Source organism: Eptesicus fuscus, chromosome 7, assembly GCF_027574615.1.
Source record: "Eptesicus fuscus isolate TK198812 chromosome 7, DD_ASM_mEF_20220401, whole genome shotgun sequence".
Taxonomy (NCBI): Eukaryota; Metazoa; Chordata; class Mammalia; order Chiroptera; family Vespertilionidae; genus Eptesicus; species Eptesicus fuscus.
In genome coordinates this window covers 93817263-93961441 of record NC_072479.1, presented here as the reverse complement: position 1 = coordinate 93961441, position 144179 = coordinate 93817263, and the positions used below count along the sequence as shown (strand labels likewise).

The following is a 144179-nucleotide window of genomic DNA, read 5'->3' as shown; positions in this document are numbered from 1 at the left end:
TTGCTCTTCATCAATCAAGTTAGTCAGTTCTATGTTCCCTGGGCACCTTGTCATTGTCCTTAATTCGCCTTTCCTGGCTGTAGATACTGCAGGTGCCCCTACCTCTGAGGTTCCCAAAGTTGTAACCATCTCTCATCAGAAGCTATGGAAACTGAGACCAGTCGAAGTGGAAATCAAAATGTGTCCCACACAAGGACCAGAAGTAGAGGACAGAGCCAGAAACTGAAAAGCTAGTTGTTAGCCTCTCCACCTCTCTCTCTGTGAAATGGAGCTCTGGTCCTGGTTAGTTTAATGGCACCCATAGGAACCCTATTACCAACGTTTGAAACATTCTCTTAGCCACTCTGGTTCTCATGAGTAAAGTGAAGATTATTGGACCAGATGCTCTGGAAGGTGTTTTTCAGCTGTAACGCTTAGGATTTTACATTTCAATTCAGCCAAAGTAACTGCTCCCACCCCCAAAGTCCTTTTCTCCGTTTTTTGCACATTTAAGATGCTATCTTACATTATCTAATGTAAACCCCTTCACCTCCTCCCTCTTCCTCACCCTCTCCCCTTGATGGCAGAATTTGCCATCTTTGATGCATTCATATTTCCCACGATCAGAAGAACCTCTCTTTTCCAAGTCTCATATTTCCATGTGGAGAGGCCTCCTAAATGATCACTCCTGGTCTCTCTTGGTGCCTCCAGTCATTTCTCCCGTGGGATAGATGACTAACCTGATTGGTGTTTGGAAGAAGGAACAATGTATTGGTGCTCAGGCCCTTCTGAGTGGTTCTTTCTTGTGACCCTTCTGCAGAGGACACATTTGACCTTTTCTCTGCCATGATCTGGAGCTGGCCCTGTGGGAGAGGCCTGTCACTGCCAGTATCACTTAAGATTCAGTTTGGCTGAAAATGGCAGAAAACCCAAAATAACTAACGTTTAAGTCAAATAGAAGTTTATTCTTTATAATATATAAATGTAATCAGCATTAAGCAGTTCAGACCAACTTACTACTGAATTACCATGTTTTTTTTACAAGAAGAATTGCATCTATTTTACATTAGATACATATGTTATTTTACATATTAGATATATATGCATTAGACACCTATTTTATGTGAGATACCAGCAAAGCTGCCCATCACTTTTGTTTAAGGGCACATGTTTGGGAGAGACAAAAAGCATTTGAATAAATAAGAGTTCTTCTCTTATTCACAGAATGATTCATTTCATGTCACACAGAGACACTTCATTTTTGACTCATACAGGCTTTGTAAGACATAATTATTGATGCTATTTTGGCACCGCTATTCACTGCCTTTTCCTTGCCTCTCCGCATTAATAACCAGCTTTTCCTCTTTATTATTTAGTATCCAACGAAAGATAACTGATGTCAGCCAATCAGCATCTTGGAGGATAACTCATGTATATTCAAAAGCTTAAAAATATTGGATTCTTATCAACGGAAATTAAGCCTGCTGCTACACACTAGGCACTGAGCTAGATCAGGGGAGACAATGGAATATAAGAGTGGGTCCTGCTCCAGTTCTCTCCTGCTGAAAATGTAAACATTTGATTCCATTGCTGCTGAGATCCCTTCCAGGAGAAATTTGTATTTTAACACAAAATAATTACTATCACTGACTTTACAGCTAAAAAACTGCCTTCAGCTACACTGAGCTCACTGGAGTTGCAGCCTCAACTGAGGTCTCCATCATTAGCCCCATTTAACAGACCAGGAAACTGAGGCTTGAGTTAAAAAGCTAGCTCCCACATTACTTTAAATGTCAACATCAAAATTGTCTTTAAAAGTCCCACTCCATACATTCCTTAATTCTGGAAATCTTCCCTGAAGGTCTGAATAAAAATGTATGGGGTGTTTTCAAAGAGAGGTGCCTGAATTTCCAGCCTCAGAATCATCTTGGGTGCTTGTCTAACAGGCACACTCCTGGGTCCCATCCCAGACCCCTCCGAGCCCACACCTGGAGGAGGCTCCAGTCAAATGGCAGTTGAACAACTCCTCCCCATTCCCCAGTTCTTCTCTAGCACACTGTAGTTTTTGGTCCTAATGCCAGAGAAGGTCCTCCACAGGCATTAAAGGAAGGGTAGAACATTCCAGGCTGGGAGAAGTATACAAACCAAATATTGGAGTTATGGACATTCATGACAAACTCAGAATCCACCGCAGACCCAAGTGATCCATTGCATCAGTGTCTGGATGATGTCATAGACTAAGCACTGAGTTGAAATTCTTGAAGGGAGGGGCTGAAATGCTTTCAGAGTCCTCAGTGCCCTGAGTCTCTGCACCACCTTTAGCCTCTTCAATCAGATGGGCTGCAACAGCTGGAGGGTCAAAAGTCTTCCTCTTGAAACCAGGGACACTTCATTTAAATCCAGACACATTCTGCTGCTGGCTGCAAAGATCTGCTTTCTTCTGGGAGGTTTTTTTTTTTCCTGCTAAATTACAGCCAGGTCCTAGACAAACTGTGTACAGTAATAAACAGAGTACTGGACTAGAAGCCAGGGGACTTGGGTTCAAACCCTGTCTCAGCCACTGTACTCATTTTATCTCTTTGCAGGTTACTGAGCTATCATAAGCTAACAGAGGGTTTTATTGTAAAGACACAGAGTATCTCATAGATTCCTAAAGACATATCTCTATTATTCTTCTTTACCTCTCTTGACACATCTGTTTGGTTTTCTTTCCTTTGCCAGAGTAACTTTTTCTGCTGCCCTGTTTATGGGATAGAACATAGTTCCTTCTCTTCTCCCAATAATAGCTATAACAGGAACTGTTCACTTCCTTAGGTCAGGCATTATTCTAAGCTGTCTGTAAATATTAGTTGATTTAATCATCACGAAAATTCCTTTTGATAGGGATGCCATGATTACTCCTGTATACAGATAAAAAAACTAAGACACCCAGAAGTTAAGTAACTTGCAAGGACACACAGTTTCTTTAGTCCTTAACTCTAGCCAAGCTGAACTCAGAGCCAGTAGATTTATGTCCTGCCTTGTATTCATTCTTTCATGACACATACAAAGGTTTATTGGCTGTCTCTCCATCTGTTTTCATATTTCCAAGTAGAACCAGATTGCCCCAGCATGACTGAGGCCTGTGCTCACAGCAGTGGTGGCCTTGAGAAGCCCCTGTGCTTCCTACACAGGTTCCCTCCATGCCTGTTAATCCAACCAAGTTATTTTCTCCAAGTCCCTTCTAATCGTTGGGTCTTAGGTTCTTCCACCATACAATGAAGGCATTGATCCTGCACAGAACATGTGCTATGAAACACGGGTTTCATGAGATGTTATGCACCTAAAGAGTTTTGTGGGCCAATGGGAAATGCTCTTTACTTGATCCCCCTCTTGGACACTCACAATGAATGCTCGTGTACTAAGGACTCTGAAAAGCCCGTTGGTGGAGATAACGGCTAACCTTTAACACAGCATTTCCCAATTATATTTGACTACAGAAACTGTTTCCCATCCTCGTTGTAAACATGGATCCTCCTGCTCTACAGTATCCATGGAAAAGTTTAAACTAAACTAAATCCAAAGTACACTATACTGGTCCTCACCTTCTGTCTCCTCTCAACAGCATATAACACTGCTGAACAAGCCCTCCCTCTCAGCATGGGCCACCTCCCCCGCCATGGTTTAAAGAACACGCCCCTCCCCTGGAGTCCTTCCTACTCCTCTGCTCCTCCCAAGACCTGTGGATTTCTATCCTGTGTCAGAGTCCCTCCCTCACGGTGAGTGCTCCGCTTATTATTACCCACAGGTCCAATTATTATCTCCTCTGAACACCCTACGTGTAGCTCTTTCTGCTCACTTGACATTTCTACTTGGATAACTCATACATTACTCTAAGAAGAGGGAGGGAAGACTACATTTTCACCAAATTAAAGAATAATTTGTGGGCCACTCCACATTTTCTGTTCCTCTTAGATATACCTCAGATATATTCAGAACGTGACAAAAGGCAGACAATTTATTTTACTGAGATGATGACAGATGCGTTTGTGACCCCATCAACCTGCCCTTCTGTTTGTTTTTATTGCTTCAGTCCTGAACAGCTGCTCCTTTCCCCGCTCTTGACATGCTGGCCATTCAGAACCATCTACCCACCACCACCACCATCATCATCATCACCCATCACAGCCCCAGCCGCTGTGGTCACGTGCCATGACCATTAAGCACCATCTTTAGGACAAACTAGCCTAAATTGCTAGGTTTTGTCTTAGGACAGCATTTGAATGATGTCAGCGATAGCTAGGATGACTGAGAGCTTGTGACAACCAACTCTTAGCACTTGACACTCCTCTCATTGAATCTTCACAGCTACTCCAAGATGCTGGCACTGTTATTAACCCTATTTTCCAGATGAGGTAACAGGCCACAGAAAGGTTAACTAATTTTCCAAGTCCACACAGCTGGTAGATGAAGCCCTTTTTCCTGGATCATAGAAAATGACAGATGAAGTCCCTATGAGTTTGTTTGTTTTCATTAAATTGGTCTTTTCTAAAACTTCCCATTAAAAACAAGAGATACACAAGAAAATCTAACCAAACAGTGTGGGGAGTGAACAAATAAAAGCAGAAGTCTCCCTTGCCTGCCTGTCCCTTTCTGCAGCGCCTGTCTAGCTCTGCCAGGGTAAAAGCTGCTGAAAGTTTCTGGAAGGTTTTTTGCAGACATTTGCAGACATATGCAATAAAGCAGTTCTTCCTTTTAAATCATCATTTCCTACCCATTTTAGGACAGCACTCTAGACACACACCATCCTTTGCCTTTTCCCTGTCTTGTCTGCCTCCCCTTGCCCCATGCCCACAGGTCTCTTTGCCCCTTCCTGGGGGGGGGGGGGCGCGGGGGGGCAGAAACTACCCTCCGCCAAGATCAGCACAGTCAAGTCATCTGAGCACAATGACCATCATGATCACGGGATAAGAGGATGACAGCTCAGTCACCAGCATCTCGTGATGAGAGAAAGAAAAAAAAAAAAGATTTTAAAAAATCCTAAAAAGCAGAAGTTTCCTGAACAGTCTTCCGCAGCCCTGTTGGGCAGCTCTCCCTCACATCTGAGTTGTCACCCTAAGTCTGCAGACTCTGCCTCGTTGCTGAAATGTCAGGGTGAGCCCTAGCTGGACAGTTAAACTAACACCTGAGGTCACTGGCATGGAAAGATATTCCCAAGGGTCTGTGCGCACCTGGAGATGCCAAAGTGACAAGTGGCGGCAGTCCCGAGTGTGAGCTTGGGGTCCCACCCTTTGTTCTGCTTTCACCACCGCCTGCTTATGTTGTTGTTATTGTTGTTGAAGTTGAAGGGCAGCTCTCACGGAAAGGCTCTAGGAAATAACCCTTCAAACGGGGCTTTCCGATGCCTTCTCTTCTGAATGCTTGCTCTGTCTGGAAGGGGCACGTATTTCCCAGCCACTAACCCAGGCTCACTCTCCATCTCCCTAGCATTTCTCAATAGCCTCGGCCTAAGTATTAGTGAGCCACAAACACTTACTCCTTAGAAAACCAAATGGAAATTGGGCAGTAGGCAGCAGACCTCTGTAAGGCCCAATCAATGCTGTTCACGTCTGAGAAAGATGTGCGGCTGCAGCTCAGGTCCATGGGGCGAGAGCTCCCAGCCCACACCTGGAGGATTCCATGACATTGGTGACTCGTGGTGACTCGACAGTGACTTTGAGAGGTGCCCTACTTCCTCAGGAAGAGTCTTGACCAGCTGGTGCAAAACAAAAATAAGTCAAGCTGCTTCATTATTTTTACATGCCACGAACCTGTAATCCACCCTTTAGACTCGGTGACTCAGGACACTCCTTCCAAGATAAGGTGTAAAATATAAAGATTGAATTGTGTTTTAAACACAGCACTATTTCTCTTTTGATGTCCATCACCTCCACCTTGAGGCCATCTACCTCCGTGGCCATAGTTCACCACCATACTGGGATGCCCAGTTTCATTTGCATTTCAAACAAAAACGGAATATTTTTAGTGTAAGTCTATTCTAAGCAACATTTGTCCACATTTACCTGAAATTCAAACTGAACTGGGCATCCTGCATATTTATTTGCTCAATCTGGCAGCCTTGCTCCTCTCTACCACTTACTCTGCTTGGCTTTCGAAAATTAAAAAGATGGGCACTCTCAGCAGATGAGTGGATTAAAAAACTTTGGCACCTCTACACAATGGAATACTACGCTGCTGTAAAAAGGAAGGAACTCCTACCATTTGCAACAGCATGGATGGAGCTGGAGAGCATTATGCGAAGTGAAATAAGTCAGTCAGAGAAAGATAAATATCACAGGATCTCACTCATTTGTGGATTATAATGAACAACATAAACCAATGAACAAAAATAGATCTAGAGACAGAGAAGCATCGATCAGATGCTCAAACCTCAGAGGGAAGGCAGGGGAGGGCGGGGATAAGGGGGAGAGATCAACCAAAGAACTTGTATGCATGCATATGAGCCTAACCAATGGACACAGACACCAGGGGGTGAGGGTATGAGTGGGGGGATAAGGGGATAATGGGGGATAAGGACACATTTGTAATACCTTAATCAATAAAGGGAAAAAAAAAAGAATAAATGTTGACCTTGCTCTCAAAGTCAAAAAAATAAAAGAAGAAAAAAAAAGAAAAGAAAAAGACGGGCACTCCCACCCCCTCCCACTTAAAGCTTAGGATCATGTATTCTAGCTCTCCATAGAAGAGTTACCTTCAATGAAAGCTTAGAGCATTTGTTTTTGTCAGTCTGTTTGAAGTGACTGCCCGGTGAATATTCTCTCCAAATTCCAGGGGACAGGGGTAAGGGAAGAAAAATATGTGGAGTTGTTTACACTCCACAGTTAACTAACTCAGATCAAGGACCCCATTTCTCTCTTGAATTGCTATGCTAATCTATCCAGTCTCAACACACCAGAGGTGAAACAGACAGTTAAATACCAACAGCCACATACTGAGATTGCAAATGGCTGCTTATCATTCCTCGCTCATAGAAGAACCATATCTTATATTGTCAATTTGATTAAAGGCTTCAGCTTCAAAATAAGATTCGTGTTTAAGGGGCTTTCATTTTCCCTTTGATAAACAGGCATAATTCACTTTTCTTTAATGTTATTCCAACGAGTGCTGTGTTACAATGGGGTTTTTGTCATGCCCCCAAAACATTTTTGAAACTGTTCTTATCTTTCCAGGCTCTTACTAACAGCCACCATGATATTCTCTTGGGCATAACTGTGCCCACTCTAGCACAGACTCAAGAATCAAGTTTATAGCCTTTGAAAGTTGCATCTCCTGGGTGGGAGGGAGAAAAGGTAGCATATAAATTATTTCCCATAAAAGGCTTTATCAAATGACTGAAACACAACATACTAGGCAACTAGTTCCAGATTCATTTCCAATCCATATTTTGTGAGCACCAGCTAGGTACCGGGTGGCTCACAGACCAGTGGTTCTTAACCTTGACTGTGTATTAGAATCACATAGGGAGCTTTTTGAAAGAACTGCTCTCTGTGGCCCACCTTCAGATTCAGGCTCAACTGGTTTGAGGAAGGGGCTGAGCATTAGTGTCTTTGAAAGCTCCCCAGTGGTTCTAAGCTGGAGGCAGCAGTGAGGAACACTGATAGATACAATTTTGTTTATTCTCCCCAGCAATGTGACAAGGCAGCAGGAGATTGGTATATAACTCATGAGGACCCCTGCTCAATGTAAAGCAGCCTCCACGACCTCCTCCTCAAGGTGAGCCTGTTTCATGCTCAGTTTCATACCCTGACAGCTCAAGATACCAGAGGGCTGCTGGGATGTCTTTCTTTTTAAATTGAGTCCTTTAAAAAGAGTATAAATGCTCAGAGCATCTCAGAAAATGAAATTCTACATATCAAAAATGATAGATGTATTCAACTTAATATTATCAAGTATTTAATGTACCCCAACGTGAAGGAACAGTATAATAAACCCCCATAGCCTATCATTCAACTTCAACAATTATATGCATTTCCCAAGCCCCATTTCCTCTCTATCCTCCTGGGGTTTGTTTTGATTTTACTTGATCATTTTCTAGCAAACCTGGTCATCATATTATTCATACTCCATCATGTATCTCTACCATCTGGGGACCTCTTTTTATTGTGTAAAATAAAAATAACAGAAAATCTACTATTTTAACCTTTTCTAAGTGTGCAGTTTAGTGGCATTAAGTACTTTCTCACATTGTTGTGTGACCATCATCATCATTGGTCTCTAGTCTTTTTTTCATCTTCCCAAATGGAAATTCTGTCCTCATTAAATAATAACCCCTCAGTCCCTTCCTCCCAACCCCAGACAAACACCATTCTACTTTCTGTCTCTGTGGATTTGACTACTCTAGTTGTATATGTGGGATCCTACAGTTCTTGTTTTTGTGTGCTGCCTTAATTCATGTAGCATCTCTTCTCCCACACTGGCTTCCTTTTCATCCATGTTGTAGCATGAAACACTTGAAGATGTTCTTCTATAAAATCCAATGGCATTTTATTGATACCACAGGATATTAATATGTTTCCTTTAATATGACAGTGTCTCCTCATCTAAAACCTTGCATTGATTTTGTTAAAGAAAGCAGGTCATTGTCCTGTAGTATTGCCCACATTAGATCTGGCTGGTTGTATTCTTGCTCCCTGGGAAGCTTACCACAGGCTCCTCCATCCCATTATTTCCTGAAAGCTGGTACATAGATCTAGAGGCTCAGCCAGACCATTATCCAATTTTCTGGAAAGATGACTTTACGGGGAGTGCGACATAGATCACATTGTGCCATTCAGGAAGCCAGTCCTGTCTGATCATCCTGATGTTGAGATTGCTTGGGTGATGTCACCCTGTCCTTCTATCCAACTTCTGCATAATGAAATTTCAACATTGAAAAAAAGGCACTCTGAGTGTGTGACCCCCTGCTCAGCTTCTCTAATCTGTTCAAAGGAAGAAACAGGACCAAAGAAGTTTAGTGGTTTGTTCAACATCAATTGTTTGTCAATCAGTATTTATAAGCTTCCTTTCTTCCTGCACAGAGCAGGTGGCTGATAAGTACTTGATAAAAAAAAAAGAAGAAGAAGAAGGAAAGAAGGAAGAAAGGAAGGAAGGAAAGAAGGAAGGAAGGAAGGAAGGAAGGAAGGAAGGAAGGAAGGAAGGAAGGAAGGAAGGAAGGAAGGAAGGAAGGAAGGAAGAAAAGGAAGAGAGAAAAGATGCATGAATATGGGGAGCACTTTTTCCAAACATGTTTCTCCATCTTCTTTACATGCATATATCTTCATAAAAGAATACCCAATAGTTATTATTAGAGTATGACTATGATTCCATCTCAATATGAGTTTTATTTGTAAAGAGCAGTGTGATCCTTTGCCAAATGTCTTTTCTGGGAGATCTCACAAGGAGTCAAGGACTGTCTTTGATTTCCCCCAAAGGGCTTTGAAGTCTCTTACCTGGATACTCTGTTGTCCCTCTGCAAATTCCAGAGAGTGAAATTTTTCAAGTGCAATTCTGATCATGCCATTCCACCACTGAAAACCCTCCAATGTACTTCCATTGTGTTTAGAATAAAACCCAGACTTCCAGCTGGGACCCCAAGTTCCTGTCCGTTCTACCTCATGTCCATCTCTCCAGCCTCATCTCATAGCATCTCTTCTCCAACATTGGCTTCCTTGCATTTTCATGACTCCAGATCCTGCATCCATTCCCACTCAAGGCCCTTGTACCTGCTTTTTCCTTTGCCTGGCCTGTTCTTCCTCCCTCAGGCCTTCCTGATCAACTGCCCTGGGACAACCCTGTTTACAATGGGCCTCCTCTGGATACTCTCTAGTCCATCACCCTGGGATTTACTTAACACTACCACAGTATGTAACTATCTTATTTGTTTATTTGTTCCCTTGCTTATCACCCCTCTTCTCCATTAACATACAAGTCCCATGAAGATAGATAATTTATTTATCTTATCCACTGCTCTATTTTCAACAACTAGCACAGTGTCTAGTACAGAAAATGAGCTCAATAACTGTTTACTAGAGGAATGAACCAAGGCAAACTTTTAAAAGCTTGTGAATGCAGATTGCCTGAATCCTTACACCAGTCCTCCTGCCCCCACCCCATCCCATTCCAGTCCTCACCCCAGCACGCAGGTTAGCTCAGCTTGGCCCAGACTCTGGGCAAGGTTGAAAGAGCCGTGATTTGCTTAGCTCTCATATCTAAGTCCCTTTATGTTAGACCTTAAGCTCCCTTGGGCCTAAGATCTAACTCTTAAGGTTGCGGGTTATTCCTGGGTCTGAATTTCCACATTATTTCTCAGGTCATACATAGACTCTCTGCTTCTCCCTCTGCCACATTTTTATCCACTCTCCTCCCAGCCTAGGAGTTAGTGTCCTGGTCCTATCTCAGTCCTCATGCCAGGGCTGTGCTGCTGCTGACCTGGTGGGACATCTACCCTCACATCTCCCCATCAAAGTTTTCCCCATTCCCTCTCTCCCTACCATTGCTCAAAGCAGCCAACACCTGGATGGTGGGCCACATTACTAAGTGCTGTTATATCAAGAGCAAGCAAAATTTGACTTGTCCCTCCTCAATGGAAGGAGGAAAGGCTGTCCCCAAGATCTTGAAAAGAAAGAGGAAGTAGGCATCTTTCTGTCATGAATACTTAGAATAAAAAGCAACACCAGCATTTTATATCTAAACAGTTACAGTGAACCACATGAAATAGCTGATATGCTGCCTACTCAAAACAGAAAGTTCTTATCAGCCTGCCTCTCCCACCCAGACATGGCACCCAAAACTATTGTCAGCCATTTATACTAACTAGGTGGGAAGGAAATATGGACCTTATTTAAGGATGAAACCTGGGACTCAACAACTCTATGGAGAAGAAAGTTTACCAATCCCTTTGCCATTGCTTAGTTCACCTGAAGCCAAAGACAGGAAGGAAATATCGGTCCTCTATTCACTCCCTCAGCACAGATACATTCAAGTCCTACTGTGTGCTAGGCATCATGCTGTTAGCCTGACATCATTTTTACACTTTACGTTTAATCCCAGCATTACTCTTCCTTTCTAGGAAGGCCTTTGTGTTATAACAGAAACAGCAATAGGTTAGCATAAGAAAAACCTAGGTTCAGTTCCAGGTCTGTTCTTAATTAGCTGCATAACCATGGGGCAGTTTTAGGCTCCCTCTTTGTATTGTCAGTTTTTTCATTGGGTACAAAAAATCCCCACCCTATACTCTCAGGATGAAGTAAGTTGATCCATATTGTCAAGTACACTTTCTATGGGCAAACTCCATTCACTTCTTTTATCATAAACACTTTACTTATTCTCAAATTTCCTCATGGCAGTCATGGCCTCTGGTTTGATCAGGTTGGAGCAGGCACTTCTATTGAGTGGAATTGGTGTCTGGGGCAAGGTTCACAGACACCAGGTGAAGAATCCCTGATGTACATCTAGATGCTTCAATACTCAATGGGTGACTCTGACTCTAAATGGTCAATGTCTGTTTGTTTTCTGTTCTATTTTTGGATATTTTGTAAACACATCAATGTCAAAGAGCAACATCAGAATTCAGCTTTCACATTGGACTTTGTCACTACCCAAGGCCCCTTGGCCAATGTGAGCTCTGGTCATGACTAATTATTGGCAAAGCTACAAAGAGGAGCCACACTCATATCCTGTTAGAGCAGTGGTTCTCAACCTTTCTAATGCCGCAACCCTTTAATACAGTTCCTCATGTTGTGGTGACCTCCAACCATAAAATTATTTTCGTTGCTACTTCATAACTGTAATTTTGCTACTGTTATGAATCGTAATGTAAATATCTGTGTTTTCCGATGGTCTTAGGTGACCCTGCTAGGGGTTCTCAACCTGTGGGTCTAATATATATGGTGCATGAATTAGTGCATGGGTGGGGTCCAGCCAGCCTGGCCAGGGGGAGGGGACATGGGCGGTTGGCCGGCCTGCCTGCTGGTCGAACTCCTGGTCGAGGGGACAATTTGCATATTAGCCTTTTATTATATAGGATATACACTGAGTGGCCAGATTATTATGCATTCAAAGATCGTAATAATCTGGCCACTCAGTGTATATGGCACTGTAGAGCAAGTACATTGGAGTTCACAAGATGAATGGGGGAAAGATTAGCACAGATTAGGAGGGCCCTTCACAAAACTGTCCATTTGGAACAAGGTGCAGTTTAATAAACTGTAATGAGACAAGACAGAAGCTGCCAGCATTCCTCTCGAGGAGAGCACAGTGTTTGTTCCAGGAATGTTGTGATAAGCTTACTTGGACTAGTAACCAAGGCCACTGGGCCATGAAAGGGCTGATTCCCAGGCTACGGGAAGGGGCCCAGAACCCCTCTGCACAAGAGCAGATAATTGTATCTGTTCCTAAAAAACTGAAGGATGGGGAAAGAGGGGAGACATGAGAATTGTCCATCATGAAATGTTGGTGAGTACAACATTTTTGGGGGAGGACCATGAAATAACTGTTTTCTGTATCTAAGTTGGGGCAACCAATAGTTTGATTTGTCCCAATTCATCCTAGTTTGTCTGATTCTTTCCCAGTGTTAACAGTGACAGTCCCTGTCCCATGAATCCCTCAGTCCTAGGCAAACCAGGGCATTTGATCACTTGAGGGCAACATGTGCAGTTAATGGGAGGTAGAGACTTCATCTGACATGAGTTACAAAATAGATTTTTTAGAATCCAAGAGACTGTCAAATTTTTCAAAACGTTCTTAAGTTTTAAAACAGATTAAATGAGCAAAATGATAAAACATCTCTTCCTTCATTCAAAGAATCCATAATTTTTCAAAAGCCATATCCTAAACCATAAAAATGTTTTAAAATATTTATTAACATGAAAACCTTACTTAGAAAGTTTCTTTTTTGGTCATTCTTGTGCCTGAAGACCAGGTATTACATTCCTGCCCTGACAATTTTGCAGCTCACCAGACTTCTGTGATATATGTAGAAATCACATTTCCTATAAATAAAACCCAACTTCCATATATAAAGTGGAAATATAATTGGTGTACTGCTTCAAAGTACTGAGGTTTAAATAAGCTCATGTGTATAATAATGACTTAAAAATGTTAGTTCTCTTGCTTTGACTGGTAAGATTGGCTATTTGCATTTCTATTTCATTTTAGGCTCCATGCAAATATGCTAATATTCAAGGCAGAAGAAAGGTGACTATAAAAATTCCACAATCACAGTGCTGGGCCAGAAGATACTCCCTAGCCCATAGAAGCTGCCACATTTTCCTCTCCTAGGTTTTCTCACTTTTTCCTTCCTGGTCTCTCTCATTCACTGCGGCTCCAGAATGAAGATTTCAGTTGCCACTACCTGTGCCCCTCCTGCTTCAGAAAAGAGCCTGTACTTGGGAGGAAGAGTCAGGCCAGGTGGGAATAAATGTGCCTTCCTCCTGTGCTTTCATCAGAGCTCCTCAGGGTTTGGCACGGTTCTCCTAGCAGCCTTGTTCATGGTATCTTCATGGCCACAATGGTAAGATGGAGTAAGAAGGAGGTGATGGAAAGATATGAGTCAAACAGTAATACCATCCATTGAACTTCTAAATAGAAGTTAGGAGTACCTAAACATGCATTAGCATCATCAAGGACATTTGTTTAAAAAATAAACAAACAGAAAAACAGAGATGCCTGGGCATCGATTACAGACTTCCTCAATCTGTAGGTCAGCTATGATCTGAATGTTTGTGGCCCCTCCAAAATTCACACATTGAAATCCTAACCCATCAGGTGATGGGATAAGGAAGTGGAGCATTTGGGAGGTGATTTTGTCATAAAAGAGGCACCACATGAATGGGATTAGTGCCCTTATAAAAGATGCCCCTGAGAGATCCCTTGCCTCTTCAGCCAGGATGGAATGAGAAGTCTGCAACCCAGAAGAGGTTTTTCACCCAACCGTGCTGGCACCCTGATCTTGCACTTCTAACCTCCAGAACAATGAGCAATACATTTCTGTTGCTTATAAGATACCCAATTTGTGGCATTTTGTTTTAGCAGCCCAAGCAGACTAAGATAAGATTTATATTTTTAGCAGACACCTGTATATTTAATTACTTACTCAGATAATTCCAGTGTATAGCCAAGGTCAAGAACCTTGAATGTAGCATATGTTTGGTGCAGTGGGTCTGAGTCTGGTGGGTCTGGGTCAGGTGGCATGCAGACTGCACTTTGAGAAATGCTCTTATCCACTGAAGCTGGGTCAGAAATGGTGATGCAGCTTCTGCTTAGTTATTTGGGAATGCTCATCCTTGGAATCCAGCCACCGTGCTGTGATGAACCCAAGCTCCTGTGTGGAAAGGTCCACGTGGAAATTGCCAGCCATGTATGAGAGCCCTCTTGGAAGTGGATCTTCTAACCTCAAATTAGCCGCTACAGGTGACCCTAGGTGGAGCAAATATGAGCTGTCCCTGCTGAATCTTACCCAAATTACAGATCTGTGTTATAATAAACTAGAGGCTCGGTGTATGGATTTGTGCACTGGTGGGATCCCTCGGCCTGGCCTGTGGGGATCGGGCCAAAACCAACTCTCCAATATCCCCTGAGGAGTCCCGGATTGTGAAAGGGCAGTTCTCGGGTGACACACCCTGAAACCGGGCTCCCTCCTCTCTGGTTCTGGGTGCATCACCTGAGAACTGCTGCTGCCAAGTGACCACAGCTCGGCAACTCCTGCATTGAGTGTCTGCTCCCTGGTGTTCAGTGTGTGTCATAGCAACTGGCTGGCCAGCTGGTCGCTTAGGCTTTTATATATATATATGATTGTTGTTTTTAAATTTGGGGGTGTTTTGTCATATAGCAATAGATTACTGGAACACTTAGCAAATGTGATGCTCACATTTGAACACAGGCCTTCAATCTCCAGGGTCTATATATGGAGTTGCTACAGAACACTGCACTGCCCAGATTCCCCTTAAGGACTGGAAGGCATATTCATTCAAATGCTGAAAATGTTGCCCACCAACAGCTCTAAGCTCTTAGGCCTCTACAGCATTTGCCTGTGGCTGAAAAGAACCACTTTGCCTAAGGTCATGACTCCCTTCAGGGCAACCTACATCCAATATCTGGTTGATGCAAGGATATAAAAGCTCAGCCTCCTTACCCCAACTTGGGCCAACTCTGAAGGGCTATCCCAGCTTCAGAATGCTCTATGGGGTCAGCTAAGGCCTTGTTGCTACTATACCAACTTCTCTTTTTTCCCAATCCATTCTTTCACTTCCTCCATGGGTGCTGATCCTGAGAGACTATCCCAAAAGCTTCCTGCATGGAAATCTCCATTTAAGAATCATTTGTTGGGGGGAACCCAACCTATAATACTCCAACTATTAAGAGTAAAATGAGATGTCTACAGAGGTGGTAAGCCAGAGGCATGCAAGCAGAAGCACTTGGTGTGAATAGGATAGAGGGAAGTTGATCTATGTAAACAACTTCTATTGAATGCCTACTGCATGGGTTATAAAGATAAGAGACTGTCTTTACCTAAGAAAGTTTACCATCTAATAAAGGACATAGGCAAGGAAACATGAATTTCAATAGAATGTAGTAAGTACTACAATAGAGAGGGATTCTAACAGGGCCATGGGAACCCACAGGGTCAGAAAAGGTATCCCTGAGCTTGGAAATATAGGAGAACATGAGCAGCATATAGGGATTCACAGGCATGGCTCAAAAATACAAAGAATGAGAAATGATAAGTGCTGTAGCTAAAAAAGTTGGCATGGGCTGGACCATGAAAGGCTCTGAGTACTCTGATTAGTGAATGTATTTTACTTTATAGGAAAATATGGTTCCACTGAAGGAGTTCAGACTATCAGAGTTATACCCACATTTTGGAAAGATCACTATGGCCACACTTTGGTAGATAATTTTAAAAGTGACAAGACTGGAGAGAGGGAGACCCTTTAGGGTTCACTGTTGCAATGATCCCAATGAAAATTTATGATCTATCATTATTATTATTATTTATTATTATTATTATTATTATTATTATTCAATGGTGCCAATTAAGAGAAATGGGAGTTCTGTACCTTCCCCTTCTCTCCAACTCCCTGGCAAAGACTGAACCATCTAATCTGGGCAGTCTACGCTAAATGTGGCTGCCTGTGCTGATAAAATTGAGCAATTAGCTGATTAATCCTCTCCATGGGGAGGCTGAGAAAGCAGAAGGAACAGCCGTAGTTTACCAGTTTCATAAGGACAAATGAGTTCCTCTCTCCCCCAGCACTATAGAAAAAGCACCGGTTCCTCAAAATGAAGACCCATGTTAATTAGACACTTCTGTGACACGCCACTGCCCAGCCAAATGTTGAGACATTCCGGCACCCCTGGAGAGTGCAACCCTGCTCCAGAGTGTCTTGACTACTCGAGAAACTTTCCTCAAGGAAGAGAACATTTCTGTTGGTAATGTTGTATCAAGAGCATTTAGCCCAACTGCTGCCAGAGCTTACTTGTTGTTTGTGTTTGTCTTAAAAGTATTCATCAGCTATCATTTCTTTGGTCCCAGGAAAGCAGGGACCTGTGAAAAATGCAACAGGGAATGAAGCCTGGAGGAGGTCACTTTCATGATTGGCTTGGAATGGAATAATCTCAAATTAGCACATCTAAGAGCTCCAGAGGATGGCTGGAATCATTTGAGATTAAATTCCCTTGGGATTAGAAGGTGGGAATGGAGGTAGGGGAAGGAATTTCTATTTTGTTTTATTAACTACAATTTACACACACACACACACACAATTACTCACTTAAAATAGATTTTACATAAACGTATTTTAAAATTAGGCAGGACAACTGATTACGGCAACAAAAATATGTTTCCTCTTCACCTTGTCTGCCTTTTCTCCCATTCCCAATTTCATTTTATATATATATATTATATTATATTATATTATATTATATTATATTATATTATATTATATATGTATATATATATACATACATATTATATATGTATATATATATTGTAGCAAACTATTCAAAGCTTTATGTGTCTTGCTTTTTTAAACAATAATATATGTTGGACATCTTTCTGTATCAATACAAATAGAATCTTATTTATTTAGCAGCCACATAGGATTTTGATATATGATAGTGCCTTAATTTATTTAACAAGCATCCTACTGATAGATATTGAGATTGTGTCCAAAATTTTGCTACTATAAATAATTCTACATGAATATCCTTGTGTGTATATGTGTGTTTGTACAAATATGTGCATTTATCAAGTGTGTAAATTTGTACAAGCACAATTTCTGCACAGAAGATATATACATTAAAATTTTTGAAAGATACTAACAAATAGGCCCTGGAGCTTTGCTCTTGACACCCCACCATATCCCTTCCACAGTCATTCATGGCTTCCTAGGGCAAGCACCTGGCCCTTTTCGCCTGCGGGATTTCCCTGGCTCTAAGAGCATGCTTTGTTCATTCACAGGGTAGGTGGGAAATGGGGAGTGAACACATCCGAGTACAATCCTCATTCAATGACAAATAAGAGTTGATTTAAAAATGCCCCACTTTCTTCATCTCTCAGCAGGGGACAACTCTGACCAACAACAGTGGAATTCCACATCAATGGAATTGAGTCTCAGCTGTCCCCAGTGGCAACCATCTCATTAATGTACCCTTTTATTGGCTTTCTTCCCTTCCTTCCCTCACTTCCACATCCCTTACCAATGCCCCTGGGATCACCTCCCAAATGAACTAGTTGCCCTCAAATCTTTGTCTCAGGGTTGACTTATAAGGAAGCTCAATTAAAAGGCACCCTCCATCACAGTTGTAATTTTTTGCTCTTCCATCAGCAATGTCTGTTCCCCATCCCCAACTCATGGTCAATTTTATTGTCTATTTATTCATTTATTCATTTGTTCATTCATTCACTAGATACTTGTTGAGAATCTTCTCTGTGTCAGACTACTTGCTGGCCCCCCGATACAATACTCAGCACAGGAGATCAGACAAACTAGCTCCATTACCTGCAATCCTCCTCCTTTAAGTTGGTACCTACACTTCTAAAGAAAGCTAAATCCAATATTATTCCACAGTTGGAACAAAGCAGTGAAAATGCATAGCCTTGACTAAAGCAACACTTGAGTGGGACATTACAATAATCTAATCGGCAGCAACTACACTGGTTATCAAACCCCTCCCAGGTTTGCTAAGGGATGGGGTTGAAGAGATCAGAGATATCAGACCTTTGAAGTAGGTCAGGGGGACCCAGGACAGGAGATATTCTTCAGAGATTTGACATGTTGATCTAGACTAAGGTCTGGTTCAGGACAAAAAGAAACTGTACTCAGCAATATTGTCATAAGACTACAAATGGTCTACTTTCATGATTTATGGACATGTTTTTTGTTTTTCAGACTGCCTGTTTTCATAGTAAAGAGCTTTATTCCCGGAGCACTAATTAATGGAGGTATTATTGTTTTTAAAAGAACAAGAAGGAAATTCACTCCTATCCTGGATAAATTCCACAGTCTGCCTTCTCTGCTGCTCAACCAGGACTGCCAAGCTTTGCTGGGAAGAAGTCCCTCCATTTTATAATCACGAACTCCAACCACAGCAGGGCTCTTGATGTTTTGTATAAAACTTGTGATTGTCAAGGTCAACTTTCTCCCATTCTTCTCAGCAGCTTTTTCAAACTTTCTTCTTTCTCTTTAAATGCCTTGTTCTTTTACTTTTTCCCTTGCTATGAGCACATGAACCTCTTTAAATATGCCTAAATCTCTCCTATCTTTAAATAAAAAAGCTTTTCCTGTCATTCTCTATAACTGGCTCCCTCATTCATTTCTTTTGATAATTTATCTCCTTGATAGAAGCATCTATTTGCACTGCCTCCACTTCTTCTCCCAATCATTCATACTTCCCTGCATCTTCTTCTGCTCACCACAACACAAATACTGTTTTCCTTTCCCACATTTTCAAATTAAAAAAAAAAAAAAACATTTTAAAATCTCACCTTATTCAAAATCTCTATAGTGGTTATTCTTAGAGGTGGTCCCTAAATCAGTGAAAGAAAGAAAGAAAGAAAGAAAGAAAGAAAGAAAGAAAGAAAGAAAGAAAGAAAGAAAGAAAGAAAGAAAGAAAGAAGGGAGGGAGGGAGGGAGGGAGGGAGGGAGGGAGGGAGGGAGGGAGGGAGGGAGGGAGGCAGGAAGGAAGGAATGAATCCTGGCCAGTGTTGCTCAGTGGTTGAGCATTGACCCATGAAACAGGAAGTCATGGTTGATTCCCAGTCAGGGCACAAACTCGGGTTTCAGGTTTGATCTTCAGTATGGGATGTGTAGGAGGCAGCCAATGAATGATTCCATCTCATCACTGATGTTTCTATCTCTCTCCCTCTCCCTTCCTCTCTGAAATCAATAAAAATATATTGGAAGGAAGGAAGGAAGGAAGGAAGGAAGGAAGGAAGGAAGGAAGGAAGGAAGGAAGGAAGGAAGGAAGGAAGGAAGGAAGGAAGGAAGGAAGGAAGGAAGGAAGGAGGGAGGGAAAGGAAGAAAAAAGCATCACCGGGGATCCTGTGAGAGACTGAAATTCATGGGCCCCACATGACTTTTTACTGAATTAGAAACTGTGGGATGGGGCCCAGCAATCTGTGGTTCAGCAAGTCCTCTAGGTCACTTTGATGACACTCCGAGTTTGAGTTCAATACTCCTAACCTCTCCTCTTCCTCTTTGAAATTCTTTATATATTTCCTGTGAACTAGATATTGCTGGTTCTTCTTTTACATTTTAAGCTGTTTGGTTATGTGTTGTTGTGTTTTTGTTTTGTTTTGTTTTGTTTTGTGTTTTCAGTTTTCTTCTTTCATTCAGCCCTAAATATGGTTATTCCTGGTGCCCTATTTTCACATTATCTCTTCCATTTGATGTCATCTATTTACAGCACTTCAGTTACAACCTGTATTAGTCACAATTCTTGCTTATAAATGGTAGAAAATGCAATTCAACTTAAGCAACAATGAGCAAAGTTAAAAGATGGAATTTATTGGCTCATGTAACATGTTTTCTTGATCCAGGATCTTAAATGATGGCATCAGGATTTGACCTCATTCTCTTTCTCTCTCAGCTCAGTTTCCATCTGAATTGGTTTTGTTTCTAGTCTAGATTCCCCTTTGTGGCCCCTTGAAGTTCCAAAAGAACATGCTCATAGTTCTAGGGCCATGTTGGTTTATGTGCCCATCCTAAACCAATCATTGATGACTTTCTTATGCCTGAGCACATCACCATCCCTGGAGGTAAGAATGAAGTCAACCTTAACCAAACTGACACTCACTGATTTAACACACATTGAGCACCTACTATGTGCTAAGTACTGTTCTTCATTCTATGAATACAACAGTGAACAACAAAGTCAAAGTCCCTAGGCTCATGGAACTTATATTCCAGGCTATAAACAAATAAACAAATAATCAGATAAGAATAAGCATAGGAAGATAAAGGGATGAAGAGTGATGAGACTGCTGAGGGGGAATAAGAGTAATTTCCCAGAGAATACCAAGATATTATTAAAAGAAGGATTAATGAATTCTAGGTGGGTAAATACAATAGATATAATTCCCAGGTCTACATCCTTAACAATTATATCCAATTGCCTATTAACCCTGTCACTTAATAGAGAAATTTAAATGTCCCAAATTGAAATTAGCATATTCCCTACTTTTCGCTTTCTACTCAATTTTCTTTGAATTGATTTTTTCTTTTAAATAATTTTTTTAATTAATAGAGGTATCTTCTCTCCATCCCTTTATATTGGAGATAACAAATAACAAGGGGTAGTAGAATGGAAGCCATGAAAATAGAAATGGAGCGGAGCTACAAAGACTATTTTTGAGAAGTCTGAAGTAGAAAGGTGTTGAAGGATGTTCAGGGTGAAAAGAAAGGACCTTCCTAAGAAGTCCCCTCCAAATCTTCCAATGAAGTACTCTATATAATATCTCAAATTTAGAATGATTTCATTTGTCCATCGTCTCTAGCTTCCACCTGATGGTTCATGATATGAGCAACGCTTATTACCTAATTGCCCACTCCTGATTTCACTCACCAAATCATGCCAGTTCTGCCTCCAAAATGTTTCTGGAGAGTATTCTCTGACTTACATTCCTGTGACCACTTCTCTAGTCCATGGCCCATCAGGTCTTTTCCGAATCTCTCATCTGAATCCTACCCAGTCTTCTTGCTTGTCATCTTGTTTCCTCTCTCAATTTTCTATGTATTATTTCTGGAAAGGTCTTGGATTTCCAGGCAGTGTTGAAAGTGAAGATTTTGGAGGTAGTTTCCACTCTTTATCCCATTTATATAGTGTATTCTGAAATCAATGAAAAATGAGTTGAATTTTATTTATAGCAGAAGCACACTTCAGTGTTGGCATTTTTATGTGATAGGATTTGGTGACCTAGGTAAGGATTAAAAGCCACTGATGCCCAAACAGGGATTTAAACACTAGACTCTCAGATTAAAAGTCTAATAGTCTACCAACCAAGCTATGCTGGATGTAATTTATCTAACAATGTCTAGAATGTAAGTATGGGAGGTGGTAGCTGAGGTAAAGTGGAGGAAGAGATAACTGAATGCTAGCAAATCAAGGAGTTCAGAATACGGGTCATTAGATGGACTGATTTTATCGATGCTGAAGTCCTCAAGAATGGTGACAAGAACAATAGTGGAAATAAAGGCCAGATCCAGATAACAAATCTTCAACAAAAGAAGGGGAATGACCTGGAAGACAATGGGTAATAGCAAGAAGGTGAGAGAGATGGTAGCATATTCTGATAGCTTGCAGTCTAAAGGAGCTGGAAGTGGAGTAGCTTAGGGAAGAAATAGCAAAGATCAGAAAGTAATATTAAGCAATAAGGAGGACACCATCATCTCTAGACCCTGTTGTAAATGAAATATAAGAAGAAAACAATCCCAATGGAAGGCTGGAGAAAATCACTGTCCTCGAAAAGCAGATGGATTTCAGCTAGAGCAAAAAGGGGAAACAAAAGATGAAGAAATGGAGGATTTTTCTGAAGACATGTCCTGATTTCCAGAGAGCACATTAGAAGAATGTGGTGGAAGGACATAGATTAAGTCAGATTAAGGGGTGCACAAGCAGTGTAGAATCCCATGATGAGATATGGCCTACAATGTAAAGAGAGATCAAAAGCATGATGGGGTTAGTCCATGTGGTCTTTTAGAAGAAAGTTAGCAATCAGCTCTGACTGTAGCCTCCTTTCTCAGATGAAGTAGTTTTCAGTGATGGGGTGGGAAGTATGGAAGGCAATATGGTCTTGCTAAAAAGCATAACCTCTGTTAGCCTTGTATGGAACCCCAAAGCAATTCTAATTAAGCTCTGGATAAACAGTCATCTTTCTAGGGATTGTTCATATTTTTAAAGGAGGCTGTTTTCCTTAAGTAGTTGGAGGGAAGAGACTTTGAGCCTCCGCTGCTTGCTTTCTCTGACCCACCTTCCTGCTCCCCACTTCACCTCAACTAATTGTCTAGAGAGTTAATGTGGAGGAACAAAGATTGCAGTTGCAACTTTTCCTCAACAAATCATCAAAATCAGATAAATACTAATATTTGATGTCTTTTTAAATTACAGCTAGTAACTATGGCAGGAAGATCAATGTGATTATGATTTGAATAAAATTTCAGAATCTGAAATTTGGGAGGGGGGTAGTTATTTTTTTTAGATTTGGTGCCCACAGTAGATTAATAACAGGGATGGTAAATTTTACTGTAAGTGATACTTTCTAAGGGATCTGCAGTCATTCATGTTAGCTGGCTTATTTCTTAAGGCTTAAATAAATTTGGGAATACCCAGATCAGTTTGAAACAGGTCACCTTGACCTTGACGCAGTTTTCCAACCAAAGAGAGGCCATCAGGAAACTCTGTATGTTGATAACACAAAGTAGTTTTCAAATTGAAGAACTTTATAGGTTAGTGATTTATGCTAAATATATACAAACATCTTTATACTAATAACATCTGCTCTATTAGCACCTTTTGTGTGCTCAATCTCTGACGTAGGTATTGATATCCCAATTTTATAAGTAAGTCGTTTCTCAGAGAATGAATAACTTGTCCAAGGTCATTCAAGCAGTCAGTGATATTGCTGGGATTAAAATCTTAGTCTGTCTCAATTTGGGATTGTAGCTAGGAAAGTTCAGAGAGAATGGATAACTTGCCTAAGGCCATAAAAGTATTCAGAGATACTTCTGGGATTTAAACCCAGGTCTTGCCTCAACTTCTGCAACTCTTATTCTGGGAGGCAGTTATTTTCTCTTTCCAACATGATGCTTCTATTCCCCTACCTGGACCATCTTTAAGCTTGGCCCACCCACCCCAAAATCTGTTTCTAAACTTCCTTTTTTTTTAAAGTGTTGTCTCTCTTTTCAAAAGCACACAAATCTGGAAGAAATGTTTTTTCCACACAGGTACCCACCAATGTGTTCAAGAAGCCACTCTATTTATCATTTTTCTCATACAAATATCACATTTGTGAACATACCCAATCTAATAAAGAGGTAATATGCAAATTGACCATCACGCTAACACACAAGATGGCTGCCCCGATGTGGTCAAAGATGGCTGCCACAAGGTAGCTGGCAGGGGAGGGCAGTTGGGGGCTATCAGGCCTGCAGGGGAGGGCAGTTAAGGGTGACTGGGCTGGCAGGGGAGGACAGTTAGGGGTGACCGGGCTGGCAGGGAAGGGCAGTTAGGGGTGACCAGGCCTGCAGGGGAGGGCAGTTGGGGGGGACGAGGCCTGCAGGGGAGGGCAGTTGGGAGGGACCAGGCCGGCAGGGGAGGGCAGTTAGGGGTTATCAGTCTGGCGAGGGAGGGCAGTTAGGGGCGACTAGGCCTTCAGGGGAGGGCAGTTGGGGGCGACCAGGCCGGCAGGGGAGGACAGTTAGAGGTGACTAGGCTGGCAGGGAAGGGCAGTTAGGGGTGACCAGGCCTGCAGGGGAGGGCAGTTGGGGGGGACGAGGCCTGCAAGGGAGGGCAGCTGGGGGGGACAAGGCCTGCAGGGGAGGGCAGTTGGGGGGGACAAGTCCTGCAGGGGAGGGCAGTTGGGGGGGACGAGGCCAGCAGGGGAGGGCAGTTAGGGGCGACCAGTCCTGCAGGGGAGGGCAGTTAGGAGTGACCAGGCCAGCAGGGGAGGGCAGTTTAGGGGCAATCAGGCCAGCAGAGGAACAGTTAGGCGTCAATCAGGCTGGCAGGGGAGTGTTTAGGGGGTGATCAGGCTGGCAGGCAGAAGCAGTTAGGGGCAATCAGGCATGCAAGCAGGTGAGCATTTGGGAGCCAGCATTCCTGGATTGTGAGAGGGATGTCCCAGATTGAAGAGGTGCAGGCTAGGCTGAGGAACACAACCCCACGGTGCACGAATTTCGTGCACCGGGCCTCTAGTGTAACAAAAAATGCATTTCTTCCTTCTTGTCTCTTGCCTCATCCCTCATCAATTCTTCCTTTCTCCATTTCAATGAGGTATCAAATGGGATGGCTTCTAAGGTCCCTTCTGATCTGAAAATTCCATGCTTCTACCAATGCTGTATTTCTGATTCTTGTCTTGAAACATGGTATATCAAGTACTGGTAGCAGTTATATGTTTTTGTTGCCCCTCCATGCTTACCCTCAGCAAAAATATACATAGTAACTCTTTTAAATGTTGGATTTGCAATTCTGTAGTTTCTTCTATGATGTCAAGTAATAAATAAAGTTTGATCATGAAGGGAGAAGATGGTCATGGTTTCCGTATTTTCCATCCAGATCCCTAGTACTCAGCAGTAAGATGTAAAGATGACATTGATTGGCTTCTGAAGATAGGTATGTATTTATCAAGTTGTTCATGTTCTTCATCTAGATGTCTATAGATTGACTATTTTAGAAACTGTCTTGGCAATTTACCAGTTGAGCTTTGTCTACTTCACTTGCTGACTTACCATGATTTTTCTCCAATCATTATCTACCTACATCTAACATAATTTTGGTATGGTTCTATGAGATAGATTAAATTATTCCTTGCCAATAGACCAAAATTATTATAGTTATAATTCAACTACACAAGTAGCAGCACCTTATTTGCCAATGATTTGTGTCCCAAAGAATCTACTCCAAGAAATCAGAGTTGCACAAAGAAATTAAGGCCTGGGGATATTAATGCACTTGCTATACTATTGGCTATGAAGTCACACTACAGTACACCAGTCCTTACTTTTATCCCCCTTTTTTTTTTTTTTTTTGCAAATTTTTAAGAGGTCTTCTTTTCCCCTGTTGGAATCAGACATTTAGAAATCCTTAGTAGTGATTTCCCCTGCTCCCCATAAAAATAATATTTTTTAAATTAAAACAAAATAATGCTTATAACAAAAGGAAGAAGTGAGGTAGCAGCTCCATGGTGAAGTAGAATGAAGATGAAAGGAGGGCCAGCTTACTTATGTGCTAATGAGACTGATGCAGGAGAAAGAGCTAATTGAGAACACAGGAGAAAGGAAAAGAATTTCTGGAGTGAGATCCTTGAAAAGGCAAGGGGGGGGGTACAATTGGCCTCAACTAGATTGGTCTCAACTAGGAGCACAGACCTTTATGTCTGCTAATAGGAAAGAAAAACATATATGTGGTGATAAAAACATGGTAGGAAGGTGAGTGTTGTAGGAGGAGCTTGCAGAGAGTCTCTTATGGCTGCTAATCCTTGATGAAATAGGAAGTAAGGTTTCAACTAAGGATGGAGATGGTGGTATAGGTGGTAGAGAACTTGAGAGAGAAGGGAAAATCTGAAGCAGCCATCTACAAGAAAAGGTGAATGAATAGACAAGGGAAATGAAGTATGATTGCCAGGCAAGGTCAAGGGCCCATTCTTCCCTCTCTGCCCACCACAGCAATAAACACATAACAAAAATCAAACAATTTAGAAATTGATCATGTGTTCAATTTTGTACTTGATAGTTATAGCTTCTCTCTATTTTTGTGTGTTTACTGTCTCTTAAACAAGATAGCAAGCTCCTTAAAGTCACAGATCATGTCTTGTATTTCTTTGTTTCCCTACGGTGCCTACCAAAGGAACTGGGAAGATAGCAGAGTTTCATGAATACTCACTACATTCAATTAGAACCATGATGCTACCTCTCTAGAATCAGAAACTGACCTGGTATGGCAGAGCTCACAAGCTTGACACAGAAAGAGGATGTGGGTCAGGGTGGTTGATTTAGAGCTTCTTGGACTTCTTAGCTTGGAGATTTTGACTTGGGAGTTGTGATTAGAAGGGCACCAATGGAGATACAAATATCTACACTGGAGAGTTGTCTGTTCTGTGCAGACTTTAGACTATCAAGGACATAGAAGACTTCATTGTGCTCATTATAATGTCTCCAGGCAGGAGTGATGAAACCTTACCTGGCCCATGGCAAGTAGAGTAAAATTTTTATCTGTAGCATTTAGATGAGTTAACTGATATTTATTCTTAATCCATTTGCTTGCTCATTTTTCAAGAACATTTGGATATTTGTTTCCTACCTCTATGTTTTCAATTTATAGAAACTTCAATTTCAAATGAGAACATTTGATTCAGCTTTTAGTACTAAGCTTTTCTTTTTTTGCCAGCTAAGAGGTTGGAGGCAACTTGAGATTTTAGTGTTTTGTTATTGCTTCTTTAAACCATGATGACTATAACAGGTCATTTTTACTAGTTCAATTTTTAAGAACTACTTCTAGATTTTTATATGTCTAATCTTATTTCAACTTTAAAGTATCTACCATCCTTCAAGTCTAGCCTATTCTCTACCTACATTAAACATTTTTTTTTTACTTTGGGTCCATGTTGTTTAGTTAAAGTCCATAGTTAGTGTCCACAGCACATTTTCTCTTTGTGTTTCTAGGCCTCTTTTCAAAGTGGGTCAGTGCCACAATCAAGTCATCCCGATGCTGGGTATAAGAATACATGTAGAAAAATATAGATTGTATTTCCAGTTCTTAGCATGTCGTCTATTATGTTCAATGACTATTTTATGGATGAAGGAATCAATAAATACATGAATACATGTCTACATATGCACATACGTGCATGCACACAAGGGGAGAAGGCATGAACAAGGCAATAGGAGAGATCACAAGGAAAAGTCATCTCTTCTAGCTGGCGCATGGAGAGGGCTCAGAAGAGATGGCAGGAGGTTTGAGGAATTGGAAAATGTGCTGAAATTTTCAGCCAAAAGGTCTGGGGTTGAGGTGGAGGTGAAGATACATTAGCAGAAGCTAAAGGTACAAACAGGGCAAAGCATGTCTAGAGTATAGTCGGTAGTCCACTTTGACCAGAGGGGCAGATGAATTTATGTAAGATGAGGTACATTTGTTTGCAAAGATCAGTTCAGGCTGAATTGTAAGGGGCTTGGGATTGAATGATTCTATAATAACATCAATGAAAAGTTGGTGTGATTCAATACAGTACACTCCAGGATAAAGAACATTGTGAAGCAGTTATCTACAGTCTAAATGTCTAAGTACTTTTAAAAAGTCTAATACCTTCCAATGAGAAGACTCATTAGAGGTTGCTTTGAACTAAGTCCTTTTGGAGGATATTTTTAAATGTAAGCAACACACAAGTAAAAGCATTTTTTTCTGATTGTGGAGGACATTGAACTGTCTGAGTTTCCAAAGGTCAGTTACTCAGTGATACAGTTGATCTGATCTACATACATCTGCATTTACTTTTCATGCCCCTAGACCTTCCCAGTGAAGGCTCAGTTTGACAGTAGAAATGAGGCTGAACTGGAAGAGACCTCGGTTGAAGGTCCTAAAGGATTGTCTTTGCTTGCTCTTTCTTTCTTCCCCGTGTTTTTTTACATATTTGTTTTGTTTTGCACACATTTACTTACTTCATTGGAAATATGGGATTTAGCATTATAATTCCAAACACATCAGATTTCCAGTGTGTCTGTCTCAAGGACTAAAATCAGACTTCCTGGGCAAGGAGAAAGCCTCTCCTCTGCTCCCAGCATGTGATTGGGACATAATGAACATCTGGAAGGTATACTCGGCTTCTTTACATCGTGACTGATAGACTCAATCCCACTGCATTCTTCCAAGACTATAAAAACGTGTTAACATGGTTACATCACACATTTTAGCTGGTTTGCATAAGGCATGATTTTGCCACATGATATTTATTTAAGAAAGTAAATAACAGTTCCATTCAAAGTGATGCTGTACCTCAGGGCACCCATGTCAGTCCAGCCTTGGCATTTCCTGTCCATTTTCTGGACTTAACCTAATTGCTTGACACTGAGCTGTGTAAACTTATTTTCCAGGCAGCATAGTTTAGTCCTCCCAAGAGAAGAATGTTTCCTCTAATTTGGGAGGACTCCAGCTTCATTGTGTGTGGTTGCACTGCCCCAGTGGATGAGATGCACCTTCCAGTCATGTGTTTCAGAAGTGGTTTTCTGGTTACAAAGGATATCCCTCTTGTGTAGAATCTGACAGCCCTGAGTTTGGTGTACTTGGGACATGGTTGCCACTGGAATTTTTCAATGGACTCAATGAAAATCCTGTGGAACTGTTATTTATAAACTGCAGAAATGCAAATTTATCCCCACCGGTGCTAAATGCTAACAATTGCTACTGCCTGGTTATTCCTGACTACACGTAGCATCTGTTCTTGGTTCCTCTCTCCCACTGAGAAGATCTTATTCCCTAGGAGCTTTGGGTTTTATGTTTTGTCTGTTTCATGTTTGGGTCTGAAGAGTTGGTTGGGTTTGGATCACAAGAGTCCTTTGCCCCACTGGGGCTGTCCACAGAGGCAACACATGGCAAATTGTCTGTGGTTTGATGACACTTGCTTTATCTGCAAAAGCCACAAAAATGAGTGGGTTGGAGTAGTCCAGATGTTGGAAGGCATGACCTAGATAGCCTCCTGGGAAAAACAGATGCCCTCACTCAGCAGCCCCAGCCTCTCTCCAAACTTTGCAAATGCTACAATTGCCTCTGGAAGTCTCTTGCTTTCCAAAGCGATGGAGTCAGTTTAACAACCTTGGCACCTGGCAGAGCCGCTAGCCAGTCCAGGATGTGGGATTGCTACCTTGATGGGAACCCAACTGGGAAGGAGCTTGCCAGTTGGATTGGCAGTGCTCTAGCCCCAGCAAGATCCAAATCTTAAGTCACCATTTTCCTTGGGAAGAATCAGGGATGTAAAGCCAGAAAGCAGTTGATTAAAGGGAATGAGTTCAGCTAGTATTCATTAGCCAGGGAAAGAGGGGGAAAAAAAGAGGGGTAAAAAAGAACACAAAGACTAACTGGGAACAAAAGCCAGAATTCTAGCTACTGAGCCCATAATCTGGTCAAACCATCCTACCTTGAATTGCAGAAAGTTCAGCAAGCCTTTAGGAACTGTCTCTAATCCATTATGAGCCATTTGGAAATGGCCAGATAAGAAAATCAATAGCTTTCTGAGAAGCCACAAGTGTCCTGTTGACAGGGATTTCCTAAGTTATTCATCTCACAACAACCTATAGGTCCTTCCCTAACCTTAGGAAGTATAGATGCCAGAGATTGAGTTTGCCCCAGCCTCTAGGACTCCAAGAAGTAGAGCATAAATTGTCATTAAGTGGGACATGTTTAGGCCCTTATGTCCCATCAGAACAAAATTTGTTCAAATCAGAGTGGGATTCAGTAGATTGATGTTTGGCAGTGTAACTTGCTCTACTTCAGAGACCCATATCTAAAGCTCCAGGAAGACTACACCCCAGGGAACCTGACCTCTGATCTTACTATAACTAGATGAGTCCAAGTGGCTTCCTGTTTGAGGCAGGCTTTGCCTGAGCTTCTGGAGAGTAATTGTCTATTGCTACAGCTTTGGTTGGTTGTTTTGTCTTATTAGAGGCAACCTAGTACAGTGAAAAATCTGTAGGCACTTGTTTTCTTCTCTATGTATTCTGAGAGTAGCTCAGGCTGGAAGTGGTAGGGATGAGGACCAGTAAGCATAATCTTTCTTTGCTAGTTTCCCCTAAGATGCTCCAACATGGCTATAACCAGACTATATCCTAAGAGTTCATCTCTGAACTTTTCAGACTGCCTATTTTGGAAATGACTATTACAATTATTCTAAACTCATATTTAGAATTAATTACTCCTTGATTGAGCACCAATGAAAGTACAGCATCACACTGTGCAGCATGGGGGGAAGGGGGCATATACCACAAAATAACAAAAGAGAGCATCCATCTACTACGAATGTGTAAACCTTGGAGTGTTGTGTATCAAGACCAACCTGAATTTGAATCCTGGCACTGTCATTTACTACCTGTGGAACATTAGGCAAATCATTTAACTTTTTTAGCTCAATTTTCTCTTCGTTCATTTTGCAAATATTTTTGAGAATCTGGTATATTCTATGAACTGAACGGAGCATTTTGAAATGAAAGTGGAAGAAGAATATTTCATTGAGGCAGGTGAGAATTAAGCAAGATAATGAAAATAATATGAAATAAAAGATTAAATATAATTGATACTCAACAATGCTATTGGTTATTGTCATTATTAATTAACAAATATTAATTGAAAACATTAGAAATGAAGCACTATGCTGGGACTAAGAATATACTGAACAATAACAAGTTATGAAGAAACCAGAATGAGCATCAGAAAGAGAGGAGGCCGCTGAGGAAGGAGATGTTTTGAATGGCAAGAGAAACTAAGCACAGATGTTTATGTGTATGATTGTGTGCATGTGTTTGAGTCATATGAGTGTGAGAGTGTGTGTGTGTGTGTGTGTGTGTGTGTGTGTGTGTGTTATGCACACTATTCCCCTTGGTGGTAGGAAAATATAAAGCACTTGATTTTCTTGTCATCAATGAGCAGCATCTTGTAAATTATTAATGGTATAATCAAGGCAAGTGTCCTGTGACTTTTTTTTTTTTTTTGCAAAAATCAGAGAATAGTAAGTACAAGAGCCAAAAGTTTAAGAAAAATGTATGGAAGGAAAAATTTGGAAATGTAACCTATTAACTTGAGTTTTCTTTTCTGCAACTGGGTAAAAACTATTATTATTGTTCAGTTTTAGTGAGGGAAGACCTGTGAATGCCCTTTATGAGAGCCACTGGTGTGATGGTTAATTATATGTGTCAACCTGGTCAGACCATACTACCCAGATATTTGATAAAACATTCTAGATGTTTCTGTGAGAGTATTTTTTAGAAAAAAAATTAACATTTAAATCAGTAGACCTTGAGTAAAGCGGATTACTCTCCATAAAGTGGGTGGGCTTCATCCAATCAGTTGAAGGCTTTAATAGAAAAAGACTGGCCTCCCCAGAAGAAAAGGAAGTTTTGTCAGCAGATGATTTTTGGACTCAAATTGTAACTTTTCCCTGAGTCTTCAGCCTGCCCTTCAGATTTTGAACTTGCCAAGTCTCCATAAACATAAGTCAATTTCTTAAAATAAATGGATAAATGATAGATTAGATAGATAGGTAGGTAGGTAGATAGATAGATAGATAGATAGATAGATAGATAGATAGATAGATAGATAGATGATAGAGTATTGGCCTAGTTGGTTCTGTTTCTCTGGAGAACCCTGACTAATCCAACTAGGTTTAAATACTTGTTTTGAGCCTTGAAAGAAGTTGAGGCCTTCACCAGGTGTGAAAAGGAGAAAAGTGTGTTGTAGGTCCATCTGAATGCCTGCAAAGTATGCATGGCACACCTTTAGTCCATGCTCAAGGGTCTGTGCTGGGTGGAGGATGAGGTACAGTCTCCGTGGGTGTATGCTTACCAGATGGATCATTAACAAGGGCGCCCCTAGATTCTGTATCTTCTCTTCAACTGATCACTCAAACTTCTGTTTGTGCAGGGAACCCTACCAAGAAGTCTGAAATGTTCCCAGCAGCTACTCTTAAGTAAAGAATCGAAGCTGCCTGGCCAGGGTGGCTCAGTGGTTGAGTGTTGACTTATGAACTGGGAGGTCACAATTCAATTCCCGGTCAGGGAATATGCCCAGGTTGTAGGCTGAATCTCCAGTGTGGGACATGCAGGAGGCAGTTGATCAATGATTCTCTTTCATCATTGAAGTTATTATCTCACTCTCCCTTTCTCTCTGAAATCAATAAAAATAAAAGCATCATCCAGATTTCAGCTTGATTGAAGCTGACAGTGGGTAAATCCAGTACTTGCTGCTTACCCATTAAAAAAAAAGAATTGAAGCCAGAGTTTCTGTGCCCTGCTTTCAGAAAGCACAGGGAAAGCTCCTTAAGTGACCCACATGAAGAGTAAAGTGTCTAATGAACCAGGTTTTCTAGGAAGTTCAGAGTTCACCAGAAACAAGACCTTTTTGCCTCAACCCTTACAGTGGAAAAATCCTTATCAAGAGTTATCATTTTTTCCCATTAAAACCTACTTACCAAGGCATAAAGACTATAATTAAATCTTTCAAAATGGAACCTCTGGCATGAGAATTGGGTGATCAATCTACACCGCAGTTCTTCTTACCCAGGACTGCTCAGATTGACCTAGGTTATAATATGACCAGAGTCTCTTGTTGCGTATTTACCTTGAGGCACTATGCCATTCCCAGAGTTAATCACAGATTCAGTTACATACGAAGCTTTGTACACAGGGGAATCATGAGGGAGTTAAGACTGGCTTCCAGCCTTGCAGCTATGTAAACTCTACTGATGGGAAGAAGAGAATAAAGGGCTTCCACAGTGCAGGGGTCTGAGAGTGTGGCTCCAGCGTCAGCTCCCAGATCACCCAAACGGGCACCTTCTCATTCCTAAATAACTTTGTCCATGCTGTTCCCTCTGCCTGGAATAGCCTTTATTATTCCTGTCCATCTTGAAAGTAAACTCATGCCTCTAGACTTAACTCAAATGTTATTCACTCTACCAAGCCTTTTCAACATCTCCCAGCTCTGAAAGGCTGGTATGAAAAATGTGTGAGCCTACAGGGTCTCTGAATTATCAAGAAATATAATTAATTTGTTTATGTGGTGGCATTTTTTTATGTCCAGGGTCTTTGTTCCCTGCTTTTTCATTGTGGTATTTTTTTCCCCTAATGTATGACATGTTATGTTGCAGTAATCCCAAACACCTGACATTCAAACACCAATTGTACACATTTCATCATAACTGTCAGCCACTTGTAATATTATTTATTTACTTTAAAGTATTTTTCTTACATTTTCAAGACTTGGATAGATATATTTTCAAAACTTTAAAGTGTCTATTTCAAAACAGCATTACTTGCCCTAAGTAGAATATATTCTTAAAAACAAAAGAACAGTACTGTTAAATTCTGCATAAAACTACTTCCTGTTAAGCCTTTGGGCTTAAGGTGTCTTTGTTTGTTTGTTTGGCTAATTGGTTTGCTGTTGTTTAAAAAGGAATATTAGCAAGTGTTAGACATGGAACCTAGGCTAGTACCAAACTGAGAATTTCTTCTTGGTAAATTCAGGATAGAAAGTTCATTAAAAATGGAACAACTTCCATACATATGTGGTTCTTAGATGGCCTGTCTTTGACTATTTGAGTTTTAGCACACATGTTGAATACTGATGTGGTGTAACATGCTGAACAGACAGGGAGACTGGATTTAGGATCCATCCGTGAGCACCTACATTTGTTTCAATTTAAATAAGTCCCTTTTCTGTCTACCCTTGCTGCCCACTCCCTCACTTTTCTTATTTTCCTTTTTTCCTTTTTAGGAATTGGTCATTTCGCTCTCAGAGAGTTTCTTTTTTATGTTAAATATTTTACTTGTATCATCATCAATTTTCCAGACTCTTGTTCAATCAACACTGTGTTTTGAGCCCATTACCAGGAGTTAAACGTGGGGAATCCTGCTGTGAAGAATACGTCTGTGTCCTCACGAAGTTGATGATCTTTCTTTCTCCCCTTAGCACTTTCCCCCTCTTTAAAACATAGCTTATTTATTTTAAAAGGATTCATAAAACTAAAGTTCAGTGCAATTTAAAATATGTTTTAATCCAGAGCTTTTCAAAACGCCCACTCTCCCAAAAAGGCCACATGTCAGTGGTTAAGATTACGGTGGCAGTTTCCCCTCAGCCCACTAGAGGGCGCGCACATTTTTTTATTCCAAAAGAAAGCGCTTGTTGGGTACAGCCCCTAAAGTTCGGAGGTGGTGTCTCCTTTCCCCATTTTCTACTCAACTTGGGACAATTGTGGTGAATCCTCGGATCCTCTCACTCCGCCAAGCCATCCTCGCCCCATGCAGTGACTCCTCGTCTGCCTTTACGACGAATTCTTTTGCTGCCCCCAAACCACAGCAGTTTTGCTTCTGACTGCTTTCAGCATTTGCCCTTTTGACATTTTAGAAGAAATAAGATCCAAGTTTGATGTTGAAAAGGACACATTGATTTCTTTTTAGTGAGAGGATTTTCCCTAGCTGTGGGGCAAATGCTCCTGTAAGGGTTTAAAGCAACTCCTTTGAGCTACATAAGATCTTTCTGAGGAGTAACAGAGCCCCTTCTGAGCAGATCTTTGGAGCTGACATTAGTCCCCTTGTTTGGCAGCATGCTGTATTTTTTGAGGTCCGGCGTTTTCCTCCGAGTTTTACATTCTGAATTGACAAGCTCATGATCTCAAACTTTGGAGAATACACTTCCAGACCAACCCTCCCCACAAACCATGATCCAGGACACACATCCAATAGTTTCCCCAAGTTCTTTGCCTGGTGGGTGGCCCTAGAACCTTAGACCTCACCCTTTATTTGCTTCCAAAGTCCTCCTGCCTCCAAATATCCATTCTGAGCTTTTCTTGGGAGTCAGCAAAAACATTAATAAAATAAATTGTAAATATGCCCTATTGCACATGGATATGAAATTACCTTTTGGGATCAGCTCCTCTGCAGTTGGCACGGGGAAGGCTGGCAACAGGGCTCGAGCAGCAAGAGTGGGGACTGGGCCTTGCGCACCCCTTTTCTGTGATTCTCACTCAGCCTGTGCTTTAAGGAAATGAACGACTTTATGTTTTTAAAGGAAGGCATCAGAAATCTTCTGAGGCAGCAGCTTACTGCAAATACGCTACTCAAGAAGTAGGCTTTAGGGTAGAGCATGTATACCCCCTAGGAAATATACACCCAAAAGGTGAAACTGTGCATCTGAATTTCTAGGAGTGTATGTTCTCATGATGAGCACATTTGTGCAGTTAGCTATTTTGTTGGCAACCAATTCCCATAGCTACCAGGTTGTCCCAGGCAGGAGACTACACAGTCCTTCAGTCATTTTAGAATGAGCCCATATGTTCTCTCCAATGGAACTCCATGACCTGAACTTGTCCTGGAGATTAGATTTAGTATCACCTCGGACTCTCTAGTAATAGGTGCATTCATTTGCTCAGTCATTAAAAAGTAATCATGTGGCGTATTTATTACCCTTTCGCTTTCATGTTGACTCAGGAATTAGCAGAGAATATGGCCATTTCTCTAGGAAATCACTGCCCTGTTCTTTGGTTGGCTCATCCTACCCAGACATACAGACCATCCCCCACATTGAAATATACAATAATCACTTCAGGAAATTGCTTTCCCTATTGGAAACTGGGAGCTCACATTGGAGTGTTTCCACAGCACAGCTGATGATAATTACGACTCACTGAAATTTCAGTTTTCTTTGTGACATAAAAACTGGGACATAAATTAAAACTCAATTATCCTTTAAGGGTAATTGGGGTTATGAAACCAAGAGACTGTGAGTCAGTATGTTGATATCACAGGAGCGCAGAGTCTGGTGGAGTGGTATGTGTCCTGTCTCCCGAAGCAGCCTTTCACAGTTCATGGTTGCCCAGGGCACACCAGAGGGTATACCGGACCGGGTTCCAGCCTTGGAGAGATGCAGTGAGCCCCTAGGACATCCTGGGACAATTAAAATATGCTAAAGCTGCAATGGGAAAGCCCTGGCCTTCACCTGCAAAGGTGCCTGGTGATGGAGCAAGGCGCTCAGAGACAAGACTCCAGCCAGTACCTGACACTGTGCAGGTGTAATGGCAATTCTTTCTACCTGGAAGATAGGTGCAGCTCTTTGGTTATATGATCTCATCATCAAAGTCTGAGAGGAGGACAGACATTATTTTTCCCAAAGGGGGTGATCTGCAAAAGCTGCAGGAAAAAAGAGACTTTGGGTATATCGAGTCATAAATTAAATGCATGAAGAGGATATCATTAAAGGAAGCCTTGCATTTTTCTTAAAGTATAGGAATTGCCCACACACCTGCAGATGCCTACCTGGCCATCTCTTGATGATGCATATTTGTATTCTCTTCAGGTCAAATCGTATCCACTAAAACTTCTCAGCCTTGTACCCAAAGCCTCTCATGATCCATTCTTCTCCCCATTTTGGATTTTCAACCGGGTTTCACTTCCCTGTCTTTCTAGAGAATCTGTTCCTCCCCGACAGTGTGCACTGTTCATATTTTTAAAAGAGCAGATACCCACCACATGACCGTGACCATTTCCTCTTTGTCTCTGCCACTCAGCCGAGAGCCCTGTGGTGCCTTGACCATGGTGCGCGTAGTTGGGCACATAGTAGGCACTCACTATATGAGGCTGACTTTGTGCACCACTAAAACGGCATTAAATTCAAATAATTTCTAACTTTTCTTCCTGGAAGGTGAACCTCGCTGCAAATGTTTAACTGCACAGAAGGATGATCAAACCGAACCCCCTTCTGAAACCAGCCAGGTTTGCCTTGAGGGCACTGACACCTGCAAACAACTTTCTATCCATAGGGCAACATGACGTTCCAGACCACGGTTTCCAGCAGACCTCTGCTGTCAGTGGACACATCAGTATCATCGTGGCCCCTGACAATCACGAGAGGGGAATGCAGGGTCCAGGTTATTCCCACCATCCCTGGGAAGCCATGCCTGGCTAGCCATGCAGGGAAACTGGTATGTCTTATCTGGACTTTCGCAACTTTATTTCATAATCCACTTTCTTATCTACAACCTCACAAAACCAAAGAGAAATCGGTACGAACTCTATTGACGAGCGATCAGAACTTGATTCTCAATGGCGAAGGCAAGCATTCATTATAAATAGCAAAACAGCTGGCTTGGGCCATGTTGCCAGCCACTCATCCAGCGGAGGGATTTGAATGACATCATAACCCTTGAGAGGGCATTGCTAGCCAGCTGGTGTTATTTAGAACACACAAACACTGGAGAAAGAAAACACACACACACACACACACACACACACACACGCACACACACACACACACACTCACACACACACACACACACACACACAGTTTCGAGTTATGCAGAAAAATATGAACAATGGGAAAATAGCTTGCCCTTTCCCCGGTCGGGGGAGAGGGGGTGATAGGTAGCCTAGTAGAAGAAGGAAGAAAAGAAGATTTTATTTTTTCAGTTGGCTTTACAGCTCAGCAAAGTCTTTGCCCTGTCGCGGGCAAAAAGCACGAACCGGTGTCGTCCTAAAGGGAGCCAATTACGATGCTGCCTGCCCCTTTTCTAGGTTCTGGGAAATGAGATCATTTCTCTGGCTTGGCAAGTAGGACAAGGGGTCACCCCAGGGCTGTCTTCCAACCGAGTCTACCTTAGTCCTTTCAGGGTTAAAATCGTAGGTTTGCTTGGGGTGTCTTTGCTTCACTTTTTTCTTTTGCGTTTGCTCTAGAATGTAAAATTGCTTGCCCACCTGCCACATACCCTCCTTTAGTACTGATAAGGTGTATTAACAGATGTGTGTCTTCATGCCCAGGAGAAAGTTAATCAGAGAACAGATCCTCATCTCCTATAGTAGCATCAATATTTTTAATATCTGCTCACCCTGTCACTAACACACCTTCTTTTAAAGGAAAAAAAATGCTTCTGTGCTCTAGTTTTAAAATGCAAAGGTATGATGTTATTTGTCACCATGCCCAAAAAAGTCCTTACTCGATAACTTTGCCAGAAGAGGGAGAGAGAGAGAAGGCAAATGTTCCCCCAGCTGTTTCCTGTCTACAGTGTCTGTGTTTTGTAGATAAATGTGAGGATTTTCTCTAAATCCCTCTTCTGTTTGCTAAATCTCACTGTCACTGCTAAATTCAGAGCAGATAGAGCCTGCGCAATGGAATAAAGTCCTCAAAATTGAAATGTGACATTGCTCTCAACATCTCCCATCTCTCTGGATTTCTTCTTGCCTCATTATTCCTGCTAACCAATTCATTTCCAGACTTTGCACTTCACAAGCAATGGGAAAAGTCAGCAGTCTTCCAACCCAATTATTTAAGTGCTGCTTTTGTGATTCCTTGAAGGTAAATATTTCTTACTCTTTGAAGTCATTGGGGGATTTGCTTTCATTTGTGTACTGTTTGCTTCTGCCTAGAAATGTTATTCACTTTAGAATTTTCATTGTTTCGGAACTGGGAGTTATTTATAAGTTGCTGAATGTGCAATTCTGTGGGATTTGAAAAGATAGCCCCGGGAGATAGATGCCTTTACACGGAGATATGTCTGAGTAGAAACTATTGCAAGGTACTTATGCTAAATCCTCCACTTCGCAGGGGTTCCGTAGTGTCTTTAGAGAAGATTCCTTTAAATCCTGTCTATGGTTAAGGGCTATCGAGAGTGGATATGAACTTGGGAATTTTTTTTTTTTTGCAGGTGCAGATGTTTAATTTTAAGAAATTGTTCTCGTGTGTGTGTGTGTGTGTGTGTGTGTGTGTGTGTGTGTGTATGTGTGTGTAACTTGTCAGGATTCTTATTACATGGCATGCCACATACAGAGAATTAGGTTTTAGATGATATGAAAGCTTTTAAATATGATCTTTGGAGCTAAGGTCCCGGAACTCTCTGCACTTCTGCCCAGAAAGTCCAAATTAGAGAGGAGTTTAATTTGCTCTTGAAAAAGAACTTGACAACTCTTGCTGACCTTGTGTATTCGTATAATTTAAGCAAATGCATACTGTATATGGGAAGCGGAAACTTTCCAGTAACTGTTGGTCCAAGTTTTCTGGTTTAAAGAGGACTTTCTCGGGCGAAGTTTGGGCTTGGGGGGTTGTGCTGTAAAACTCTGATTTTACACTCGGTGCTACAAAGTCTCTTTAGGTCAATTTGGCTGCCACCATCCATGCAGCGACTTCTCGTTTCCAATCACTGGCCCCAGTTCAAATTTCCATTCTCAGCAAAATTATATCCTTCAAGACTTGTGTTTTTCCAATTTGCAAGCACTTTTAAGCTGCTGTCACTAGTTCCCCGATGAAATTGCCTGAGGTCTCAATTCATAAAATGTCCCTGCCCCTGAGTACAGCATTCGTTTGCTACTTTCAAATACTCCACTGCCGGGACTTTTCTGAGTAAGTGGTTTAGGAGTTAAGGATCCATCCTTGTCAGGGCACCTGATTCTGCTGCCCTTGAGATGCCAAGACACAGGCTGGCTACTTGGCTTTTAAAAAGAAACCAAGTCAACATACATATATGCTATGTGGTCTGACAGCTGAGGGATTTGTCTCCCTAAAAGAGGCCGTTGAGTGTTATGTCTGCCTTAATTACAAGTTTGGAAAACTGTCTCCAGATGAACTTTCCATGCTGTGTCTGCTGAACTTTTCAAAAGCAGAGCTAGCAATAAGTTGTTCCTTTTTCCTGCACTGGGGGCAGGAAGTGGTTTGAGGGAGGTGAGTGGTCTTTCAGATGTAATTCAGGGAGTAAAGATGTCTTACCTGGAGGCAGAACTCACAAGGTGATGGATTGTACTCTGAGTCTCAAGACATTTTCCAAGTGTTTGAGTCAGAGGGAAGAGGGTAAGGGAGAGGGCTGGAGCCTGGGTCACTGTGTGGGGTACAATGGAAACGGGTATCTTGATTGAAGGGAAAAGATTGACTCAAATCCAAGCTGTATAATTTGTTCATTGTTTGAATGGACAAAAGGCAGTTTACCCAGACTCATAGCATACCTGCTTGGGTGTCCAAATGTAACTAGATGCTTTCACAAACCCCACCCACAAAGCAGCACATGTTTTTAAGTCCTCAGTTTTCTATTCACATCAGCCTCATAATACCCACCCTGACCTGCTGTAAAAGATCTGGAACAAACAAAAATGGTTACACCTACAGTGAGTATTTTCTTATGACTATTGCCCTCAAATTCTGCTGGGCATTTTCATTGTAGCCCAGACATCTGGAATCAATTGATATTCCATTGATTTAAGATAAAAAGAAAAGTCTTTTAAATTTTGGATTTGTGGGGGATTTTTGAGAAAGAGTGTTCTAATATTTTTTCTTCCTCCTTTTTCTCTTCTCATTCTGGTTCTTCCTTTTCTTTTATTCTCGATCATATCTTTCCTTTCTCTCTCTCCATTTCTTTTGTGTTTGGCAAAATAAAAGGCTAAGGAAATGATGAACATATGGGGCCACTTGTTTCAAACTTTTAACTCCTAAACAAGTTAATTATTGTTTTCTGTTTTGGGGCACATAATGTGATAAATTCTTTGGTTCTTTGTGGGTGTACTGAACTGTTTTGTGAACTAAAGGAGCATGCATTAAAGGTTCTATCTTATCCTAGAACTGCACGTGCTGACATTTATCTGACAATATAATTAAGCAAAAGAGAAAAAGCTGTAAAAAATATTAAATTCTTAAATGCTAGAGATTTATATGTATTGCTGGGCTTACATGTGTTATACCAGAAATAACTATTTAAAATATAGTTTTGACGTCTACTGATGTTATCAATTCACTAAGGCTTTAAGTTGATTACCTTTCCCCCTGGATTACATGACAACTGAAGAACTCGAAGGCATCTATAATTGCAAGTGCTTGGCTTTGAGAATTACAATGGAGAAATAAGGTTGATAGCATAAGGATACATCCTAGAACTGACCCATTGCCAGAGTGTGGGTATATTCTGTAAGATCAATTACAAATAGCTCTTTTGAAAGGGCAATGAAGTACAGTTGGGTTGGTTTTGTTGAGGTTTCCACTGGAAATATGGAAGGGGAAGAGCCCCACCAATTATTTTATAACTAAGGAAAATGAGGATTGGTTGATGATTTGTTTCTAGCAGTCTCAGTGGTTTGGGCTTCGTGGGGGTGGAGGGTTTCCATAAGACTGTAATAGAGTCCAATGGAGAAAATGGAAGAAATGTTCAATTGTGTTGTGCTTTTACCTCCTCTTCTATTTTATGCCCATTACTTATGATGGTTTGCAAACAGAAGGTGTTTTTTTGTAGTCAACTGTTTAACAAGAGCCCAGGGTTTAAGGCCCCTCCCCCCTCCAATTTCTGAGCTGAAGGTTTGGCTACCAACATGGAAATCTTAATTAAAAGGATGGGGCACACTTTGCCACTGATGTAGAAGCATTAAGTGGAGAGTGCATGGAGAGCAAGGAGTGGGACAGAAAATCAATGACTTGAGTCTGTTTCTCCAAAAGTGATGGGGTTGAATGGACCTGCCACTACCAGGAGGTTCCAAAGAGGCTCTTTTTATCCTGATAGCTTCCAGTCTATCTCCATGACCTTTAATAGGGTCCTTCACTTAACCTCTTCTGATGACTCTTCCAATACTGTTGAAAGTAGATGCATCTAAGAACAGGGAAACTGCTCGAGTTGGGAGCCTTCCTGGAAGAAACCACAGCTTTGTGCCACAAGTAGCAATATGGAAACACTTAATGATCACCTTAGCCTTGTTTCTTCTACTGAGAGTGAGGATGGAGCTGTGAGCCACAGGAATTCTGCCTCTGGCAGGGCTGCCACTTGGCTGTCTGTCATTGTGAAGTGAAGCCAACCAGGGGTCCCTCAGTATATTTTGCTATAAAATGGATCCAGTGTCACATAAGTCCCTCCAAGAGGTGAAGTCAGAATTCCTGGGTCTTAAAAAAAAAAAGCTTTTGTAGGTTTTGAGCCTAGTTCCCTGTTCATGAACGGCATTCTCTACACTCGTGTTGATGTGATATTGAGCTTGACACAAAGGGCTTTAGAATGCAGAAAGAGTAGGGTCTACTTAGCAAGAGTCAATTTCATCCCTAAATCCTCACATTTTTTCTTGTTTCTGTTTTTTTATATTTCCACTTGTGGTTGTGTTAACTTCTGTAGGTTATCCCCCAGGTAAGAAATCCCCCAGGTAAGAAATCTCTCTCTCTCTCTCTCTCTCTCTCTCTCTCTCTCTCTCTCTCTCTCTCTCTCAATCTTAAGTGACAAAAAAGAAAAACTCTATAATGCTATATAGTATTTTTATTAAGTCCTTTTTTAGCCACAGTAAGTTCTTCTTAATCAGTAGCTACAGAAGGATGTTCTGGTTAATTTAATATTCTGGTCAATAATGAATGCATATGCCATCTGTGGATGGCCTGTCTTTAGAGGATGTAAATTAATAAAACATATTTGGTACCAAATCTGGACTGAGCACAATTTAACTTTTGATAATTCAAAAGGTTTAGGAACCCATAAAGAAGGGGTCCAAGGAGGACTTCTCCAAAGTTTCCTAGTAGCAAGGGGATTACACACAGGTCGTTTGGTGCCCAGATGTGCTCAGCTCAGGCCACCCTGCGGTCTCTCGTGCACGCTGTTGCCCTTCTGTGCAGGGTGGTTCTGATTCATGACAGTGATGGAATGTGGGGGGGGGTGGTCAGTGCACCGGTGCCCGCAATCCTCTTGCAAGGACCCAGGAGGAAACATGACCCTCCTTCTGTTTCCTCGGCAGGTAAAGGTGCACATCATGTCGTCCTCCCATCTCTTCTACCTGGCCCTGTGCTTGCTCACCTTCACCAGCTCTGCCACAGCTGGACCGGAGACACTCTGCGGGGCTGAGCTGGTGGACGCTCTTCAGTTCGTGTGTGGAGACAGGGGCTTTTATTTCAGTAAGTAGCCCTCCCTCTCACAGCTCTTGTAAACTCTGTGCATTTACAACCGCAGAGAGTGTGTGAATAACTGAATGACTGCCCGTGGCTGGCAGCCACCCTCCGCCTGCGATTCCTCACCTTAAAGTAAGCCTAGTGTTTCAGTGGGGCTGTGGCAGGTTTTGTAGATTTCAGATGGAATTTTCCTCCTTAGCAGTTTGTCTTTTAACTATTTCCTGATGGGCACTCGGGCAACTATTATGGTCTTCCCTCACCATTCCCATTCCCTTCAGTGATGGGAGGGGACAGAATGACCCTCGGGGATTGAGGTTTTTGTTCTCTAAACCCTTGTGTGCACATATAAATATATGGAAACATGTAGACCTGTTTGAAGTGCCAAGTAATTTGGAGTAAAATAATAAGGTGGACTTGGAAAAAAATTAAGAGGGCACATCCCATATGTCTCCATGCTATATAAAATCACCAGGAATAGACAGAAGCTGAACTTCCCTCAAAGGCACGTTTGCAAATACACAGGCTCTCTTACATGCAAACAGAAATGCCAGGTTCATTTGCCCTCTACACAAACTGACCTTGAGTTTTTGTTTATTGCCTTCCTTTGGCGCAGCCTTTTTCTGAGGCTCTCCAGTGATATCACCATCTGGAAGGGGGTTTCTGACAAGTGTGGGGTTACTTATTCCACTCGAAGGTCTCAGGTGATTAAAAAGTTGACAGTCAATAAAAAATAGATGGCTAAGTCAACTCTTGCAAATAATAAACATAAACAAAAGTCGGTGCTGCCTGAGGGAACTCATCACATAAAGAATCTATGCCAGAAGCTAGTACATTACAGAACAGTGAAATCTGATGCCAGATGTTCATTCTGTATAATTTTTTTGGAATTTTGGAGAGTTCCAGAAAACTGATACTCAGGTCCTCAGTGAGCATGAATCATTCTTAGAGCTTCATATCACTCATGTGTAGACAGCTTACCTCAGTCACACACTAAGTTTTGAATAGCTCCCGGGTTGACTCACACATTTCAAGTCTTTCTCATCTTCTTCCCAGGGAAGCTGGTGGGTGTGGGGAAGGGGTATAGGAGGAGCACTGGGATAGGAGTCCATGTATAGGGTTCTAGGGTGGGTGGAGGGATGGGAAGGAAGAGGCTGAAAGGAGGGCTGATGATCTGTACACATTGTGGATTTGGCAAGAAATAGAATTTAAACAACTAGTGACAGAGAACGAGATGTGCTTTCTACTATTTGAATGGGCAAAATCCCACTCTGTTTCCAGCCAATACTTTAATTGAGCTAATTCATCTATTTTTCTGACAATAAAGTGATTCTGTCCAGCTCCTGATTGTAGTGCAGATGAGTGAGTTCACCAGGTGGGTTCTTATCAAGCAGCAGACTTGTTTACGAAAGGCAAATGTGTTGCATCAACTTCCCTCAGCAATGGGTTGTCATTAATCTTTACTGTGTTGCTACTGGACCACATGAAAAATGAATAAGTAGTCCTCACTTATTATGCCCAAGAGGATTTCTCTTGCCTTGATAATCCATTTGTGAAGTTTCCTTTGATCCAGTTCACCAGGTGATTACCAAGCCCACAAGTGTCTTCTGTTATGTGCCAGGTTGAAGTGTCCTGTTCAACGTGATATGCTCCAGGATTTCCATGCATAGTGCATGGAAACTGGATCCTCCAATGACGATGATGGTAAAAATGAGAATGGAAAGAATGATTTCATCCCAAGTAACCCCATGGTACATATATATGATCACACTGACCCTTAAGAGTATTGGACAACTATGATGGAAACCAACTTCAAGGCACTGAAAGGATTCTTTTATTATTACTACAATAATCAAATTTAAGCAAATGCTTTGAAATTGAAAAGGGCACATTTATCTATGGCAACTCTTGATGTTTAGAGTATGACTTTGAAAAGGAAGGTGTTTTATAAATTGTGTATTATTATCGTCAGTATTGTCATTGAGAGTCTATGTTTCATAAGTTCTGTTTTATACAATTCTGTGGCTTATGTAAATCCTTTCCCTGATGTAGACCCTCATGCACAAAAGTATGCTTCTTAAATTTCTACTCAACTGGATAATCCTGTTTGCCCAAGAGAAGTTAGCCCATTTAAATCCTTTAACTCAAAACATTGATGGAACATCTGCTCTGTGTAAGACCCCATACCAGTCATCAATGAGACCTAGAAACAAATGAGAGAGATTGACTTTGCCTTCAAAGAATTCACAGTCTAGTATCTAGTTGAGAGGTTAAAAAAATGCACATAAGTATTATCAAGTGTCATAAGAGAAAAATAACCATGAGAGATTAGATTATAGTCATTTACACTTTTCCTGAATATTTTGTCCCATTTTTGAAATCACCTAACCAGGATTTATGCTCTCAATGGGCTCCTTGATGTGAAATGCTATATTTATTTACCATTAAATCCCAGTACCTCAGTCAATGCCTGGCTACTATAGTAGTGGTTCATATTTGTTGCATTGACAGGATTGAACTGAATTGAATCCAGGTGAATAAAATGGAATTACTTTTTTGAGATCTTAGTCTTCAACACCATCAAGAATTAGGTTTATCAAGTACTTTGGACAATTCTCACCACCTCATATTTATGCAGCTATTGGATAAAACTGTGTTACTTTTTAAAAATGAATGCAATATATACTAACAAACATATGGCTGCATTCTAGTTATTCCCCAAGCTACAATGATGGTCTATTTTGTGTCTGAGCCTATTATTCCTACAGGCATTAACTGTTGTCAACAAATTTTATTTAGTTTCCTGTTTGTCCCCTGAGATTTACTGTGTGTGGAGAAGTCAGCTCTAAGCATTTATAGTCTTGGAAATCTTATTAGAACAAATTAGTCATTTCCACCTCCATCCCCTGTCAATTGACTCTTACTATATTTTTACCCTTATTTTCAAAGTTTTATTGTGGCTGTGCCTTGTACTTTAAGCTGCTTGCAGACCCATTTTGAAAGTATGGATTTTTAATTTTTTTTTAGTAGTGAAAGGCAGTTTTTTATCTTAGTGTGAAATTCAAACATCTGAAAGAAAACTGCCTCCGTATCTATCTTTTTTGTTGGGCCAGAATGCTTAACAAGGAAAGATTTTTTTAACCTTATTAGAAACACAACTGAATAAAATTTTCTGTCATGCTAATTTTGTATAGATTGACCCAGTGTTGTGAATGAGCTCATATTTTTCTACAAGCCCCAGTCCCACTAGAGCACTGTGGAAAACAACTATCTAGATTATCTTTTTTGTAAGCATCTTCCCAGCTAAATGAAACACTTCCTCTATAATTAATGCAGCTTCCCCAGACATTTTCTGAAATGAAAGTTCCAATGAAGAGCTAATTACTGATTCTTCCCTATGCATCACAGTAAGAGAGTGTATCAGCCAGTCTTGTGTGCTCATAGTCCTATGAGAAAAATGGTGGCTTAATAGAGGTGGCACATTGAAAAACAGCTAGCTGTTATCTTACCAGATTGATGGAGCCTTCACAGAGGGTGGTTTGTTATAACCCTGTTTTGTGTGGAACTGCAAGAGGAAAAGAGCTTCCAGTGAAATAGGAGACATTAAGTTTACTATAGATATAAATTTTTGGGAGCCATTAACCATTTTAACATGTGCTTCAGGGGCTTGTGGAATTTCTCTCCTTGGAGAGCCTTAAAAAATATTGATGCACAACCAACCATCTTGGATGGTTTCAATTAAAAGCAGCTAAAAGAAAGTGAGTTTCTGGGGTCCTTTTTAGTTTTAGGAGTCTATAAACAATCCCTTAAATAAATTGTATATGCTTTACCTCGGCAGTCTGGAAAAAACAGAGAAGTAAATCAATTAGAAAAGAAAGTTGGTTACCCTTTCAGATCTTTCAGATTTATAGCTTTTATAAAACGTACTTCCAATGCATAGTTATTAAGAACAGATCTGAATAAACAAATGGCATTCTTTGTGTGTTGAAACATACTGTTTGTATAGAGTTCAAGTGAAACTTTGCCATGAATTTCATTGTTATTGATTGAAACAACCTTCCTCCATCTAGGTTATTATTATTAACTCAAGCTTCTTTCATTTGAAATATCGTGCTCAGAAAACGGCTCCCAGACCTGTCACTCATTAGCTGTAAGACTTTGGCAAACACTTAAACTTCTTGGGCTGAAATGTCCTTGTCTATAAAACAAGGAGATTTTGTTAAAGTAAATGACCTCTTCTAACTTTAACAGACTCACAGTCTAGGTTGTAATTAACAAAGATTTGGCACTACTCAAGAAAGGTGGACCTTGGGTTTAAATAGTGACCAAAGAATCTTTCATCTCCTTTATCTTCTTTAGACTCTGTTTGTTCCCTAAGATGGAAGATTACACCCACTTAAAGAAAGAGGAACCACTTTATTTGTTTTGTTTTGTTTAAGTTGGTTTTCAACCCCTCAGAGAATATACACAGATCATCTGGTCAAAGGAGCACATACCTCATGAAAGTAGATTGCCATTTTCCTTTGCTAGGAAGGACCAACGGACAGGTCTCATCTACATTTTCTCAGTCTCTTGGACACGATGGGGACAAGTGAGGTCAGATTTTAGCTGCCCTTTATTAAATTAGAGGGGGAAAATAAGAATCTGTAGCCTTCTAAACCTTGACCAAAAGTTTTTCCCCAGCCTATTGATGCTGCCTTTCCAAATAAAGAAGAGATGGTACAATTTGGGTCATTCAAAGATATAGTCACCCAATTTACTTAGCATTGCTTGAGTGGGGCTGAATTTATGCTGCGCCTTGGCATTTTTTGACTTGGTACCTCTCAGACCACCAGCCACGCATTTGTATGACAGCTGGTCAAAGTTAGGAGTATAGTCATTGGCTATGGAAAAACTCTTCTCTTTGAAACTGATTGGCATATGTAGGGTTTGATCTTAATACCCTGACCTCATCATTAGTGCCACTAAGCTAATAAGCCACAGATATTCTTAAAGAAAAACAATGTTTTTATATTAACCCTAAGTAGTTGCTACTACTCTTTAAATATGTCTAGTGACATATTTAAGGACCAAGGAACCACCACAAAAGTGATGGTTTCTATGCAAAATTAGAAAATAATTTCCATTTTTATTCAGTGCTTTCAAGACCATCTCATCCCTGATGGAAAATTATAAGAAGCAAAAGAGTGAAGGGTCCAACACCAAGAATATGGTCTCTTTTGCCAAGAATCCAGGGTTTGAATACCACCTCTGTAGCTTACTTGGGGATGACCCTGAACAAATTACTTAACCTCTTTGTTCCTCAATTTCCTCATCTGTGAAATGGGACCTGCCTCACAGAACCGGTGTAAGGGTTTAAAAATTAATACATTAGAATATATTAACTTAGAATTTTTCCTGGCACATGGTAAGCACCATACACATGATACTTATTTATTCTGTTCTGGGATTAGTTGCAGAGTCTGTTGCAAAGGTTGAGGTATCTGAACAGCCAGTTTATTATGCACTCATTTTCTCTCCTTAGGCGCAGCTTATAAAATCTGTTATTAGCAGAAACAGTTATATAGTAAGGTCACTAATAGGAAGAATGTCTTATGCTTGACTAGTGTAGTTACTTTTTCAAAATTCAGTAGTATCTCTCATCAATACCTCAGTCTTGGAAGGCAAGAATTGTTGCTTCATTGGACAAATGAGAAATGCGAGACACTGAGATTTTATCATTTCCCTCACTGGATGGATCTAGAACCAAAGCTAAGGTCTCTTGTCTCCAAAAGGCATATTCATCTGGCCATTCACATTGTATAGAGGCCCAACGTGTTGTAGCAAAGGGAGATGCTTCCAAAATCCCAGTCCTCTTTTGACAAATAAGGAACAAGAACCCCTGGGTGACTAGTTGACTTTGAACACTTTTTTGAAAGGAGGCATGAGGGAGATATCCATGTAATTTCACCTTCTAGACAATTTTAGGAAGTGACAGAATTTCCTCAAGGTGCACAAGAAAAGTCTTCTTTGATGAAAGGCTGCCGCTGTTCAAGAACCTTCCCAGACTGGATTCTTGGACTCCACTCAGACTGAACACTATAGTTCACTTATAGGTACCAGATTATGCAATATGATCTGGGGGAGTCCCTCCTCAGGCCAATTTCAAGTTTTCCTCTTCCTCTGCCAGCAAACCTCAACTTTTCATTTCCTGCAATTATTAGTTCTTTTGGTTCTTCTCAAAGACCTATTGGAGAAGAGCTGATTATTTGGATCAAGGACCTTTCTCAGGGTGCCATGAGAGAGGGGGTAAGGGAGAGGTGGTCACAAGGCACTATCATCTTGATAGTGTTCCAGGCAGAAAGAGACTTCCCCAACTTAACCATGAAATGAGTAGTGGGAGCATCCAAGTTGGATACAGGTATCACCCAACCAGTTGTTTGGGGACCGTGATATTGGAATGTCTCGTATCTTCAGTGGCTGGTAGGTTAGATATTTTGGATCCAAAAGAGAGTTTGGGTGTTCTTAAAATTCTCTGTGTCTTTGTAGACATCATACACCATGCCAGCATTCCTCGAGGCCTCAGTGGAGAGCCGATATCATCCCTCTAGCAGCCTTTTTCTGATTTCACAGCCCATACAAAGAATCAGACATACTAAAAACAGGCACAAGATCTCCCAAGGAGATTTCTCATTGTTCTTGACAACAATGGACTTCAAAGCCTTTGTTCTTTTACGCAGCCAGGCGTCTTTAACAACCGTGGTGGCAAAAAATCGGTTTGCACAGAGCTGCTGCCCTGGCAAAGTTCCATCCTACACCTCTGGGTGAGACATCAGCAGGCTCTGACATCATAAAGCATTACTTTCGGTTGCCTGGAAAGTTCAAATCCTCAGGCCTTATTAGCTGTTAGATGAAGGAGATGACAACCCAGCATTTTGTTTGTCTTTATCTATATGCGAGATCATGTTTAAAACATAGCAAAGAGCTGTTATTTGACATGCAATTCCTTAACTGCAGTAAGCTGTATGCCTATTTAATGCATTGTTTAGTCTCACATTGGCTAAAGCCACTTAAAGAAGCACTTGGCAAGCTCTGGCTTTTCATTCTTGGCATAGCTGCCCCTCTTACTTTTTCACTGAACCCTGAATACCGAGAAAAACCCTTCACTTACTTTGCATCTGGCATATTGCTTTATGTAATGGGCCAGAACTTTTGCACATGGCCCTCTGCATTTGTCCTAGGGTAATTGATGGCTTTGCAATATTTGATCAGCAGCCGCATGGACACAAAGAGAAATTGTGCAACCAGAGGAAACCACACAGTCTTTTAAATTAAAACATTTTACATTAAACATTCAGTCATTCTGCAGGGATAAGAGTTTATATGCCCCCCCCAAAAAAGTGCATGGTGAAGACCCTGGGAAGACACCCAAGAACCTGATCATTGATTAAGTATCCATCTCCATAATATCTCCCTCTTAAAACTACCTCATTATTCAAAAGAAGTAACCTGGAAAACTGCTACAAGATTGAAAGCCCTTGAAAAATAACCTAGTCAAACATAAAGAATGAAACACAGAGAGAACTGACATATCCAAGGCACTGCTAACTAGTGGCAGAGGCAGAAGGAGATATTGTCAATTCTGTTTTCTAATTCCAATGCAGTGTTCTGTCTTTAGTAGCAACGAACCCTGCCTATGTCAAAGTCATCTGATACGGTAAAATGGTCAGGAGAGACCTCCAATCAAGTTCATCCAAATGAATATAAGTCTTGGTGGCTCTCTCATTCCAATAAACTCACCTGAGACTTCAGTTATCACTTTTGTTCTGTGCTGTAGAAATTCCCACTAACTGAAGTGACTCCCTACCTGTTACCTATACTGTGCTCAAAGCCCTCAGATGTGCTTCAGGCCTTCCAAGTCCACTTCGGGTCATAACTTGGAGTGTTGCTATATATTATACTACTCTGGCTCTGGTTATTCTCTCCAATGTCAACTTGGGTAAAACTGCTTTGGAATGACTTAGCAAAGCTGTGCTCCCGGAAAATCTGAAACAATCTGACCAGTTGTTGGATCAGCTTTTTTTTTTTTTTTTTTTTTCTGGAGATTTTCTCCGATGGCCCAAAGCCAAAAACAAACAAAAAAAATTTTACACCTGATTTTTTTTTTTTTTTTGCAGTCTTCCAAGCAAATACTCTATGAATCTCTTTGGACTTTCTTATTTCATCCGTGATCTTTGTGAGGCAGTAGAAAGGCTGTTGGAGGGGTCTTTTGAAACTTTGCAAATGTGTTAGTCACAGAGTCCGATCTGTGAGTATTGCTGGGAAGATGGTACCACCTCTGTGCCATTTACCCTGATGAAATGGGTCTTTCATCAGAGGGAAATGATTAAGAAAGTATGCTCTGAGCCAATCCACACGCAGCCAATTCCCGATTATCTCTGAAACTGGGGAAAGGAGCACAGAGAGTTAGAACTCTTGATTTAAAAGATTTGGGGACACTATCGATTTCAGCCCCCTCGCTTCTCCTTCCTCCCTGTCCCCAGCCTCAGCCTTTTTGTGAGACCAAATAGCAGGCTTTTAAATCCTACTTCGTTTTCCAACTCCCCCACTCACCTCTCCCAGCAGTGTTGTTGGCAACAGAATTTCTCAACCTCAATATTATTGACATTTGAAGGCAGATCATTTCTGTTGGGGGAGGGAGGTTGTCCTGTGCTTTTTGGAAATTTAGCACCATACTTGGCTTCTACCCTCTAGATGCCAGTAGTCCCCTCCTCCCAGTCGAGACAATTAAAAAAAAAAAAGCCTTCAGACTTCAGACATTGCCACATGTCCCTGGGTCCACTGAGAACTACTGGACTAGAGAAGTCTCTGGAAGAGAAGTGACTAGGGATATGGAAAGCCATGAGTGAATCAAGCAACACAAATGAATGATCCATCACTGGTTCATCAGGAGTTTGTGGGCCATTGCCCAGAGTTAGCAGTGAGAAGAGTAATTGTAGTTTTGAAAGCTTTTCTCTGAAAAAATAAAAAGCTCTTCCTATAGGCTACATAAAACGTGTTTGCAGGCCCTCCCTTTTGCCTTATAGCCATGAAACTCATTTATGTTGGTAACAGGAGTAAAGGGAGACAGAAATGGTACAGAGCAGAGCTGTGTGCTTAGAAGTTCGTGACCATCTGGAACAAATTAAAGAGAAGCTGGTTATCTTTGTGACCTAAGTGTTTGTGGCCATTCTCTTCTTGGTCATATAATAAATCAACTCTTAATTACTCACAAGTGAAGAAGCCTGGTTGAGAGACAGTGGCCACAATTTTTCTCCTCTCTTCTTGTGTTTTTCCTATCTCAGTATCGCCACAGTCATTTTATTGCCCATAAGCAGTCCCACCAGAAAGCAGAAAGAGAAGCTCAAAATATTAATTTGGAAATCATAAGTTTCATGTTTGGGCCTCACCCAGCTCCCCTACTTAATAGCTTTATCACCTTGGGTAGGTCACTTAATATCCTTGGACCTTATATTCCTCGATACTAAAATGGGTGTAAAAATATTGCACCTCGGGCTGAACTATAGAAGGGCTTGGGAAACTGAAAGGACCATCCATATGTGTCGCTACTGATGGACTGAATCAAATATTTTGCCGTGTCTCTCTAATCACCATCCATAAATTAATTCGGTGGTTTGGCTTCAACCATTAATAACATTGACCCATTAGCCCAATGGCTCTGCAATAATTGCAATCTAGAAAAGTTAATTTGGCAGTGTATCTTCTCAACTTTATTAATGAAAAAGAAAAGCATGTTGGTATTCTTCTATTCATGTATCACTTTGCATTTAGATGACCCAAGGGTTAATTAGTGGATCTTCAGAATGCTCACTCAGTATCACTGCTTATGTCCTCATTGGAAGGAGAAAAAGAGATGGGGCCTATCACTTTACCACACTGAGTGAGCTTGCTTAAAAAGTTTGTCTCCATGAGGTGGTTAGGTAGTCACTGAAGCATCATACACATAGGCAAAAGATTTCTATTCTCCAAAGTAAGCTCTTGGTGATCTCTGCTTAACCACAAAAAGCAGTGTTCAGCAGAAAAATGTACTTACTAATCAGAAAAGTATCTTTGCACTCTCAGGTTGCCCATCTAAACTGCTTCCTTATCACAGCCTGACTTTAGGGGAATTGAATTTTTTTTGTTTAAGCATGGTTTTGATGAAATCAATATTGTGAGTTTTATCAGCACGTGGACCAATGACTATTTGACTCTATCCCTGAGGCTTCACATCTAATGGTTCCCAGAGACACAACATCTGGCATAGCTAAGACACTTCTGAACCACACAATCAAATACCAGTTACTGCTGGTGGGAATTTTCATCCTTTCTATTTTGAGCTCTTTCAGAAAAATAAAGTAAGTTTTAAAAATTGTTTCTGAACTCCCTAGCATCCAGTGGTGGGCACTTAATAAAATTTCTTGACTTGATGTTGAAAAAGTTATTCCAAAAGCTATTTTCATCTACCAGTCTCCAGAATATACCCCATGACTTTCCATTTGCCACCACTGTGGATCTGAGACTGAAGGTATAGATTTTAAGTCTATTTGATTTGAGTGTCAGCTCTTGAAACCCCTTCACGGTTGCCCCAATGAAACTTCTAGATCAACAATTAGCTAATTCTAGTCAACAGGGAGTTTTCCAGGGCTACCATAGGAGGCCTCACAAATAGGTTCCACCAATGAAAATGGTTATGAAATCAGAGCCTCCACTCAATTCCTTTATCTTATTTCATCTGAGGCATTCATATGAAAAGAAATAGGGGTAGTGAATGGAAGGTACTCAATAAACGGTACTACATCCCTGGCAAATAAGCCCCAACGCAGATATAACAGATAGAGCACCAGCCCTCAGAGAACACTATGAGAATTGCTCTATTTGCCAAACCATAATTGAAGAATTGGAGAGCTAGAAAGAACCATATAGAACCATATGGTCCAGTACTCTCACTTCCCAGATGAAGAAAGCAACGTCCAGAAAAAACATGATGTGCATGAGGTCACAAAGCATGCTGCTGGAAAAGCCAGCACCACAATTCAGTCACCTCATTCTCAATGGGACTGAATGCACAGTGGGTCACTTTCATCTTAACCTTGAAACACATGAAGGTAGTACTAGCAACCACAGAGTGAACTGCTATATCGTAGTCTCTGGTGTAATCCATCAGGGTAGTCTTTGAAAGCTCAAGCCCTTAACCATTTCTAAAAACCTTTTTTCCAATTTCTACCAATTGAATAACATCATCAAGTCCAAGTCTGAGCAACTTTACTATAGGACTATGGATTTTCATAGACCTTAGTAGCTTGATGGATTGAAGCTTTAAAAAAAGTAATGAGCTAATTATTTTTAGAGGTAATTTTAATTTGAAGTAATGTTAGCTGGTTGACATGGTTATGCATTTTGTATTGCGTGTTAAGTCAGATGCTGCACAAAACAGAAGAAACTGTTGATGCATTATTTCTGTCTCCACATATTCCTGACTTGCTAGTCTTCCATGAAGGTCTTCCATGAAGAAGCTTAAATTTTCCTACGTATTTTGAGTTTTATGTTTCTTTCCATTAAAGTTTCCAGCCGTTCATAGACATATTTAGTTTGGCAGAAGGTAGTGGTGACTCATAGAAAGAAGACATTTGAAAGCAAAGCTACTGAAAATGGATCTAATTTCTTTTTGGGGTAATTTGGGAGCAAGAGATTGATAATTTGTCTAATTTTTCCTGATTTCATCAGCTGCCATACTGCCAAATATTTGTTCCATATGGATGCTTTGTTATTCCTGAAACATATAACATATTTCAGCTGCAACTATATATAATATGGTCAAAGGGTGAGACTAGTGTTGGCTCATTTTCTCATTGTTTTTGGCTGGACACCCTCAATCAATGGGTATTGCGTGAAAATACAGGATCATATTGAAGCCATTTTCAGCATGTTCCTTCCTATGGATCCAGTTTTTTCACTGTGAGTTTGTCAAGCACAGCAAATGTTCCCCATTACAGGGATGGTTATGTTTTTGGCAGAGTCTTGACTGCCAGCTAATTGCATTCATCTTATAACTCCATTCTCAGTTTGATGTAGTGATGTTTTTGGCTCTCCATAGATATTTGAGGAGCCCTGGTCTAGGGAATCACAGGAAGCAACAGGTACCTGTTGATTGGTGACTCCACCCATTAAGAGAGAGAACACAAAATAGTCAGGGTTGAACTTGCACTGAAGACTTGGAAAATATTGTTGGGTCAAACGTGCTTGTGGTCGTTAACAATATGTATGCTGACTCAACTGCATCAAGTCCCAATTCTCTCAAGTTGGTGGAGCCTGTCGTCAGAAGAAATATAGAATTGCTCCAAGGATATCCCCATGGCCTGACCTTCTGTGAACTGAAAATTTGAACTCCTAATTGCTGTGGCTGCAATTTCCAAACCTATCTCTGGGGCCAGAAACTGGGATCCAGTCTTAAGATCTTGCCAGTTTCTTTTTCAATCGTTACTTTTCTTTATTTTTTAAGAATAGCCAAGCAAGAGTCCTTAATATTATTTTTCTAATTGTACCAAGTGGACAAATGTGTGTTTTACTCATGTCAAATTGCTTCCTTTGTCATGCCCAGCCAGGTTCTAATATTATTTCTTATGACTCTGAGTTGGTTAGTTTCATGAGGGTTGCTATTGGGATTTAAAAGAAATGGTTTTAAGCTAAGCCTGGTTTCTGTCACCCATTGGAAGGGGAAGGTTAAATTTGAAACTGTTTTTCAAAGAGACAGCTGACTCCCTAGGTGACAGCTTTCACTAGACCTGTTCTGGAACTCAGCATGCTTCCCAGCCTGAGCCTGTTAATGAAGGTCAAGTACCTACAGGACATGGCTTCGGAAAGACATTCTCCCACAGCAGGACAGGTAAGAGGGACAGAGGTCCAGTTGTAATTTCTATTCCTTAAATGACATTTTTTTTAAAAAAAGGGAAGACTTTGAACTTGGGAATTAAGGAATCCTGAGTTTTCTCAGTGCTTTATTACTAAATAACTTGATAAATTTGGTGATTGGTCCCATAGGTCTCAAAACCTGTGTCCATTGGAACAATTATAGTAAGATAAAGTAAGACATTCCACTTCTTTTTATAATTTTCCAGGGGAAAATAAATACATCACAGGTATAGTTTTTACTTTTTTCCACATATGTTTTCTTAAACTTAAGTACCTGCCACTTCTTGATGGTATTCAACTCTAGGATAAGATGATATTGGTCTTAGCTTGCAATTATATATTTAATTTGTTTGAATTTAATCCATAGCATTTTAATACAACAATATCCCTGACTCCTTAGCACGCTACCCATTGAAAGAATGTTGACAAGATAAGACCTTTTTTAGAACTAACGTTTACTGTTGTTGCATAGAAATCTCTAAAATCCTTTAAGAAATACAACTGGATATGTAGCTTATTGTATGTTTCTTTATTAGCATTCTTCTTTCATTACCTTTGCTCAGTGCTTTAGTACCATGTATGGAAGTAAAATTATAGCACTAACCAATTTAATTATAGCATCACCGGCTAGGTACCTGCTCTGTGTTAAGCAATGCAAGGGAGGATGAAGACACGTCTTCACAAAGGTTTCATGATAGCATGTGAGGACACATTAAACATCAGTCATACAGCCCCAAGCTTGAGTCAGACAGGAATAGTTATCCCCTACGTTATTCCAGTCCATGCCATTCACTGAGTGCCTCCAGTGAAAAGAATAAGTAAAGCATAACCCTATCTTCTTGGAGTTAATACTCCAGAACAGATGTCACAAAATGAGGCCAGGCCCCACTCCCAACCCACCTAAATCTAGGCCACAAACATGTTTTGTTTGGTCCACTCAATATATTTTTTTTAATCTTGGAATATAAAAAAAATCAAGAGATTTTAAATAAAAACAATATTAACAACTTCTCTTAAAAAATTGGGTGATCTAGCATTGCTGGCCAGAATTCCTGAGTGGCAGGATATGTGCTCCTCAAGCTCACCACAGTGCCTTCTAGGGTTGCTTTATTCATCTGTATACCCATCTGGTCTAAGCATAGATTAACTCATGCTACCCCTGCCCCAGATATGCATGATCTCGCTGGATACTAACCATACACCTTTCTCTATTATTCAGTTCAACACTCATGAATTGCTTTTGTATATCACGCAGGCACTAGACTAGCCACTACTGTGTCCTATGAACAAGACACAAAACTTACCTTTAAGGAATTTCATAGCTCTCCTCAACCAAGTGTACAGCTCACATAGAATTTCAAAGACAAGTCCTCATAGGGCGCGAAGAACCCAACTCTGGAAAACCAAAGATTCAATAATTTAGAGATGATCAAAAGCTTATTTCTTCAAGAGCAACTGGAGTTTTTGGCCAACGACCTTGCAAAGCAGGAAAGGTCAGGTTCCCAGCCAATGCAATGGACAAGTTTACACAATCACTGGGGGTGGTTAGGATACTGGAGACCATCAAACCCCACTTTTCAAACACAGCGAGTTGTAGCATTGTGGTTTGTCTTGCACCAAGATCCAGAACAGCTGTAACAAGTTCACTAGAAGATTACACGTGGCCCTCCTTCCCTTCCCATCACTACTAAGTCCTCCTCATTACTCACTAAAACTATTGCAACAGCCTCCTCAATGATTGCTGTGTGTCCAATACTGCTTGACACCGGCCATCCCTCCCATGAGATTAATCTTTCTAAAGCACAGTTCTAATCGCTTTATCCCTTTTCTAAACAAATTTCCAGTGACCATCCACAGCTAAGTAAATTGAATCCAAACTCCCCAATTTGATGTTAAGGCATTTATATAAGTCCTCCATCTAACTTTCCAATTGTATTTCTTCATGTTTCCCTTCAGCAAAATTCACCAAACGGCAGTATGTAAGTCGTGTCCAATCCTCAGAAGTATTTTGTTTGGCAAATATAGTGCTTTTCTAAAACTTTGAATTATCTATCCATATTTACTAAAGTATTCTCCCCCTCTAGATTGGCACATGCTTTCTGCTTTACTGAAATCCCCACCACTCTCTATTTACTTACTCTGGCCCACTTGACTTCTTTATGTAATTTGCTTGGTTCTGATAGTCCCTTACATAGTCCAATAGCCAGCCTAGATGACTTACTACCATGTTTTATTTTCCTGAACTTTCCTTCTGTTCTTCTTTCAAATGTCACCTTCTCTGTAAAATCTTCTACTAGGTGTCAAATTTCTTTCCTCTTAGTAGCAATTATATTATTTTCACAACACTTGTCTCCTATTCTATATTGATTTTTTTGGTGAGTGTTCATGCTCTATACCATCTGGTTGACTTTAAGCTCCTCGACGGTGAGGACTGCTTTATTCATCTCTGTACTATCCCACAAATTCCCCATACACAGTACCGTCAGTGTGTACATGGAATTAATTGTTACCCATTTTTCTTGGGCTGTCCAGGCCTAGATTATTTCTGTGTGTCCACAAGAAGGCAAGAACTCATTTGAAATGCAGACATGGCTGAGTCGGAAGGTCCCCGGGGACTTTTAGGCATCTCAAGTAGAGAGTGAGAAATGCCCTTTCTCAAGGAAACTACTGAGGGAATTTAGGTAAACAGAACATGATCCTTTTCCTTGGGAGCTGGCTGTGATCTTCCAATTAATTTACTATTGCATGTCTCACGAGGAACATCAGCAAACCCTTCCATATGTCAACAAGTGTCAGAATAACAGGAGTCAGTTCATTCCTGGGGGCCCTGCTGAAATAGTGAGCTGAGCCAGGTGGAGCTCCAGTGCCCTGGAAAGAGTGAAACAGAAAGAGCTCTGCACACTGCATTCAAAAGTGTCCATTTCTAAAGGTACCAAATGCCCAGAAAAGAGCTCTCACTCCTGTGTGCCCTGGCAGAAGCACCGCCAACAACTTACAAGGCTCCTGAGTTAAAACTCAGTGGTTCCAGAATTGGATGCAACTAAATGGATTTTGATAAAAACGACCAGTTGTTAAATATGGGCTAAAATGAATAAAGTCAGTCTTCTAAAATGTAATTAAATTCGGGAGCATTTTATGGACTACTGTGTGTGCAGGATATGAAGTGAGGAGACCTGAACACCCTAAGGCTTTGTGGGTTATAATCTGTGTGCCTTTGGGCAATTTTTTTGCTTATAAAATGGGTACAATCAGCCCTGCCCTGCACCCTTCATAGGTGCTAGCTATTCTTTTACCTTGGGATTTCCTGTCTGGAAGGGGCTTAAAGAGAACCTGCCAGGGAAGGTCTTAGAGATAAAGGATCCCATGGGTATCAAGTGAGATAATACCTATGGAGTCATCACAAAATTCAGGGAATCAAGGTCAGCTACAGGTTTCCAGAGATAACTTAAGGTTGTTCGAATTGAAGGGCACTAGGACAGGGTACATTCTGAAGTTGCAAGTAGGTTAGCCAAGATGGCATTCATGCATCTTCCTGCAGAGATCAGGGGACTGCAATTCCTTTTGGGGTCATGTATGTTTCCTGTGAAAGCAAAATTAGAGTCGCTGTACATTGAGCAGTGCTTCCCTAGTCCACCATCCTCAAGGAGGGATAAGAGGTTAATTAAATACATCTCTCAGGCAACAGAAATGATCAAGACTGTCCCTAGAATACAGTTGCTTCAAAAAGTAGGCGTTTGTTTCAGGGAAAGTCTCCCACAGAGAAACATGGAACGCCGAAGAGAACTAAAAATAGAACTATCATTTATGTCATTATAAATAGATTTGTTCCCTCTTGATTAGATTAATGCTAGCTGAAAGTCTGTAGTTGAATAGAAATGAGCGAAAAACTCCTGACAAAATATTGTTACGTGTTAACCGTTAGAATTGACACTTTTTCCTCCCTGAGATATTTTCTCTGATTTTCCCTAAATGAAGACATTTGAGTTTGGAATTCAGTTTTTAGTCTTTGAAGTACATTTGTTCATACTTCATCAGTTCCTCAGAATTGCTCCTTACCTTCTTCTTTTTTAAAATATATTTTTATTGATTTCAGAGAGGAAAGGAGAGACAGAGAGAGATAGAAGCATCAATGATGAGAGAGAATCATTGATTGGCTGCCTCCTTCATGCCCCCTACTAGGGATCAAGCCCACAACCCAGGCATGTGCCCTTGACCAGAATCAAACCCGGACCCTTCAGTCCGCAGGCCGATGCTCTATCCACTGAGCCAAAGCAGCCAGGGCTGCTCCTTACCTTCTAGATTAGAAAACACACACACACCTTTCTTTATGTGGAAAAATTGACTCAGTGTTAGGAATTCAAAAGGGGCAAAACTTTCTCCTCAGATGCTCCCAAGATGGTCACCATACGCTATTACAAAAGTCCTTTTCTATATTTTAAATTAAACTTATCAGGTGATACTAGTCAGTAAAATTATATTGATTTCAAGTACAATTCTATGCTATATCATCTGTATATTGCATTGTGAGCCCACCAGGCAGTCAAATTTTCTTCTGTCTCTATATATTTGGCCCCCTTTACCCTTTACTACCCCCAATCTCCCTTCTCTCTGGTAACCACCATACTTTTGTTTATATCTATGAGTTTTTGTTAGTTTGTTTTTCTTGTTTGTTCATTTGCTGCTTTCATTATTATATCCCACATATGAGTGAAATCATACAGTTCTTAATTTTTTCTCTCTGACTTATTTCACTTAGCATAATATCCTCAAGAGGCATCCATGTTGTTGCAAATGGCAGTATTTCATCTTTCCTTATGGCTGAGTAGTATTCCATTGTATGTATCTACCTTCTTAATCCAATCATCTAGTGAAGGATATTTTGGTTGTTTCCATGTATTAAAAAAAAAAAAAGGAGATATCAAGGTAAAAAAAAATGTTCTTTTCATGAAGGAGATTCTTTACCAAATTACCACCTACTTGTGGATCTTTAGCAAACACCTATTAGCGGAGCATAATTATGGAAGGGAAAGATTAAGTAGAGGAAGAGCCACATCCCAGAGCTGTTGATACTGAGCACCTGTCAGATATGCAGCCATTTTCCTTTCATTCTGGAGGGAACGTTACTTCGAGGGATCCCAGTTCTTCAGGTCTGATAAGCCAAATCCTTGTCCTCGTGTGCATGACTCAACTCTCCCCAGGGCCAGGGAGAGAAATGTCAGCTCCCCATCCAAGCTATCTAGGTCTATCCTGGGAGGAGGATTTATGGATGAAGCATCAGGGTGCTCCCATCTTTTACTAAGCACTGGAATGCACTGGAATATATGTCTCCCACCTGTGGGAATGAAAAACAAAAAATCTTACCTGAGTCTCCCTACCTTGCCTCATGTATGCTCTTGATTTCAGGCACCCCAAACTCAGCATTAAGGAAGAGGCTGGGGTAGGAGTGATTGGGAAGAAGGGACAGATACAATAAGCAGGGACCCTACTGAGAAATTCTTTCCCTATGTTAAATGCCCTATTTTGGTCTCACTGTGGGATATTTAGAAGAAGCTTAGCTTGCCCTTGCAGGTGTAGCTTAGTAGTAGAGCATCAGCCCACATATGTAAGGATTGAGGGTTCAATTCCCTCAAGGGCACATACCTGGGTTGCAGGTTCATTCCTGGCCCCTGGTCCGGGCATGTGTGGGAGGCAGCCAGTTGATGTGTCTCTCTCACAATGATGTTTCTCTCTCTCTCTTCTCTCTCTCTCTCTCTCTCTCTCTCTCTCTCTCCCCCACCCTCCCTCCCTTCCTTCCACTCTCTAAAAATCAATGGCAAGAATATCTTTAAGTGAGGATTAACAACAAAAAAAAAGCTTAGCTGTCAACTGGAAATTCACTGCCTGACCCAAAATTCAGGGGAGATTTCTGGGAAAATTACCAAACTAATCAGGGATTTGAAAAGCCTAGTTCCCAACACATAAAGAAATATATTGAACCATTTTAGAGATATAAAATTCTTAGAACTGTTGGACAGGTTTCTGTGCATTACCTCTCTCTTCCAAATGCCATTGCTTAACAGCCAGCTCCCATCTGAAGGCTGACCTCATGCTGTTGTGCAACTCACAGCCATTGAATGTCACTTTGCCACAGCACTGGCTGTGCATTCGACTACCAAGAAGCTGAGCAGCTTTAGGTTTTGAGTCAGAAGTTCTGAACAGGATCGTTCCAGTGAAACCTGAGCTCTTGGTACTTCTAAAAAGTCAAGATACATTTGGATCTTGCAAATCGAGAATGTCAGAGCCAACATTTCCCCTTTAATTAAAACTCAGGAATGGCACTGTGAGTGGCTGGCTGGGGTCAGGTCCTCCCTTCCTTTCCTGCCCTTCCCCCATGCTCCCAGCTCAGATTCTCCAGGCTTAAGAGCTGAGTGGGAAAGAAGTCTATTTAGTCCTGAACTTTTCTGCCAAGTACTGCATCAATGGTGGACCCTGACACAGTGAGATGTGGAAACATGAGCCTGAGATCCCCGATTTGTTCCCAGACTGATAGGTAAACACAAACTAGGAAAGGCTTCTTCCCACTCATCCTCCAGTTCCCAATCAAATATTTGAGGTTCTAGCCAACAGCCCAACTCTACATCCAATGTTGGCTACTGATTCGGTTGACCCTTAGGTGGGAAATCTCCCATCCACACTGGATCACTCCTCTGGCTAAATCTATAAAACGATTTTCAAAGCAGCCTGTCCCAGAATATTCTTGGGACCTTCATGAAGAGGTCTGAGTCCTGGCATATCACAAAGATGGCAATGGCCATTAGATCTGGTTAAGTGAAACACTAGCACACACAGGTGGCCAGCTTTATCTTGTTCTTTCTGTGTTGCTGTCATCTTTCAGTGAAATCTAGAAATAACAGAAGGATGACTCCTCTCCTCCCCCCTGGTGCATGCACTCCCCTCCAGGGAGAAGGAAGGGAAACTGTGACATTCCTCAGACCTCATGAATCACTCCAGAGGTTGGTAGTAGCCTTGGTTAATGGCAAGGTTCAGAAAAGCAGCTTCTAAAACTTTGCCATGACGCCTATTAAGTGTAATAAGGTTACTCACATTTGTCAGGAAGTCATCTGGTGTTTAAGATAAGCTTTGAATAGATAGGATTTTGATAGATGGAGAGATTTTGGGTGGAGAAAAAAAATGGAAAAGCACATGGACAGCAGAGAATAGGACACGTAGACATGTGCATGAGCCAGCCAGTCAGGTGTTTGGGTGCAATGCTAGTGGAGCGTAGTACAAGATAAACCCAGAGCAGAGGTTAGAACAACATTTGTATTAAAGAATAATGATAGCAGGCACTTTCTGAGCTCTGATTACAGGCATGGTACTGTCTGTATTAAGATTGATATGTATTAACTCTTAATCCTCATGACAAATCTTTAAAGTGAGTGCAATCATTATCCTCACTTTACAAGTGAGGCCACAGAGAAGTACATAATATATATAAAGGCACATAGCTTCTAAGTGAGACAAACCAGGGTTTTAACTCAAGCAGCTGAGTCTAGTGCCCATGGTCCCTGACCACCTATTCAGCACACTGCCCATAGCAAGCCTTTATTTTGCCATCCCCTCTTCTCTAGCTGTGGAAATACTGGGTAATATCCAAGATCAAGCTTATATATTCCTTCTTTAGTGAGGTTTCATCCATCTCCATCAGTAAGAATTGATCTTTCCCTAATACAGGCTTTTCTTTATTTGTACCTATAGCAGTGTTTCCAGCCTTGTATTAGAGTTAAGTATGTGCTTACCTGCAAACTTCTTCAGTCCATAATGGATATCACATTCCCTTTTACATCCTCAGATATTGGAACTGTACTTTGCATGTAGTACGTGTTCAATTAGCATTGCCTGAATTGTATTGAATAACAAAATCCACTGGTTGAAGCCTGAGGAAATGTCCTCTAAACCCACCACACCCTTTTAAGACCCTCTTTCCTAATTTAAAACAAAAAAAAACTAATAAATCTTGGGCCCCACAGGGAATTCTCCCACTCTCTAAAACCTGCACCCATAAAAAAGTTTATAAAAGCCCAGTGTAGACAATCCCAGGCCACAGACCAAGAACACCATTTCAGGTGTAGCCCTGCTTGCCTGCAAAAGAATGCTAATGGTAGCAGTGCTTCTAAAGGCAAAGACATAGCCACACAGGGGTGAAGTATAGCACCAGGCACAGTGGGGTTCCAGGATTTCTAAAAAGGCTCCCTTTATTCTGATAAAGTTCTCAGCTTCTTGACCCTCAAATACCACCTTCCTGTGGGAGACACAGAAACACCCAATTTAATTAAAGCCTCTCTCTTTCACATTGAAGTCACAAGTTTTCACAGGGTGCAACGTGTTGCTAACCCAGCAGTTTCCCAGACTAGGCTGCTCAGCAAGACAGGAGCTGTTCTCTCTTTAGGGCCCATGTCCTCAAATTGCTTTGCTGTTTAAATATCTCTTAGAAAATCTCTAAGAAAGATATGCTTTTAGAAAATCATCCCAAGCTCTCTTTATTTTACCCAACTCCTTTCTGGCCTGGAAGATTCTTTCGTCCCATAGGCGAGGTTAGCCAGTAGGAAGAGAATGCCTTATCTTTTTTTTTTTAAGTATACTTTCATTGTTTGACATTACTTATCTCCAAGCTCAGAAAGTCATAACAACCATAAGCACAGGACTATACCTTGCAGAAGGATGTCAAATACTAGTAAATATCTGAAGTGGCCTACAATTACCTAATCAGCAAGACCAGTATTAGACAGATTGACCATTATAGAACCACAAAGTTGTGTTCTAAAATGTGATGAATGAATGTACAGATATTTACTGAGCATTTATTACATGACAGGTCCTGTACCTCGTGCTGGCAATATTGAGTTGAACCCAACTTACAGGGCTCCTGCCTTAAGTGCTTAGATTTAGCCTGGAAGGTACAGATGGCTAAGAGAGAACAAGGAATGGTGAGACCTCATGCCCTGGGATGATCTGGGAGAACTAGAATGTGCACCCCCCAAGCTTTCTTTCCTTCCCAACCATTGGTATATCTTTCTCTTCTATCTCCCATCTTCTTTTTTTCTTCTTCTTATTTTCCTCTAGCATGCATTGTCGCACACCACTGTTATAGCCGCTGGTTTTAGATTATTTGTGGCAAGGAAGCCTCACTGTTAGGTTCATTTGGGGCTCTTGGTCTTTCCTCTTCTATCACAATCAACCAAGGGAGGCAACTTAAACTGTGTGACATGCTGGTTTCCATCTGAAGTCAGACTCATTGTACCTCTCTGTTTTCCTATACATATTGAGACTTCCCGGGTACATTGGAGTCTCTTGTCCTGGTTAAGGCCCACAATTGCTGAGGTGTTAAGGAAAGGAAACCATTCAATGTCCATGGGCCTATATCTTGGCTCCTTGATCTCAAGGTGCTGGCTTCCTGAAAATGTATTACCCACTTTGTGTACAAAAACAAAACAGAGAATGGTAGGACACATTGGATAGTTCTCAAATGACTTGTTTGATACATTTTCAAGTGTTCTTTAGAACAGAGAGCAATTGTTCTCTAATCCTTGAAGATGAAGTCCATAAGGAAATCACAGATATTTATACAACTCCATGGACTAACTCAATTCCTATCAAGGAGTCAATTGGTCTACCTAGAAGAGTTCTGGAAATGTACAAGCTACATTAGGTATGGGAACAGAACTATTGATCTAGTTCCAGAGACTGTGACTCGGTTGATATGACATTAGAATGTATATTTTGACATTTGCCAAAATCCTTTTCCTTGCTATCCTCTGAAACTATCAAACTAATCTATGAGAAGATCATCTGAAGCCTCTTTCAAGGCTGAACTTCTGTGATTATATATTCCTAGAGCCCAAACCCTGCAAATAACAGAAGTTTAGGAGAAATGATCCAAGACCCTTCTTCTGAAAATCTACCCAAGGAATTACTAGAGTCTTATTGGAATTGGAAAGAATTAATCAAAGCTATATGCATAGATAGAAGAATAGAATATTGACAAACAGCATGTAGAACTTGAAAACAACAAAATAAAAAAATAGCAGAAAATGTGTTTAAGTACACCAAATTAGTTTGAAAGAAGAAGAAAAAAAAACTGTGTCCTTTATCTACATTTGCCAACATAGAGTAATAACCATAATCTCCAAATTAGATGGTGCATAGCCTTGGCCTCCAAACCCGGGGTGAAAGAAATTGAGAAATCCAGAAAAGCAGTGTTTTATCAGGTCTAATTTAGTCCTAGAGCTATCAGGAGTCCATTTGTCTCCAAGTGGAGCATTGCCTGGTGGCTGTGTTTCCATTCATGGCAGAAAACTGCTAGGGCCATCAGAGCAGGAGAGAGTTCACAAAGAAAGTCAGAAAGCAGTGCCAAAAGGCAAATACAGTTCCTGTCACAGCCAAAATAGTTCACTTAGCTCTTTGTGTTACTCCCTTATTCTTTGTAATGGAGCAATTTCTATGCAAGTTGTGTAAAAATAAGATTTTTAGCTTTGAGCAGTAAATGAGTGAACTGGGCAAGAAAAGCATAAAATTTAGTAAGAAAAAGAAAGAGTGATAAAGGAACAATATAAAAGCCCTGGAAAAGAGTGCTTCTCCTTTAAAGAAACTACTATGTAAAAATCCACACCTGAAAGTCAGATCTACTCTGGATGAATTTTCTCAGAAGATTCCATCACTTTACTAAAATACCTTCAAGTATTCATCAGGGGACTTCACATTCGAATGGTTGAGCACTTCCTTTTGGACACTCTCTTTGTCTCATCTTCATGGTAGAGATGAAAAGGAGAATCCATGAGGTAGGAGGACATTGGACATTGGAGGTCTCTGTGCCTACCCATGTTTGAGCTGCATTTCTGCCAAGTGGTTATACTATGACAAGAGTTAGGAAGTCCAGAGGGTAAGAGTTTCTGTCAAGAATAAAGGTAGAAGAACTATGGAATTATAGTGTTGGAAAAGACCTTCAAACTCACAAAACCTCTCTACTGAGAAGTAATGCCTACTTCAACGTCCTGATCAAAGGCCTATGGTAAAATCCCCCCCCCCCCCGGTAGAACAACTCTACTGCCTCCCCTGTCCTGCAAACAGAAAACCATAGCAATGGTGTTGGAGCAATCCATGAAATGGTCACCTCGCTCATGAGTGGAGAAAGCCCCTCAGTGACTCAGCAGGGTTCCTTCTCTGAACCTTCACAGTAGCTTGTACTTGCTAAGGCACTTAAACTCATTCTGCTTTGTATTATGGTTATTCATATGTTATCTCACACTCCTACTGGGTGATAAACCCCTTGAAAGCCAGGGCTTTGCCAATCCAACAATTTTAACATCCTCCACTACACTTAGGATAGTACCTTAGATATGCTAGGTAACCAACAGTGTGTTTGTTTTGCTTTTTAAAACAACTTGTCTTTAAATTGATTTGCATTTAATTCTGCAGGAAGAATAGATTAAAAATGACTTTGTCACCATAGATTTAAATGTCCTTAGGTTTAATCCATAGAAAGTATGCCTGACAATAGTAGATAGTCAGTGAGATTGTTGAATGAATTTATGAGTGAATAAATCAGTGAATGGTTGCTCAGAGAGGGTGCTCCCTTTTTCCCCTATAAAGCAGAGGCAGTGTTGAGAGAATTTTGTATTCATATGACCCTAACTCTCCTGTTTCAGTCTAGTACTGCTGATTCAAAGGTATCATCATCACCATTAATTCAATACTGATGTAACCTGAACTTTTGCTCTGTGTAATCACAGATCTGGGTGAATTTCCTAGAAAAGAACAGCCCATGAACTGAACTGTTAAGTAGACAAAATAGAAATTGGGCCTCTTCCATATTGTTAAGAGCAAGGATGGCCTTAACTTTGCTCTAACCCTTTGATTTTGGCCCTTATGCACCGTAGCAGCACCTACAGAGACCAGACACAGAATTATAGACACCTCTAACTTGCTTATTTTGTGCCTCCTCCTACTCCATTCATGCACCCTGGGTGATCAGTCTGTTACTTTCCTTCCTAGCAGCTCTGTATAAATATATCCTTAAACCAATGGAACAAAACTGTAATTGAGACATTTGAGGTACTAGTAGCCAGCCAGTAATGTTCAATTAACTTTGTTCATTCAGTAAGTGGTTATAATTAAGATATTTTGCAAGTAACAGAGTTCCAGGATTATTTTGGCTTAACCAACATAGAAGTTTATTTATTTCATATAGAAGTCTCAAGATACATAGTTTAGGGTGGCTGAACTATTTGGTGAACAGCAGCTCTGTTCCACAAAATCCTCAGGGATCCAGGTTCCTTCTAGCTTTCTACTTTACTATTCTAACATCATGGCCATCATCTATATGGCCCAAGATAGCTGGTGGAGCATCTTAGCATGAACATTACAGCCAGCAGGAAGATTGAAAACAAGCAAAGAATGCATGACAATTGTCTGTTAAGGAAGAATCCCAGAAGTTGTCATATGGCACCTTCACTTATATTCTATTAGCTAGAATTTGAGTAAATGGCCACATGTAGCTGCAAGGGATGCTAGGAAATAAAGTCAATTGAAAATTAGTGTTTCCATTATTATGGAAAGAGAAAGAATGGATTTGGGGCAATGAGTAGGAATCCCTGCCAGAAGGACCATGCCAGAGCTCTTTAAGTCATATTACCTAGGAGCTCACCTATGCACTACAAAATCAAAAGTTGATCCAGTGTCAGCCAGATCCCGATGCCAATCCTAGCAGCATCACTTGATGAGATGCATGATTTCTAAACTATTTTCCATGCTATTAAAATCTGGAATAAAACCTCCCCCTTAGGTTCCTGGAGGATGATGTGAGATGACCAGTAGTGCTTAGCATAGTGCTTGGTGCATAGATGTTCAGACAACATTTATTATTATTATTATCATTCTGCCTGCATAGAAGGCTGGCTCCACTCTAGGCTTTAGACCAACTTGGGCATAAAAATATGAACAATGCTCCTGGTGGCTGTGTTTCTTGAGCAATTTTATACCCTATCCATTAGCCAGATGTGTTAGCATAATGAGTAGCTGCTCAAGAGAATGGCTTTATCCTTAGTTGCCCTTTCCTTTCTGGATGGTGTTGAGCAAGACAAAAGCAGTTAATAAACTTCTCATCACTGTAAGAAATGACAAATAATATCAGCAAAGCTCAAAGAGGAGCCTAAAACAATGGAGGGGGCATAGTGGGCTTTTTAGAATGCAAGTAGCATTCATTTTCACGTTGTTGTTTATCATGCCAAGCATACTATTATGGAAAGTCACTCTGGAAAAGTGTAAAGAAAAATATATCTCTTTGGTATTATCTGTTATGTCACATCAGTAAATAAGTTAAGAGATGTACTGGGCTTTATTTTTTATTGTCTCATACTAAGTTTCTCTAAGAAGATGCTCTAAGATATACTAAATTCATCCCATTGGCTTTTGTGTAGGCAGGGATTTTCTTCTCAAATTGAGAAGCACTGAAGTAGAATGATTTAGTGCTTGGAGAGAGTTGAGTTTGAAACTTGGCTTGGCCACTTAATAGGTGGGTGATCTTGAGAGAATAATAAACTTTTCTAAGACTTAGTATTTTCAACTTTAAGATTAGAATAATAATGATACCCATCTCATAGGGTTGTTGTAAGAATTGAATAAGATAGTGTATATATAAACCAAATGTCCCCAGGTTTTCCAATCTCCTTGCGTCACACTTTTATCAATATCTACATAAAATGGCTTGTGAACCCTTTTCATATTCATTGGGAAGACCATGCCTTTCCCCAAAGCTCTGAAAATCTGGAGCACCACAATTCTCCCAGTCTGTTCACTCCACAATTTGCTTGCCAAATATTTCCCACTCCTAGTTTATTACTCTTAATCCCTGAACCTGACATCCTCTATCACCTGTTCCCTTCCCTGTAGCCACTCTAAAAGATGAATCAAGGGTAGGAGGCAGGAGAGTCATGAGTACCTGGGATTTTGCAGGAGCAGTAGGAGACCTGAGAAGTCTTAAAGGGACTGAGCATCATCCAGTTACATCACAAATGATCTCCACAAGAACTCATTCCTTTAGCCCAGCAACGGAGTTTCTAGTCATCATTATTTTTGTAGCCAAAATTTTGAATCACAGAATCCTAACATATTGCAGTTGGAATAAGCCTTAAATAATGTTCCTGGTTCAAAAGGCTCACTTACATATGGGGAAACTGACCTGTTCAAAAGTATGCGTGACCCAACCTTGCTCACTCAGATCGAATAATGCTGCCAGGTATCCATAACCTACTAATAGAATTTCTATTCTTCTTTGCTCATTTTTTTCACCTGCTGTTCAGCTAATGAAGATATGTTTTTAGATATTCTGCCTGCATTATAAATGTTTCTTCCAACTGAAGTACAAACACGGGTAGTGAGGACATAGTATAGAAGGCCTGGATTTCAGTCCAGGTGGAAAGAACTGGCTGCATGACCTGGAAAGACTCGTTCAATCCTTCAAGACCTCAGGTTCCTCATTTAGCAGCAGGGGGATCAGTCTGAATGAGCTCTGAAGTGCCTCATAGCTCAGATGTTCCTTGCTTCTTGGCGGTGTCAATGGTCTCCAACTGGATCCACATCTTCTAATCCCACACAAGATGGAGAGGAGGCCATCTCAGTATTTGGAGAGGCCCATCAGGATAAGAGTTGGCCTCTCTCTGTGGGGGCTGGAGAAGGGAAGCAGCTGAAGCAACACTATCCATTTCCTTCCCATTCAGAAGAGAACAATCCAGCTTCTCCCAGGGGACGCCATCAGGATTTTGACAGTGTGGGGTCTGTCTTATGATGGGAATGGAGGATTATTGTAGAATAGGGGTGCTTAGCAGCCGTGAATCTGAACACAGAATCAAAGATGGAAGGCAAGCCAAGAGGCTCGTAGGTCCAGTCCCCTGCCTCTATCTAAGCCTTCCAAGGCAGATGGTTGTCATCCTACATTTAAAAATCTCCAGGGCAGCTTCCCACAGTGCCCTGGGGTCTGCACGTTTCCCCCTAATAATCAAGAAATTCTTCCTGATGTTTTAGTAGAAACACATTCAAAGCAGCAGGAGTCTGTTTACCCTTGTTGAGTCCTGGAGATGAGGTGGAATACTCTGTGTAATAATAGCCCTGCTTATACCTGGCAGTGGTGATTAAGTCACCTCCTAGCCTTTTCTTGTGGGGGCTAAATCTTAATTTTCCATCCAGTTAATCTTTTTTTTTTACTCCTATATGGATCCTTTCCAGCTTCCCCAAATGAGTCTTAAAATAGGAGGGTGAAATCTGAGTTCCCACTCTAATTAAAACCTCAGCAATGCCAAGACTTGTGGAAGGATTACTCTAGGCTTTCATTTCATAATTCCCAACATTCACCTGCCTCATGTTACAATTTTGTTGTAGTACTTTCTTGCTCACTCAGGGTCCACAGCTATTTAGCTATAGTGCTTGTCTCTGCCATTTGGAGTCCATTTTTGTCCATTTTAAACATCCTCCTGTTTTTAACAACCTCCCCAAATCTAAATTGTACAAGGTCATTTTAAATTCTAATCCTACCTCCTAATGTTTGAAGATCTTTTTCTGCCTTAGTGCAATCTGAAAAATATTCTAGTCTGTTATTTCAGTTATTGAGGAAGAAGCCTCAATGCATATCACTCCTAGAAGGGCCTGAATATCACTCATTTCTCCCAAGACCCAAAGCACAGTTGGAGCATGAAAAGCAATGCAGATCCCCCTCTCCATTCATTTATTCAACAAACATCTTTTCCAGCACAAATGATACAGGCACTGGGTATATATCCATTCAGTGCAATGTGCACATAATGTATGCAAAATGTCTTCATTAAGCACTTACTCTCTGCAGAGCTGTGGTGGGTATTGGATTTAGAGCAGTGAGGAGGAGGTACTACCATGGATCTCACATTCCAAAAGGGGTGGAGGAGGAGAGAGACAAAGTACAAGTCGACCAATAAATAAACACTATAAATAAACACTACAGTGTCAAATCCTGATACATGTTTTAAAGAAACAATGGAATGATAGGCCTCAGGGTGGTGAAGGAAATGCAGGAGACAGGAGCGACCTCTTCAAAGAGGGAGGGGGCTCTAAAGACCTTACAGCTTAGCAGGCAGGGTTCCGTTTTTCTGAACCAATCCCCTTTAGCAAACCAACTTTCCTCTTGTCTCTCCTCTCAGACTTAACTTTTGCTGGGATGCTAATGGCTGATAATGTGCTGCTTCTTAGTTAAATTAGTTACACTTACAAAGGACTCTATCAATTCTTTAATCAAAAGATGTGATAAACAGAGGGAATTTCAGGATACAGTTTCTTTAGTTCCCCAGAAAATTAACAGACATTCCTGGAAAACAGAGATCCAAATGGGCCATTAATTGGGGAGAGTGGACTCACTGACATCAAACAGATTTCTTCACTTAAATAGTGAACTTTAAGACGTGCCAGCATGATAAGGTTTGCAGCTGATTCCTAAGCTCTTCAGATGGAACCTCTTAAAGAACATGCTTGGTGAATGCTGGGCTGCAGAGATACCTTGGGTCCTTTGAAATCTTTTGATGTTGGACTTGGCATTTGGAATATGATTCTAATCACAGCAGCCAGTGTGCAGGCCAGCCTGGGTGTTTCTGAAAGGGACAGACTAGCTTCTCTGGGAGTCTGGACCTGTACTTTACTGGTTTCCTCAAATCATGGACCCTTTGGAGAATCTTTTTTTTTTTCAATTAAATTTATTGGGGTGACAGTGGTTAGTAAGATGACATAGGTTTCACCTATACCAGTGGTCGTCAAACTGCGGCTCACGAACCGTGGTTTGCCGCTCTGTTGACTAATGAGTTTGCCGACCACTGACCTATACAATTAATTCTATAATAAGTCATCTGTATATTGCATTGTATGCCCAGCACCCAAAGTCAAATCTTCCATCACCATATATTTAACCCCCCTTTACCCTTTACTACCCCCCCAAACCCATTCCCTCTGGTAAGCATCATACTGTTGTATGTGTCTATGAGTTTTGTTTACTTGTTCGTTCACTTGTTTCTTTCAGTTTTATATCCCGCGGATGAGTGAAATCATATGGGTCTTTTTATTGAATTTATTGGAGTGATATTGATTAATACAATTATATAGGTTAACTTTTTCTGACTTACTTCGTTTAGCATGATGTTCTCAAGATCCATCCATGTTGTCAGAAATGGCATTATTTCCTCTTTAGAATCTTTTAAGTGTCCACATTTCCTCTTTCCAGGAAAATCCACAAACATACATAACTGCACATTGTGCAGAAGGTTCACAGGCCTCCTACCCAAACTCATCCATGGACTGGAGGGTTCCTAAGGACCTGTTGGTGCTAAAGTCTAAGAAGTTTCTGCTCTCAGATCACGTTAATCTCTTGGTCCACATTTCTTATTAGCCTATGGGTATCTTGGGACCAGACAAAGTGTTCTATCTCCTCCCAAGCTTCCCGGAGCCTTGGTAGAGTGTCCAGTACACAAGTGGGGGCTGACAAGTGTCCCTGTGCCTGTTGCCACCTCATGCTGATTGCTGCCTGAGAAATATCCAGGGAGGATGGGGAGACCCTTCAACACAGAAGTACCCGCCAACACTGGGGATACCCATTTGGTTTCCCAACTAGCAAATGAGGTCATTGTCCCTCCGCTCTTTTCCAGAAATAGGTCTGTGAAGAAAGTGTGTGCTGAAATGACCTAGCAAAGCAACTGGAAGGAAGTGACTAGAAAGGGAATCATTAAACACCCAACTCCTTCTTTCATGGGAAATGGAAACAGGGACCTAGAGGAAAGTTATAATTGCCAAGGCAGCAGTGGCCCCGCTTCCCTTCCCGTGCTCCCGATATGGATTTCCTGCCTGCAGGGCACCATTTGATTCAAAGCAATGTGAGCCTCCCACAGTCTCAGGAGAAGGGCTCAGAAAAGAAACAAAGAAATGGAGCAGCCTTTGCCCTCTTCCTGCCACTCCTGTATGGAAGCAGTTGGCTTTATTAACTCTTCTTCCTCTGCAGCATTGACTCTGCCACGTGCTGGAGAAATTTTGGTGATTACGTGTAGTCTGGGTGACAAATTACGATTTTTTTTCCTTTTTGCAAAATTGAAGGTCCTTGGTTTATGTAACCACCTCGGTTCTATAGGCAATCGTCAGTGCTGTATTTCCTTTCCGGCTCCTTTGCCATGAGTTTGGAATGATTCGTGAAAGGATGTTTCGATGATGTGTTCCTGAGGGTGTGCCAAAAACCCACCCGACCTGCTCCACTCCACCTGGGAGGTTACGTAAAAGGTGAAGGCACAGAAAAGGTCGATTTGGGTTCTCAAAGAGTCTATCTTCTGAACTAAGTTTGACAATTGTGTAGACTGGCTCAAATACCCACCTGACAATTTTGAAAGCCTTAAAAATAAAGTGAGCCTGGTACTTAGGAAAGGCAGCTTTCAATATCATAGGACATCCCTGTGTTCCTCGCTCTGCATTTGGCCAGAGAATTTGCTGAAGCTCTGATTCCCTTCCCTGTGACCTAGCTTGTTGTCCTCAGGTGCTAGCTGGCAGTCAGGATGACACAGACTTGTGCCAATAAAAAAATGCAGGAAAGGGAAAAAAGTCAACATGTGTTTTTCATTTCAGTTTAGTTTCTTTGGAGGATTCTGGCTTTTATTTTCCTTCTTGCAGTAAAACTGATTCTGCTACTAGACAAACATATGGATGCCTTTATCAGGCAATTATCAAAAGAGATATGAAGTCTTTCTGGAGGTTTTTTTAAGAGTAAGAGGTCTTTCCCAGGACTGCAGTCCTCATTGGCCTGTTCCTAGTGCTCTGCTACTTAATCATATATTATACACACATGTTGGACGTCCACCTCACAGAGGCATTGGGGTCATCTGAGAACTTGTTGAAAATGCAGATTCTCAGGCACCGCTCAGACCCGTTGATACAGATATCCGAGGGTGGGGCCCGGGATGATGTTTTAACCAGCCCTATAGAGGGTACTGAGGCAGGCTCATGAGAAGCACCGGCTGCTTCAAGAGCCCCCAAAGATCAATGAACCTGAAATTCATCCTTGCTCGGGGGTTAGGAGGCAAGTGCTAGTATGTGGGTGGAGAACTTTTACCATTTGTAATCAAAGGAACCTCCAGATTTGTAGGTCACTTAAACTCTGTTTTCCCATCTATAAAATGGGAATAATTCCATCTACCTCCAAAATGGGTTGTTGAAATGACTGAAGGGCAGAATATGTATGACAGTAATTTGTGAACTGCCCGGCACTCTCTGAAGTTAGCTCTGGGGAGGTGGGGGAGAAGCACTTTGTCCTCATCTGTAGTCTGAACCCTGAGTTCAGGCACATAATGGCTATTCAGTCACTGACTCTTTGCTGAGTAACTGTAACTAATACTTGGTAAGTGTTTACTCATGCATTCATCACAAGTACTCTGTGAGGTGGGTTTGCATTCCCCTTTTCAGATGAGAACTCTTAGGTTAAGTAACTTACCCACAGCCACATAATTAGAAATGGTGGAGCCAGCATCTAACCTCAGGTAAACCTCCAGAGCCTGCGCTCTAGCCACTTCATCACACAGCCTCATGATTAATCTATTCATGGTCTGAGTGCTTGCTCTGTGACCCTAGTGGTTCCCAGCTCTTATGTGCCTTAACACAGCACAACCCGGTAGATATATGATAGTATTATCATACCCTTTTAATGAGAAAGGAAACAGACACAGAGACTGGCTGATGTTGGAGTTTTTCTTTCCACTGTAAACATTTCTTTACATTGTGTTTCTCTGCGTACTGTTTGTGTTTTTGACTTTTCAATCCACTAGCCAGTGAGCATTTATGAAGTGCCTGCTAAGTGGCCAGTGCTGTGCTTCTAGATACAGAAATATGAGACACAGTTTTTACCCCGAAGATGCTTCAAATCAAATTGAGGAATTGGGCCAGGCACCATGAAACAGAAAAGAAAGGCTAATAGATAGTTTAGTGCTAGTTTATGATGCACAGAGAAATCATTTTACACCTCCAGAGAAGTTAGTGGGAATGAGGTCCTCAGACAAGAATTCCCACGGGGACCTAAAGGCAACTTCTCTTGATAAACTCGGACTGAATTGCTCTGGGCAGTTGTCATTGAACCGTTGAGTTCAGCAACTCCTCACTAGTTTCCTTTTATCACAGACATCAGGGTTATAAAGGGGACAATGACCTGTTATCTCAATTTTTGTCTGTTTTGTTCACTTCAGATCCTCAGTATTAAGAGCAGTTTCTAGAACATAGTAGGTGCTCAATAAACAGTAGGGATTGCATGACTTCTCAGCAGGAGAGAAATATGGCTGAAGGGGGACAGATGTAGTGAGGCCAATTTTGAGTTGGGTGAGGAAGCAGATTGACAGGGTATTACTCTTTGAAAGAAGGTTGAGAGACAGTAAATTGGGCAGAAGCCTGGTGATCCAGAGAGGGTTCAGTAGGTGCACAGATGCGGAGTGTTTGATATTTTAACAGATTCCCCACTCCATACATGGGGTGTGGTGCTGTCTTGGCTCCTTGGGCTCCCCCTCTTCCCACTCTAGAGAAGAAAATCCACAGGTACTTGGTGATTTTGAAAGTTGAGAATCAGGGTCTCTTGTCATCAATTTAATTTTCCTTGGTTTTTCTTCTACTTGGCAAACCTTTGGATGCCAAGCCCAAGTTCTGGTTACACCCATGTTTCTTTCAGAGGAAACTGCACTAGTAATTGAAAACAGAGATTGGTTCTTTTATTCTCATTCATGGGATGCAGGTGAGATTCCTGTTTGTGCTCCACCTTGGCTGTCTCTTTTCTAGTCCTGGAGGAAAATCTGGATATAATTCTCGGCTTCGGTCCTTTGGTCTTCTCTTCTGGTCCTTCTGCAAAACTGTGAGCTTTCATCAAAAATATTAAATGTACTAACCTTCAGAAAAAGAAATAGGATTGTCTGATAATATCCTTTGACTCAGTAACTCCACTCCTGGTATTTAATTCTTACAACTGATCTCAAAGAGGCAGAAAGTTATGTACACAGAGACAATGCCATGTCAGTTAAAATCCTGATAAAACTGGAAATAACCTAAATGTCTAACAATGGGAAAGCAGTTAATGAAATAAATGATGGCAGATCTACTCAATAAAATATTCTGTATCTTTTAAATTATAAATATGAAGATTATGTAGCAATATGAAAAATGCTTGCAATATACTGTTAAGTGAAAGAAACAATACTACATTAAATTTAGGCTAGGACTATAGCTATGTCAAAATGTGTGCATCTGGATGAGAACAAAAAAAATTAGAAAAATGAAGATAATCTGATTTGTTGGGATGTCAAGATTATGGGTCAAATGTCTATATTTCAATTTCTGATAAGGTTTTTATAACTTAGTGCAATTCAAGGAGATCAGAAACCAGCTGTTCTGGCTGCACGATGGAGCTAATTGTTCCTTCTGAAACTGCAAAGAGTCACAGTGTACTGGGTGAAAAGTGAGCATCCAATACCCAGCTTTGCCCTCAATGGCAGGATTACACAGACTTCTCTCGCTGGCAAAAGCCATGCATGACATTCTTTCTGGCACTCTCTGGAGCACTTAGGAGAAAACTCTTGTCTACTGCACATGCTCAAACCCTGGGCTTTGTGGGCTGACTCAGATGACCTCACTGATATCTTCAGGGATATTAGCATTGTGTACCTTTGAGAATCCCAGTAACAGTGTCAACTTCAGACTTTTCCTTACCTGGGAAGTTCCCCACTTTTAAGATGTCCCCAACTTAAGATGAACTGGCTCTGCAACTTACTAGATATATGGTTTGGGTTAAGGTATTAACCTTGCTAAACCTCAGTTTCCTCATATTTAAGATGACTATAATAATAATGCCTACTCCAGGTAGTTGCTGTAGGATGGAAATGAGATAAGACATGAAAAGTAATATTTGCTATAATAGCTTAATAGAAAGTACTCAACAAAGGGAGCTATTGGTAGTGTATTATTGCAAGGCCCTCTGTTGTTCTAAATGTCAAATAAATAAGTTTAAATATAAAATGAACAGAAGAATGAAATGCCCCATTTCAATCTCAGAAGAAACTTGTGTTTAATGGAAAAGTTTCCAATCTCATTTGATTATATCTTTGGGTCTTTCTGGCACTCTCTGGAGCACCTAGGATAAAACTCTGTCTTATAGTTTTATAGTTTCTTCTCTCTCATTAGCTAATCAGTATCCTCTAGGTTTGTGTCTTCTCAAGTGTTCTTACTGCAAGGAGTGTCACCTTACTATGTTAAAATCCTGTTAGGGAGCTTAATTATGCTCAAACCAGGTAGCACGGTCTGCATAGAAACTCTGATATTTGAAGAAATGCGTAATTTCAGATAGAAGGCTAGGAGAAAGAGACACTCTTGGTGAGTCCAAAGATGATCAACCCAGACAGGGGGAAGAAAGCTGGGAAGCCAAAAGCCACAGACAAGGACGAGAGGAGAATTTTTTATTGAAAGGAGAGTATTGAGACATCAACAGCCTGAAAAGATAAGTTCAGGGTGATTTGTGGCCTGTTGAGTGCCAGAAAAAAAAAAAAAAACATGTGGCGAAAGAAGGCACAGATGTTCTGAAGAAATTTGAGGAATTTATGATGGTTCATAGTCTGACTACAGGAAATGCCTGCCGAGAGCAGATATCAGGGGGCGGTGGGAGCACTGGTGCGATGAGAAGATACTGGAAGGCTAAGACTTCACAAGTGACCTTTACCAAAGTCTCATCTTGAACCAGAAGCAAAGGAAGAGGAAGAAGAGGAGGACTAGAAGTTTCTTGAAAAGAAAAAAATCAATAAGTTATCCAATCTTAGAAGTAGATTAAAATGTTTCTAAACCAATGGCCCCCTTTTTCTTATTATTCCTCTCTTTACAAGTCATTGCCAATTATTCCAATGCACAGTTCAGGAATGAGGATGTGTGTAGCTCTCTCTGCACTCTCTTATCAGAATCTACTACACAGTCAAAATCTTCACTTCTCTCTGCCCATCCCTATTATGGGAGCTGCTACAAGACCTTGATGGGTCATTTTTTCTCATCAACTTAATGGTTTACATATGTAGTTTTTATACAAATTTGCATCTAATTGACATCGTGGTAGAGACCATACCCATCTGTAGGCCCATGGATTTGATATTCTCCTTTCTCACAGGTGTGAGAGGCTTGCACTGGGGTTACAAGGAAGCAGGCACAGAAGGTCCTCGACTTACTATGGCTCGACTTATTGATTTCTCAAATTTACGATGGTAAACTATACTTTGAATTATGAATTTTGTTTTTATCCTGGGTTAGTGATATGCAGTAAGATTCTCATGATGCTGGACAGCAGAGCCAGCCACAGCTCCTAGCCAGCCACATGACTACAAGGGTAAACAATTGATATTCTTCAGTGCAGTATTAAATGCATTTTCAACTTAAGATATTTTCAACTTATGATGGATTTATCAAAATGTAACACCATCATAAGTCAAGGAGCATCTGTACTTACTGGGAGTCTGGGAAGAGAGGAGGCTGCCCTGATAAAAGACTGTCCATTAGAAGAGAAACAATTTGCCCCTGAACTTGGGCCTTCACTTCCAGCTGGTTAGGACAGAGCTAATTATGCCTAAATATTAGCATAAGCAGTCTCTCCATACAGACTTCCCAACACAGATCTGAGCCAAAGAGAGCAGACAGGAGGCGAGTGTTGAGGGAAATAAGATGCCCCACAAGTAGTATTCCTGGCCCTAAGAAACCGCTCAGCTCTATGGCACATTAGGCCTTGCATTGCTTGTTCCTAATGAAGCTAACTCATTCTGCAACCATGCATACATTTTGTGATAAATTGAAAATGACTGCTGGGGCTAGTGTCCCCAGTTCTCAGAAAGGAAATTCACAGAAGTGAGTGATTAGCTAGAAGGCAAGTGACCATTGCCTCAGAGTGGGGCCCCAGAGCAATGTGGTCATTCACAGCATGTTTGAATAGTAAAAAAAAAAAAAAAAAAAAATAGAGTTGAATAGTAAAAAAAAAAAAAAATAGAGTTTGATTTTTTCAGCCAATATCACAAACTAAAAATGTTTTTATTTGTTGAATTTAGTGAAATAAATAAGAGAATCAGAGAATTTTATTGATTGATAATAATATTTGCTGAAAAGCACTTAATGAGGTTTGGAGATATAAGAAGTATATTGGTCCCAGATGAAATAAAGATGAGAACAGGATTTAGCCTGGAGACAAGCTGCAATTGAACCAAAACCTCTTTTTCTTCTTATGCATAGTCACCTCTTTAGTTCAGAAAAATAATAGTTTTTGGGGTGGGGTGGAGGAGGTTAAAATAACTTTAACCAGGCTAAAAGTTAACAGGCTCCGAGATTGCCAGATTACTAAGAAGCCTCTTAAATAGACTTTGAGTTTGCTATCATGTCCAAAGCACTTAAAGTCTCTTGGTCATGTTAAGCAATCAAATATTAAGGGAAAAGTTATATCCTGAAATAATATAGTCACTTTCTAAATAAACCATTCAGCCTTAGTCTGCATACTTACTTGATATTTTGATGAATAATACTGAAACTTGTTTGAGAACTCCTTGTACAGACTTTAAAATTTTGATAACCTTACCATTAGTTTATTTTACACACAAAAAAAGGGGGGTAGCATTTGAAAAGCCATGTTTATAATGGTCATCTTCTAATTTTGTCCTCTGGGCAGGAGTTGGGTACCAATGGCAGAGATGATGACCTGCCTGGAAGCCCATTCACTTCGTTGGAGATGAGATAACATGTAGTCATAGCTGAAATTTTCAAGGGAAAATATGCATCTGTCCCCCTGGAAGGAACTGAATGTTGTACAGAAGATTCAGATACCATTGACAGGCACCAAGGAAACCAGTGAAATAAAATGTTGGCCTCACTGAGTACTAGGAATTTCAACATTCTGGTCAACAATATTAACGCCCCTCCTAGAGCTTGTCACTTACTCATCTTTGAAGGTGCAGCTTTGGGGAGTGTGATGGTCAAAGGCCAGGCCCAGGGATTTCCAGAAAGAATCTTCTCACACGCATTCTCATTTCCAAACACCCAAGCAAGTGAGGGCCATCACTTTTCCTTATTCCTTAAAGACTTTAGGACCCTGGTTTTCAACATGTAGTTTGATTCTTTCTACTGTTTTAAGAGCTTTAGCCAATGAATTTCATCCTTCTTATCCTCCTCCTAATTGCACGTGTATCCTGTCTTGAGCGGGTTTGTGCAATCCCCATAGATGGTCTTATTCCTTTCCCTTACTCCAATTTACCTCCCATATTGGACAGTTTCCCCCACCAAATTCAACACTGATCCTCGATTTCTTTAAATTCAGCCCACGAATCGTGTTTTTATCTAAAATTAAACCCGACAAAGAGGAAACTCCTGGTTCTTTCATGGAACCTCTGTTCTTTATGTATCACCCTCATTTTAGGGAGAAACACTGAGATACCGTAAATACTTATTAATTAAAAAGTGGGTAGCATAGCCCAGCTGGTGTTGCTCAGTGGTTGAGCATCAACCCATGAACCAAGAGGTCCCAGGTTCAATTCCTGGTTAGGGCACATGTCCAGGTTTTGGTCTCAAACCCTGGTGGAGGGTATGCAGGAGGCAGCCGATGGATGTGTCTCTCTCATCGATATTTCTATCTCTCTATCCCTTTCCCTTCCTCTCTCTCTAAAATCAATAAAAAATATATATATTTTAAAAGTGGGTAGCATAACCATCCAGATAATCCTTGGAGTCAGATTGTTGGAAGAAGCGCTTGATCTTATTATCTAGTACTTTGGTTTTCTACATGAGAAGACTGCATCTCAGAGAGTTTGGGTGACTAGTGAGTTCACATGAAGGATCTGGGGCTGGAATATACCATATACAATGTTGCTGTCAATATACCATATTGCCTTCTTGTCATTCCCTCTCTGCATATTGCTCTGTGCTAGGTGCTCTAGAAACAGTCCCCATGCTGACACACCAGCATGAAAGGGCATTACACACAACCCAGTTGGCACTGAAGTGCACAGCATGCAGTTATTTATATCATGCAATGCCTTCCCTACCCTCTCTTCCCTCCCTCTGCCTTCTCTCAAAGTGTCGCTGACCTGGGCTGTTTCTGCTCTGTGGTAGTGCCAAGGACTGTTTTTGCCACTGTGGAGGCTGCCTTCCAACAGCTCACCCCCCGACACAGGCCCAGATGCCTCTCCTCAGGGGCCTCCATCTCCTGAATCTCTCCCTTCAGACACACCAGACTGCCCTGGCAGACGTTACCCCTTAACCTGCCATCCTGACCATTTCACACCCACCCCTGGGAAAATCTCCAGATGCATCCTAAGCAAAACACAGAGGCCCGAGTGAGGAGACTGACAGGGAGCAGGGCCCCGGAGAACACAGGGCAGGTGCCAAGTTGCAAAGAAAAGAGAAATGATAGATTTTAGAGTGAAACTAAAAATAAAGAGAATGTGGCTTAATACTCCTTTGGCTGATTCATCCTTTTGTGGCACCAGAAAGAGGGGCATTCCCCTCTATTCATGAGGGCCTTCTGTTTTGCCTACAAGGCGTCTCTTCCCATATCTGAAAGAGTAAACTAACAATAACAGTGTAAGTAGAGGAGATAATGCTGGTGGCATGGCTACAATCTCCAGCTTGGAGCCAGACTCATCTTACAATTTCCGTCACAGTCTCAAAAAAAAATTTTTTTAAATGAGATAACCAAGGTCCATGTATGTGATTCCTCAACATCCCTTCTTATTCTTTCTCTTGTGGTCTGTTTTCATCCCATTCTGGCGTGGGTCCAAGTTGGAGTAGTGATTATGAGGGCCTGGTGATATTGTATACTCAGGAGCTGCCTATCCCCAAAGCATGGTTGGCAGGAGACAGAGCCTTAGTTCTCAGTCATTCCAGGGAGGAAACTAGACTCTAATTCCTAGTCTACCATGAGCTGCCTAGTCACATAGCATGAGCTTTTGCCCAAGAGTTTATCGGTGAATTAAAAGAATGGTCAATGGCTACCAATAGCAGGAGACTGAAAGAAACAGATGAGGGAAAGAAAAGAAAGAGGTGCAGCTTGAAATGGAGAGAGCAGAGAAAGACATAGGCTGGCTGAAAGTGATTGGGAAATCCTTCTGTATTTTGTCCATCCCATGCATCGCAGCATTTTTTTAAATAAACAAATGGATGCTAATCCTGAAAACCCAATTATTTTAGATAGTGGATTATTTGGAAGAAATAAAATAGGTCAAGAGAAGCCCATGCAACTTTGCCTTGTTTGACTTGATTGGAGGATCCATTCTCATAAAGTGTCTATTTCAGATTAAACTATTCAGGGCAGTCTATAGGGTATGGAGGAAAGGTTTCCAGTTGTGAGTACATGAATCACAGAGGTCATTCATTCTTGCATTATTATTGATTATTGTATTATTTATTTGTATTAAAACTGCAAACCCACTTTTGCCCACACCTATATACAACATAAAGCTTGGATATACTTTCAAAAGAAGTTATTCATTCATTTTCATGGAGAACAGAACTCCTCTACCTAGAAAGGCCATCTTTTTCAACCACATTTTGGAAAGGGTGCATTTTTAGGAGAAAGAGAGGAAGAGGATACCTGCCCAACTAGCTGTATTAGCCAACTAAACTCCATAATAATAATAGCTACATTTATTTAGAGTTACTACATACCAGACATTGTGAAAAATACTTCACATACATTCTCATATAATCTTCACAATAGCCCTGGGAGTTACTCTTATTATGTCCATTTTACATAAAAGGACCTGTTTCTTAGAAGATTTGATGCCTTGTCCAAGGTGACCAGTGAATACGTGGCAGAATTCAGGTCTGTCTGACTCCCAAACCTGTGCTTTTAGTCACTCCACATATTGCCTCCTGCACTGGTATGGCAGATGTCACAGGCAGGTCATACTCAATTCTTAAAATATGTTCTAAATAATTGAAGACATATAACCAGAAAGTGGTAGCTATCTTATAGACCAGACCCAACTGAAATAATTCAAACATAACAATGACCTCTTGGCACTTGATTATCTTTTACCTTAGATGTTGATAAACCAAACCATTCCCTTAGGACAACATTTCTGTCCAGCAAAGCATTTTTCTTGCCAAAGTGTAATTTTTTGTTGGCTATGTCTATCTCCTCCAAGCCCTGGAAACAGACCTAAGCTAGTAAATTGTGCTGTCCTGGCAAGAGGCTCATCCTCCAGGGCATTATATCAGGCTAAAGTAATACATCATGTTGCTTCCCACTCTGTCGGCCCATTTCTCCAAAGAGTCCTAAAGCGGTCATGTTTCTCCTCTGAATCTCTAGTTCTATTGTCCCTAGGCCTTGTGCTGAAGCACCTGTCCTTGGAGACAGAGGCAGACTGAATAGCACTATTTTCACACCTGCCCTTGAGTTGGAGCTTCCAAAAGAAAGGAGGGTTTGAAAAAAGGGCAATGGCCTGGAGCTCTGCTTCATTCCTTTTAGACCCAAAGATATACAAACATTAATTGATTGGGCAATGGGAAGACTTTGGTCTTTTGGGTTATGAGCATTTAGTAGCTGTGAAACAGCTGCTGGGGGTGGTGGCAGGTTGAACAGGGTCATGATTCCTAGAAAAGATGTCCTCGTCCAATTGAGAAGTAGTGGGACCAGCAAACACTGGCAATTAAAAATTAACAAGGGCCAAAGTGAAATCGATGCCTACATTTGATAGACTTTCAAGAAAAGCTTATGACATGCAGTTCATAGAAGAGAGAACATTTTCTGTGCTCACTTTTACAGATGTCAAAGGTCAGTCTTACTTGGAAAAATCTTTCTGCAGAAAAGCAGAAATGTACAGAGTTCGCTAGCACTGTATAAGGCAAGCAATAAGTATATACTTTAGAAAATCTTCTCCAAAACCAATTCTGATTTCACAGTGTTTGGCAGTAGCTTTGATACTAATGGTAAGTCACTTGACTACTGATATATGTTTGAATATGTGTGTGTACATACTCATGTTAATCTAAGTGCATAATGAGCGGCTAGTTACAGCAGCAAAAGCTTCTTTTCTTATTCTTACTAAGCACATGTTTTAACTCAAGTGTGATTTCCATAGAATTTTTAAAAGGTGAAGTATTGACTTATCAAGAGGCTTTAAGTAAAATGTGAATCCTATTTATTCAGAAAATAATAACCAATCAAGGTAGTACTACATTTTGGGTCTGGATAATTGTCATATCACAATTTTCTTTCTATTAGGAAATTATGAAAGGAGTCCTGTTTTCCATAGAAAGCCACAAAATGTGTAAGAAATATTGAGAAGTGATTCTTATTTTACCAGAAATGAAAATAGCAATTGAAATGCTAAGATGGAGACAACTTTAAAATTACTCATATTTTACCCAACTTTCCCATGCAAAATTATGTCAACTGAGCAAATTTTTATTAGATAAGGTAGTCCATGGAGCAATGCTGAGCTAAGAAACTAACCATACATAGTTTTTCTAAGTTGTCATCATGTCTGGAAGTTATGGATACATAGTTGGTGCAGGACACCTAACTTTCTGCCTTCTAAAGATTTTAACAGTAATATTTGGTCATGTAATCAAACCTCCATTAATAAAAATTAAATTCAAATTAGTTTTTTATAATAATCCCATTGTGTTTTCTGTTTTCATAACTGTGAATTTTCTAGAAATAGCCCTTGAATCCAACCTGAATTGTCTTACTTCTTTTTTCCTGCTTTCACAATATGATCGAATTTAGAACCTCCTTTTGTTAGCAATTTCTAGAGAATAGTTTTATTCCTCAGGACCCAAAGTATATATCTTCAGAACTGCATATTTCCCTATTTGGAAAATGTTTCAATTTCCATTATTTAAATACTCATTCTTCAATTAGTGGCAAAATTAAAATGATTAAAGCATTCTCAATAAACAAGGGGGGAAGTTTCCAGCTGCCTTCCCAGAAACCTGGAAGAAACACAACCACATGTAGCACCAGTAGAGGTATAACACAACCACATATAGCACCATTTTTACCAGTGATGAGTGACTAGAGCTCTCTGCTCAAGAAGTGATGACCCCAGTGAACTCCCAGCACTACACCTTCTCCTTCAGGGATGGAGGGAAGCAAGGAGCTTGCAACGCGGACAAAATGTGAGACTCAGCTAATTGGTGTGGTTTTGATGATGCCACAATTCTGCCCCAAATCCTTGTAACTAGCAAGTTTGCCCTGACGATTATTGAATTACTCCACTGATCATGCATTATTTAAAGGGAAATGCTATTATTATAGAAGCCATCTGTTTAACCATTGGAATTCTGTCTGTTGGCCAACTTTCAAGATATAGTAGTGCACTGTGACTACACACACGATAAGACAAGTCAAAGCCTATGTTAAATGGCCACATTTTATAAATGCCTATTCACTCTAATGACCAAGTGAGTGTATACACACTTGATGATGCCAGAACTCTGGGACAGAACTCTGGGACTGTACCTACCTGCAAAAGGAACTACCCCAGTTACCTGTCTTTTGTTTTAGCATCAAGTGCAGGAGTGGGGAACCTTTTTTTCTGCCAAGGGCAGAAATATATGATGATATGTATAACAGCATATGCGGGCCTTACAAAATTATCAACTTAAAAATGAGCCTACTATATTTGGTCAAGCATTAAATTTACTCACTCCTAATGCCGTGGCAGGGCCAGACCAAATGATTTTGAGGGCCCCATATGGCCCCCAGGCCAGACCTTCTCCACACCTGAAGTAAAGAAAACTGTTTTGAGCATCTTGGGGAAGCTCAAATGATAAATAGAAAATAAATTTTCATCTTCTGAGTTAGAAAGTATTCTAACCTCTTTCTTGAAGACAATATAAATGGCTTCCCACCATATTGAACATTTGGCCTGGATGGGTTTTCTTCTGCATTTCTTCACTTGTTACAGATTCTTTGGAATAGAAAGAACAATATCACCATGTACTGTGTTCAAAACAGGAATACTGTCCTTGCATCTCTCACAGGTATTCATACCACCTTTACTTAACTACTTCCAGCAATAGGAAATTCATTACTTTTAAAAGAAGTTTGTCCCATCTTTAAAACCTTTGAGTCCAAATTGTTAGAAAAATTTTCTTTTATATTAAGCCAATATATATTAAGCCCACTCACCTACCAAGTTCTGATTCCACCCACTGTAGCAGAATTGCATAGTGCCTAATGGTGAGTTTTTAAAGGAAAGGATAAAACAATTCACTCTATCACATTTAAAAATTAGTCATAATGACCAGAGCTACAATTTAGAGGTCATTAAAAATCCTTTTTTTTTTTTTCCAAAATTGATACTGGAGCAAATTATGTTACTGTCTTTCTAGTAAACCACACTGTATCAGGTTTCTAGTGTTAGCCCATAGCAATAAGTGCCTTTATTTTGTTTCTGGAAAAAGAAGTAATGTGAGGCATTTGAAGATAAAGGGCAAAACTTGGACCCTCAACTGTGGCCTCTCAGTTGGCAAGAAATTATTTTTTTATTAAATATCTTGATATAGAACCAGAAACCAAGTCTATAGAACACTTCAAAGGACTAATTAAACTTTAAAAGGCAATAGGTAAACACTGTTATATTCATATATCACCCAAAGAAGTACAATCAGTCCACTGTAGACACTATGAATAGACAAAGAAAAACATCTTTCTAGGATTGTGGTAGGATAACTGATAGCTGTATTTATAGCCAAATCCAAGTCTTTATACCACTATTTCAACATTTTTAAAAATATGCACATAAGGTACCTTCTTTATGAAACATTAAAGAAAAAGTCCTAAACTTCTCTTTCCCTAAATTCTTGATCTGTGGACTAAAAAAGCCCAGCTATTTTATAGACTGAGTCTTCTACACCAGCTGATCTTCCATGGCAAGTGGAAACCCTGCTGAGGCTCCACAAGGAGTCCATAGGGCAGTGATGGGCAACCTTTGAGCTTGGTGTGTCAAACTTCGCAAAAAAACTGAGCATAACTCGGGTAGTGTGTCACTTTGAGGAAAAAACATTATTTCGCAAATGTTTCATCCTCAGGAGCAGCAAACGTTTCATCCTCAGCATGCGGCCACCTCAGCGGCCGCGTGTCATCAGAAATGGCTACACGTGTCAGTGCTGACACGCGTGTCATAGGTTCGCCATCACTGCCATAGGGTTTGCCCCAGCTAAAGCAGCAAACCCCACCTAGAGAGACCACAAACTGAACCCTCACTGAGTTACTACCCTCTGCTGCCCTAAGAATGATAATACACCTGCCTTCTATGAAGAAGCATCCCCAAGCTCCTGTGCCAAACCCCGGGAAAACATCTGAGTTCTCAGAAGATGCCACCAACAGTTGGCCCTCCATGCCACAAGGCTGCCAGACTAATCTGGTGGTGGGCCATGACCCTGGAAGTTCAAAACATACATTGTGGATTTTGACTTTCAAAACTCCATCCTAAAGAACATTGTCATTATTATGCAAATGTACAATTTTTTATAGTAAAATATAATGCTGTCTCCTGTGTCAGGAGTTAAGATCGAATATATGTCAGATTGATTAATTGGATTCTTCTAGATCAATGGTTTATAAATTTTCCGCCATGAAATCTGAATGTCAGTGGAGAAAACCAGCCCTCCCCCCAACCTCCCAAGGGAGTTAAGGGACAGGAGAGAAAGCTGAGACAGGGTCCCCCTGCCCTTGCCTGAGTCAGGGCACTTTTACTTTTGTCTGTTTTATATGTTGGTGTATAAGCAAGATTCGATTTAACGAAAGTTCTACTATGACAAAAAGCTTACAAAGGATCCAGGTACATTTTAAGGTCCATGTAAGCTTGTTTTGCCCTTTCTTTTCATTCTAGAGCCAGGAAAAGTGTATTTAAATAAAAACAAAATGAAACCAAACCAAAACCTACTTGCCAAGTAAAGAAGTCTAATTGATTTGCAAATATCAAGAGAAATTTGACTCATGGTGTTCCCTTTGGGCAATCCAGGTCACAGGAAAGGTGGACGTTTAGTTCATTCTGTCTCGGTCTAATAATTATTCTATAAGAAGACAGAATTGATTGTTCTGGTCTCTCTGGGGTGATAGGAGAGGGAGCCCTATCACATCGGTATTATCATCAGTTCCAAGTTCCAAGGTTTCTGGATGCAGTCAACAGTAACCCTACTTCTTCACAAACCATGTAAGATCCTGGTAAGGGGTGCTCAGAGAAAGGAACCCAATATTTATTTAGGACCTGCTATGTGTCTAGTGATACTCTAAATACTTTCCATATATTATCTCATGTAATCCTCAAACAACCATCACAAGGAAGATATCATTAACCCCACTTTATAAATGAGTAAACTGAGGCTCAGGAAGCTTCAATGACTTGTCCAGAGTTGATCTGGGTTAAACTCTTGATTCTACCATTTACTGCAGAATGACCTATGGCAAGTCCTTCCCAACCCCCAGTTTCAGCCTCCACACCAGGAAAGTAGGAGTATTTTCTAGATTTAAAATCTCACTGATACTCATACAGTGGAAGCAATTAAGCAAAAGAGCAAATATTTGAGCCATCCTGCATATAAAAATGATGCAAATTTTCTAAAAAGGTTAAGGAAACTGAATACATGGTCCTCTTTTAATTAATATCCCTAGCAGCCTCTCAAGTAAGCCAATATATAAGGAAAGGCTAGGATTGGGCCATACAGTTTTTTTGGCTAAAGTTTGCTGAGAACATCAGGAGCACTAACACAAAATATGTTGTGAATGAGTTAGTGTAAAGGAGTATGATACAGGTTCCTGGAGACATACTAGAATTCAGAAGGATCTATAGGGACAGGAATTGTTGGAGAAGCTTCAAAGAGAGGTTCACATACAAATGTGTGGGAAGACTAGGCATGGGGAGAGGAGAGTCTTCAGAGTCTAGATGGAACCATGAATTTGGAATATTCCACTCTAAAGCCAGGCCACTCTGCATTTCATTTGTACAGACAAGCCCACAGGGTATGGCGCCAATAGTCGGAGGGCAATTCAGACAGGAATTGTGGATGAGTGCTGCTTCCGAAGCTGTGATCTGAGGAGACTGGAGATGTACTGCGCCCCGCTCAAGCCTGCCAAGTCAGCCCGCTCCGTCCGTGCCCAGCGCCACACTGATGTCCCCAAGGCTCAGAAGGTAAGTCAGCTGGAGTGGGATCCCTCCATCCTCAAGAGATCTGGGTCATATATGAGTGGGTGGGCCAAACAGTAATTATGTCCCCTTAGTGAACCAGAAACCAAGCCTATAGGACACTTCAAAGGACTAATTAAACTTTAAAAGGCAATAGGTAAACACTGTTATATTCATATATCGCCCAATGAAGTACAATCAGTACTAAGGCTTAATCTCTTGTCTTAGAGGTCAAAATAGCTCCATTCTCACCCTAGATATCCATTCCTTTGGTCACTCTGCATTGCAAATTCTCTTTTGCACTGCTCTGGACAATCAGATAACCAGAAGGTGGTGAAGAATGGTAATATCTACCTCATCAGGTCGCTGTGAGAATTAACTTACTGCACATACAGTGCTTTCCATGTGTCTGCACAACACAGCTGTTGGGCAAGTGTTAACATCTGTCATAATTGTAATTAAGAACAAAACCTGGAAACTTTCAGGTCCTGGTATTCTGCAAAGGTGTAAAATAAAGCACAACTCTAAAATGGGAACTGTTTGAAATTCACATCCAGTGGCAAACATAATTAAAGAAAAACATTAAAAATAGAAATTTCTGTTTGGTTCGAAGAATACCTAGAAATTTCTAATGACCAAAATTTGCAAGTGTCTTTTTTAAAAGCTGGATTTTAAACAAACCTTAGAAGTACTATCTCTGCCATCAAAAGCATGTAAACCATCTGATGCACGTTTGTCACCTGATAAACTTTTGTTGCATGAATGAATGAATGAATGAATGAGTAAACAAGTTAATGTAAGTGATTAACGTTTTAGTCATGAGGTAAAAAAAATGAGAACTAAAGAGAAGTTGAAGAATGAAGAAGAAAGAGAGGAAGGTTGAGTAAGGAAAGTGTTTCTGTGGGGACTCTGTTGACAAAAGGAAAAATCAAACAAAACAAAAATATACCACCTGTGGTTTTAATCTTTGGAGCCAAGACTAGCATAGTGCAGAATGCCCAAGATGAGAAACCAAGATGTTTACAATGACACCTTTGCAGCTTCCTGGTCATAAACTGCAGCCGAGACTGGAGGAGGACCATGGGGGCGGAGCAAAGATGTGACTCCAGGGAGCTACCTTGAGGGGTGGAAAGAGACCGGGCACAACTTGGTGTCCAGAGAACACATCAGCCAATGGTCAGGGAGCAAGCACCACAGAAGTTACTTTTAGGTGAATGAGACTGGAAAGTTGTGCTGGGGATGGTGAAGGCAGGTTAATTCTCTTTCTTCCCAGGTGACCCAGTGCCTCTCAATTTCTAGTTGGGTAGAGTGTGGGGATATAAGATGAGTCCCAAAGTTCTGGAATGTTGAGGCTGGTGACTGAGGTTAGACACCTGTCCAACACCAGTGCTGTCTCCCACATCCTATGGAGCCTAGGCATTCTGGGCTGACTCTAAGGCTGTCTTCTGGGACACCAAGGAGACCATCTGTTCTCAATGACATTATTTTTGTGATGTTTACAGTATCAGCCCCCATCTACCAACAAGAAAAAGAAGTCTCAGAGGAGAAGGAAAGGTGGGCCAAAGAAACACCCAGAAGGGGAACAGAAGGAGGGGACGGAAGCAAGTCAGCAGATGAAAGGAAAGAAGAAAGAGCAGAGGAGGGAGACTGGAGCTAGAAACTGAACACAGAAGCAAAAAGGAAAATGGAGAAGAGCAGAGAGGGGCAAAGACAATGAGAGAGAAGCAGACAGCAATACAGAAAAGTGGGAAATGCTATAGAGGAAATGAAGAACAGTAGCCTAGTGGAGCTAGCTAATACCTGTGATGGAAGGATTGAAGGATTCTGTTATAGAATGTGGCTATTAAATGTGGAGAAAATGGAAACAAAGCAAGTAATTCCTAAGAAAGCCCAAAGAAAGGCAGTGGCAAGAATGAAAAAAGAACAAATATTATAAAAGAGTCAAATAAGCCCCAGTTTCCTCCCCACAAAAAAACAATTAAATAAAAGAATTAAGATTACAAAATCAAAGCTTTTGTACGCATTTAAAAATTTTGTGTTAATCTATTATAGAAGAGTTACTCATGTCAATATATGTCCAGAGTTAAACATTAGCCCCAAATTCTCCACAATCTGAATTGTGTCATAGAAGTTCCCAGATTTCCTTTCCTGCAATAAACTTGGAGGCTGCATGTCTTAGTCAAGTCCAGGTTTGGGCCAAAGGGCATCCAGTATTTGCCTAAAGGCGTGTGAGGCCTGTGAGGTAATCTATGAGAGAAGGTCACTGAACCTTTTTTTTTTTTTTTTTTTGCACTTTGGAATCAGAAATAAAAGATGTATTAGTTTGCTAGGGCTGCCATAACAAATACCACAGACTAGGTGGCTTAAACAACAGAAAGTTATTTTCATGTACTTCTGGAGCGTGGAAGTCTAAGATCAAGATGTTGGCCAAGTTGGTTCCTTCTGAGAAATATTAAGGAAGAATCTGTTCCAGGACTTGTTCCATGGCTTGTAATTGGCCTTCTTCTCCCTGTGCCTTCACATCATCTTCCCTCTATGCATATCTTTGTGCCCAAATTTCTCCCTCTTATAAGGACAATCGTCATATTGGATTAGGACCCACTGTAATGACCTCATTTTAATTTAATTACCTGTATGTTGACTCCCCATCTCCAAATACAGTCACATTTTGAGGTACTAGAGGTTGGGATTTCAACATGTAAATTTTGGGTTAAGTGACACAATCCAGACCATAACAGGAGACTTCTGATATGTGACTACTGCCTTCTGATTCCACCTCCTAGAATATTCTCTGTTCCTCTGTTTCTCTCTCTTACTTTCTCTCCCAAACACAAACATATACCCCTAGATTTTTAGATCTGAAATCTTAGGTGTTTCAGCTCCATGGAAATTCTAGGACCATGTTATGAGCTGCAAAAGGCCTCAGAAATTATTTGGTTCAATCACTCCATTTTAAATATAAGGATAGTGAGATCCAGAAATGGGTAAAGATGTGCTTGGGTTCTCAGATGCCCTCCTTCTGGCCAGCAGAGAATAGCACATAATCAACATAGACTAATAAGAATTCCAAAAGAAAAAGATGGGGCAAAAGTGGCCACATGAAGTCTCCCACTAATTTAATATTTTCCCACCAGAAGGAAGGAAGTAAATGAGAGCAGGGTTACTAGATTTCCCTGAGGGTAAAGAAAAGCTCAGTAGAATCATAGAATGTAGGTCTTAGAGATCTTCTCCTTCACCTTCCTTGATTTAAACAGTAGGTTAGGATCTTCACAGATAATAAAGCAAAAAGTCTCAATATCATCCAAATGATTGATTATAAGAATTGAGAGAGGGTAAGTGTACAGCCAAGCAAATGATGACCTTTGGGAAAAGATGATGAGTAAACCAAGAACCAAGAAGCAAAGATTTCATCAAGTAGTTTACTTGGAAGATGTCATGGTATAAAGAAACCTCCTTTCTGCCTGGTCCTTCATTTCCCTTCCAGGCCTTCTACTTCAGGGCCATCCTTTCTCCATGGTTCACTGAAAATCCAGACTATATAATATATGGATATGCCCAAGGCTCAATCTAGGAGAAAAAGGTCCAATCAGAAGCATAGCGAAGCCACAGATGGAAGCCAAGCCACTGCTGTTGTGGTTGCAAAGTGGATCCTGGGTTATCAGAGCAGATGAAAGCCAGCCAAGTGCCTGAGTTCATGTGGCCAGCCACCTTATCCAGGAGATGCCGAGTACTCCTGCTAAGACATCATGCTCTAGGACCAGCCTCAGACACAGCTTACTATGACTATCATCTGAAAGTAGCCAGCAAACACAGATGGCTCTTCAAGGGACCACAGTTGAGCAGAATAATTAACAGTTAAAGTCCTATGAAAAGGTTCCTTAGAGAATTATCTGTTCCTTCTTTCATTGATGAGTGCATAAATGTCAACTATAAGTCAAGACTTTGGATAAAGTATAATTACACCCAATGATGAACTTCATTCAAAAAGAAGACAAGGACATAAAAAAAAAAAAAAGCAATAGAACTTTCTAGTTAAAGAAAGTTTAACTCCAAGATTATGGATTAAAACCCACTTCTTTTTGGAATGGGTTTTTATGAACTCTAAAGCAATTATCTTGAATGGCTAGATGTGACTTCAGAATAATATGAACTAAGTAAATAGGAAGAATCTGCTATTGTCTTTCCATCTCCCCCTTCCTAGTATCAATACTAAGCACCTAGCGATACATGGTATATAATGTTGTATGGATGGATGGATTGGATGGATGGACGGATGAAATGGGTGATCTAGGTAGATGAAGAGAGGTGGAAAGGCAGCTATAAAAATACATAGTACTGCTGAGATGACATGATTCCTCTCGTCCTTGCGCAGGATAGTGAGGCAAGTTCAGAATAAAGAAAGAGCAAAGGAGTTGTGCTCACATAAGTGTTTCATGTTTACAATTTCCTTCTCTAGCCTCAACTGAAATCATTCAAGGACCTATTGCCAAAAGTGGCATCTGCCACCTTTAAAATCAAATGTACTTTATAGCAAATGTTATGTAACTTGAAAATTAGTCCCCTCAATGTTTGCTTGCAGTAGGCAGAGTAATAGCCATCATTTAAAATTCTACTATTTCAACTGTTTCTCTTAGAGAAAATTGATGATTATGTGTAAAACTTATGGGAATATGTAAAGAATCAGGATCCTAAAAGAAAATTGTTGAAAAAAAATTTTTATTGAGCACCTACAATGGGCAAACCTCTGTACTAGGCATGAAGGAGAATTACAAAGCTTGTAGAAGCAATAAAATGTAGTGGGTTACGAGTAGAGAATGAGGAATCAGACTGCCTAACTTCAAATGCTGATTAGCTTACTAGTAGTATGACCTTGGGCAAATGATGTAACTTATTTGTGCTTCAGTTTCCTTATCTGTCAGTTAGAACCTACTTGATTGAATTTATCCAATTGAATCTACAGTTGTGAGGATTTGAGATTGTGTGTGATTGTGTGTGATTGTATGTGTGTGTGTGTGTGTGTGTGTGTGTACAAATATATATGATAGTGAACAACTTGGTGCCTGGTATATAGTAAGCACTATTAAAGTTTTTGTTAATATTATTTTACTTCATTCTAAAAAATAGAGCCATCTGAAAAAGAAATAGATCTCCTCAAGTGGAAGTAGGTCTCATATCCCCCAAACTTCAAGCTTAAGCTGCCAACACTCTTCAGTGATGTGGGAGTTGGTTTCAAGCACATGGTGGGAAAAGAGAACTGAATGACCTAAGACCCCTTCCAACCAAAGAACCCAGTTCTACAAATAATTATATCTTAAAAAGAATCCCAGCCGTCCCATGTGAGAATCGCTTAACTTTTATTTTTAGGTCATAGAATGAACTTTCAGAAACCACCATTTTTCTCAACCAGTTAAAATCAAATGCAATATGTGTTTTCATTTCATGGTGTCTGAGGAAAATTTAATTGTAGCATGAACTCCAACTCTTACTAGTTTTAAGTCAAATTGCCAAAATAAATAGAAATGTGGGATATTTCCGAGCTCACACCGCTTCCGGGACATTTCAGTTTCTAGGGTTGCCGATTCAGTGCCTTTCACAAGTATTTGATCTTCTTTCAAATATCTCTTGAAAACAAACAAAACCTCATACAGCTTCTAATGTGAGTGCTGTTAAGATGTAAGGGTAGGGAGGGAGGCAGAGAAATGAGTTCCAGAGAGCCTTTTTCCTTCTCTCCCCCAACCCCCTGACCACCTCCCTCCCACCAGGAAACAGTGTTTTCCTAAGTAATACATTTTACAATTTCTCAAGTTCATTAGCATACATGGGGTAGATGAGATTTATTCTCTTTACTTGCCTATAAGAAGGGAATAGGACTTTTTGCAATATTTAATAGATAACAGGGAGCTAACTTCTTTTTTAATTTTCATTTAATTTATTGGGGTGACATTGGTTAATAAGATTATATGGGTTTCAGGGGTATAATTCTATCATACCTCATCTGTATGTTGTGTTGTGTGTTCACCACCCAAGTCAATTTTCTTCCATCACCATTTATTTCCCTTTTACCCTCTTCTATCTCCCTCACCCCCTTTTCCCTCTGGTAATCCCCATACTGTTGTCTGTGTCTATGGGAGTTGACTTCTAATCTAAGGGCAAAGTTAATAGTCTGAAGTTCAAGTGGAAGGCTTTGGTAGAAATTGATTTTTAGATGAAGCAGGATGTTTTTTATGAGGTTTTGAATATTCACTACAGAATTCCTCAGCTTGTATGCTCACCAGCTGCTGATTCCTTTGAAAATCAGTGACAATATTTATTGACCTGAGCAAGATAAGTCCATTTTTAAAGAAGGAGAAGGTGGGATTAGCAAAACTTCTTCAGTGGCCACTGAACTTCCAGACCTGGAAGGTCAAAGTCAGCTTCTCCACTCTCAAGGGCCCAACTAAAATCTGATCCCCTTTCCCTGCCACCCACAGATTTGGGATTCGTTTTTAGTGGGACTCCTTTATTACTTTCAGTGTTACCTCATTTTTATTCAGTAACCAGTAACCAAAAGAGATGATTAATAAATAAAGACTTAAATTTAAACTCAACAAGAGAGAAACAGAAATTGAGAACAGCGGGGAAATAATGAGAGGCATGGGATGATGAGTCTTTGTGTCTATGCCCGGTACTTCTGGAGAGCAGCTAGGCAAGTTCTCACCATGCAAGGAACTCAACTACAGCTCTGATGGGCCATTGCTAGATAAGTAATAAGAGCTAGAAAACATCTTGGAAAATTCCATTTTTATTTTATTAACTAATGTGGTTATAGTTTTAAGATCCATTGGTCAGGAAACTAACTCTTGAGAAAGTGGAGGTTTGATAAAAATAAGAATGCTAAAGGTGCATTCAACTTTAAATGCCCCTGGTGGTAATATACAATCTGTAATTAACCAAAGCAAAACAGTTGTGGGAGGGGGGGTGGGCACCAGGGAATTTTTTCTTCTTTACTTTTTCTAGTTTTGTTTGTTGTATCCACTGGGGATTTGGGGTGAATCACATTTTAAAATTATAGGTAAAAACAGCTTCCTGGCTTTTCTTTCCGTGAAGATAAATTGCCCTGTGAATCTAATCATCATTCAGGAAATGCATAATTCCTTTGTCTTCTCAAAGGTTCTCATCTTAAATTACATATTATTCATGAAATAAAGGGAACATTATTGAAGGGACAGAAAGAAGCTGGTTTTCTTTTTATTGTATCTTCTAAGGATCCAGGGACTTCAACCATTTCCAATTCCATCTGTAGTGGCCCTATACATCAGAATCCAGTAACTCTCACATGGGACCAATGTGCATCTTAGAAACTTTCAGGTCTAATTCTTGACCCAGCACAATTGAAAGTCCATGAATCCAGCCAGTCTTCTTTCCAGCATCCCCTGCCTTTGCTTTTACTAGAGAATGAGATTATTGGCAAAAACTATGAAATGCCTTTGCCACCACTTTCCCCTTCTGTGACCATTAACCTCTGACTTCCTCTATCCATTCTGGCAAACACTTTTGTTCCCACTGGATCAGATAAAGGAACATACATTTACTTGAGTAGGCACAGGTCATTGTCACTATGGAGAAAAGGTGGCAATGGTTTATACCAGTGGTCGGCAAACTCATTAGTCAACAGAGCCAAATATCAACAGTACAACGATTGAAACTTCTTTTGAGAGCCAAAAACCGACTTCTGCGCATGGGCCACGAAGTTTCAATCGCACTGTACGTGCGCGCCAGCACGTGGTATTTTGTGGAAGAGCCACACTCAAGGGGCCAAAGAGCCGCATGTGGCTCGCGAGCCACAGTTTGCCGACCACTGGTTTATACTATCCTCCTTGACTCCTCTAATTGGCAGTGCCAGAATTTCCATAGGAAGGTGAGATGTTATGAGCAAAATCTATGAAAAGCTGAGCACGATGGCAACTATTCTCTTGGGTAAAATAGCCCCAAGGTTCCCAATGAGAGGCTAAGAGATTTTACATCAAACCCAAAATGGCCAAGAGGCCCAGGCTTCCAGGCTGGGATTCATATGCCAAAAGTTTTTACAAAATTCTGTGTAAAATTAATTAATTAATCAATTAATTGATTATGTTATATTATATGTTATATATATGCTGTATATATATATATGTTATATAGTATATTATTATTATTTTATCACTATTGGGTGCTCTGGTTTGTCTCTCAGGTAGATGTTTGTTTCTTCTTCGAAAGAACGCTAGGGTGAAAGTAGCTTTTGAAGTGCCTTTTGGCACAATGCAACAATTCTGATTTTTTAAAACTCTGCATACACATGGATTGTTCTTGCGCCATTTTCTGTCTTGGAAAAGCACTGGCTGGCAGCAGGCGTGTTTACTTTTATATGCTGAAGGCTCCCATCAACCTCAAATAGATGCAAATCACTTCCACTTGTCAGAGTGCTATTTTGTTCATCCTCAGAGTTCAGGGGAGCCTTCCAAACTTCCAAAATTTCTCTCAATTCAGTGAGGAGGAAAATTTAAAACACACTATTCTTTTTGTGTTGTTGTTTTTTCTTGAATTTCTTGGGGTGATACTGGTTAAAAAATTAGATAGGTTTCACGTGTTCAAGTCTATAATACATCGTCTGTATATTGTATTGTATGTTCACCACCTCAAGTCAAATCTCTTTCCATCGCTATTTATCCCTTCTAAACCCTATTCTACCACCCCCGACTCCCTTTGCCCTCTGGTAATCACCATGCTGTTGTCTGTGTCTATGAGTTTCATTTGTTTTGGGCTTAATCCCTTCACCTTTTCCACCCAGCTCCACAACCACCCTCCCCTCTGACAGATGTCAGTCTGTAAAACACAGTTATGAATGTGCTGCTCAGATTTGGCACACACACACCCAGCATGAGTGGAAGAGGGCAACACCCTTTCCTGCTAATCCTGTGAGCTCATCGCTATTGATTGCATTGAAATGACAGCAAAGGTAACAAACTCTGGGCTTCCCCTCTCCCCAGCACGTTGTAATAGAAGTTGCTGTATACGCTAATTTAAATATTCTAGTATAAATTGTTCGTCAGATGAAATAATGGCATTTCGGAGGCTTATTAGAAAAAAAGTAATCAAATTGTTTTTAGGTAAAAATGTGCTGAATCCTTAGCACGTATCAGTAAAGTTATTAGAATGTGGTGCTTCTTTTTTAAAAATAAGACATTTGAACCTTTCCGCAATTCCAAAGTCAACTCCCTCTGGGAAAGATAGTGTGCTTCAACTTTTTTAAAAATTTAAAAATGTAACACAAACACAAACAGCTAACTAAACAAGCTGCCCATAAAAATCAACAGCCTAGCAGCCCTGGACCCCAACGTATTTTACAACATCCTTCAAGACTATTAAAGGCAACAGAAATACCTCTGGCCAGTGAGGGAAAATGCCCATTGCATTTCTTTTCATTTTTTCCAGGCTTTTAAACCATTTTGTTAGTGATTTCTTACATTATAGGCAGGACTATTTGAAATAGAGTTAGCCAGTATCCTTTGAAGAGTCAGACAGTGGTTAGGTTGGGATATTGTGGAATAATTATGGGACAAATATGAGTTCCCTACTTTCTGGGGATTCCTAGGGATGTACCAGTTCCTAGAAAAAAATAGCTATGCACCTGATATCCCAGCACTCAAGGGGGTGCTACACAACCAGTAGGTAGCTACTGTTTCTCCAGCCAGAGAAAGGGCAGCACCCTAGCAAGGGATGTACTTTAACAACTGAAACTACCAAAAAAGAGAAAAAAGAAGGCAATACCCATAACAATAGCTGGTATTTATTAGGCATATGCCCTGTGCTAAGGGCTATAGAAAACCACCCTATTTAAGTTTCACCATTAATGCCTGTAGGGTAAATGCTATAATTATCCCCATTGTACAGATTAGAAAACTTGGGCTGAGTAAGGTTAAATGTCTTGCCAAGGTCTTGCTCTAACAAGTGGCCAGACCAGAATCCAAAGTCAAGATGGAGTCCAGTGTGTTCACCATGCACTGCGCTCTCTCTCCTGCATCTCTTTGTTGGTATTTCCCTTAGCACAGGAGGGGACTGTGTGCTCTTTATCCTTGTACAGAGCACAGCAGGAAGTAGGCAGCCTTGCTGTTGACTTGAATGAAGTCTCTTCCACCAGTTGTTAAGTCAATTTAACAAGCATTTCCTGGTTTGTCACTTTGCTCAAAGCGCCATGCAGGGGTAGATACAGAGGTGAAGGACTCATGCGACAGCCCTTGAGGCGCTTACTTTTTAGTGGGGAAGTAGTAAACACAAACATAATTTACTCTGCAGTAAATCAATGACCTAACAAAGGTAGACCCAGAGTGGACTCTTAACAGCACAGAAGCCAGAGCAGACTGATGTTCCTAACAAGTTCACAGAATGGATCTAAACCAAGGGCCTTCAAATGATAGGCTCTCTTGCATACAACTATAGATATCTCTCTATGCCAGGTAAATGTGTGAGGTATATCACATGCCATCATAACAACATTAGGAGGTGGTTACTCCTACTGTGCACTTTCATTTTACAGAAGAGAAAACTGAGAAAGAGAAAACAGTGATTGTCAATCAATGGTCACACAACCCCTGTGTGGGACCTGGGATCCAAGCCACGTGTATAAGCCTATGTCCTCTAAGAAACAGAGATGAGACTGGTTTAAATGAGCAAGGGTGTTAGTAGGGGAAATGTTTGTGTGAAAGGACATAGGAGAGACTCGGGGAAACCTAAGCAAGCCATCAGAAGGAGGTAATGCAAGTCTGATCCCAAGTGAAGGAGAGAGAGGGAGTAGGTTAGGTGGAAGCATCCTAGATGGCTGTATAGTCTAAGGAAAATCCTTGAGCCAAAGCTGGCCAATAAAGGAATGGATCTGCCTTGATATAGCTACCGCACTCAGTCATGGGGGTTGAGGAAGGGGCTTGCCCTGGGGGCCAATCCACTATGACTGGAGAAGAGGATCATATTAGAAAAAAATGGCCATTGTTACCATAACCACATAGGAGATACGATGCAGTGGTTTCCAGGAAAAAAAAACAAGAGGCTGGGCTGACCAACACTGCATCCAGTCTTCATACTTCTCAATTTTTATTAAAGAGGCAGCCACTACATCAGGAACCTGAGTCTCTCAAAATGTGCACGTTGACCTCTGGTTGTAAAAGTCACATTCCAAAGTGCTGAGTAAATCACATGACACTGGTTTTGCTTGGCTCCCAGGGAGGAAAGGCTGACCTAACTCTCCTGAATTTGAACTTGTGATTTCCCGAAGTAAAGAGATATCAGACTTGATACTGAGACATCTAACTTGCCCTCCACAATTTCACGTGTCTCCAGGTCAAGCTAGCAAACTAGCTCAAGCTCATCCATCTTAACAGGTGAAGAGCTGATGCCTGGGTCATCTTTTCAATCATCCACTCCTGATTTTGTTATTGTTGTTATTGTTTTTTTCTATTTTTTCCCTTCTTAGGAGAAGGTCAATGCTGAGTTAGGACCTTATGCTATGTAACAGACAAATATTCCATGCTGGACAGAATTTTCCCAGCACTTTTACAGGGTGCGAGGCTTTTCTTGGACTTTACGTCACACAATGCTCAATTTGTTTGGAAAGGGTAGAGGTGGAAACACGGTCTATTGAAAATATCACTGCTTCCTCCCTGAACTTTAAAAGAGCCTATTAATTATCCTTCATTTAGATTCTCTCTCTCAGGCAAAAGTCTCATAAAGATAGGCAGGGAGAAAAAAAGGGTTTATAATGCCCATGGGGTTAGCTTTTGCTCACAGAATACTGTGCTACTATCCTCTATCAACAACCATACAAATGGGGCTCAGCTCACACTTGTAGTTGGAAGGGCACCCACCCCCTAAACCAGCATCTACACCATCTGGGATCCTGGGTAGCTTATGACTTGATCAATTATAGTTATCTGAGAGAGATTTGGGCCTTGAGACATCAGATAGTATTTGACCTCTGGGGAGGCAGTATGGCAGAGCAGCTAACTGGTGAGCTCCAGAATCAGAAGGAACTGGTACAAATGCCAGCAACAGGCACATCTTTACTGCAAGAAATCACTTTTAGAAGCTTCGAACTCCTTAAAGGTAAAATGGGCAAGACACTAGTACCCACTTCCAAAAGAACTAGCAGAAATAAATAAAACATATTCAATTAACATATGTAATACAGTGTCCAGAACGTTATATGGATTCAAGTGATAGAATTGTTATTCTTTTGTTAAATGAATAAACTGTTTTATTATTAGTCCTGGGTCTATCCGTTTGTTCCTATGTAACCTCAAGCAATTTATTAAATCTTTGTGAGCCTCAAATTCTATATGAGACTGTTGTAAATGAAATGGTCTCAGGAGGTATTGTGAGATTATTGTATAAACTGTAAATGTTAATGAAGATTATTATTATTGCCATTGTTATTAGCTCTCAGTGACCTTCTTAATCAAAAATTTTATGCATAGCTTTCCTTTGAAGTGCTAGAAGCTAGGATTGGAGCGGAGAAATAATGGGAGAATATGAATGAGCCCTTCAAAGCATTTTCCAGGTTCATAAATATCTGTGTATGATCCACAAAGTGTAATAATGTATACCGCAAATTAAGCCCTTCTCAAACGGATTCCCCAATGAGCAGGTCAACCTTTTCTTCAGATAAATAAACTTCCTCAACCAACCCTTGTGAGCTAGAGAACCAACATTTTTTAAAAAAATAAGCCTACCTTCCCTAGTGTCAATAGGAAACAGTATTTACTTACTACTGTTTTCCTTTCAAAAATCTGTCTAGTTGCATACTAGAAACAGCTTCGGCTGGTTTGTTTGTCTTGGACAAGCTGTTGAAGTGAAAAGTTTTTGCTTGGCTGAATGTGGGACAGTTTCATAACCCTTCGAGAAGTGCACTGAAGGTGGGTGCCAGTTTCAAAGGCTGCCTCGGACAGGCCTCCACTTGCTGCCCATTGTCAAGGGTGGCCAGCGTAATTGAATTAAGACAATGAACAAAGCAACAGATGCAACTGAGACCAAGTCCCTGAGTGCTTTTGTTTTGTCCCTGTCATTGTCTACAACAAAGAGGTCCCATGTGAGAGCCTGGGAAGAGAGCCAAATGCAAACCAGACGACATCCCAGCTGGTTTTGAATGGCCTCCACCGAGCATGTGTGTGCATGGGAACCATGCTCCTTGTGGCCGGGTAGGCTTCTCTCAAGTGAGTTTCTGCCTGTGGCTTTGCTGTGATGCTGACACAGACCCAGAAGAAATAGGAAGGATCCCTCTGTACAGACTTTACACCTCAGCTCTGAGACAAAAGGAAAAGAATCTCCCTGTCGGGAAAAGGACAACATCTATGTGGTTGGCCAATCTAACCTCAGTTGTTTTTGCTACAGCCCTCACGAATTTGTGACACATAGAAGATACCTGAATTTCTCCTTCTGCAAATCTGGGATTTAATTTGGCTCGAGAGGAAGATTAAAGATTAAACACCGCATGTGGCTTTCTATTAATTTGTTATTATTTCATTCTTGAGTATTCTCCTAGTTTGGGTGTTTCCCACAGTCGTAAAATATTTTTGTCTAAGTTGGTAGAAAAAAAGGTAAAACTCAAATCAGCATATTTTTAGACCTCTCAGTTAATTTGGTCAGTAGTTTGATAGAGAAGTGGTAGTCTTAATAATAGCTATTTGGAGTTGAGATAGCCACATAGCTAATCAGCTGAGAATTGAACAAAAATGCAACGAGGAGTTTAGGATGACAGTGATCCTACACTGTGGCCCCATATGTCTTTCTGCCACTTTTCTGAAGAACTCCTTTAAGAAGGCAAAATGAGATGTAAGATCAGAAATACAAATTTACTGGTAGTTCAACAGTAGGTGCTTTTATTCAGCAAGAAATACATGTTAAGTGGACTGGATAAAAGGTCAATGATATTTGGGAGAAAGTGCCAGGATTTTAAACAGATGGCATTTCACACTGCCCTATACAAATGCCCAATTTTGTTCCACAAGCTTTTTTTTTTTCCAGTGGCCCCTGAACTAGATATTTTAACAAACATTTTTTATACAATGATGCCATCCTCCTTCTATTCAGTCCCTATGGGATATTGACCATCAACTTACAAAGTGCTAACTGGCTTTTATGAAAGATTTGGTGCTAACTCCAATGTCAGGTAGAGCTGAAAAGCATGTTTAAGAACAATTACCAAATCCCTAAGGGCCTTAGCTCAGGGATTGGTAGTTGATTCTGCCCCAGTGTCTCATCCTCTCCAGGTATCAGGTCTGGGTGAACACAAATGTCCCTTACAGTGATCTCTAAGCTCCTGACAATGATTGGGTGAGCAGTCATTACCTTAGCCAGAAGGACAGATTTGGAGATTCCAGCCACCATGGAAAGAAAGAACTCTTGTTTTTGGTCCTGATGGAAACATGTTCTAAAAAAAAAAAAGGTCTCTGTAGATCTTTAAACCCTATTCTATACCAATAATTATCCATTACATTCTCCTATAATGGCTTCCTCACTAGAGATGAAACCAGGATAAGAAGCATCTTATGTTTATGCATGCAAAGGCCACTTCCACCTAGATTTCATTTAACATCTTATTTGTCTAACTAAACTTCGCTATTTAAATATATTCAAGGATAAAATAATAACTATAGGAAAAGTATAATAACCTGATCCTGCACATTATCAGAGAGCCCATTATACTCATTTACTCATTCATTTAATTCATCCTTCAGCTATGTAGTGAGCACCTGCAAAATCCTGGGTACTGTTCTAAACATGGGGCTGTAACAGTGAACTGACAAGTCCCTGCTACCAGAGGGCTTCTGCTCTAAGCAAAACATAGAGGAAAGCATTGCTTGTTGATGAGTGAATGGTAGCACCAAAGCCAGGAACCCTGGAATTTTAGTCTAGGAATGGCTACATCCTACTAAAGATGAAATAATGATAATAAGAGTAAGACAAAATAACAATAATACTTATATAGTGCTTGCCATGCGACAGACCTATTATAAGTGCTTTTATGTACTAATTCTTTAATCCTTAATCCTACAAGGTAAAAACTATTATGCCAGTTTATGGATAAAATTGAGACACAAGAAATTTTCACTCCAAGAAGCTCACAGGGCTAGAAAATGGAAGAGCTAGGATTTGAGCCAAGTTCAGTATGTCTGTGATTTTACAGAGTCTAAAACAATTGCAAATTTCCCCACTCTTCTCATTCTAAATCTCTTTCTTCAAAGAGAAAAAAAATGAAAAAGAAATATCTTTTCACAGAAATTAAAACAGAACAAAAATGCAATAAAACAATACAAAATAACTCCCAAATATGATTTTTTTTTCTCACTGAAAAAAAGATGCTACAGGCGAGGAGACGGAACTTTCAGGACCTCCTTTCAATCATGAATGTGTGATAGCAGCAGATGGATAGAAACACAATTTTGTGTGGTTATAAAGCAATCTGTGGTCCACATGCCAAAATGGGCACATAGAAGTAGCTTGAATGAGGTTTAGCTACACTAAAAACTAAAGCCTATTTGCTTAAATATGTCTTTCTCAGAAAAATCTGGCCCAAGCTCTCTCTTAGACTGACTGGTGAGTCTTAAGCTATAAATGATTGAGACCCAGTGTTAGAAGTAGATGGGTAGGATATATAAAACTTCACCAAGTTAATGTTGCTTTTTCCTCCTTTGCTTTTAGGAAGTACATTTGAAGAACGCAAGTAGAGGGAATGCGGGAAATAAGAACTACAGAATGTAGGAAGACCTTCCTGAGGAGTGAAGAATGAGATGCCATCGGCAGGATCCTTTGCTCTGCATGAATTACCGGTTAAACACCAGAAGACCCACCAAAATATAAGTTTGATAACATTTCAAAAGATGGGCATTCCCCCAGTGAAATACACAAGTAAACATTTCAAACATTGTCTTTAGGAGTGATTGTTAAAAGCTTTGCACCTTGCAAAAAAAGGTCCTGAAGTTGGTAGATTGCTGTTGATCCTTTATTACTAATGTTCTACAGAGAAAAAACATATCTATCTATCTATCTATCTATCTATCTATCTATCTATCTACATATATCTTAGTCCCTGCCTCTCAAGAGCCACAAATGCATGGGTGTTGTCTAGATCCAGTTGCACTAAATTTGTCTCTGAATCTTGGCTGCTGGAGCCATTCATTCAGCAGTCTTGTCTAAGTAGTTTATTTTTTTTTTTATTTGCACTTCTTTCTATGCAACACAGGCTGTTTTTGTTTTGTTTTTTATTTTATAGTGTTTAATTACCTTGCTTATCTATCTCTGCCCACCCTCCTTCATCACCGTTATATTTGCCAAATTTAGCCTCCTCCCTAGCAGCAGCAAGCAGTCAAGTAGCACACCAATATTTAACCCACAAGATTCTATCTGTGGCATTGGTACCAAATATAAGTTGGATGCATTTGCTGTAGACACAAAGCTTTATTTTTCCACATCTTGCTAAAAAGAAAATGCAAACAGTTGCAACTTTGAGGCCAAACGTTCTTAGGTGTATGTGTTAAGTCTAGAAAGTCTCAAACTCTCAACAGTTCCTTCAAATGATGAGTTAGTGTGTGACCTAATTAGTAACTTCTCTTTGATTTTTTCCATATAGAGCACTATGTAAATTTTACATATCAACATTACAGGATATATCAAACAGTATGTAAAACTCTCTTTTTTTTAGTACAATGGTGCTATTTTGTAGTTTGTGATATGAAAGAGTCTGGCCAAAATGGTAAAAGGTGAAAGCAAAACAAACAAACAAAAAGGATCCCTGGAGCCAGAGAAGACACAGAGGGGAAGGGTCCTAGAAATCCAGTACCCCCGATTATGCCTTCCAAGAGAAATTGAAGACACAAAGTCCACTGATGCAAATTTGTTTGGCAAGTCCAGAGAGGAGTGGAAAAAGCAGAAGGCTAGGAATTTAATAATCCTGGTTTCTTCTCACTGATTAAACAAACATCTGCCAACTCGGCCACGGACTCACCACTTTGTGACCTTGGGCAAGTCACTTCACCTCTCTGTGCCTCAGTTTCCTCATCTGCAAAATGGGGCAATATGCCATCTACCTACCTCACAGGGGTGGTATGAGGATTAAAAAGATAAAGCTCCAGATTTTTATCCTAAATTGCTACGAGGGTGCAAGGTCAGAGCCCTTGAGTTACTGGGATGCAAGGAATTCTATAAACAGCTCATTCAGAGCATAGCTAGAAAACTGATTATGCTCCTGACATGACAATTTTTGTCAAAGAGGCTATCCAATTAAGTGTCCAACCAGCTAGTTGTTAAAACCTAGCAAGCAGCTTGATCTCTTTTAAAACACTTTTCAAAATAAGTTAGAAACATTTGATTAACAACTTGATTTTAAATTCTGCACCTGTGTCCATAAATACAAAGTGAAAAGAGAGAAATAAAAAGAAAATAAAGAGAAAAACAAAAAGATTTCTACCAGCAAAAGGGTGATTACTCGATTTGTTAGCACTCGCTGACTGTTCCAGGCAGTTTCTAGAAATATAGTAATACTTCTTTTAATATGATACTCCATTCATTTTGAACAGTTATTCCATCTTTAGGCAATCTAAAAAAAATGGCCCAAGATTTTAACTATTGAAATAATATCTTATAAAAAGTCACAGTTACTTTCTTTAATCAATTTTGCTTTTATCATTGGCCATATATATTATTATTTTGTTGTTGCTGTTGTTAAAATACATTTGACTAGAGTTGCTAATTTATAGGCAAAAGTTTTCTTCAGAACTAGAAATTTTCCCTCATGTCTGCTTAGAAGAATGGCCCCTATGAATGTGTGTTATCCATTCAACTAAAAATTGGTATCAAGAAAATCCAATGTTGAGGACAGGCCCATGGTGACCTAAAAAATGTTTCCAGTCTACATACCGAAATTTTCTTATTAGAACAATGAATCATCCACCATTTGGATCTTTTATCAGCCTTAGACCTTTCTGGTGAGAAGCAACCAGGTTTATTATTTCATGCACATTGTATCCTTTTTATTCTTGGAAAGTATATATGGAAAACAAAAATTATATGTGTAGTTTTCATCCCACTGGTTCACCTCAAGATTCAGAGGCCAGAAATAAAAAAAAAAAAATCAATTAAAGAAGACTTCCTGGATCTCAGAAAATATGCAGAAAGAAGGCCTATTTAGTGGATGCCCCTGCTCAGCCAACAAGCATTTTAATTTTCAGTGCTCAGTGCTATTTGAGTGGAGCATCTCTGGTGTACTGAGTGGTATTCTAATCACTATGGACAGATGTCAAAGGAACTACAAGTCATTTTTGTCCTTCATCTGTTTCCACACAGATGGGTTCTGTGGAGTGACGTGCTGGACTCCTCTTCCCAAAATGGCACTTCTAATTTTATTTCTTGTTCCTAGAATGCACCTTTTAAAATCACTGACTCCCAGAAACATTTTATATGTATTCTTCTGCCGACCTAGCTGGATAGGGTAATTCTAAGAGTGTCTATGACTTACTTGATTCACTTAGCAATTCTATTCACAGCCCAGATGCCCCAGTGAGGAAAGCTTAAATAGACAAAAAGACATCATCTTTCTTAACTTTTTCCAACACATGGTCCTCTCCAACTACATCATAAATCAACGAATTAAAAAGTAACTAGTTGTTATACTAACCCAGTATCTTATTTGCAAATGAATTAAAACTAGAAGACAATTTGATGTAAACTGCAAAAGTCAGTTGGTCCCCATACACTACAGCAGAATGTCCCAGGATTGACAGAGAGGGAGCACCTAACATTTCACAACTCAAAACTTCATAAGCTTTGCTTTAAATTTTAAAATGAGGAAATTTCAGGATGTTTATGAAAGAGCCATACATACTGGTAGGAATTAGCTTTCAATGTATATAGCTTATTTCCGATTTAAATGACAATACAGAATACCTAAGTCAAATTTCTACTCCAGCTTCCCCACATAGTATAACAGCACTGTTGAACATTTTAAGATGAGGAGGCTCCCCTGAAAAAAGCTAGTGAATTTTTCCATCAGAATCCACTCTTCTAGACCTAAAAAAAAAAAAAACCTCTCCCAACACCTCTCCCCCGAGAGTCCAATGGAATACTTAAAAAAAAAAGAAAAAACTTCCTGGAAAAATAAAAAAATAAAAAAAGCCTGGCCACCTTGAGAATCCTTCCCCTCCTGGGACTGTCAATGTTCGTGTAGATGGAACCATCTCATGCACTGTGGCTCCAGGATTTCCATTACTAGCTCATGCACTAGTGGGATTAAATTGGAGGATGTAGCACAATTTTGCTTTCCCATTTATTGTTTGGCCAGCTATGCCAACATGGTGCTATTGTTTCTTTAAGAAAGTACTTGACTAAAAAAAAAAAAAAAAAAAGGAAAAAAAAGAAAAAAAGGAAGCATGGACATATTTTTTTAAAGTGTAAAAACGACAATTCTATAGCTAGGCGGCTTCATAAGGCAGCACTAGGTCGAGTCACCACCACTTTTCAACTTCTTATGGCTCACAAGTAGCAGACTGTTCACCAAATTGGGAGTGTGGTGGTGTGGGGCAGAAGATGGAAAATTTTTAGAATCACAAGGTTCCATTATTTTGTTGGCTCTCAGTGAAACTAGCACTATGTTACCCATTCTGAACACCTGGATCAAGAGCATGGAATATAAGTGGGGCAAAAAAAAAAAAAAAAACTTCATAGGAAAATGGCAGAACTAAAAAGATGGTTAAGTTACTTATTGATTTTTTTTTTTGGGGGGGGGTGCTCTCTGCTCTAAAACAGATATTCAGCAAGTTGAGAAAAATACAGAGAAAAAAATGCATAAATTCACCTTCTAAAAATAGCGTCTGCCCCATTTCCCTTGAGTAAATTTTTAGCATTTGGCTGGTTTATAGAAAATATTCTCCCTTCATCTAAAACATCTCAGAGAGCAATAGCTCCCATGGAAAGCAATCACTAATCTCATTGGGAAGTGTTGGAAAGTATTTCTTTATGAGCTGGGGGGTTATCTATTGATAACGAAAGGGGAGAATTTAAGAGAAATCATTGAAAGAGATGGCTAACAATCTGTGAAGACTTTTTTTTAACTTTATATAGTCTTTATGAATATCTTAATGTTCAAAATGACTTGGTTCTTTCTTCTTTTATATTGGAATAAGGTAGATAAGTTAAACCCACATAGACTTTAAAACTATTGGCTAGATAGAAATGTACATTTGACTTGTCAAAACTCTAATCAGACTATCTAAAATGTTTTTGCTATTTTTAAACTTAAAAGATTGTACTAATATTTGAGACAGATCCTGTTAGCTCTCTTCATTGGAAAGAGCATTCCCACTCAAATCACCTGGGTTTTCCCAGCAATGTTTTCAAAAGATAAATCTAACTTATGCATCATTGTGGCATCATTTATTTTAAAATTTTAAATGTTTTAAATAGAAGAATTGTGATTCTTTATGCCCCTCTCCCGCAATCATCAGAAAGTCCAGAAACTGAGGAGGCAAAAACAAGAAGAACATTTTGTTGGTTCTTTGTTGTTGGTTTGTTTGTTTTCAATGCTAGTGTTTAATCCTATAATACATATTTGCTTATCAATATTTTAATATTCTAAAAGACTTTCCTGTTAGGTATTAGAAACTGACGCATAGATATCTTTTTTTTTTGTATGATTTCTATTTAAAAAAAAAAAAAAAGGAGATGAGAAGACTGTCTGAAGCTTTGAGTGCGTATGGTACAAGATAAAGATATCAATTTAAAGAACTAAGTCCTATCTGGAACAAGGCTTTGCTTTAAGAAACCTCTTCCTAGATAAGACAGAGGCCCAGGGAATTTTGGAAACTGTCTTTATTCCTCCCAGTCCTTATTCGTTTAGTATCTGTCTCAAAAATATAGAGAGGGCCTAGAATTAAAGGGACCTCTTTAAAAACATAAGTTTTACATCTTGCCTCTTAACTTCTGATTACACCTTGACTTTCAACATGGTCCCTCTTTTTTCCCCATTCTTCATCTGTCATTTATAAGGTCTTTTGAGGGGGAGAAAAAAGAACATCTTTTAAATTTAAAAAACGAGAACACAAAAGCCCAAATATCACTTCCCAGTTGAAATATGAGTTAACATGGAGGACACAGAGTTCCTCCTACTTTACCCACAGAATCACCTTCAAAATGATCTTTCACAATCCTTAGAATCTGCCCTCTTTTTTTTAATTTCCCAGGCCAACAGTATCTGAAAAATAAATATTACTCATTTTCTTTTGCCCAAAATACACTGATGTAAAAGTAGGAAAACTGAAAAAAGAACTCTAAAATCCCTTCCAAGCCCCCTACTGGCCCTACTCACTCACCCTCACTCACTGATGGCCACGCCACTTCCAATAATCCCTTACTCTGATTTCTTTTGGATATTTATCTTGTACCTGCTGCTATACACACTGCAGGAGGGACTCTGAAACCTCAAGCATCTCCTCACATCTCTCATCTGTGTCTGTGTATCATTAATATGTCTATTCAAAACTTTCAAAAACTTTCAAACATCATGCAGCTCAGATTCAGTTTACATAAGGGCCCCAAATACCATGTCGGATCTCTTTTTGCTAAGAGGTTTAATAAACTCTGAGAAATGGGATTACATCATGTGTTTTGCTTCATATGTTTTTATCACACTTACAGGCCAAGTGTGATAAATAAACTTACAAACACTGAATTAATTTTTCCGGCTACTTTGAAAGCAGAAAATGGGGTTCAATGACTTGGTTATTCATTTCACCTGTCTTTGTGCACAAGCATATTTTTTATTAAGTGAACTCTGATTGTATTTGAAATTATTATTCATTTATGGCAGAGGAATATCAATCCTAATGACTTCTAAAAATGTAACTAACTAAATCATTATCTTACATTTACTGTTTAATAAGCATATTTTGAAAATGTACGGCTAGAGCGTCATAATAAAGTGATATATCTTTCTTTAGTAATCACATTAAAATTGATCCTGTTTGATTAATTTGTTCTCTTTGGACAATGTTGGTGTAACGTGTCATTCCTGAAGAATTCTATTGTTACCTAGCATTTTTATTAATCAAGTTCATTGCAACAAATAAACATGAAAACTTACCCAGGAAAATCAAACTCATTATATACCACAAAATCTCATAGAATTTACAGATTATATTTAAAAACAAATATGTTTCCAAAAACTTGTACAAACTATGTGAGATGCATGCATTGTAAAATATCCTCATGGATAATAAAGCAGGTTTAAGTAACTGATCTTATTCACATAACCCAACAGTGAGTTAAAATCAATGACATAAAGCATTTGGGAAAAGATTTCCTATCATATATGGTACATGTAATATACAAGTAGCATTTAATACGCTCCCATATCAAGAGATTTTATAGGAATGTGATATCTCAGCATTGAATTTTTGTTTTAATAAATCTAATTCTTTACTGAATAGGTACTGTGAATACCAAACTCATGGCAGCATTTGTGGAAGACAATGTGGAAAGATTTGCCATTTCTCTATTGTTTAAACACATCTCATTTCCTTTTTTAAAAAAATATTTTTATTGATTTCAGAGAGGAAGGAAGAGGGAGACAGAAACATCAATAATGAGAGAGAATCATCTATCAGCTGCCTCCTGCAAGCCCCCCACTGGGGTTGAGCCCACCATTCTCAACCACTGAGCCACACCTACTGGGTTCCTTTTCCTTTTCTTAAACCCTCTGTGAGCTGTTTGGAAAGTTAGCTAAATATAAAATAAAGACTCAGGAGCTTTAAGCTTGATTTTAGGGAATTAACAATAATATTGAAGTTTCCTTTCTTATTTTCCTTTGTGTTGCTCACTGTCACTTCCCAACTTCATTCCATCAAAGTTTCCAGGGCTCTCCCTTGGACTGACATTCTCAGTGCCTCCTCACCTCCTCATCCTCTCTGTGCTCAGCATCTTGCGTCCCGTGGCCACGAGCTTCCAACTGCATTGCTACTAAGAGAAATTTCAGAAACTTCTACAAGGTTCTATATACCATGTAATATAATTCCTCCTTTAGTCCCCACAAATTTTCAGTAAAGTTCACAAAAATAGTTTTTTTTAAAAAAATTCCATTAAGGAATTTCTGGCTGCTCATTTGCCTCCTGTCATCTTAGTAAGACCTCTTCCTCTCTTCCCAGGAATTCCTTCCCATACAGCCCTTCATCCTCTCTATTAGAAAGAACTTACAAGATTGTATCACCTTCTTATGCAGAGTAACCTATCCCCGGCACAGCTTTGCCTGGGGTAGGAGTGGGAGCAGGGCCCTGCTCATCTTTTATTAATGAATATGGTGGAAAGGTGTTTTTTCCTAAACAAAAGAGCAATTCTGTCCCTAAGAGGAATTCTTTCTTCCTTCAATGTCATCTAGGTGAAAACACGGCCTCTTTTTAAAATAATCTCTTTCCACTAAGACCTGTATGAGTTATAACTGCCACTATACCTCAATAATAACGATGGTTAATTGTTGCCAAGCACTTACTGTGGGTCAGTCACTATGCCATGTGGTTTACCTACATTATCTCTTTAGTCCTTATAGAAGTTCTGTGAGTCAGGCACTATAATTTTACAGACAAGGAAATGGGGGCTTGAAGACATAACTTACTGAAGGTCACAAACAGGCGAGGCAGGCTGGAATCCAGGTCTGAGGACCTTACAACCTGTATTTTTACTCTGTCATCACCCACTCATGCTCCAATACAGACATAAGGACTGTTATGTATACCAATTAATACATTCTTGTTCAATTTGGTTTCACACACTACAGGCAGATTTATAGCCAATTGCACCTTTGAGTGATAAGCTATTTTTTAATATGACATCATTAAGATAAGTAAGCATTTCTGCTCAATATCCATGCTTCTACCTGGGTTTTCAATCTTACCCACTGTCCATCCGTCACCCTGTTCACATTGCAATGTCAGTCACAGTCCCTCACGCCGTGTACAGTATATGACATTCAATGGTAAACCAACCTCAGATACCGCAGTGAGAAAGGATATGCCTTAGGCCAACATACAGCCCAGAAATAAACCATTTCCACAGAAAACTAGAAGCTAATCATAAAGAATCTTGCCAAAAGCTCTGACAACTACCCAACCATGGTTTTCTTGACAGCTTATCAAAGGCAGTGTGGTCTCAAGGAACGTGGCTGAATCAGAGCTCCCAGAGACAAAACTGTGGACTCACGGAGTGAGGTTCATGACACCCACATGCCTACATCCCTGCCCTTCAATAAGGCCTCAGGCATCCCACTCCAGGGTTCCCAATGGGTACAGTGCTAGTCCTAAGTAGCATTTTGGAAAGGTGCGGGGACATTTGGGTTTGTCACTCACAGGGATTAAGGAGGGCATTCTTGGGATTCTTGGGATTCTAGACATTTCATGTAGATGACAAACCTACTTATAATCATCTAAGCCTAAAATATATTTCCAATTTATTTATTAACTCCAAGTATTTTTGCATGATTTTAATGTAAGCTGGATTTTTCCGAAAATGGAATGCCCATGTTAAATCAAGGGGAGGGTGGTGCTTTATTTCATTTGGAACTTTACCAAGTGTTGTCCACTGTCTTAAAAAAACATCATGGATGCCACTCTCCACCTGTGTCAGTCTGCTGGCAGCTGTCAGAGCCAGGATTTGCCACATAGGTGGAAACATCTGGCCACTTCATTTCACTCTCAAATACAGTTATGCCTGAGCAGATCTATCTTTTAATGCATGTTATTTTACTATAGTTTTTTTTTTATTTAGTTCTTCCTGATATTACAACACAGGCATCATTTTGATTTTTGTTTGAATTATATAGGTAAACATTACCTATGAATTTCACTTTGGGACATTAAAGGGTATATCGTAAAATAATTGTTATAAAAAAGAGAGCTTTGGGTCTGATAGGCCTGAACCACTGGGCTATACATACATACCAACTATGATCCTCTCTGGGTCATAATGGCAGGCAGATGGCAGAGTTTTTTGCCCTTCTACACTTACCTGAAGGTGTAAAGTTGAGCTAAATGCTGGTGTTTTTCTCACCTTGTTTATGAATAGAGAATAAACCTCTGTGGGATCCAATAAAGAATAGTGGTTATGTTTAACACAACATCTGGTTTCTAAATGTTCTTTCCTTCACCCTGTGATGGGACGAGAGGATTTTTGAGAAGAATAAAGCAATCGCTAAAAACAAAAACAGATGTAAATTGGCTTGGAGACAATTGCAGCAGTACATTAGCAGTAAAATTCGACCTTGGATTTCAAGGGAGGTAGGAAATGGGGCCTGCAAGAGAGGTTTCTCTTTTTTAATGGTTACTACCAAGAAAGCAGGAGGTTGAGTAACTGTCCTATACTTCCCTAACGCTACTTGGTTTCTTCAACTCAGAGGCTCCTGCTTAGCCTCCAACCTCCTCCAGAAGGAACAGTGGGGCGGATCTCTCTCCAAATGGAAAGGGGGAGGAGGGAAGGCGGTCACAGTCTCTATTCATGGTGACATCTCTATATGAGTGTTCTGTCTGACTCCAACATTTCACCTCGCAAACATGGAGCTCCCCTTCCCAACCCTAAATCTCTCAAACATGAGAGAGAGAGAAAGTGGTTGTTCCTCCAGAGAGAGAGGGAGAAAACAGTGATGGGATTGATACCCAGGATGGTGGTGTCCCCTTATTTGGCCTAGAGCTTCTAATTCAGCCACCCGCATAGAACCTAAGTACCCAAAGACAGAGTTACCCAAAGACCAAATTTCTCTCCGTATCTCTTCTGACGCTCTGCCTTAAAAGTCATTTGGAGCCCTGGCCGGTGTTGCCCAGTAGTTAGAGTATGGCCCCGTACTCTGAAGGGTCTCAGGGTTCTAGTCCGGTCAAGGGCACATACCTGGGTTGCAGGTTCCCCACCCTGTTGGGGCATGTGTGGGAGGCAACCAATTAATGGGGGTCTCTCACATTGATGTTTCTCTCTCTCTCTCCTTTCTCCCCTTCACCTCTTCCTTCCACTCTCTCTAAAATCAATGGGGGAAAAAATATCCTCCAGTGAGAATTAACAAAAATAAATAAATAAATATCATTTGGAAATGGAAATATTCCCATCCCACCACACAGCCTAATAAATTATCTTAGACTGTTAATATTGAAAAGTCTCTTTTTGACTCTAGACCCCACTGCCATAGTAAAAGGCATGGTGAGATAATTTCATCCATATTTATGCTGGAATGGACCAGTTGTTTATCTATTTGCTCTCATATCTATTTCCAAACATTTCCCTCATTGCTCTGTTTCATAAAGGACTCATTGCTCTGTTTCATAAGGGACTGCATTCCCCAGCCCCTATGTTCTCTGCCTCCTGGGTAGGTGTGGCTAATAGAAGGCACTAATGAAGATGAGGGCAGGTGGAAGGAAGTGGCTAGGGTATTTCCATCCTGTTCTCTCTCTGCCCCAAGCAGCATCTTTGGCAATAACTGCAATTCCTCCCTCCATGATCCCTGCCCACCCCCATCAGCACCCTGTCCCCCCATCCATCCTGAAGGTTTTTCTCAGAACACCACCTCCTCTCTGCATCTCTCTATGTCCTAGGGATGGCAGTGACTTCCTTATGTTGTTCATCACTGGGTTGGCTCCCCTCTCTTGTCTACTCATCCTTTCCATCACCTGCATTAAATACCCTGTTTAAAATACCTAGAAAGGTCTCTGCTCCCTGCCTGGACCCTAACTAATAGCCACAGGAATGACATAATGGAAAATAGCATGAGTACTGGAGTCAAGCGGATGTGGCTCTGACACTTCCGGCTGCATGCTCTGAACAAATCAATCAACCTCCGTGAGGCTCAGTGTCCCCTTTTGTAAAATGGTACTAATAACATCGTCCACCTCATATTGGTATTTGAAGATTAAACATTATCATGCAATAGTTCCTAAATTCTACATTTCTAAAAGTAGTAAAATTTCCAAAAACTAAAAAGTAGAAATTTTAAGAAATTGACATGAGGTGGCAAAATCTTTATTTGGGTAAAGTGGGGATGTTTTTTTAAAAACCAATCATCACCATTATGTCATTGCAAGGGAATTCATTTCATAACATGACTGTATCTCAGAATAAAGGGCAGTTTCTTAGATGTGGTAAGCTAGCTTTCTGAAAATTGATCACATTGGCTGAATCTATTATTTTTACCTTTTCTACGAAAATCCAGTCCAGCTTCAGTCTGCTCATCACCTCTTGTTCGGTATGATTACTGACACTTGTATGATTTTTTATTGTTACTATTAGGAAAGTGAGCATTAACTAAGGATCTAAGATACACCCACCGTAGCATTTCCTCCCCTGGCTTTGTCACACCCTGATCTATATACACTCTGATTCACGGCCTCCACTTTTCTGACACTGACCAAGCAACCACCTTTTCCCCTAACTTGACCCTGATTTAGCAAAAAAGGTAGAAAGTACTGTTTGAACCTAAAAAACCTTGCACCACAAAGGTAAATGTAACATTTCAAATTTTTACTGTGTCACTATGGTCCTTTTTCCTCCCCTTCCCGCCCCAGCCCAGTCCAGCAGGCAGAGCTACAAATTTTCTATATAATAATTTTTAACTACATATATGATACTTTCAGGCTGTCTCCCCTATAATACCAAAATAATTACTCTTGTCAATATTATCAATTTGAGGAAACAATGCAAATACTACTAAGTCACTTGTTTGTCATTATGCACAACCTACACCACCAGTATTTTTCAACCAGTTTTACTGAACTTACCAGCATATAACTTTAGTTATTCTGCCTTTTACTTTTAGTCATATTTGTTCCACACCATATCCTTTCCAGTCATCACTGTTATGTTTAACAATCTATTAAATAATATTTGATGGTCCTCAGCCTTTTAAATTTTCCATAATGTCAAATAGTAAAATTATCCCTGATGTGTCAAGTACCAAGTTCCTAGACAAAAGTAAACCTATTTTATTTTTTTCTAAAATATATTTTTATTGATTTCAGAGAGGAACACAGAGAGGAAGAAACATCAGTGATGAGAAAGAATCATTGATTGGCGAGCCCACAATCCAGGCATATGCCCTGATCAGGAATCAAACTGTAACCTCCTGGTTTCCTACGTCAATGTTTAACCACTGAGCCAGACCCGCTAGGCTGAACCTATTTTCAAATCTTACTTGAGCTGATTTATTTTGAATCTTTCTATATGTACATAGCATTCTTCCAAATCCTCTTTGGGGTCCCTCCTGCAGGACCAGGGTGCATAGTCAACTGGAGAAGCAATTTGAAAAGTTCTAAGATTGGTTTTTGAAAATACAGTATTCTCAGAAACAGACTGCAGATGCTATCCCAAAAAAATGCTGCTAACTTCGTACTTGTGTGGGAGATGCCTTCTATGGGTTTGTCCATGATCTGTTCTATGGACACTGTTATTCTTTTAAACACAACACAGTCTACTCTGTTTCCTTGTATGACCATTTTGCAAGAATTCTGAGTCTAGACTTGTATTTCCCAATAAAGTATGCCGCAAGTTACAGCAGCCTGATAAGGAAAATATCTCAGCAAAAGGCTTGCTGAGAGTATCTTTTGGGCACATTCATGCTCTAGGAAGTTTATTTGTACAATATTAGTAAGTCAACTCTCAAAGTCAAATTAATACTATTTCAACACTTACCAGCAGACAGTTGCATTGGGAACTACACATTCCTGTGTCACCATATTCCTTTTCACCAGAAAAGCAAATGAATGTGGGAAAACAGATGGTGAGTGGCTAGGCACATGATGGTTCCATTTGCATTTGGTCAGGATACTGTCTCTGAAAATGTGACCTCTGCCTTATGAGCTGCGAGAGGAAGGTAGACAGAGCTCCTTGAAGAAGCAACCCAGACAAACTCACTTCTTCCAATAGTTCTAATGGATTGCACACAACTACTCACACTTTTTCACCAGACCCCCTTGGGACCAACACAAGATTGTTTAGAGACAAGCAGAGAGGATTAAGAGTGAAGTCTGTGAACCACAGAACACAAGCTTCTTCTCCCTGAAACTAACTCACCCTTCTGGGGCTCAAACCCATGACCTTGGGCTCGTTAGCACTCAACTCCAAACACACTCCAAACAAATAACAGGTTTGAAGCCAGAGGAGCTTCAAACCACACGTAAGAATGTAATCAATAGAACCACAGGGAAACACAAAAAGTAAACACTTTCTATATAGGCTGAAAGAACAGAAGATTTGGAAAGAGCCTACATTCTCTGAATCCCTTAGTCATCTTAAGGCTTACTGGAAATTTCCACTTGTATATCTTCTACCACTTCAACTTTGACCCATTTTCCTCTCTCAGCCCCTACCCCTGAAAGGAACTTACCATTTGAACTTTCAGTCTATGGCACCATCACTCGTCAACTAAGTTCAGAACTTTGGAGTTGTCCTTCGCATCACATTTGGCCACCCAGTAAACATTTATTCCAAAACAAAGTCCTTTGAGGCCTCTATTCAAACATCTTTCATATCTCTCTTCCTGCCTACCCGCTCCCCCCCCCCCAAAGTATCACTTTAGTTCAAACCTCATCTCCTTCTGGGGAATTGCACGAATGACTCCCCAGCCTTCCTCTCTCCAGTCCATTCTGTATACCCTTCTTAAAATTCTGCTTAGCAAACCTTCTCAGAAACTGCAGTGGCTACTCAGTGGCTATTGTTCCAACCTGAAATCTTACATTTTCTCAATATCTATTACAACTAAACTATTCATGTGCATCCCTACCTTTGCATAAGCCCTTTCTTTTCAGATATCCAAAGGCTAGCCACCATTTAAGACATAACCCATATCAAATTCTCTTTCCAGGGTACTTCGAACACTATGGGTCTTTCTCTCTTTTGAACTCCTGGATCCCACATTAGCAACACCATTCATTAGGAATCTAATTCTCTACTAGTCTGTCATTAGTTAATCTTTCCTCTATGCAGCCCTTGCCTATCAATCATATTATAAATTCTCTGAAAAGAGGGATTTGGCTTTTATCCCACAGGAATTTATTCAGAACCTAATGTGTGAGAAATACTATGCTGGGAATACGATAAAAAAACAAAACAGACTTATATTATAGTATGAGGGAAACAGACAATAAACAAATAGATGAACAAGGTGCTTGCAAGTAGTAGAGAAAACAGGAGGGCCATGTGAGAAAGCATGAATTGAATCACTGCTGTTCATTCACCACCTCCTTTCTTGGGCCAGGCAATCTAATGGGGAACTCACACCTTTGTAAAATGAATTATTACTCTGATCTGTATTGAGTTCCCTTCTCCTCTAGCATTATCTCTCTTACAAATTTCATCCTATCATCCAGTTGCTTCTTCCAGGCAGATGATGCCAGACTAATACCTCTCTTGTGAAATTTAGTGATTATAATACACCACCTGCCAATCACCTCCACCTAGAATTACACTGTCCAATACAGAAGCCAATGGACACTTGAAATATGGCTGTTCCAAATTTGGCTGTGCTGTAGGTGAAAAATACATACTGGCTTTCAAAGACTTAGCATGAAAAGAAATATAACATAATTAATACATGTTGAAATAATAATATTTTGGCATTAAGTAAAATATATTAAAATTAATTTCACAATTAACAATAGCTAGGATTTGGAAACAGCCTAAATGCCCATCAGCAGATGAGTGAATTAAAAAAATTTGGTACATCTACACAATGAAATACTACACTGCTGTAAAAAAGAAAGAACTCCTACCATTCACAACAGCATGGATGGACCTGGAGAGCATTATGCTAATCGAAATAAGCCAGTTGGAGGAAGATAAATATCACATGATCTCACTCATTTGTGGAATATAATGAACAACATAAACTAATGAACAAAAATAGACCCAGACAGAGAAGCATCGAACAGACTGTCAAACTTTAGTGGGAAGGCAGGGGTGGAGGGGATAAGAGATCAACCAAAGGACTTGTATGCATGCATATAAGCCTAACAAATAGAAACAGACACTAGGAGGGTGAGGGCATGTGCTGGGGAGTGGGAGTGGACGGGGGGAGGTCAATGGGGGAAAAGGAGACATGTGCAATACTATATGTAATACTTTAAACAATAAAAAAGGAAATCAAAGCCATAAAGAAAAATGGGTGAAGTAAATGTGCTATGACTGATGTTAGTATCTGCTGATTTGATATTAAATTTGGCTTTGAGCTTCCTGGTTGAGCAAAAAAGTCAAGGCAAAAAAAATAATTTCATCTGCTTCTTTTTACTTTATTGAATGTGACTACTAGAAAAAATTTAATGACACATGACTAATATTGTGGCTGTCATATTTCTATTGAACAGTGCTGACCTAGAAGATCCATCAGCCATTCAACAGATACCAAGCACTTACTGTGTACCTGGCATGACCCTAGTTGATGCCTACACTGTAGTACTGCCTGTATTTCAACTTGGTGAATTTAAACTGTGTCCTTTCCCCCTTCCAAGGCTACTCTACATTTTGGCTTTGCTACATCTGTCTACTCTTCTCCAATCTTCCAGAATTGGAAATTCAGATATCTTTATATTTTCTCACAGTTCATTTTTTGCCAAGTGTTCTGCAGTTTCCTCTGTAGGTTCATATCTATTTCCTCCCTTCCTTCTATTCTCACATCACTGTTCTTGACCTCTCAAAGGACAGTTTAGTACAGCAGCCACCAACTTTTCAGACCCCACGGACCACCAGTTGGCAACTGCTGGTTTAGTCCATGTGTCCCCATTCCAGTCTAACCTATGTGCTGCTGCTATATCAGTCTTCCTAACCATCACTCTAATACCAGAATCAAAGAATGGTATGATCAAAGGGACACTAGGAATCCTTACAAGATAATGAATAGATAAGATCTGTTGAAGGAGTACTGCCTTTTGCCACAGACCTCATATGCATCATCTATATGTATAAAAGCCTAAGCGACCAAATGACCAAATGATCCATTGCTATGACATGCACTGACCACCAGGGGGCAGACGCTCAATGCAGGAGCTGCCCCCTGGTGTTCAGTGCGCTCCCACAGCGGGAGCACTGCTCAGCTGATCTACAGGTGCCAGATGGAGGGCTCATGGCTGGTCGCCACAGCTAGGACACCACAGCGGAGCCACAGCAAGCCTGCAGTGTGGCAGTGGAGGCAGGCGCAGCAGGGCCGGGATGAGCAGGCATGGCAGGAGGTGTTGGACTGCCAGTTTCCACCTGATCCCCGCAGGCTATGCCAAGGGACCTCACTGTTGCATGAATCCGTGCACCGGGCCTCTAGTCACATATAATCATCCCAACAACTTCATGAGGGAGATAGTATTACACCCATTTTGCAGATGGGGATACCAAGGTCTAGGGAGACTAACATGCCCCAAGGCACAACTCTAATGGTGAGCCCAGGTTTATCTGACCTTTGAGGCCTGGCTCTTAGTTTCTATGCTAAATTATCAATGTAAATGGGGAAAGTCTGCCCCTCAAAACTTGCCATTTTCTTTAAATCAGTAAATGTTACCACTCATCACTCAATGGCTCAGGCAAAACACCTGAGTTCTTGATGTCTCCCTTTCTGTCACACTCCAAATTGAATTAATCAGTAAACCCCATCAATTCTCTATTACAAATTATATCCCAAGTCCAACTTCCCACTATCTTCAGACATACATCCCCATCATAAGCTCACCTGCAATTCTGATATGGTCCCTTACTACTGTAGTGGATTAAATTGTGCCTGCCCTTCAAAGAGATATGTTCAATTCCTAACCTCCCCCACACACACAATTCCAATGACAGTGACCAAATTTAGAAATGGTCATGGCAGATGTGATGAGTTAAGAACCCACAATGAAATCATCCTGAATTTAGGGTAGGCCCTATATCCAATGAGTGGTATCTTTATAGGAGAAAAAGGAGGCATATTTGGACATAGAAACACGGACACAAATGAGAGCAGGCCACATGCAGACAGATGGAGGCAGGGACTAAAGATATGCTGCCACAAACCGAAGAACCCCAAGAGCCACCAGAGGGAGTGTGCTCTGTCAGCAGCTTGACTTTGGACTTCTGGCCTCCAGAACTGTGAGAGGATGAAACTTCTGTTGCTTTAAGCCACCTAATTTGTAGTAATTTGCTATGGCATCCCTAATCCATTAACAAACTCCTCCATAGTCTATTCTTAACATAGCAACCAGTTGTCCATTCAACTGAAAACCAGATCAAGGCACTCCCTGCTCACAATCCTCCCTCCTCTACTATTTCTCATCACACTTGGAATAATATTCGAAGTCCTGCCCATTGCCTTCCAGGCAGGATGTGAACTTACTTGAGCTGCTCTCAGATTTTCTCCTCTTAAGTCCACTCACTCTGCTCCAGCCCCTCTGGCCTTTTTCTGTTTCTCAAAGGCAAACGTATACTCCTACCTCATAACCACTGCACTTCCTGTTTTCTGTCTGGAAGGCTCTTCCCCCAGTTATTCCATGGATTTTCCTCAATTCATACAAGCTTCTTCTGAGAAGGAAGATAGGCCATCCCTGGCCACCCTAAAAACTATAAATAGCATACTCCTACCCTGCCCCATAGTACTTGTTATTTTGCTCATGGATTGGTTTGTCAGTTGACCTCACAGATGCATCCCCAGCACCTACAACAGACTCTAATACATAATAGGCCCTCAATAAAGATTCACAGAATGCAGGAAAAATGAATTGAGTCAGGGCCTGAGAAAAATTTGATAGGATTGTGGGCCAAGGATTATATGTCAGGGTAATAAAAAATAAACTATAGTAGCAGCAAACATTTCTTGAGGGATTTCTGTGTGCCAGGCATTGCATGAAGAGCTTTACATATTTTATCTCAATTAATCTTCAAAATGACTCTATTAGGTATCAAAATAATATAACCGGGGTACTTTAAAACAGGGTCAGAGCTGCCATTCCTAAGAAACTGCGTTACAAATCTTATGCCTCAATCCTTTGGAATGCTAAAGCAGGGCAAAATAACCTTTGGACTGGGCCTAAAGCAACATTGTGTGCCAAAGAACTGTTTGCAAGGGGAACAAGAAAGCAGATATTATGACTACCCACTGATGACTACCAGACTAATGATTACCAGACTGAAAGTTTAAAACATTGTTTAGATTTAGTGTCAATGTTAGCTATATGCACCTATAGAAATGTCTTTCTTCTAATGGTGTGATTGCTCCCCTACTCTTTTTCATAAATACCCCATGCTTTGGCTTCTAATTGGAACACTATTTGGGTTTCTGCCTGAATCAGTGCTTCCAGAATAGCTATTCTTTTTTTCTCAAATAAATACTCTTGTCTCTCACTTTGTCCTTTTATTTTTAGGTTAACATAGGTACTCATGATTACCTGTTGAGCAAACAGTTTAGAAAGATTAAGTAGCTTTAATATACATAATAGAAAAAAGTTTGTAGAATCTATACGTAATTCTTATAAACCAATATAAAAATACAAATAACCCCGTAGAAAAGTAGGCTAAGATATAAACAGAGAACTTGTGAAAATGAACAAGCAAAATGACTGATAGTCATATGCAAAAAGTGCTCCCTCTCATTTATAATCAGAAAAATAATAAAAATTAAGCCACAATGAACATCCATTGGATGTTAAATACACATGCACACACATATATGGTGATGCCAATATTACCATTTGTCTCTGTGGCTCTAGGTTGAATGTGTTAGAGAGAAAGATCAAAGTCTTTGTTAAATACAACATTAAGTTTTACTTTCTTTCAACCTTCAATAAACTCCTTATAGTTAATCAAAACTGTACATTCCATCTGGCATTTATTTTTTTGAGATCAAAGAATTATTTGGGGAATGAATATTGTTTGGTGTTGCTTCATTAAAACTGTTCCAGAAGCTTCCCTATTACTTAAATGAGTAGCATGCATTTTCTGAACTGAGAAATAATAATATGTATAAAAGGTTTCTCTTTGACTCTTCTCTCTCCTTCATTCCTGTAGCCACCTGTAACCACATGTAAGGTGTATTTTGGTCTTTCCAGAGATTGGAAAGAAGCATGCCCATGCCCCCACCTAACAGAGAAACTAATCTGAGGAAGTGAAATAGAACTTCCATTTCTGAGCCAATAAATTATCCTCAAAGACAACTGCTTGGGTCTAAAGTACAAACGGCCATTTGTGTGTAAGAATTGATGTTTGTAGAATTGATAAATGCATAGATGACAGCTGAGCCCAAGGAGGGGTGAGGAGATGCTGCAGTAGGTAGTAGTCTATGAGACAGGACAAGAACTTTGCACCTCCTGGGGTGAAGAGCTTCCAGGGAGAAGAAACACCCCAAGCCAAGGAAAAGTTGTAGAAGAGGAAAACTTAAAGAAGAATATGGAAGCTTGGAAGGAGCCACATATAAATAAAACGTCATTTACTCTTTCCTGATCACAACTCACTTTAATGAGGGGATTTGGCAGGGAAGGGTCCCTGGTTGGAATAAAGATATTCTCTCAACCAAAGAAGCCAGAGGAGATTATGCAGCCGAATAAACTGTGCCGGCCTTCCCTAATTTACCAGCTGTTTCCTTTCTGTTGAGTGGAAATAGAGAAATTAAACTTTCTAAACTCAATATGAAAATAATCCCTTCAGACTCTAGAGAGCATGATCAGGTTCTTACAAGGGAAGCTATTCAGTGGTGACTGCGGAAGGCATCTCCAGAATACAAATTTGAGGGCCCAGACATGGGATGCTCATCAGCCGTTCTAATGGCATTTGCAGGGCTATTTTTATGCTTAATCAAATGAGTCTCAGACAGCTTTTGAATATGGAAAGGGTGATATGCAAATGTGGGTGCCAATTTCTGGTTATGCACTTTGCTTAAAAATTGACTTGGGCTAGCTGACATTTTGGCCGAAGGGTTTTCTTGGTGAGAACACAGTAAAATATGTGGGTGTCTTATCCAAGCCAAGCAGGGGAAGGTGTCACTTCACTTTGCCTCTGAGGGTTGTAAAAGGTCAGCTAGGTGACAAAGTGACAAATTCTCATTACACGATTTAACAAGATTTTATAGATTACGTGTTGAAGTAGGCAATTTCCATTATCATTTCCTGGATGGGGAACACATTGAAATCTTCTATGAAAAGGATAATAAATGGCCCAAAACATAAAAATTGAAGCATGTTCCCTTCATTTGCAAGTGCTTTATAAATACAAAAGTGTAATCAATATAATTTATAACTAAAGGGGACATAAGAAAGCATCTCACTTGAAATGCTTATTTCACAAGTGAGGAGAAGTTGTCAGACTTAGTTCATAATTAGACACCTAAGGTTTGACTGGATTTATGATATAAGAGTGCCAACTTAATACTGCTGAGAACCCTGCTTAGGTTTTTCCATATGTGTATGGAAATAAGACCAGGGCACCCCGAATTACATCCCAGGAATGGATATTTCTCTCAAAGTCCTTGTCTTTGTATGTTCCCCAAAATATCCTGGTTTCTAGGAAATACCTAGTGGAATAAAGCAAAAAGGGGAAGGGAGACCCCAGATAAAACCTTACTAAAACTACTAATTCGTCTGAAGAGAAAAAAATAATTTTTTCCTTGGCTAAAGTAATTTGGTTTGGCTTTCCACATGACCCAAATTCACCATATAATTACCAGTTCTCTGTTTCTCTTCGTGCCGTTTTGGTCTGGCCTTTGAATCCTGAGTGTACCCACAGTCCAAGGGATTAACTGAAAATTTCCCCTGACATTATTAAAGCCATATACCATGCATTTCATGGCCTTCTTACCACAGGACCCCGCATTGCCAGGACAAGAGATTGCCCTAGGCCCATGGTCGGCAAACTGTGGCTCGCAAGCCACATGCGGCTCTTTGGCCCCTTGAGTGTGGCTCTTCCACAGAATACCACAGCCTGGGTGAATCTATTTTGAAGAAGTGATGTTAGAAGAAGTTTAAGTTTAAAAAATTTGGCTCTCAAGTAAGATATGTACACATATAATACCTCAATAAAAATATTAAAAAAAAAAATTTGGCTCTCAAAAGAAATTTCAATCGTTGTACTGTTGATACTTGGCTCTGTTGACTAATGAGTTTGCCGACCACAGCCCTAGGCCCTCAGATCAGATAAAGGAGTTAATGGAAGGGACTAGTTGGAGTTACAAACTGAATAAAGGCAGGGATGTATCTGCCTTATATGTCATTTTGTCCTCACCATCTTGCACAGTGCCTGGCACGCATATAGAAGGGGCTCAATAAATATTCCTTCAAAGCATGTACAAATGAATGAATAGAAAAATCACCTGAATTACCCCAGAAAATTGAGGTAGTAAAAATGTAACTTCTTTCTTAGTTGTAAAAAATAAACTGTCAGAAGGGAAGGCTGAAGAGGACAGGTGGGTGGGAAGAGATCAACCAATGAACTTGTATGCATAACCCATGGACACAGACAATAGGGTGGTGAAGGCCTGGGGAGCGGGGGGGGGGGGGGGGGAAGGGGGGGGCCCTAGAAGAGGTCAATGGGGGATAAAAGGGGATATATGTAATAATTTCAACATTAAAGAGTTTGAAAAATAAAAATTAATAAAAATAAACCATAGTCCTATTTAAAAAACAACAACTCTGTAACACACACACACACACACACACACACACGTCTGCCATGGTATGGCTGAACATGGACAGTAAGAACAATTATAACAATTGTTGAATTCCACTATGTAGTAGGCATTGTTCTAAGTCCTTCATGCACATTAATTCATTTAGTTACTGCAAACCTATGTGGCAGATACTGTGACTGTGCCACCTGGCAGACATGAAAGCAGGAGTTTCATAAACTTTCTCCAAGTTTCCCAGCTAATAAGGGGAGAGAAGCAGGATATAAGACAGTCAGCCTGGCTCCAGAGACCACACTCTCAATCACCATGCTCTATTAACTCCTAAAATTAAAATTAAACCTAAGTAATGAAGACAGTTGTTGCACAAGCAGTAAGAATGCTAGGGGCTTTCCCTTCACGTCTCCATTCACCTTCTGGGCACTGTGTCTGTGTTTCATGGCATTTACTAGTTGGTCTTTGGTCATTAAAAAAAGTGAAATATCAAAATAAATAGCTCATATGGAACTTAGCAAAATCTTGGGACATTGCCGGGTATCCCTTCTGGACAGAATCCATGGGTGACATGTAGGCAGCTGGTTACAGAAGGTCCTCAATGGAAAAGGCTGAGAGAAACAGCTAACACAGCCCTCTCCTACATGGCAGTGCATAGTGTTCAGGGCACAATGTCCTTCTGTGCTCACCAGCCCGCTCCATGGGTCTCCTCAGGTCTGTCCTACTCTTCCCAACCCTCAGCCTACCACTTGTCTCCCTCTTGTAATCAGGTGACCACCATCTGTGAGCCCAAAGAGGGGACGCTGTAATCTGGTTCTTCCCCTGTTCTTTTTGACACCTAATTTTATGTCATCGATTCTATAGCCAGCTTTTTAAAGAACCTTCTTCCTTAGATTCTCAAGGGCTCTTTCCTCTCACACAAAAACCTGGCTGTTACAAACCAGAAGCTTCACATTTGAATCCATGCTTCTGTGGTGGGCTGCAAGAACCTATGCCATTAGTTTCTTCCCTTTTGCTTTCTGTTCTAATACTCCTCACACTCCTCACACTCACAATACAAATGCCTCTGGCGGAACAGGGAAGCAATGCTGGAACATAAAGAGAAAGTATATTTAAGAAATGAAAACCAAAGCCCTCCTTTCAGGTCAGTCAACTACAGGCTGCTCAGTTTAAGAAATCACTGAACTTTAATAATTCGCCTCATTGAAGTGTTTTTGTTCCATTTTGTTTTGTTTTGTTTTGTTTGTTTTGTTTTGTCTTCTCTCTATACATTCAGAAGCAGTTTGTGGACATAGTCCCCTTTGCTCTAGAGTGGAAAGAGCTGTGGGCCTTAGATTTTGTCCTCCGTCTGCCATTAACCAGTTAACTGCCACGTGTCCAAAACGGAAACCATCCCCACACACCGTGATATTTTGAATTTAATTGCGTGTACAGATGCTTATGGCATACAAAGGGTTAACATACTGCAAAACTTGGGCAGGCTACTCCCCTGCCCTGGGTGATGTGTCCCAGTTACACAATGTATGGAACAATAGTTTTGGCCACTGTTCATGAAGCAGTTCCTGGGGGCCAGGCCTCTCTGGGAAGGTGTGAATGCATTGCCTCTCTTGACTTCCCAAGAAGTAAGAGCAAGGCAAGTATTTTTATCTGCATTTTACAGATAAGGCAGCTGAGGCTTATCGTCCAAGGAACAGATGATAAATCCAGGATTCAAATCCAGGTTTTCTGGACTCTGAAACCCTTTGCCACTCTACAACTATAGAATTTAGATTAGGGGTGTGTGTGTGTGTGTGTGTGTGTGTGTGTGTGTGTGTGTGTCTGAAACACATCAATGCACAATCCTGGAAAAGGAATATTCAATAGTCAGTCACCCTAGTAAAGAAACAGAGCCATAGGGACATCCTTGCCCAAGAAGACACGAAAAGCAAATGTGAGGGAAAAGGGCATTCCCTTTGCTTGACCGATCTGGGTTGATTACATCATTCGGATGATTTCTCACTCTGTGAAGGCTAGACTAGAATTGCAACATCTTTAAAAAGGATGAGGAAGAGACCACAAGCATTCTGGCAAGATTCTGGTTAGCAGTGGCCTCTCACGCTGACTTATTCTGCTGAAATGATAAGGATCCCAGGCAGGCTCTCCAGGCAGGAAACTCCAGGGCCTAGGGAAGGAGCCTCATTGGGAAATGAACAATGAACCATATGCAGACTCCTGCATCTCTGACACAGCAAAAACTTACTGTTCACTCAGGATGACAAAATTGTTTTCCCACTGTGCGCGTGGGAGAGAGATGACGCATTCTGTGACAATAACTGCAACAGGTGGGGGAAAAACAAGGGTCACTTCCAAAAGGTCTATTAAAACTTTCCCTTTTCAAAGTCTGAGAAAATAATAACGTGGCTGCCCAAGTGAAAATGTATCTGTTGCTATGCATTCAGTGTACACCTTGCGTATCCACTCAGAAGTCTCAATTAAAATCACAGCTGTGATTTGCGCATTGGATTCAGACATTCTCCCATGGCATGGCAAAGGAACAAAGGAAAGTAACCTCGTTGGTTGTTACACCTGCAACTGGGATGAATGGTGGTTGATGTCAGATGCACTCATATCGTATCTGAAGTAATAATAACGCCTTTCGCTTGCAGAGAGTTATAGAGTTTAGGAAATCCTTTTATTTGATGCCGTTAACACATTTGCTAAAATTAAATATGGTGCCTCCCTCACAAAAATGATACAAAAAGACACTTATTTAAAAATCAGCTTCTGCAACATGTAGATGACTAAACGTTCCTGAGCATCTAAATATATTTTATACACGGTCATAGCACCCAAGATTTCCCATTGTCCATTCGACAATTTTTCCCCATCAGAACAACAGTAAAACACACACACAGCATATTTCCTGTTTTTAGTTGGGTTGTCGAAACATTTTTTTTTGCTGGTTGGTTTATAGGAGTCCCTTGTACATTCTTGATATGAGTTCTTTATCAGGTATATGGTTGTGACTATCTTCCATTTGCTTATTGAGTCTGTGACTCATATACTATTTGTCAAACTTTAGAATTAGAAAAATTGGTAGTGATTCTCTTTCTCAGCCTTTTCATTCACAAATGAGGAAAATAGGTCAGGTAACTAAGGATCACATAGTTACTTAGTGGTAAAATTAATATTAGAACCCAAGTCTTCTGACTTTCTCTCCTGGACTGTAGCTAATATTCTCTACTGGTGAATTTTTAACATGTGGCAGTCACACAATATAATATGGTCATACCATTCATATATACCAATTAAAAATAACCTACTGACATATGAAACAACATGGATAAAGCTCAGACATAATGTTGAGTAAAAAAGTCAGACATAATAGAATATATACTGCGTTATTCCCTTCATACAAAGTTCAAAATTAGGCAAAACCAGCCTATGGTGATGGAAAGTAGACCTCTATTCCTTGGGAGTGGGGAGGGTTAGAGGCTAGAAGAGGACATGAGAGAGCTCTCTCTATATCTTGGGAGATAGTTGCATGGATGGAGACTATGTAAAGATTTATCAAGCTGTCCATTTAAGATTTGTGCACTTTACTGTATGCAAGTTATATATGTATCAGTAGAAACCAAAGGAGAAAAACAAAGCAAAGACTTAACTATTTCTCATTAACTGGATAGATATTGAGCAAAAGAGAATAACACTGGCCTTCAAATGATTTTTAATCTGAATTATTCTTTTTGGCTGACTTTTACTATTACACAAGCCACAAAGTTGCCAAATATCTACTTCTTTTAATACTCTGGCTCTGCCTTGAACAAGCTGTGGGTTGAGCTAATTGACCTTTAAAGCCACATTTGGGTCCCAATTTCTGAGATTTTTAAAAAAGAGATGCCAAAATACATATAATCTCTGAGTGGGAAGGAACACCAGAAGTGGTCTGGTTCTCATCTGTTATTTTTGTAGGAGGAAAGAGTGAACTTGGAGAATGGAAATGACTTCTCCAAGGCTGTCTCAGTAGTAATTCAGTGCAGCTCTGTAGACTTCATCTCAACTCAGTTCAACAAATAACCCTTGAGTACCTGCTGTGTGCCAGGCACTGAGTCAGAAACTAGGTTGGGTCCCCAGGTTCCATAAAAACACAGGGAAGGCACCATTTTGTTGCTTTGTGATGGAGCAATTTGCTCATTTCCTACATCCTAGTGTGAGAGCACCAGAAGACTTAGAAAGGAAGCAAGACAAAGGTCAAAGTACCAAAGAAATACAGCCACATTATGTCCTTTCCTGCACTCAACCATTGAATCATCAAAATCTCTCCTTGTCCCAGGGGACTGGTTCTGGGACTCTAGATCATGATAATGGCAAGCCATAATTCTAGATTCTACTACATGAAAAATCTGATCACATGGCCTAAAATTATGTAAACCTGAAATTCCCTATTTGTAAAGTTCTACTTCCTTTCTGGTGAAACTTTTATTTCTAAGCAAAGTACTTTTCTTCTCCAGTTGCTTTAGCAAACATGAGGAATTAATTAATGTAGCCTTCTTACAAAGTGATTGTAGGAATCAAGAATGATAAATGTAAAGTTTACCACTCAAAGCATGAAAAGCAAAAAAATTCAATACAGTAGCAACAGCATAGACACAGGCTCAGAGAGAAAGTCAGAAGACAAGGGTCTGAACCAAGATACCTAGGAATAAACTAGTTAACTAAGGATATAAAAGACTTGTACTTAGAAAACTACAGGACATTGAAAAAAGGGATAGAGGAAGACATAAACAAATGGAAGAACATACCATGTTCATGGATTGGTAGAATCAACATCATTAAAATGTCCATACTACCCAAAGCAATCTACAGATTCAATGCAATCCTATTAAAATACCAATGGCATATTTCAAAGATCTAGAACAAACTCTCCAAAAATTCATCTGGAATAAAAAAAAGACCCCGAATAGCCACAGAAATCCTGAGAAAGAAGAATAAAGTTGGAGGGATCACAATACCAGATAGCAAGCTATATTACCAATCCACAGTTCTCAAAACTGCCTGGTACTGGCACAAGAACAGACATATAGACCAATGGAACAGAATGAACAGAGAACCCAGAAATCTACCCAAGCCATTATGCTTAATTAATATTTGACAAAGGAGGCAAGAGCATACAATGGAGTCAAGACAGTCTCTTCAATAAATGATGCTGGGAAATTTGGTCAGATACATGCAAAAAGAATGAAACTAGATCACCAACTTACACCATACACAAAAACAAACTCAAAATGGCTAAAGGACTTGAATGTAAGATGGGAAACCATAAAAATCCTATAAGACTCCATAGGCAGCAAAATAGCAGAAATATGTCATAGCAATATCTTTATAGACACAGCTCCTAGGGCAATGGAGACTAAGGAGAAAATAAACAAATGGGACTACATCAAAATAAAAAGCTTCTGCACAGCAAAAGAAATCATCAACAAAACAACAAGAAAGCTCACTGCATGGGAGAACATATTCGCCAATGATAATTCCGATAAGGGTTTAATCTCAAAAATTTACGGAGAACTCGTACAACTTAACAAAAGGAAGATAAATGATCCAATCAAAAATGGGCAAAGGATCTAAATAGACACTTTTCGAAAGAGGATATACAGAAGGCCAAGAGGCATATGAAAATATGTTCAAAGTCACAAATCATCCAAGAGATACAAATCAAAACAACAATGAGATACCATCTCACACCTGTCAGAATGGCTATCATCAACAAATCAACAAATGACAAGTGCTGGTGAGGATGTAAAGAAAAAAGAATCCTCTTGCACTGCTGGTGGGAATGCAGACTGGTGCAGCCGCTGTGGAAGACAGTATGGAGTTTCCTCAAAAAGTTAAAAAATGGCCGAAGCCGGTTTGGCTCAGTGGATAGAGCGTCGGCCTGCGGACTCAAGGGTCCCGGGTTCGATTCCGGTCAAGGGCATGTACCTTGGTTGCGGGCACATCCCCAGTAGGGGGTGTGCAAGAGGCAGCTAATTGATGTTTCTAACTCTCTATCCATCTCTCTTCCTCTCTGTAAAAAATCAATAAAAATATATGAAAAAAAAATAAAGTTAACCATTATTAAAAAAAAAAAAAAGTTAAAAATGGAACTCCCATTTGACCCAGTAATCCCACTTCTAGGATTATATCCCAAAAAACCAGAAACACCAATCAGAAAGGATATATGCACCCCTATGTTCACAGCAGCACAATTTACAATAGCTAAAATTTGGAAACAGCCTAAGTACCCATCAGCAGATGAGTGGATTAAAAAACTTTGGTACATCTACACAATGGGATACTACACTGCTGTAAAAAAGAAGGAACTTTTACCATTTGCAACAACATGGATGGAAGTGAAGAGCATTATGCTAAGCGAAATAAGCCAGTCAGAGAAAGATAAATATCACATTATCTCATTCATATATGAGATATAATGATCAACATAATTTGATGAACAAGAATAGATCCAGAGACAAATGGTAGGGGAGGGGGGAGGTTAGAGAGCATCCAAACAACTTTTATGCATGCATTTTAGCATAACCAATGGACACTGGGGTGTTGTGGGCTTGCCTGAGGTGGAAATGGCAGGGGGGGTGTCAATTGGGGAAAAAGGAGACATATGTAAAACTTTAGACAATAAAAAAAATTTTAAAAAGAAGACATGGGTCTGTCCTATTCTAGTAATAACAAGGTGTGATTTTCTCCTTTCTGGGCAGTCACTTATCTCTGAATCTCTATTTCTTCACTTACAAAATGGTTGGACTAAAGAATTGCCCACACCTTTCTCAGCTCTAAGATTAAACAAAGGCTGTGACTCAGGGTCATTAAATAACTTGAGTCTGGTGGACTTTGCTGGGTGTTCCTGGAAACACTATGGATGGTAAGGATGCAGATTGTTAAAGAAGAGGAGAAGGAATGCAGAAGATAGAAGAGGTAAAGAAGAGAAAAATCTAGAAGAGGAAGAGACTTCAGAGAGACCTACATGACCAGCTGCTAGACAGGGTTTACAGATGGCTCCTGCACTGGACTTCTGACTTCCTTTCCCTTTGTTCTGTACCAATAAAATACCTGATTCTATCTTGATCAAATTAACCCACCATGGTTCCAGGATCTGGGGTAGTGACCAGTTGTTTTCCTGTACTTTCACCCTCACCTTCTACCTCCCCATCTTCTATGCTATTGTGGTCCATCCCAAAAGCTCTCTTCTGTGCTCCGAAGGCATTGTAATCTACACAGCACATTTCCTTCTATTCATGAATCTCGGTGACTTGGTTGAAGTTCATATCTCCAATCTCTGGGCCTAATAGAGACTCTGTGAATGTGTAACCCACCCCCTCCTCACCACCATCACGGGTCTCCCTACAATCTTGCCTCCTTGAAACTTAGCATGACTCAGAATTCACCTGAGGTACAGATGAGGATTTTTTAACAGAGGGAACAGGATAGGTGCCCAATGAATCTCTGAGAATGTAACAGGAATACTCAGTGCCCAGTTACCAGGAAAGAACAGTTATCCCAAGGGCATAGCTGAGCCACTTCATGCAGACAAGCTTCCAGGTAGCATCACTTCCCCAACACAAAGAGTGTACAAATCACATGGGGTCTTGTTTCCTAACCACCATCTATTGAGACCTAAATAGAAATGCAACTCTTAGGAGCCACCTCCCCATTTTGTCTCCATCACCTATAAAATCAAAACCAAACTCCCCAGCTTGGCATGGAAAATATTTTATAAACTTCCTACAACGCCATCATAATTCATAGTGGTTCTCCGTGTGCCTGCTTTACCCTCTTGAATTGGATGCTCTAATTCTGTGATTCTCTAGTTGGTTCTCCACATTAGAGGCACCAGGGGAACTTTAAAAATCCCGATGCCCCAGTCACACGCCAGACTCATTAAATGAGAATCTCTAAGGATGAGATTGAGGCATCAATATTTTGAAAATCCCCACTGGTGCTCCGAGGTAGAGAACCACTGTTCTAACAGGTTTAAAAATCATCTAGGGGGCTTGTAAAGAATAAAAAATGCTGAGGCCCCAACCCTGAGATTCTAAATCCATAAGTGTGAGTGGGGACTTGAAAATGTGCACATTTAGTGGGGGCTCCCTGAGAAATTTTGGTGAAGATGTCCTGAGGACACTTGAAAAAACACATTGCTCTTGGTCCACCAGGGTACTCAGTCCAAGTTGCCTGAGCACAGCGAGCACTCTCACTCTCCTTGGCTTTGATTCGGCTTAGCTCTCTCCCTGGAATGCCCTCCCCAACCTCTGAGAGAACTTTCGGTCACCTTCCAAATGTAAACTCTTCTCTGTGACTTTTCCTGACCCTTCCCAGCAGGAATTAATCACTCTCCCGTCTGATTTTCCATAGCACTTTGTACATGCTTCTGCTAAAGCATTCATCACACCGTATTATGGCTGTTTCTTTAAGTGTCTGTCACACCCTTTAAACTATGAGTATTTTCCTATTTTCATCTTGCCAGCATCTAGCACAGTGCCTGGGACATAACTCAAGTCAGTAAATGTTTATTGAATTAAATGAAGTTGTTTGTGGAGTTGGTCATCATATTCGATATCCATCTACCCGAGTGTGGAAAGACTACAGACGCTGGGATAGGGCACAGGAAAGATCCTCATGCCAGAGAGGAGGGTTGGCCCTAAAGCAGCAGGATGGGAGCACTGCCAGACTCAGCACCAGGGCTAGGGCACGACTCCTCCAACTCAGAGGGCATGCAAAACAGATTTTCCTAACGTTAGCAGAGAAAATACATAGAATAGTAATTAAAACTTAGGAGTAGATATGTAATTATGAGAATAACTGAAGTACTAATTATTTAAATTAAAATAACACAACTCTGGACCCAATGCCAAGACCTACATAAAAATCTCCATGAGACATACTGAAGATCTGAAAGTTTAACAAGAGCCAGAAGTGATCCTTATGATCAGTGAGGTTTATGAAACACCTGGCTAAGCCACTTCAGGAAATGCTGAGAATGGGTACAGAGAGTTTTTAATGCAAAGGAAAGCCACCATCCCCAGGCACTTAATGTCCTTCTCTAGTGGCACTAAGTTCCTAACTGATGGGGAGTGAGGAAAATGTTGTTTGGGGAACAGGGGCCAAGGGTCATCCCTGAGTCCCAGGAGGCCAGGTCTGACTCTCGGAGAACCTTAATAGTGAGCTGCACCAGCTGAAAAGCAGTTCTTGCTATCTGTCCTACCTCCATGAAGCCCAGAGCTTGGTAAGGCTGAGTCCAAGGTGAGAAAGATTGTGGAGAGAGGAACCAGAGATTGAGAAAGGCTGTGGAAATGAACCAGGCACTGACAGAGTGAGTGGAAAAATAAATCAGAATGCAAGCAAAGGTCAGCCCTGTCTCTCTAAAACTACAACAATGCCATGTTGTGATTCAGGTCATGTTTCAAACTCTGAGAAAGGAGGGGAGCGTGGGGGTGTGAGTACCAGAGTTAGCCAACCTGCAGTTTCAGGGCACAGTCTTTCAGACTGCCCTCACTTCCAACAGTAACTTCTGACAGCAAGTTTGGGAGATTCCTCAAACCACTAGAGGTCTGATCATTCACTAGAAAGATTCTGAGAACTCATTAAATGCTAGTAAATACATGGTCATGATTTGTTACACCCCATCTCTGGACATCGCCAACAGCCCTGCCACCATTGCTGTCCTGGAATTCAGATGTAGCTGCTGACCACTTGAATGGATCTGTGTTGTGTGGTCCTTGATGCTCTGCATTCCTAGCTCATTTTTGTGTTTGTGTCTCTTTATTTAAAGACTTGTCTCCAACAGCAAATTCTAGAAGAATAACATAGAGTTTAGAATAAGCAAAAGAAAAGGGAAAAATGGATGATTAAACTAAGAGCAGTTTTTCAACTCCAAGAGAAATTACTTTAACCAGTGGATGGGGAGGAAAAGGACAATCTCGGGAAGCTTGATTAGTGTTTATAGAAAGTAGATCACTAAGAAATGGCAAATACCTTGTCTCCCTTTGGGTCTAAAGCCCAAAAAGTAAATAAAACTTGGGTTATGTTCAGGGAAATGTAAGAACTAGCTGAAGGAACCATTGCTTAGTTTCACAGTGTCAGAACTGGTAGACAATAAACCTTGCATGAGGGATTTAGGGCCAACATGAAGATGAAATAGCACTGACTGAGGGGCTGTATCAGTGAGAGTCTAGTTAGCAAAAACAAGACACCACTTGAAGCGTTTCCAACAGAAACAATTTAATACAAAGAATTGCTTACACAGGTGATGAAAGAGCTAAGTAAAAAGCTAAATGAAGGATGGTGAGGCAACTCAGATAGTAGCAGGAGCAGAAAGCCGCCACCACTTCTAGAGCTGACATAGGGAGGATGCGGTGCAACCAGAGCCAGAAATGGAAACTATTGGGTGAGAGATCTGCAGCAGAGACTAGGACTGGGAATACAGGATAGGGCTGACCACCAGGAGCTGAAATTGCATAAACAAGCAAACAAACAAAAGCAGTCAGTACTAGAAGCCTCATGTAAAGCAAAAAAAGGAGAAATAGTCTGGTTCATCCTGCCCTCCAGTCTTCTACCAGCACAATCCATTGGCCAAACCTATTTGACAAGGGAACCTGGGAAATGTTCTCTGCAACACAAATGGCATGAGCTCTTCAAGGAGTCCACCAGAAGGTAAGGTAGCCAACACAATGCAAACTGCTGAGCTCAGCCCTCTGAATCAGAGCAGCCTTCAGCATCCATATTGCAGGCCTGGGGAGGTCATGGCCAGGCTGGAGGTGCTCAGTCTCTCCCAGGCCTAAAGGCTTGAAAGATGATTCACCATTACAGTTACATGTGTGTGATGCCTAGTGATTATTTTATAATTTGTGATTAAAACAATAATGCAATGTTGATGCAACCCTGAGGTGACCACATTGAGTTATGAGATGATGTGGTTGAGCATCAGGGAAGCACCTAAATGTGTCTCCTGTCAGGATTTGTAGGTCCCTAAGAATCCACACTTAGTAAGTGCCTCTATTTGATATCATCTCTAGTCTTTGCTGAGACATATTTTCTTTAAGATGACTCTGTAAAATATAATTCACATAAAACATATGTATATGGTGCTCATTTTCATCAATTCTCAGACCCGGTCCTCTGTTGGACTTATAAAGGGTTAATACCTTAAATCTTTAGGCATCCACAGTTGCAAGAAGAGGTCTATAGCTGGAAATAAAAGCAGCAGTGAGCAGTTTCTTGGTCATGCCTGTTTGGCTAGTTAGGAGAAAGCCTGTCTCTTTGGAACAATCTCTGAGATCCTCACACAAAGCTGGCTTGCTTATGTCAGGGGTAAGATCCCCCCAAGATTATTGGGGCAAAGAAATCATATATACTAGATACCTGGCATTCTGAGAAAAGATGGGAAATATTTCTTAGAGGACTTCTGTTTGCCAGATCCAGCATTGACACTTTTCAAATGTACCACATCATCAGTTCATTTAACTCCCTTATTCTACAGTGGTGGTATTCCATTTTATTAATAAGGGGACTGAAGCTCAGATAAGTAAGGTACTTTCCTAAGGACATATAACTAATGAGTGGAGAACCAACGTGTGGGGTAATATCACCCAAGGCCCTCATGCCAGAAAACATTTGAGAATCCCCTCTGAAGGAAAGAGGCAAGTCAAGAGATTCTTGGGGTCTGGTTACCCAAACTGAGGGAATCAAAGTTCCTTAAAATCTAATCATACCTGACTCGATTGGGATTTATAAAGATTCCAAGGGGGAAAAAAGTATATGGGAATTTATGGCACTGAATTGACAGAGGATTCTGGAGCCTTGTCTAGTAGTGGTTGTTGTCCAAACTCTATTATTGCTTTGGATTTTCAGTGTAAATGAGTGTAATGAGTAGATAAGACCAGGACTATATTAGGGAAATTTTCCCAAGAGATTATGGGGGAGTTTGATGGTGTTTTAAGATCTGTAAGGGACACTGACGTGTGGAGAGGAGAAAAATGTGCTGTTAGATACATATGGACCAAAACATTTCATATTCACATATTTACAGGAGTATTTCTGATTGCTATGCACACTTACCAGTGTTCTCTCTAGGAAAGAATGCCTTGTCTCCTGAAAAAAAGTTGTCATCATTGGCTAAAAATGTTTTGTTAAAATATAAAAGTGCAGTCTTAAGCATTTTATTGATGTGGTTGGGATCAAAGACTATTGCTTTGGAATGCAGATGTAGACTGTGAAGCTGTGAACAGGATTGTGCAAGGGAAATAGTATTGTCCAGGCTGGTGGGAAAGGCTAGGACCTGTGTCAGATGGGAGCAGGTAGCCTAAACAGTAGAAACGTTACAGCGAATTACACAATGCCATCACTGGAATGCTACCTAGCACCTGTGATAGATTAACCAATCAGAATTCCCTATTACTCACCTGACTGAGGGTTGGGTGAAAGAAAAGAGGAACTGCCCCAACTGCACTTGCTTTCCAGGGTATTTCTCCTGCCCCTTCTCTCCACCCCCACTCACATGGGACTCAGTGTCTGGATCCTCTCCCTCACACAGCATCCATTGGGCACCAGCTCCGGACAAGACACTTTACCACCTGTGAGGGAATTTCCATCTCAGCTCCTAGAGTTGAAGTCAAATGCCATGCTGCCTGTAAGCTCAGCTCAAGTTCAATGCTACCCACTCTGCCCATTCATTTATTTGATAAAAGTCTGCTTTAAACTATAAGTCATTCCTGGATGGCCTGTCACTGTAGGCCTCATTATTAGTAAACTGGCTTTCCTGCCAGGCCTTCCTGGCTGTCTGCTGGGTCGGGCAACTTGGGTTCTCTCTCCTTTTAGACAGTTTGTCTCATTTCTATCTTCCAGACTCAAGGTAAGCTATTGTCAATGAGAAGGGTTAGAGCAGGGATAAAGAGAGGAGGAAAGGAGGTACAGATAGGCTCCATAAAGTCAGTCTCCAGTTATCCAGACAATTAGACTATAAAACAATAGGCTCCATAAAGTCAGTCTTTGGCTCCCCAGAGAAGGCAGGTTCTTTCCTGTTATCTATCTTCTCCCTCCAGCCCGTCACCTAGATCCCTTAGAGGATGTCCTTTTTACTGACTGAACTAACAAAATCGGGATTCTCAGGCTTTGATTCTGAGGGCTTTGTCTGCAACCCCGCCCTTTTCCAGTATCCTCTCTGAGCTTGTCCCTCTTCCTGCATCAGTTTTTCTACCATCCACCACCTGCAGGTTCACTTTTCCTGCCCTCTAACTCTTTCCAGCTCCCTGATCTCCCCGGGTATTGTCCCAGGACCTCAACCACCCTCCCCTTTCATCATCAACCCTGGTGTCACCTGCTCACATCTGACACAGGTCCTAGCCTTTTCCACCAGCCTGGACAATACCATTTTCCTTGTACAAAACTGTTCACAGCTTCACAATCCACATCTGCATTTCAAACAATAGTCATTGATGTTGAGCATCTTGTCATGTACTTATTGGCTGCTCACATATTTCTGAGTGTGAAGTATATGTCATCATTTTCCTATTTTATTCACTTCTTACATATCACCACAAATTTTTCCAATTAAACAAATAAAGTACATTTATTGTCTCCATTAAATAAAAACAAAAAACAATACTCATTGATCCTGACCACATCAATAAAATGCTTAAGACTTCACTTTTATATTTTAACAAAACATTTTTAGCCAATGATGACAACTTTTTCAGGAGACAAGGCATTCTTTCCTACATAGAACACTGGCACAGTGAATCAGAAATACTCCTGCAAATATGTACATATGAAATATTTTGGTCCATATGCATCTCCTCTCCACACTTCAATGTCCCTAGAAGATCTGAAAACAATGACCATCAAACTCCTCCATAATCTCTTGGGGAAATTTCCCTGACATGGTCTTATTTACCATATACATGGGCAAGTCTATTAAAAGGAAAATTTATGTAGTCCAGTGTCAAAAGCCAAAAAAGAAAAATATATTTCAGAATAAGAAAGAACAAGCAATGACAAAGTAAAATAGAATTCTGGAACAAACTCAAGGAATGATCGAGTAGGACAAGCGGGAGAACGTTGAGGCAGAATAAACTGATTTTTTTGTGGATGGATTTCTTGCTAAGCCAGAGACATGCTGGTAGTATTAGTTTCCACATGCACCACAAAACTCAAACCACAATTAAAGCTGCCCTGAGGGAAGTTAAGGACCAGAAAGCAACATATTTTATGGACGCGTAGACTTTTAGAGCTGGAAGGGACATTAAAGATCAGTTATCCAGACAATTAGACTATAAAACGATAGGCTCCATAAAGTCAGTCTCCAGTGGAACTGGATAATAGAATGATAGCTAGCATTTATTGTTTAATTACTGCTGTGGAAAGAACACAATGTGAGATCTACCCTCTTAACAAATGTTTGAGTGCAACACATATTCTTGTTGACTAGGTACAGTGCTATACGGCAGATTTCTAATGCTTACCAGTCTTGCTTGACCGAAATGTTATGGCTGTTGATTATTAATTCCCCTCTGCCTCCTCTACCCTACCCAAGACCTTATAACATGATATCCTCCATGCTAAGTAGTTTGTATACATTATTTCACCACACAATAGCCCTGTGAGGTAGGTGCGATTATACTCATTTTCCAAATTAGGAAATTGAAACTCAGATTAATCAACTCATTCAAGTCTTTACAGATAGAAAGCAGGAGGGCTGGTCCTTGAACAGAAGCATCCTGACTACACAGACCTCTATGCTATCATCACAAGGCTCTTGTCAACACAAATGTCTGGGTAAACCATTCAGATGATGAAAGCAGGAAGGACTTTGGGGGTTTTTACTTTCTGGATGGATGGTGCCTACATTGGTTAGAATAATCTAGGTTGTGCTACAGTCACAAATGAGCCCCGAATCTCAATGTCTTTTAACAATAAAAGTTTATTTCTCACTTGTGCTCTATTGGGTCAATAGTGAGTTAGGCTTCACATTATCCTCAGTCAAGACCAGGGCTGGCAGAGCCTTCCACTCTGGGATGTTACTGAACTCTATGGCTGGGAGGTGGGAAGAAGGTGACTGGGGCACTGACCTTAAAAGCTTCTACCTGAAGGTGATACTCATCAATTCTGTTCATATGTCATTGGCCAAAGCAAGTTACATGGCCACACCTAATTTCAAGAATGTGGACTTAACTATGAGGATTGAAGGCTAATATGTGACCTGGCATGAAAGCATTGCCAAAAGGGGAAGCTTGGAAAGACTGGTAAATAGTCCCAATGACTATACACAGTATAAGTACATGAAATCTATATCCCAACTAACAAACAGAAAACTTGAAACTTTATGACCTGAGAGAAATTTCTAGCATATTGCCTGGCACACAGTAAGCACTCAGTAATTGTTAGCTTCCTGAAACATATCCGACTCCAATTAATCTTACTTCAAGAGACATCTATCTCAATCTCTGCCAAAGACTGTTGAAGTCTACCAACACTTCTGGCTCTCGTGCTTGAAGTTAAAAGACACACAGCATACTGAGAAGTTAAAAGACAAACATGAATAACCTGGAGAGATGGTGTCCCAAAGTTCTTGCCCAGGGAGAAAATGTTGAAGAAAAGTCAGTTCTCTGAACCACAGTTATTTTCTCATGATCTAAACCTCTGAGGCCATAGCGCTTTCTAATGAACCATAAGAGTTTTCAAACATTTCTGACATGGACCTATCATCATCACCACCCTCTTTGACCTGCAATTCCACCTCAGTGCAGAATACTAGAGGGAAAAGCAGGTGGAAGACAACAGAAGCATTGTTGTTTTCTCATGAGGAAAAACAAACAAACAAAAAGAACAAAATTACAATTGGCACAATGGAATTTTCCTGTTAATTGCTGGAAAGATCATTGTGGTGTCCAGAGGCAAAATTAAAAAAACAACAACAAATCCACACGAAAGTGATCCATGCTTATCAGAATTGTAGATATTAAGGGAAACCCATGATATGAGAGCTATTCTCTTGGAGAATTTAGAAAACAAACAAGGGCAATGCCAACTGTATAATGCTGCTCATCCCTTTTCTGATTAAAGCCAGGGTCAAAGGAATGCCAATCTACTAGGGGAAAAAAAGAAAGGATTTTTTTCTACTGGTCTCATCCATGATAAAGACACTTTGATGATGAAAGATCTCCCCTACTTTACTCTACTTAACCTTAGATACAAATCCCTCCAACTGAAACCTTGCTTCTTCGTTTTGCAATATGAAGAAGTGCTTACTGGGGGAGCTTTGTAAGCCGAATACCCTTGAATATACTTCCTGATGAATTGGGAGATGTGCCAGCTGCCACTACAGATGCAGAAAGAACTGGGAACAAGTGAAGCTGATTGTAATAATATGTTGCACAAGGCTGAAGGAGCTATGGTGGTGGACAGCCCTAGTTCACGGGTAGGCACCTTCCAGCTAAACAGAGGCCATGGCAAAATATGGCCCATTGCTCTAGCAAAATGGTGAGGGTTGCTTGATAATATGTTGTGTGGAAAGGGAGGGCTTCAGAATATTTGTTATAAAAGAAAAAGAAATAGTAGCATCAGGGGGAAATTGAATGTTTCTTCTTCCTAGGGATTACAATTGGCAATGTAAGTAA

General features: G+C 40.4%; 1 protein-coding gene across 6 annotated transcripts; it reads left to right on the top strand.

Moving 5' to 3' along the window:
• Window positions 1-38022: 38022 nt before the first annotated feature.
• On the top strand, window positions 38023-106068 carry IGF1 (insulin like growth factor 1). 6 transcript variants are annotated; one of them, XM_054718546.1, is made up of 5 exons: window positions 38023-38250; window positions 42630-42786; window positions 89731-89912; window positions 91409-91460; window positions 105616-106068. In XM_054718546.1, exons 1-5 carry the CDS (start codon window positions 38188-38190, stop codon window positions 105669-105671), a joined length of 510 nt encoding a protein of 169 aa, XP_054574521.1. In that variant the 5' UTR covers window positions 38023-38187; the 3' UTR covers window positions 105672-106068. The 6 variants fall into 6 exon arrangements, with proteins under 6 accessions (XP_054574521.1, XP_028006022.1, XP_008142970.1 ...); XM_028150221.2 differs by having other exon boundaries at window positions 105612-106068; XM_008144748.3 differs by lacking the exon at window positions 91409-91460 and having other exon boundaries at window positions 105612-106068.
• The last annotated feature ends 38111 nt before the right edge of the window (window positions 106069-144179 follow it).

Bases quoted from the DNA above. Each gene is read 5' to 3' on its own strand.
- IGF1 (XM_008144747.3), top strand. From the start codon at position 38,188: ATGGGAAAAGTCAGCAGTCTTCCAACCCAATTATTTAAGTGCTGCTTT. The intron at 38,251-42,629 runs GTAAATATTTCT...TTTCCTCGGCAG, and splicing joins GCTTTTGTGATTCCTTGAAG to GTAAAGGTGCACATCATGTC. The intron at 89,913-91,408 runs GTAAGTCAGCTG...TGATGTTTACAG, and splicing joins ATGTCCCCAAGGCTCAGAAG to TATCAGCCCCCATCTACCAA.